We start from the raw sequence: 130,114 nt of genomic DNA on the forward strand, positions 1-130,114 counted from the left end.
AGTCAGCCTTGCGAATTTGGATTTCTCCCAAATTCGCAGGATGCGAAAATTTCGCACCTTGCGAAATTCCTGGCCCGAACCCTATAAATAGGGGGGGTAAGAGTAAAAATCATATTTTAACTTGGTTTTAAATCTCTTTTCTGGTTAGTTTAAACCTGGTTTTCCCCCTTTCTTCATTTTTCAATTCAAAAACCCTTCTGTATATCAGAAAACCCTAGTTTCTTTGCTTTAGAAGAGAGAGTTGAGAAATACTTGGGTAGCTCATACTGGGCGCCGGCATTCTGCCGAATCTCTGAAGACTCAGAGCGACATTCTCAAAATAACGTTGTTACTCTGCTGAATTTGGCAGAACTACAGGATACTTTTCCATAATAACGTCGTTGTTCTGCCGAAATCTCAGCAAACCCGAAGCCTCTTCCTCCAAATAGCATAGTTACTCTGTTGAATTGTGCAAAACTACGGGCTACTTTTTCATAATAATGTCGTTGTTCTGCCGAAATCTTTGCAAATCCCGAGGTCCTTTTGTCAACATAGCACCGTTGCGCTTCTGAATTTCAGAGAACACGATGCCCTATTGTCTAAATGGCGTCGTTGTTCTACCAAAATTTTGGCAAACCTAAAGCTCCCCCATCCAAGAAGGCCGTTGTTCTGCCGAAATCCCGTCAAAATCAGAATCTCCTCATCTAATTAGCGTCGTTACACCGCCGGTTTCTCGACAAGCCCTCTCGCTTCACCGGTAAATTTACATTTATTTTCCGGCTTTCTGTATTTACATTACAAAACTCGGTGCAGGGTAGTTACGGAATTTAGGGCTCCTTTTGCCCTAAATCATGTAACGTAAACCCCTCTCCTCTCTGTAAATAGGGCTACGTTCCCTCTCCTTATCCCACCACTCTATCTTCGGTCCTACCATAGACAAACGAGACAAAGACGAGTGCCTTGGCTCTCCACGATGTTGGACAAACGAAGGGAATCATAAACCCAGAGTTTCTTTTCCTTCTTGTACTGTCTTTTCCATTTGATTTAAGATAACCTGATTATGGTCAGCTGCGAGATCTTTTGAGACTCAAAAACAGCATACGATCTCAATCAGGATAACTACCGCTTATTTTCTTTCTTTTTTGTAAATTCATTTTATTTACATTCAGGAATTAAGCACAATCTAAATAAAGGATAAAAAGATAAGTTATCCTTATTAAATTCTTCAAAAAATGCTAAATCAAGTCAAGAGACCGGATTCGTCCAAGCAAGAGGGGTGCCTAAGACCTTCCCCTATTGTAACCATAACCCTTACCTAGATATCTGTAAGGACCACACCTTAACAAACAGAACAAAATATAAGGTTCTAGGACCAGAGCAAAGGAACCCCTTTGGTTATTGTTCCTCCAATGAAACTCGGGTAACACTCCCATTTTCATCGAAAGAACATGCACGGATCCTAGGCCCTGACCTAGGTGGCGACTCTGAGTTTCTCTTTCTTGCGAAGTCCGGATCACGGTCCCCAGTTCGCAAGAAACGCAGATCAACTAACACTCTCAGAGAACCTGATACGGTGATCTCCCGTTGCTCCAGCGCACGTGGGAAAGAACCGGCTCCCACAAGTTTATACTAATGCGGGCTAGGAGTTGTGATCCTAAATGCCTTACCAGAATGCCTAAGTGCTTATGTGAGTGTTTTTGGCATTTTATTGAGATTAATGATGTTTTTGGGTTTGAATTAAATTTGATTGATTGAATTTGATTGAACTACACTATGTGCTCCTAAGTCTAATGCAATGGTCTTAATTTGCATTTTTAGTATATTTGTGAGATTTGGGTTCTAAGAGTTCTATTGGAGAACCTAGAGTGCAACTTCTAAGTTTTCCTAAATTTAGAACCTAGAACTTGATGTTTTGGAATTTTAGGATATGTCTTGCAATTTTCCAATTTTGGTGATTTTGATTTGAGTTCTTAAGTTCTCTAGAGTTTTTGAATTCCAAATTCAAGCAAATACAATTAAGCATGCAATCAAAGAAAACAACTATTTTAAACATGCAAGGAATTAAAGCATACAAATTCTATAATGTGAGCAATATGCAAGGAACAGAAGCAAACAATCTAAACATATAATTTCTAAAATCAAAAGGAAAAGCTAATCATGCAACTAATCATGGAAAGAAACATCTAATATGCAAGCTAAGAATTTGGGAAAAGGAAGGGGATGGAAGAGGGGATGACTGAACCTGGGTTTGCGAAGTTGCCTACGTAGCCTAACCATTGGAGATCAAGCCAAACGTAGTTCAGTTAAGGATTGATTTTGAAAGATGGACTTGGTGTTTGGATTGGAAATTTGGACTTGAGATTGGATTTTTGAGTTGGGATTTGACTTCAAGGAATTATTCATCAAAGGATTAGATTTGCGAATCAAAAGAGGTTTAAGGGTAGGAAATACAACTTGGTTGAAAGTAGGGAGTGCAACTCTTAGGAATAGAGGTGAAGCTCGGTTGGGAATAGGAATGGAACTCGGTTTGGTTAAATGTGGAAGGGTGCATCTCGGTCTGAGTTTGTAAATGGGTGAATCAGTTGGAATGGGAGAGTGCAACTCGGGTTGAGTTACAAAGGGGTGGCTCGATTGGTGTAGTGAAATGGGTGCAACTAGAGTGGAGTTACTAAGGTGGGGTTACAAAGGAGTGACTCAGTTACTCAGGTTGAGTGACAAAAGGGGTCCGTCTGGGAGTATAAATATCTCTCGGTAAATCAAGAAAAGTCATTCAGAGGAAAAGAATTGACTGGTAATCTGAAATGCAAGTGTGACAACCCAAGAGGGGGGTCTTAATTACACATCAATGTCTCCTAGTGATACTTAAAAATTGATCTCATTTGAATTGATCCTAACTAACTTTTTTAACATTTAACAAGCGCTCTCCTTCACATACCTTTGACCACACACATTTGCTTGTGGGTCCTATTACACACGTAGCATGTGTTTCAAGTGATCAAGGTCGTTGATCTCGCAATAAAACCCCTTTTTTATATAAACAAAGAGTTAAGATCATTCATTAGGTACAAGACTATCGTGTATCTTGTGGTGGCCCACCAAAAATAAATGGTGTGATCATCGTACATGTGTGGGCCCATGGAAAAGAGAAATCCAGTCTAGAATTGAGAAGGATGTTGAAAATTTTCCTCGTTTCTAGGGTTGCTTTCCTGAATTTTTATGTCTTTTCTAGTAATAGATTAAAAAAATCCAAAGACAATCCGCCTGGTTCATTAGTGTTGACAAGATTATCTTTCAAAATGATGAAATTTTGATTATCATGTGTTAAAACCCATTGATGGCGTCGGAATCCGGGTCTGCGATCGCGCGGTCGGTAGAGAGCCTCCGCGGGGTCTGCAATCACAAATAAAGGGGGTCAGGGGGTCCGGGGTGGGTCCCGGACGACCACTTCGACACCCAAGTCAGATTCTTCGACCAAACAATATAAAGGATAGCAAGAAGGAGAGAGGGTTTTGGCCAGGTTTACCAGGACCAAGGCGCAGATTCTTTTCTCGGCGTGTGGGTGGATGGATCGGAGGGGACTAACCGGGAGAGTGGGATTAAGTTCCCAGCCTCCTCTGTCGTTGTCCTGCCTCTTTTTTCTCGCTGTTTTTGTGGGAAGTAAAAAAAGGTCGATCCTCCTCTTCTTCCCTTCGCCTCCGTGCTGATTATTCCTGGGGAATATAATGCCATCATGGGTCGCCTCGTTTCGAGACGCAAGGTTTTCTTTCGTGAGTTTGAAAGGAAGGATCACCCTGCTGCTCCGTCGTTGCTCCCCCTTTGTTTATTCCTATCGACATGTCTGGTTCGCCTTCGCGAGCTAGGGGCAAGGCCCCTCTTTCCCAGGAATCATCGAGTGACCCTGACCTGTCTTGTTACTCGGGAGGGGACCTCACGGCCCGTTGGAAAAGGGCTAGGACAGATTTGAGCCCTCCCCTGGGTTTTCCTCCTCTTCGCCTCTCCTCCTTGCCTAGGAAGGACAGGTCGTCTCGCTTCCGTGATGCCAGGGAGTGGACTTTCTTCTCTAAGGTCTATCGGCAGGGGATGGAGTTGTGCGACAGGGCTTTGAAGATGGAGGAGGAGATTGAGGACTTGAGGCGGAAAAATGCGGATCTGCAAAGGAGGGTGCATGCCCTTAACGAACAGCTGCTAGAATATGAGGTGGATCCCTTGCTGGAGAGTAACTGGGAGGAGGAGGGGAATTCTTCGGAGGAGGGGTCCTTTTCCAGCCGTTCGGGCTGTTAGCCTCTGCGGGACCAGGCTTCCTTTGCTTCTCCATTTTCTTTCTCCCCCTTTTTTGTACCGGGCCTGATTCCCCTATTTTTGTTTGTTCCCTCTTTTGTAGGCATGTGCGTCAGAAGGATGTGATTTATGCTCGGACAACTTTTTTATGAATCTCGTGGCATGTTGCTTACATTGCTCCTTCCGTCTGTTTGGTTGCTTTTCCACTGTGCTTGGCATGAATTGTCCTTGTTGTGAGGAATTGAGGCGTTGTTGTTGTTTTTTGTTCGGACCCATGCGGGGTTCTGAGCCTTTATCTGATGTGCTAGGCTTTTTTGCCCATTAGGCTGGTGCACCGAGTGCTTGCGCCGGGGCTTTGGTCTCGGGCGTGCGTTTCTTTTTTAGCGGAGTTGAGGTCGGACCTTTTTGCTTGATTTCCTGCCTCCAGACTCTTCCTGTTTGTCAGGTGGGGAGGGGTCTCAGGTGATTGGTGATGATGAGGATCGGACGGCAAGTGACACGTGTCGTAATCGTGTGGTCTCGCCGCTTCCCCATACCTTTCCTTGTGACGGTTAGGTTTTTGCGGGTGTAGGGACGACACGTGGCGAGGTGTGAGTGCGGCGCCGTTTTTTACGTCCCATCATACCTTTGGTCCATTGAACGGCTCGAGGTGGTAGGTTTGCCTGTCTAGCCAAAGAATATCGTGACGAAGGCATTTATGAGAGCCTTGGAATGCGAGAAGGCATGCTGTTTCATTCGGCGGTTCCTTCCTGAGGAACTGTGGTGTCGTCGTGCCATGCTTGATCATTCATCGAATAAGAAGCGGACACGCGTTGGGCAAGTCGCTTCGTTTTCTTGCCCACTGGCTCCTCAGTTAGTTTTATAAACGATGATTCTTTTCTGCTTTTTACGCAGAACACACTTTGCTCCTTTCTCTTTCTTTGCTACTTTTCTGCTCTTCTTTGGGGCTCGTCCGAGATGTCGCTGTCTTTTGAGGGTCTTTCTATTGGTGACGAGGGGAGGGCTGCCTCCGAGGAGGGTCCCCCTAGCAGCCCTGAGACAAACCCTGAGGGGCTGGAGCCTCGACAACCAGTTCCTGAGAGGAGCCTGCCCCAAAGGTTTCCCCCACGCTTTCATCCTCCTCCCCCCTACGAGAGGGAGTCTCATGAAGCTTTCGTTCACCGCAACCGTTCATTCTTTTCCTACGTTTATTGTAGGGAAATGGAGGTCTTTAGCCGGATGATCGACATGGATCGGGAGATTGCGGCCTTGCGTGCGGAGAACGATTTGCTGCGGAACCGGGTGAGGTGGTTAAATGACCAGAGGGCGGCGGGCCCAGCGGATCCGGACTGGGGGAGCGTACTGATAGGGAGCTTTCTGACGCGGAGAACTCTTTCAGTGGCCAGTCGCTTTAGGCCGGACGGAACGGAATGTGGGGGGCTTTTGGAGGGGCTCTTTCCTCTGTTTTCTCCCCTCTCTTTTTGTTTTGGGGGTCCTCCGAGACCCGGGCCTGCGCGCCCTATCTTTTTTATCTTTGCTTTCCTTCCCCCTTTTTGTAGGCCCGTGGGCTAGAGGAAGAATAGTTGTGAACGGCTTCTTTTTGCATTTCTGACTTGTATTTCATGCTTTCTTTTCATTCGTGCAGTAGCTGAGCCTTCTGGATTTTTCCATCGGGTGGAATTTGTATGCCGGGCCCTCGTGGTGGGACCCGAGCCTTCCCTAATGCACTTGGGTTTTTCCATCTGGTGGATTTGTATGCCGGGCCCTTGTGACGGGTCTCGAGCCTTCCCCAACGCACTTGGGTTTTTCCATCTAGTGGACCTGTATGCCGGGCCCTCGTGACGGGTCTCGAGCCTTCCCCAACACACTTGGGTTTTTCCATCTAGTGGACCTGTATGACGGGCCTCATGATGGGCCCCAAGCTTTTCCCAATGCACTTGGGTTTTTCCATCTGGTGGATTTGTGTGCCGAGCCCTTGTGATGGGTCCCGAGCCTTTCTCAAAGCACTTGGGTTTTTCCATCTGGTGGAATCGTATGCCGGGCCCTTGTGCCGGGTCTCATCTTCGGATACTCCCTTTTCGTTGGGCGGGGAGGACACGGAGATGGCTTGCTGGGGAAGCCATTCAGCGGTAGGGGTAGTGACGTCTTTTCAGCCAGGGGAGAGTGGCGTTTTGATTTTTGGCGATTCCCTCGAATTTCCCAATCGGTGCCACGTGTCCGCGTCCCATCGGATTAGACAGGGAGGGGGAGTAATCGATGCGTGTCGAAACCCTAACTCTTTTTAAGACCTTTTAGGGGATTTCATTCTTGCTTTTTCTCTGTTTCTCTCGGGTGAAGTGGGCTCCCTTCTCCGTTGGTTCCTCTAGGCGCTGTTCTTCACCAACTCGTCTGGTTTTTGTCCTTCCCTGCTTACCTGCCTCGGTGAGTTTCGCGCTTTTTACTTCGTCTGTTGTTTGGTTGTTTTACGATGTCCTCCGAGTCAGTAGAAGTAGTGGAGAGGGCTCATTCAAGGAAAAGGAGGCGGTTGGTAAAGGGTGGGGGCGGTGGCTCTCGAGATGAATAGTAGCCAGGGAATTTGAAGATAGCCCGGGGCTTTTGGGTCGTCGCTGGGGGCCGCTCCCCTTGAATCACCCTTTCGCGCTTCTTCTGCTCGTGAGGCAGAGATTAGTGACATTCGGTCTGGCTCCGTTATTCGTCCTGGCTCGGTGGCGGGTTATAAGAGTACTTTGGGAGAGGGGGCGGCGGAGAAGATCAGGAGGGAGTTTCACATTCCCGATGAATACGGGATTAGGATTCCTTCTCCTAGGGATGGGGTGTGCGAGGGTGCCACGGAGGAGGAGGTGGCCTTCTACGTAGAGGCTTTTCGGGCGGGGGTTAGGTTTCCGCTCTTGGGTATCATAGTGGAGGCCCTCGAGTTTTATCGGGTGGCCCCCTCCCAACTTGCGCCCAATAGTTGGCGTACTCTTTTTGCCTTTGTGGCCAAGGCGGGCCTTCATAAGGTTCAGCCTACCCTTTCTCTGCTTCAGAGTTGCGTAGCCCTCAGTCCATTGGTGAAGGGGGAGAACGGCTGGTTGTACCTGACCCAACGTCCCCAGGTGAAGATCGCGGCGAACTTGCCTTCTTCCATCAAGAACTGGAAGGAGGAGTTCTTATTCATCATTCCTCCGTCGGATGCGGATTGGGGCTTTCCCCGCTCTTGAAGGCGTTCTGTCGAGTGGCGGAGGAATGCCCTCCCTGACGAGTCTGACTGTAGCAGGTTTGATTTGGAGAAGCTTGCTTCTGGGGAGCCCGTCGACGTTTCAGAGTTTAAGTGGGAGAGAGGCCTGAGGAGGCTTGGTTTGGTGGGCACCGTAGAGGGGAGGGTCCGCTGTATGGGTGAGGGAGCGGGGGAGAGTTCTGCCAGCCGTCGTGGTGAGCCTTCTTCCCCGGGTTGGTCTCCCCCCCCCCCCCCCCGCTTCCCTCTTCCCTTTTTTTCTTTTATTTTAGCTGTCATTTGCTTCGTGCTGAGTTATTGTTGTGCTTCTGTTTTGGGCAGCGGACATGTCTTCTCCTGCCGACGTAGGCAGGGGAAAGGGGGTCGCGATGGCGGCGACCGAGGGTCCGGTTGCCCGTAAGAAGATCCTTTCAGACTTTATGGCCGCGGCCAGAGTCCAACGGACGCAAACAAGGCTTCCCTCATCCGCGCCATCAAGTTCCTCTGGCCGGTCAACCGGGGCGAAGGGTGTGGTCAGGCCCCCTCCTAGGGAGTCGGAGCCCCCTGCCAAGAGGGTGGCTTCTTCCGGTGCTGATCAGGGAAAAACTGGCCGGGGGGCCTGTCCTTCTGCTTCTTTCGTGGAGGACATGCCGAGTCGGCTGGAAGGGTCGGTCATGACCAAGGTGCTCCTGGAGCGGATGGAGCTTTCTCCTGAACATTATCGGGCGAGGGGAGAACTTTTTAAGCCCGAATGGAAGGTCGGTGTAGAGGACAGCATTCTTGCGAATCCCCGGGTTGGGGTGGCGATTGGGTTGTCGACCGCCCTCCCCGGTGATGAGGCTGAGTTGGAGAATTTTGACCGTAGGGTCGTGGGGGCTCGGTACCTTTATTCGATGTCCTGCGTAAGTACCGGATGGTGGGCCCTTCTGTTTTTGTTTTTCCTCCCCCCCCCCTCCCCTTTTTTGTTGTTTTTGCGGCAACTTTCTGACGTTTTTGTTTGTGGTGGGGGCTCCTGTAGGCCCAGATTTTTGCCAGGAAGATGCTGCAGTATATGATCGAGGACGAGTCCGAGATCGGCGCTTTTGAGGACCGAGTTCGTAAGTTGAGCGAGGACCAGGAGAAGGGCCAAGCCGAAAAGGCGGCGTTGGAGGACACTGTTACCCAACTCAGGGCGGAACTCAGGGTTTCCGAGGACGGGAGGAATCATACGGTGAATCAATTAGTTGTGGCCCAGGAGACCTTTGCTGTGGGGCTGGCAAAAGCGCGGGAGGAGTGGCGTGACTCCGAGGAGTTTTTCAGGGCCGCCGCCGCGTTCAGCGTGGATATTAAGATAGACACTTTTGCTGAGTGTCGGCGGCGTGTTCGCGAGGTCGACCCCTCCTTTCCTCTCGAGAAGCTGGTGCACGAGGCTGAGGAGTTTACTCCGGAGGATCCTTTGCCGGTGCCGACGGATACCGCGAGGCTGGCCAAGGATCCGGTGGTTGCCCCGGAAGCTCCTATAGTCACTGAGACTTCTGCGGGAGCTCGGTGAGGCTCAGGCGCCCTTTGGATTCCGTTTTTGCTTCTTTTGATGGTTTCATGCTGGATCTGTAATAATATTGTGAACTCTTTTTTTTGTGTACACCATGCGCCGAGGGTTCTTTGGTATTTGAATTACAATTTGTTTGGTGAGGACGTATTTGGTGCTGTAGACACCCCCATTTTTCTAAGCTTTAAAAAGCAAAAGATTCGGTAGTATCATCAATTTTTATATCCGTATTCAGCATTAGATTAGGCATCCATGCATTTTAGGGTAGATTTCATTTCATTATGAGAGTTTTGAAGTTGATTCGCAATCCTGAAGGTCTCTAGGGGGTTCCTTTGGCCTCTGAAAGATGAAAGTTCAAGTTTCCAAGCAAATGAAAAAACCTACTATTTTTAGAATTTTCAGGTTTTCCCTCATTTTTGCGTATTTTGCACTGCAGGGGTATTTTGGTCATTCCCGATGTGTCTCGTTTGACCCCCGAGTTATATTTGAGAAATCTTGAGTGATTTTACAAATTTTGAAAAAGCTGCTATTTTTAGAAACTCATGGGGCTTCCACATTTTCATCATCTTATGAATATTTCAATCATTTCTCATATGTCCAAAACCATCTCGAGGGTACGGCTGATGGATTATGAGTAATTTCGTAAGCTTTGGGAAACCTGCTAAATTTAGATCTCTCAAGATTTTCTCTTAGTCTTGCACTTCGGGGGTATTTTAGACATTTCCAAACATATCATATTTGGTCCCTAAGTTGTGTCTAAAAAATCTTGAGTCCGTTCATAAATTTTTGAAAATCTGCTATTTTTAGAATTTCTCAGGGTTTTCCCTAGTCTCGCCAAAATTCTAGCACCTTGGGGTAATTTGGTTTTTTCCTGTGTAATTCTTTTGATCCCCGAAATATGTCTGAGAGATTATGAATGATTTCCTGAATTTTGGAAAACCTGCTAAATTTAGAATTTCTCAGGAATTTCGCTTAATTTGGAAATTTTAAGTGTTTAGGGCATTTTGGGTATTTTCAGGGGATACCAAATGATTCTGTTTAATATTGCTCACCGAAAGGACCCAATTTTAAAAGTTTCTATTTTTGAAGTTTGACCACAAAGACTTTCCATTTTTAATTTTTCCCTTTAGGGGTGAACCAATCTGAAGGTATTTTGGTCGCATTTGGATGTCTAACAGTCAAGTAGGGGCATTTTGGTCCGAAAAGTTATTTCCCAAAAAAGATGGTCCGATCATGTGTGAGGGATGCACCATAAATGTCAAATGGGTTAGGTCCATATATAGAATGTTGAATTTAGAAAGATTTTATTAATTTTTTACGGAAAAACCCGAAACCCGTGTGAAATGGCCCATTGGGCTAAAGCCCGCAAAGATGGCGCTCATGTGGGTTCGCCCATATGGGTCAACCACCATGGTGGGCGGTCCACATGGTTGACCCACATGAGTTGAGCACCCACCTTGATGATGTCACAATGGTGACATCATATTTGTTAAAAGAAAAATAAAAAGAATAAAAAATGAAAAGAAGGAAAAGATGAATGATTGCTTAAAAAGGTTTTTGTAAGCCCAAGGGTCTACTCTCCTATCTTGTTTTGATGATTCTAAACATAATTGATTGTGTTTTTGAATACTAATCAATTTGCTTTGAAGTGTTGTGTTTGAGATAGGATTGATCATTGAAGAAACCAACACACAACATGGTCATGCTTGGAGATATCCCATACAAGAGTCAAAGGAGCTAAGTGAAGCTCACCTCATCTCTCAAGCAAGCATACACAAGATGGAAGATCAATTGAAGACCAAGACTAAAGAGAAGATGAAAGCTACATAGGTATCATTGTACATCCTTTCTCTTTAGATTTCCAAGTCAAGGCAAAGTGTTTTCAAAATGTTTTTTTCAAAGAACACTTAAGAACTTAAAATGGATTAGTGAATGGTTATGTGGTGCACCAACATGTTGGGACCCTCATAAACATTCCAAAATAACCATAGGAGTTGAGTTCCAAAAGCTAAAAATCAAATCAGCAATAAAAATCAAAATCTGTGGATTTTTAGGCTTCTCGGAACTCCGAGATTTTTTCTCGGAGCTCCGAGCTCGGAACTCCGAGAGTTCCCTCGGAACTCCGAGAAAAGGTCCAGTAGCATCTGGACATTTTCTCGGAACTCCGAGAAATGGTCCAGTAGAAATTTTATTTCTTCTGGCCGTTGTCTCGGAACTCCGAGAATATTTCTCGGAACTCCGAGAATTCTCGGAACTCCGAGAACCTCGCGACAGACTAAAAAATAGCCGTTGGGATTCAAATTAATTTTTGGTTTTTGATATTTCCACCCCCAAACGGTCATATTCTTTGGTGAGACTATTTATACAACATGTAGAGAAGTTTTTCACTCTCTCTTGATCTTTGAAAAACATCCTTAAGCATCAAAAACATTTGCAATCCATTTTAGCTTGAGTTTTTGTTTTTCATCCCAAACTTGCCTTTCACTTGTGAATCTTTTGAGTTTGGATATAGTAGTGCTTTCACTTGCAAATCACCATCTTTGAAGAGCAATCAAGGGTCTACAAAGAGCATCAAGCTTTCAAGAAGAAGCCAAGCTATTCTCTTTCAAATCTTGTATAGGTGGCTAGGGCATTCTTTTTTTAATTCCCTAGAGAGCAACCGCTTAGAACTCGGCGGAGAAGGAGAGTCTTTGTAAAGGTGTAAGGGCATCCTTGTTTAATATCCCTTGGAATTGTAACCGCCTCGGAGCCGGGCATCGTGGAGGTCTCCAATAGTGGAATCCCTCAAGTGCGACCTTGAGTAGAGTGGAGTAGGCCGTTGGCCGAACCACTATATATCGGTGTGTCATTTCTCACTCTTGCATTTCCATTATTGTTTTGGTTTGGCATTTCACTTTGTTCTTTCAATTATATTTGCACTAACCAAATATTTAATTAAGTGAAGAAAAATTCCAATTAGGGTTTATAGATAATTTTCAAAAGGCCTAATATTGAGTTAAATTCAATTCACCCCCCCTCTTGAGTATTTCAATTGGTATCAAAGTCTCGTCTCTATTTTTTTTGAAAACCCTAACCGGTTTAGAGTAAAGATTCAAAAATGGCAAACTACCCTCAACATCATGAAGGTTATTCAAACACTAGGCCACCCTATTTTGATGGTACAAATTATGGTTTTTGGAAAACTAAAATGAAAATCTTTTTAACTCAAGACTATCAAATGTGGAGAGCAATTAATAATGAATATATCCTACCCACAAGAAATTTAAATGATTGGACCGAAGCCGAACAACAAGCTTCGAATTATAATGCCAAAGCCATGAATTCTCTCATTTGTGCTCTATCTCCCGGAGAATTCAATAGAGTATCAAATTTGAATTCGGCTAAGGAAATTTGGGACACTCTAGAAGTCACCCATGAAGGAACCAATCAAGTTAAAGAATCTAAAATGAACCATCTTTTTCGGCAATACGAACTTTTTCAAATGACACCCGATGAAACAATTGCCGACATGTACACTAGATTCACCAATCTTGTAAATGGATTAAGGGGACTTGGAAAACAATTTTCCAATAGAGATTTAGTAACTAAAATTCTTAGATCCCTACCTTTGTCTTGGGAATCCAAAACCTCCGCAATCACCGAAGCCAAGGACATGAACACTTTGAACCTAGATGAACTTATAGGGTCCTTGATCACACATGAAATGATTTTCAAAACAAAAGCACCCGAAATCGAAACTAAAATCGAAAAAGGAAAAGGAATTGCTTTTGCTTGTAATGTAGGTGAAAGTGAATATGCAAAGGAAGACATCGAGGATGAAGTAGCTCTCCTAACAAGAAGGATCAAATTCTTGCAAAGAAACATGGGAGGCATGAGAAATAGAAGGACCAATCCTCCATTCAAGAAGAAAGAAGAAGTTGGTGATGGATCTTCTCAACCCCGATGTTACGGTTGCAAGAAGCTTGGACACATTCGCCCGGATTGTCCACTCAACAATGAACCTACTTCAAACAACCGCTTCAAGAGAAGAGAAGGCAAGAAAGGAATGTTCGCCACATGGGATGAGGAGATTGAAAGCGAAGGCGAACAAAATGATGGGGAAGATTGCCTATTAGCAAGAAATGTGTGCTTCATGGCCTCAACAAACGACAACAATGAGGTAAACACTTTAAATGATGTCATTATCTTACAAGAAGTTTTAGATTCCTTACAAAGTGCAAATGATGAACTTGAAATTCAATTTGATAAAATTGCATCACTTGAAAATTCTCTTGCTAACATGACAAAAGAATTTGGTTGGTTAAAAAAGGATCATGAATTCTTAGATGATGAAAATGAAAAATGCAAAGTAGAGATTCATGAGCTAAATGCTACCATTAAGACTTTGAATGAAAATCGACAAAATCTTTCTATTGAAAATAACAAACTAAAGCATGAAAACGGTAAACTATCTTTTGAATATGATGAACTCAAGAAACTCTTTGAAAAATTTGAAAATAGTTCATTAAAATTGGATAAACTTGTAAATCTTCAAAGAATGTCAAGTGACAAAAGTGGACTTGGACATAGATGGAATACCACAATATCTAACTATAAAAACAAACTTGAAAAGACTTCCTCTAGTAGTACCAAAATTTGCTTTTATTGTGGATTGTTAGGTCATTATAAAGTTGCTTGCTTACATGCTAAACAAGATAAGATCAAATTGAACTCTAAAGTGAAAACAAATGAACATAGCAAGATTAGGAAGATTTGGGTACCTAAGGGATCTCACTTGCCTATTCCTATGTAGGTATGCCTTAAAAGCCACAACAAGAGGAACACATGGTACCTTGATAGTGGATGCTCTAGACACATGACTGGAGACCTCACTCAATTCGCATCACTATCACTCAAGGATGGTGGAGAAGTTACCTTTGGAGATGACAAGAAAGGAAAAGTCAAAGGTGAAGGCACCATAGGTAACTCTACCTCTCCCATACATGATGTACTCTTTGTTGATGGCTTGTCCCATAATCTTATTAGCATTAGTCAACTATGTGATAATGGTTTTGAAGTTGTCTTCAATCCCGACAAATGCATTGTTAAAAATAAGATAAATGGAGAAGTAAAATTCATAGGGTCTAGAGACAATAACATTTATACAATTGGACTAGATGATCTTAGACTCCAAAAAGTGACTTGTCTAAATGCCATTAGTGAGGATTCTTGGCTATGGCATAGGAGGTTGGGTCATGCCGGAATGGATCTCATTTCGACCCTCTCCTCAAAAGAAAGTGTTAGAGGATTGCCTAAGTTCAAATTCATCAAGGATCACATTTGTAGAACTTGTCAATTAGGAAAACAATTGAAAAGCTCTTTTGCACCTAAAAATATGATTTCAACTTCCTACCCCTTGGAGCTACTTCATATGGATCTTTTTGGACCAATGAAGACTAGTACCCTAGGTGGAAAGAGGTACGTGTTTGTAGTTGTTGATGGCTACTCACGATTCACATGGGTCATATTTCTAGGACATAAAGATGAAACTTATGAAAACTTCCTAACATTATGCAATCAAATTCAAAATGAAAAAGGTGTTGCCATCTCCCACATTAGAAGTGATCATGGAACGGAATTTGAAAATGTACACTTTGACACTTACTGTAATAAACATGGCATTAAACATAATTTTTCCGCACCTAGAACACCTCAACAAAATGGAGTAGTAGAAAGAAAGAATCGAACTCTCCAAGAAATGGCTAGAACAATGTTGCATGAAAATGATCTCCCTAGATATTTTTGGGCGGAAGCGGTTAGCACCGCTTGCTATATCATAAACAGGGTATACTTAAGGCCAATCTCTAAGAAAACACCTTATGAGCTTTGGAAAAACTTGAAACCAAATATAAGCTATTTTAGAGTGTTTGGATGTAAATGCTTCATTTTGAACATTAGAGATAATTTACATAAATTTGATAAGAAGTCGGATGATGGAATATTCTTAGGGTATTCTTCTCATAGCAAAGCATATAGAGTATTTAATAGGAGAACCCTAGTAGTAGAAGAATCCATGCATGTGACATTTGATGAAAGAGAGCCAACACCTCAAGAAATGCCACATGATGAGGATGAACCAGTTGAACATCTTTTTTCAAAATTGAGTGCTCCTCCTCATGCATCTACTAGTCATACACCACCTAGTGAGGAAGTAGAAAATGAAAATGATGCCTCATTACCTAGGGATAGGAGAACATTGGTTGATCATCCTGAATCCCAAATCTTAGGTGATGCCACATTGCCAGTAAGAACTAGATCATACTATCGTAGTGTGAGCAATAATTTGGCATTCCTATCCGAATTGGAACCAAAATCCATCAAGGAAGCAGAAAAGGATGAATATTGGTTGATGGCCATGCAAGAAGAGTTAAGTCAATTCGAAAGGAACAAGGTATGGAGGCTAGTACCTAGACCTAGTGATCATCCAGTCATTAGCACGAGATGGGTGTATAGAAATAAATTGGATGAAAATGGAATTATCACTAGGAATAAAGCTAGGCTTGTAGCCCAAGGGTACAATCAGGAGGAAGGGATAGATTATGATGAGACATTTGCTCCTGTTGCCCGTATGGAGGCTATTAGGATACTTTTGGCATATGCATCTCATAAAGGATTTAAACTATATCAAATGGATGTCAAAAGTGCCTTCCTAAATGGCTATATCCAAGAGGAAGTGTATGTTGAGCAACCTCCAGGTTTTGAAGACTTCAAACATCCAAATCATGTCTTCAGGCTTGATAAAGCTTTATATGGATTAAAGCAAGCTCCTAGAGCTTGGTATGAGAGGCTTTGCACTTTCTTAGTTGAAAAGGGATTCGAGATGGGAAAGGTGGATAAAACCTTATTTATCAAAAGAGAAAATCATGATATCCTCCTTGTCCAAATCTATGTGGATGATACCATCTGTGGCTCAACTAATCAAAAATTGTGTGATGAATTTGCAACCTTAATGAAAAATGAATTTGAAATGAGCATGATGGGAGAGTTAACCTACTTCTTAGGACTCCAAATTAAACAATACAAAAATGGAATATTTTTAAATCAAGAAAAATATACAAAGGAGTTATTAAAGAAGTATGGCATGGATAGCAGTAAGACATCAAGAATTCCCATGAGTACTACTGCTAAGCTAGAAAAAGATGAATTTGGCAAATCTGTGGATCAGAAATTGTATAGGGGTATGATAGGTAGTTTGCTCTATTTGACAGCCAGCAGACCAGACATTATGTTTACTGTCTGTCTCTGTGCTCGATTTCAATCGGATCCTAAAGAATCTCACCTATCGGCAGTTAAGAAGATCTTCAAGTACTTAAATGGAACCCAAAGTCTAGGACTGTGGTATGAAAGATCATCTTCCTTCACTCTCATCGGATATTCAGATGCAGACTTTGCTGGATGTAGAGTAGATAGGAAAAGCACTAGTGGGACTTGCCAATTCTTGGGTAAATCACTTGTTTCATGGTTTAGCAAGAAGCAAAATTCAGTAGCTCTGTCCACAATAGAAGCAGAATATGTGGCAGCTGGAGCTTGCTGTGCTCAAGTCCTATGGATGAAAAGCACATTGATGGACTATGCAATCAAAATGGAAAATATTCTCATCCAATGTGACAATACTAGTGCTATAAGCTTAACAAAGAACCCCATACAACACTCAAGAACAAAACATATTGAGATCAGGCACCACTTCATTAGAGATCACTCACAAAAAGGGGATATTTGCTTAAAATATATCAACACTGAAGAACAATTAGCGGATATCTTTACAAAACCCCTTAGTGATGATAGAATTTGCTATATCCGAAGTGCCTTAAACATATGGAGTGCGGATCAAATCAAAGAAATTGCCAAATAAATACTTTGTGCCTTTAACCAGCTTATCTATATAGTATTTATATATATAATCTTTGTTTGGTAGTATCTGCATGAATGAGATGTCAAATTTTTAATCTTAAAAATCACTCAATTGATATTCTTAGCCTTCTTAGTTTTTCTAAGTTGGAGAGGTATCTTCACTTTAATTAAAATACCTAACATCTTGACATATGTCAACATCTCGATCATGAACAGGTATATGTGCATTACTTGGTTATATAATTTTATACCATAAGCATTGATTCAGGGGGAGTTATCCACTCCTATTTTTTTTACACCCTTTCTGTCGATGACAAAAGGGGGAGAAGTTTGAAATTGATTATCTATTCAATTGTGATTATCTATTCAATTGACTATATGCACCACTTGCTTATAACTTGTATCATTTATATGTGTGCATATATTGAGGGGGAGTTCTAGTATTCACTTGCCTACTATGTCACTCCACACACACCTCATAATCAATTTTGTTTGTCATCATCAAAAAGGGGGAGATTGTAAGCCCAAGGGTCTACTCTCCTATCTTGTTTTGATGATTCTAAACATAATTGATTGTGTTTTTGAATACTAATCAATTTGCTTTGAAGTGTTGTGTTTGAGATAGGATTGATCATTGAAGAAACCAACACACAACATGGTCATGCTTGGAGATATCCCATACAAGAGTCAAAGGAGCTAAGTGAAGCTCACCTCATCTCTCAAGCAAGCATACACAAGATGGAAGATCAATTGAAGACCAAGACTAAAGAGAAGTTGAAAGCTACATAGGTATCATTGTACATCCTTTCTCTTTAGATTTCCAAGTCAAGGCAAAGTGTTTTCAAAATGTTTTTTTCAAAGAACACTTAAGAACTTAAAATGGATTAGTGAATGGTTATGTGGTGGACCAACATGTTGGGACCCTCATAAACATTCCAAAATAACCATAGGAGTTGAGTTCCAAAAGCTAAAAATCAAATCAGCAATAAAAATCAAAATCTGTGGATTTTTAGGCTTCTCGGAACTCCGAGATTTTTTCTCGGAGCTCCGAGCTCGGAACTCCGAGAGTTCCCTCGGAACTCCGAGAAAAGGTCCAGTAGCATCTGGACATTTTCTCGGAACTCCGAGAAATGGTCCAGTAGAAATTTTATTTCTTCTGGCCGTTGTCTCGGAACTCCGAGAATATTTCTCGGAACTCCGAGAATTCTCGGAACTCCGAGAATGGTTCTCGGAACTCCGAGAACCTCGCGACAGACTAAAAAATAGCCGTTGGGATTCAAATTAATTTTTGGTTTTTGATATTTCCACCCCCAAACGGTCATATTCTTTGGTGAGACTATTTATACAACATGTAGAGAAGTTTTTCACTCTCTCTTGATCTTTGAAAAACATCCTTAAGCATCAAAAACATTTGCAATCCATTTTAGCTTGAGTTTTTGTTTTTCATCCCAAACTTGCCTTTCGCTTGTGAATCTTTTGAGTTTGGATATAGTAGTGCTTTCACTTGCAAATCACCATCTTTGAAGAACAATCAAGGGTCTACAAAGAGCATCAAGCTTTCAAGAAGAAGCCAAGCTATTCTCTTTCAAATCTTGTATAGGTGGCTAGGGCATTCTTTTTTTAATTCCCTAGAGAGCAACCGCTTAGAACTCGGCGGAGAAGGAGAGTCTTTGTAAAGGTGTAAGGGCATCCTTGTTTAATATCCCTTGGAATTGTAACCGCCTCGGAGCCGGGCATCGTGGAGGTCTCCAATAGTGGAATCCCTCAAGTGCGACCTTGAGTAGAGTGGAGTAGGCCGTTGGCCGAACCACTATATATCGGTGTGTCATTTCTCACTCTTGCATTTCCATTATTGTTTTGGTTTGGCATTTCACTTTGTTCTTTCAATTATATTTGCACTAACCAAATATTTAATTAAGTGAAGAAAAATTCCAATTAGGGTTTATAGATAATTTTCAAAAGGCCTAATATTGAGTTAAATTCAATTCACCCCCCCTCTTGAGTATTTCAGTTTTCTTCCAAAGAAGCAATGTGGAATGAGAATAACATGTCTTGATTGACAAGAAATTAATATTAGAATCAAATCCAATTTGGAAACAAGAAAGAAAGAAAGCAAGAAGGGAAAATTGGAAACAAGCCAAAAAGGGAGCTCTCACATTGGAAATTGCTATTTCTCTCTTAACCCTAACTTTTTTTTATATAAAAATCAAAGCAAACAATCCAGAAAAGAGGAAAAAATCCAAATTCGTCCATTTTCTCTCTCCTCCCAAGAAAAAAAAATTTCTTTTCTCCCTTGAAGTGTGATCTCTCTCTCAAGTGTTCTTCAAAAAATGAATTCTTGAATTCCTTCTTCTTCTCCAATGCATCATACAATCAAGAATTATTGGAGTGTTCTTTGGGTCTTCTTCATCATAAAAAAGGGTGCGACAAAGCGTATACCTCGGATCTACGCACCCTAAAGACAAGGAGCGCGATCAACGTGGTGGAAATAAAAAAAAAAGCAAAGAAAGAAAGGGAAGAAAGGACGCAGGATCGAGCGTCGGCGAGATTTTTCAGAATTTTCGGCTTTTGGATTCGGCGAGGATCTCCATCACAGGTAGGTGCACTATTCTTAGATTTTTCCAGGATTATTTGGTATTCTTTATATATTTTTGCATGGTTTTTAGCATTTAATTGAATTTAATTCGATATTATATGTGTGTGCTCAAAATCATGATCTACATGAGTGTTTCAATTCCAATTCGTCCCGAAATTTAATACACTGATCTATTTAAATAGACTAAAATAACCATCGGATCGGATCGGACATTGAATCAAAGGATTTTGAAAATTTGAGTGAAGAGTGGAATTTCATTTAAAATAATGGCTGAGAAATTACAAAAGTTAAAAAAATAGCTATCTCAGGATGATTTGTTTTGTGGAATTTCAAATCTTTCTTGTGTTCATCACATCAGAACAAGGTTAAAGGACATTTTCCGGAGTCGTAATTTTCTCAAAAATCGTGTTTTAAAAATAGAAAACTCTTCAAAAACATCTTTTTGACGAAGAAAAATAAAATATATACTAAGCAGATTCCAAAATTAATGAAATTTTGTGAAACAATAATATGATACTGATACATTCTACCATGAAGTTTTGAAATTTTTTGGATTTTGTTTGATATATTATTTAATGTTTTCTTTGAAAATTTTCAGATTTTGTGAGATTTTTTACTCACATCAAATCACAATTAAAATTCTCAAACTTTTTACTGAAGTCTTATATTTCATATTTATTGCTGCTGTAAACTTTTCAAGTGATTTGGAATTTTTTTCCTAAGGGTTGTAGTGTAAGTTCATAATCTGGTCTTAAAATTGAAAATTCCGAAATTGGTAGTAAATAGTCTTTAAAATTCATGAAAATCTCACAGCATGCTATGCTTACTCCTATCTTATTTCTGTAGAAATTTCAACGAATTTCTATTTCTATTTCTATTTCTAGTAGTTTCTGTGTTATTTTTACAATCTAGTCTCATTATTGTTAAATCAAAATTAAATAGGAGCTTAATGTAAAAATCTGCAAAAATCTTTCAATAAGCTACATCCCATCATATCTTGTTGCTGTAGGAGTTTCAATTCATTTTGAATTCGTTTGCAATAATTTCACTTGACAAATCACTCATATGGTTTAAAATTGATAAAATCCATTGAAAAATAGAAATTAATTAAAAATCATCACAAAGTTTCTAAAAGAACCTTAAATCTCTGTCACACATTAATTCTTTAATCCATTGAAACAGAAATTTTAGGATCCTTAGATTTCCCTGGTAAAATGGTCAGTGCATCCATAATCGTATCCCAATTGCAATCGATCTTTAACAATTTGAATATTTAAGCTATAGCACGTTGGCTCCGAGGTTACTGTCCACGGAAATTCTGAGATATGTCAGGCAATAAGGTGCTATAACCTAAGTATTAAATTGCACAAGGAAAGAGCGCACGACTCCCTTCCTTGGATGCTATTCGAGGCCGAAATTTGTGAACCGTAGAACCTTTGGTGTTCCTTAATGTCCAGAAACCGAAAATCCTTGAAATCTGAAATTCATTAACTTCAAGAACTTAAATCGATTTGTCTTGTGTCTCTCGGAACCGTTGGATTACGGTTTCCGTCATAAGAACCATTGGAGACCAATTTAGGAACACTGGTGTCAGGTCGTGTCCTAGCTTTTAGGGAGTCTTAGGTTTTAGGGAGTCCTAGAGTTAGGAGTCCAGCCTCATCACGGACGTTTGCTATGGATAGCAACCGTGCCATAGGTCTAGTTACACTAGTCACCTCACTTTTCCCTAGGACAAGCTTAGTTACCTAGGATGTAGGTTAACCTACATTAGTCTAAGGAACAACTTGCATTTAGATAGGATCATATAGCATCTTAGATGAAATCCTAGGATAATAAAATTCTCAACTTGAATTAAATAACTCCTCTTAAAATTGTTGAAACAGTCAAATCCGTCTAGGTCGGTGTCTTAGTTGAGTCAGGTATATGTAGCTTAGCTTAGGTGCACCGAACTACGTCGACTCTGATCCCAGTGAGGCTTGGGTACGTAGGCAGGTTGGATGCTTGATGGTATACCAATCACGAGTCGGCTCCACAACAAATTGTGGGGTTTTGTATATTAATTTTCTTGTAAATTCTTAATTAAATCATTTAGGACCTTTCATGAAATTAGAATTTTAGGAGAACTTTCACTTAGATTGAACTCAAACAAATAAAGGAATCAAGATACACACTTAGGATCTACATTGAAATTAGATCATAGGATGCATGTCACTTAGTTCGCACATTAACAGAGAGTTGAATGAACCATTTAAAATAAATTTAAAAGAGTTAGCTTTTGGAATCGAAGACCGATTATCGGGCAGGAATGGTGCATGTGGTGGATAACTCCCCATACCTTTCATTCTTGTAACCAGGTAGCGAGTCTAGATTTCTGGTTAATTATGGGTCCTAGATCCCACATATAGGTGGCGACTCTGTCAGTTTCTTTTGTGTGGAATTCGGATTGCCTTAGTGATCCTAAATTCATATAAAAGATGAATTAAAATCAATACTAAAAGAGCACACGCCAATCGCGTGGGTACGAGAGACCAAGAGAGAGCGTGGCGGCTCGCGCCCCACCCCTCTCGCGGGATCAGGACCCACAGGTGCACCCCAGTGGGGCGTCTTATTTGTGGAAGGACTATCTTCCTTTCGAGTGATCAGCTCGGGGTTAATGGGTCCCGAGGTCTCTTTTTTTTCATAGGCAGCGTTTTAGGGTATTCTCGGGGGGATCAACCTCGATGCTACCTCTGTCTCACTCCCTGTCTTTTTTCCGGCCCTTTATTCATCACGGGCCGGAAAATGGAGATACACGTAGCTTTGGTAGAAATGCTATTCCATTAATTTGCAAAGGGAGAACATGTCTCTGTTTCTGGAAATGACAAAAAGAAGACAAACAAAACACTCGTCACATTTTAAAAGGAAAAGACGGACATTACCCTACCTTTCTATTGGAAAAACTCTCGGAGGTTGTCCATGCTCCAACTTCGCGGGACTGGGGTCCCGTCGAGGCACTCCAGTTGGTAGGCCCCGGGGCGGAGCGCTCGAACGACCCTGTAGGGTCCCTCCCATTTAGGTGCGAGTTTCCCGGTGTTTCAGGCGTTGTAGTATCGCGCTACCCTTTGCTAGTAGGAGGCGGCCCGGAGGAGGGCTTGCTCTCTTTTCTCGAGCACGAGGTCGAGATTGTGCCGGATGAGCTCCGAATTTCCCTGTTCGTCGTAGTTCTCCGTGCGGAAGTTGGAGAGGCCGATTTCCAATGGAATGACTGTCTCGGCCCCGAAAGTCAGACTAAAAGGGAACTCCCCGGTCGCGGTCTGTGGCGTTGTTCGGTAGGCCCAGAGTACGCTAGGGAGTGCTTCTACTCAGTTCTTCCCAGCTTCTCCTAATCGCTTCTTGAGGCTCTGGAGCAAGATTCTGTTAGTTACCTCTACCTGCCCGTTGGCCTGCGGGTGTGCTACGGAGGCGAAACGGTGTTCGATGCTTAGATTATCGCAGAATCTGCCAAACTCTGTACTTGCGAACTGGGGTCCGTTGTCTGTTACGAGTATTCTTGGAATGCCGAAGCGGCAGACCACATCATGATAGAAAAACTTCTCCGTTGCTTTCGATTTGGGCTTTGCCACGGCTTTGACTTCAACCCACTTGGTGAAGTAGTCGATGGCGACGTACAGCATCGTGTGTCCCCCCGGGGCTTTTGGGAACGGCCCGAGCAGGTCCATCCCCCACATGGCAAAAGGCAGAGGCTCTGCCATCGCGGTGTACGGGGTGGCCGGTTGGCGGGGGGTTGTGGCGAACCTTTGGCACGGCACTTTTTGACAACTCCTGGGCGTCCCTGAGGATCGTGGGCCAGAAGTAGCCGTGCCTCACGATTTTCTGAGCCAAGGTCCGGCCGCCTCCGTGATCCCCGCAGATTCCTTCATGTACCTCCCGTAGTGCGTATTCTGATTCGGAGGGTACCAGGCATCGGAGGTACGGCCATGTATATGGCCGTTTGCACAGTCTGGACCCGTGGACCACGTAGTGGGCGGCTTTTGCGGTTAGGCGTCGGGCTTCCAGCTTGTCTTCGGATAGTATCCCATCTCTTAGGTATCGCATGATGGGATCCATCTAGTTGGGTCCTGGAGGAATCTCTAAGACTTGTACCTCATCGATACTGGGGTGGGACAGTATCTCTGTGAGCACGGTACCGAAGTCATGGGTTTCTTCCGAGGCCATTTTCGACAGAGCATCCGCTCGATTGTTCATGTCTCGTGGTACCTGGAGAACCTCAACTTCCCCCATTCTCTGCAGTTTTTCTTTTACCTTCTGGAGGTATCTTTTCATTCTGGGGCCCTTGGCCTCGTATGCCCCATTCACTTGGTTGACGACTAGCTGGGAATCGCTATAAACTTTCAATTTTTCTGCGCCGAGCTCCGAGGCTAAGCTTAGTCCTGCCAATAAGGCCTCATATTCAGCCTCGTTGTTGGAAGCATTGAAATCTAGCCAGAGGGCGTATTCTACTATAAGCCCGTCGAGGCCGTGGAGGACCAATCCCGTCCCGCGCCCTGTTCTACTTGTTGATCCGTCAACGTGCAGGGTCCAATGAATCTCGCCGCTTTGCTCCGTCGGTTCGGACCCCATGTCTTCGCAAGTTGCCAGCTCGGTGGGGCCCCCGGTCTTTTCTATTATTGCCAGTTCCGGGGCGGGAGCTGTGGATTTCACTATGAAGTCGGCGAGGGCCTGGGATTTGATGGCCGGCCTCGGTCGGACCTGTATGTCGAATTCTCCCAACTCGACGGCCCAGCTTACCATTCTGCCTGAGGTCTCCGGTTTTTGGAGAATCTTCCTGAGGGGCTGGTCTGTCAAGAGTATTATAGGATGGGCCTGGAAGTAGGGGCGGAGTTTCCGGGCGGCACAGACGACCGCGAGGGCGAATTTCTCTATGTTCAAGTATCGAGTTTTCGCGCCGTGCAGGGTCTTGCTTACATAGTACACCGGGTGTTCCTTTTTGACATTCCTTTTGGCCAATACCGCGCTCACCGCCGTAGGGCTGACGGGCAGATACAAGAACAGTTCTTCCCCTGGCTCTGGCTTGGCCAGTACGGGCGGTGTTTGGAGGTACTGTTTCAAGGTGTCGAAGGCTTCTTGGCAGGCCGGGGTCCACTCAAATTCTTGTATGCTTTTCAGCTGTTTGAAGAAAGGCTGACATTTCTCAGCCGACTTAGGCATGAAACGACCGAGGGCGGTGATTCGTCTCGCGAGTCGCTGCACCTCTACCGCTGTTGCCGGGGGTTCCATGTCTAGGATGGCCTGGATTTTCTCGGGGTTGGCTTCAATGCCTCTTTGGCTGACCATGAATCCTAAGAACTTCCCGGAAGTTACCCCGAAGGCGCACTTTGCAGGGTTTAGCTTCATCCGGGCTCGTCGCAGGGAGTCAAAGGTTTCCTGTAGGTCGGAGATGTGCTTGGAGGCTTCCAAGCTTTTCACCAACATATCGTCAACGTATACTTCGATGTTTCTCCCGATCTGTTCCTGGAACAGTTTGTTTACGAGCCGCTGGTATGTGGCCCCCGCATTTTTTAGACCGAAGGGCATGACGGTGTAACAGTAAACACCTTGGTCGGTGATGAATGCGGTTTTTGGGATGTCTGACTCGTGCATCTTTACCTGGTTGTAGCCGGAGAAGGCGTCCAGGAAGGTGAGGAGTTCGTGTCCGGACGTGGCGTCGATGATCTGGTCTATACGTGGCAGAGGGTAGGGATCTTTTGGGCAGGCTCGGTTCAGGTCTGTAAAGTCTATACAGGCCCGCCAGCCCCCGCCGACCTTCTTGACCATGACCACGTTGGACAGCCACTCGGGGTACCGAATTTCTCTGATAAATCCGGCTTGTAGTAGCTTCTCCACTTCGAGTTTTATGTGGGCTTGGCGCTCCACTGCGAAATTCCTTTTTTTTCTGCCGGACGGGTTTGAGGGTCGGGTTCACGTTTAGCTTGTGAACAGCCAATTCCCTGGGTATCCCAGGCATGTCCTGAGCGGACCACGCGAATGCGTCATTGTTGGTTCTGAGGAAATTGATCATCTGGTCTCGTAAGGCGCCTCTTAACAAGGAGCTGATACGGACCAGCTTCTCCGGTTGATCCTCGGCTATAGGAATGGAGTCTAGCTCCTCGGCGGGTTCTCCTCTGATTGTCCGGGCCCGCTCCCGGGGGTCCTCACCCCCGATTGTGAAGTTTTCGGTCGGGGCATTGCTTCCTTTCAGGCTCGCCGCGTAGCATTGGCGCACTATCATCTGCTGCCCTCGGACTTCCCCTATCCCGGTTGGAGTGAGGAACTTCATTTTGAGGTGGGGGTGGAGACTACTGCTCCCAAGTCTCTTAAGGCGAGGCGTCCTATGATGGCACTGTAGGTGAACGGTATGTCTACGACCATGAAGGTGGTCAAGATGGTCTTCTAGAGGGGGTACGTCCCGAAGGTTATGGGTAGGTCTATTTTGCCCTTGACCCGCACCGATGCTCCGGAGAACCCGTAGATGGAGTATTCCGCGGGTCCCAGTCTCTCCTCGTCTAGTTTCATTTCTTCGAGGGTTTCGAGGTGCAGCACATTGACGGAGCTCCCCGTGTCGACCAGGATTTTTCCTATGTCGAAGTTGGCGACGACTAGCCTGACGACCAGTGCGTCGTCATGTGTGACTTGTAGTCCTTCGAGGTCTTCTAGGGAGAAAGTGATGACCTGATCTTTATGCGGGGGATCTGTCCGGGCCTTTTTGGATGGCATCTCCAGAGAGAACACCCGTTCTGCGTACGCTCGTCGGCCGGCTGTCATCGGTCCTCCTGCTGCGGGCCCACCCGCGATGACGTTGATTTTTCCGATGACGGCGCGAGTCAGATCGGCGCCGGCTGCGCGATCGGTGTCTGCTCCGGGAGCGACACCTGCTGGGGGGCGGTGTCAGCTATCAGATCGGCGCCAGCTACCAGACCGGTGCCGGTTTCTGGATCGGTGCCGGTTACTTGACCGGCGTCTGCTCAGCGTCGGGCGCCTATCTCTAGGCTCGTCGTCGTGGTGAGGGGCCTCACGCTAGTTCTCGACAGGGTTCCGGAGATATTGGTTTAGTTGTCCCTCTTCAGCCAGTTTTTTTAACTGGAGCCGGAGGTGGAAACAATGGTCGGTCTCGTGGCCGTGGTCTCCGTGAAACTCGCAGAATTTTTTGATGGACCGCTTCTTTGGGTCCGTGGCCATTCTCTTGGGGGGGTCAGGAGACCCTGATCTCTGATGGCGAGTAGGACATGGGAGAGGGGAGCCTTTAGGGGGGCGCTTCCGAGCCTTTCAAAGACGGGAATGGCGTTCCGGTTGGCTGGCCCTTCCCCGGCCCGTGGCCTCGGTACCCTACGGCCATCGTCACCTTTTCTTTCCTCGGGTCCGGGTCGGCTCCGCTCTCGTACGCAGGCCTCTTCTGCTCGTACGAACTTATCAGCCTTGGATTCTAGTTCCTGCAGATCCCGGGGCGGCTTGAGGGTGAGGTGTAGTTTGAGATTCGGGTCGATGGTTGCGTGCTTCAGTGTTGCGACCGCTATTTGGACGTCCATGTTGGAAAGCTGGGCCAGCTCGGCGTTAAATTTCAACATGAAGTCCCTTAGGGTCTCGTTTTTCCCTTGTCTGAGGGCTAAGGGGCATCCGCCGGATCGTGGCATATGCGGTTGTTGGCGAATCTTGCATTGAACTTCCTTCCGAATTCGTGGAAGGACGCAATGGAGTCGGGCTCCAGCCTCATATACCAATCGTTGGCGGTCTTTCTAAATAGGGATGCGAAGGCTCTGCACATGAATCCGTCCAACGCGCCTCGGAGTGTCATTACCCTTTTGAAGGTTTGGAGTAATTCAAGAGGGTCTGTGCTCCCGTCGTATAGACCGAAACGGGAGAGGTTTATTCCTGCTTCCACCGGGGTCTTTAAGACCTCAGAGGTGAATGGAGATGTTGTTTCTTTTTCCCATTCGTCGAGGATGCCGTGGGCATAGGGTTTTTTCATTTCCAGTCTTACTTCTCGGATTTGCCTTTGTAGGTTCGCTATCAGGTCTGGCCCTGCGGGCTGTGCTGAGGTTGCTACCTCTTCTGTCCGGGCCGGGGGCGGTTCCTGATGGCGAGCCGGCCGGAAGGGAGGAGCGCGGCTAAACGTAGCTTGCTTTCCGTCGGTTCGCTGGCACCCCTTAGCTGCAGGAGGCAAGGGACTATTGGCCGATGGGGAGGGCGTTCGGTGGGCCGGTGCTCGTCTTCGCCGGGGATGATGCTCTCCCGGCTGTTCCTCGTCACCTTCGTCGTAGGCTTCCGTCTGGTCGTGTGCTGTCGGGGGCCTCCCCGGAGCTGGGGGTTCCGGCGGGGGCAGGCGTTGGAGCAGCTCTTGACGGAGTTCGTTGAACATTTCCATGGTGGGGACCATTTGCGGTGTGCTGGAGGAGGGGTGGCGCCGGCCCGAGAGCGGCGAATTTGGCTCCCGGGAACTTGAAGCTGTGGGACCCGATCCCGCGAGAAGGGTGGGGTGCGAGCCGCCACACTCTCTCTTGGTCTCTCGTACCCACGCGATTGGCGTGTGCATTTTTATTATTGATTTTAATTCTAGCACCTTGGGGTAATTTAACAAATGAGTCAGAGACTCTCTAATAACACTACCGAGTCAAAGACTCACTCTAAAAGAGGAGGCTACTCTAACATGAGGCTAGGTAAGCCTCCTAAAGGGGAAACTCTCTACATGAGACAAGGCTTGTCTCCGAGACACAAATGACGTAAAAAGGAATAAGAGACCCTGTGCATATTTAGCAAAGGTAAAACACCCAGCCGGGCCGGACAGCTGCCTAGCCCTAGGGTGCAACAAATGTGCAACCCAATACCCATAAGGGTAGGGGTATGCTGCCAAGCCGAGTAGGGTGTTCTCCCAAAACCAAACGACGCAAAAAGAGGAGGTTTAGCAAGAGAATGAGACTGGGCAAGTCTCCTATATACAAAGGAGAGGTATGCTACTCGGACTGAGCAAGTCCCCTAAGGATGGGCTTGGGCTAGCGCCTTCATCGCCCTCGCAATGAGAGGGGATTCTAGTATCTAAAGAAATTTAACAGAAATCTATAAGACTGTGTTAGTCTATCAAAGAGAGAAGAAAAGGCTACCAGATAATCGCAAACCCATTCTATTCTTATAAAAATAAAACAAGTGCTAAGCAAAGAAGAATTTTCAATAATAAAAAAATACACAATCTAAAGCAATCATAAAATGATAAACAACATTAATTAGTCCAGACCAGCCGCTGGATAGCCTAATAAAGTAAAAGAAAATAATATCAAACACTTCTATGCCCAACCACAAACACCACCCCAATATGGGGATAAAATCAGATGATGCTAAAGTAATCATCTGATATCATATACACATGATAATATTTCTATATCCCGCCTTGAAATCAGACAGTACTCATGTCGATAATATCGAATAGAATAGTCATCTGATCTCCTTCTTCCTATTAAACAATTTATTTAAATAAAATAAGTATGATAAGCTTTCAAGATAGTCTCACCTGAACAGTCCATTCATCTTCAGAACCTAACTCAAAACTTAACATAAAAGAAGAATCTTAAATTTTCAACAAATTATACAAATGCCTGCAATGATATTTCTGATTTTTATAAATTTTAGTGCATAACATGGGGCATCAACTCGTGCAGATTCAAGTGCAAAAACAGTGAGCCACAAAACACAAAGACGGGCTCCAAGTAACCTTATCATTGCCCAGAGAAGGGTTCTTTTTAAAAAAAAAAAGGTTAAAAGAAATCCAAAAGGTTGGGTAGGCCTACTAAACAAAAGAGCCAGACAAAAACCTTATAATAAGAACTACTAAACAATCAGCCACTAAGGAAGGGTCCTAACTGGCTAAACATTCTAAGAGGAGAGAATCCCTTAACCTGCGAAAACTCTAAGGCAGGAAGGGAAGAGGTTGGCTCAAGAAACATTCCGTCATAGCCAAACCCAAGAGGAAGTGTTCCCAAAATCGATGGAATCCCAAAACTCGGAAAAGATCCCGAGGAACGCAAAGAGTAGTCCCGAAGAAAGGACGTAGATCTCGAATGACAAAGATGATCCTGAAAATCATAAGGAACCGAGAGCAAGTGATGGTCACACAGACCCTACAAAGATCATGAACACTAAGGCAAATTATATATGAGAGATGAAGAGGAATTGGCGAGGGGTTTGATTTGCATTTTCCAAAGATTGAGTTGGTATCTCTGCAAATTCTAAGCAGAAAGAGCTCTGATGTCATCAGCAGATCAGGCTATACAATGCTCTTTAATGACAAATTTTCTTAGGTAAGAAATCAGTTTTTACAATAACATCTACCATTAGATACAATCAGATCGTAAAAATGATATATATGATCAAATTCTCAAATTAACAGAAGCCCCAATATCTTATTTATTAAAAGAAATGAAATCGACCTGTTAGTGCAAAATGATATAAAAAAAAGATGAATCTACTCTTTGCAGATAACATTTGAATTGGGAAAAGTAAGCTAAGGAAATGCTGTCTCTACATCTATGTTTTCAACCTGCACCACCAACACAACTTATCTTTTACCACAGAGACAATCATCCGTGGCCATTGTAGCTCCCAAATGGGCTGAGAGAGATTACACAAGGGAAGACACAGAGAGTTGGTGCAACTTATCAAACATAGATGTATTGATACCAATCCTCGATGAAATGGTTTTTGTGAGGGGGATCTCAATTCACAATTGGGAATTAAGAATTTGAATCAATCGTAGGATCTACCCTCCCAGACGATCTACGCTCCCAGACTTCTGTGGTCGGATAGCAAATGAATTGGTAAAAGTAAAACAATCTCACCAACTAGCAGGGAACATGTGTTACACCAATTAAAAAAAAATCAAGTATTGATCATGAGTTAAGGAGAAGGAAAGAGAACTACCAAAGCTTTTCGGCATCGAAGAGATTGAGACTGTCGGTCAATTGCAGAGGGTCAGTCAGATTTGTTGACGGCAAAGATGGACGGTGATTGAGTTCGCCGGAATTGTGAAAATAGAAGCGACTGGACTGCAGAGATGATGGTGCCGGTTGCTCTGTGGTAGCCGGATTCCGAGGGCTCGCCGGATTTGTGTCCAGAGATGGCGATGGCCGGATCGAAGTTCTCCTCCGTCACAGATCTGGGCAAGAGTGAGATCACCTCCAAGCTTCTTTGGAGTCCCAAACAAACCCTCTTCAAGTGATTTGATGGAGATGGGTTTTAATGGGGGAGGTGATAATGAAAATGGATGGTGAAAATAGAGGGGTAGTGGCGGTGGTCGGAGTTGGACAGACTTCAAGGGTTCGGTGGTGGCTGACGGAGATTGTGTTGGGAGATGAAAGGGGTTTCAATGGATTTTGGAGGGGTGCGGTGGCAAGGGCAGAATTGGGTTAGGGATCATCGGATTCCGATCAAGGATGCTCGGAGAAGGTGACTTGGTGGGGACGATGGCTCCCTTTTTTCTTTTTCTTTTTTTCTTCCTTATCTCTTCTCGGTCCTTCCCTCTGCTACTCTCTTCTTTTTTTTCAGAAAATGGGGATCCCATCTCTCTCTCTTGCGTCTGCTGTGAATGGGGAAAATAAAAGGAAAATGGGTTAATGGAAAAAGGATGAGTGGAGAGATGGTGGTGGATATGAGGGTGAAGAAGATGAGATTTGGCCGGAGCTCCGGCGGGAGTGAGGTCGGAGAAGGAGAATCACAGGGGGGAAAGTGATTAGGGTTTGAGAAGATGGGTTTGAAGAAGGAGATGGAGAAGAGGGTTTTGATGGTGGCTGATGGAGGAGATGGTGGTGTTAATGGTGGAAATGGAGGAAATAATGTGTAGGGAAATGGGTTTTGAAGTGGGTCTGGGTGGCTGAAAATGGTAGTGATGCTGTGGGGAAAATGAAAAGGGTAGTGGTGATAGAAAAATGGAGGTGGTGGTCAACTCTCGAAGGCAGACAGAGATGCTGATGGTCGGATCTCCGGCGGGATTGCCGGAGATGATGACCGGAATCCTCCCCCTCTCTCTCCCTCTGTAATTTTCTAGAAAATGGGTCCTCTGTGATTTTTTTCTTTCTTTACGAGAATGGATTTTACTTTTATATAAAGAGGGAAATAGTCTATTCACACCCCCTCCTCTCTAAATGGACAGCCCTATGTAGAGTATTTGTGACTAATCTTTTGTTCTACAGGGGGGCCTCGGTAAAAACCTGTGGTAATGAAATTTATATGTCTGCTCCCCTCACTCTTTCCTTGGACAACCAACCCTAGTGCATTTATAACTACTTTTTACCAAAGGGGGGGGGGGACCAAGCAGAAAACAGGGGAAAGAAAATTTGCAAAATATCTTCTTGAGAATTGATCTCAACCCTTAAAAATGTCTTTGTCAATAAATGGCTAAGATCAAAAGCTTTCTAACCACCCAGGAAGCTTCCTGAGATTCCCCCCTAACTGATTTTGTTACACACTAATCCGTATACCCCCGTATCTCCCTGGACAACCCATTACGGACAATTTGAACTGGTTTTTCAGATTCCAACACAACCCCTTTTCTGGCTAAATCGCCACCCTTCTGAACTTGCCCCACGATACTGTCTTAGCTTGCTTACTAGGCAAACGCGCACGGATCTTGACGAAATTTTACAGGGACCCTTGTGGGACCCTAAGCTAACCTAGGGCACAAATTGGGACCTTAGAACACTAGTTTATTAGGGCAATTATTTAAAACAAAACATGAAAGGGTTCGGTCAAAATGGGGTGTCTACATTTATATAACCCTTAACTCTTGCTGTTGGGGAGGAGATAGGGGTCTGTTGGGATAGATATAGAGATGATGGAGAGACAGATAGAGTGTGAGAGATGTAGAGGATGGGGAGAAGGAGAAAAAACCGTGGGGATGAGGAGCTGCTATTCTAAGAACAAAAACAGAGCACCGCTCTTTTTGATGGGCTGGAGATACTAGAATGGGAGAGAACCAGAGATGAGGGGGACCGATAGCTAGTGTTCTTCTCTCCAAAACCAAAAAAACCAAGCCTCGGTTTCTTTGTTCCTTTTTTTTTATGTGGAGAGAGTCTGTTGCTATATGTCCTCTTCCTTTTTTTGTTTCTTTTTTTTTTCTCTCCTTACAAAATAGGATACTCTCTTAAATCAATGCATTCTTCCCCTCTTTTTTTTTTGATCGAACCCATATGGCAACCTTCTTCTTTTTTCAAATAATTCCTTTTAGGAATGGCAGCAACTTTCTAGAAGAAGTTTGAGCAAGAAAACGGTAATTGACACCACACATATGAGGCATTGTTACTTCAAAGAAAACAACGAAATTTATTATTGCCAATTTTGACTTTTTAATAATTTAGAGGTGCCGAAACTACCATATCTTGCAACAATTAATATCGGAATTCCCAATAAAAATACCTTCCAAAGATTGCCCTGGCGATTTTTTTTCTTTTAACCCGCCAACTCGGTCAGTAGTAAAACTCTGAAATAGAAGGCCTCTAAAAAAATAACTTGCTTTTTCAGGATAAGAAATAAAATGCGGCTTTCATAGAGAGAACCTTTTTCTTTAAAGTTGAACACTCACAGTGGGTCCTAGTTGTATGAACTAATCACTTTGAATAAAATCCACGATATTGTAAGCTCCATCACATATTGGCCGAGCATGCATCCCATTAGATTTTGAAATTTTAAAACATTAGCACACCCCCATGTAAAAATGAATTTTATTTATTCGAAAATTATAACTTTAAAATGCCCGGCGGGTCCATTTGAGTTGACCGAATCTTGACAAATGCTCAATGCGGGCCCACCAAATGGGTCCAAATTCCCCCCTTGCTCGGATTCTTGTGAATAACCCTCTCAACACTTAGCAGAAAAACGTGAAACATGGCGGAAATGATTGAAAAGATCAAGAAAGCATAAGGGACGGACACGGGAATGGAAAACACCGAAGAACCGATAGAAAAACACCAACTTTTTTGTTGATTAAAGCGGAGCAAAATGGGGGTGTCTACAGAAGCGTGAGTCTGCGCGTGTTGGGCCTGGCTCCTGGTCATCACCCCTATTTCTTGTTGTTGGGTGTGGTTTCTCATCGTCATACGGCGTTTAGTACTCGACGAGTCCCACGGATGGCGCCAATATGATGGCGTCGGAATCCGGGTCTGCGATCGCGCGGTCGGTAGAGAGCCTCCGTAGGGTCTGCAATCACAAACAAAGGGGTCAGGGGGTCCGGGTTGGGTCCCGGACGACCACTTCGACACCCAAGTCAGATTCTTCGACCAAACAATATAAATGACAGCAAGAAGGAGAGAGGGTTTTGGCCAGGTTTACCAGGACCAAGGCGCAGATTCTTTTCTGGGCGTGTGGGTGGATGGGTCGGAGGGGACTAACCGGGAGAGTGGGATTAAGTTCCCAGCCTCCTCTGTCGTGTCCTGCCTCTTTTTCTGGCTGTTTTTGTGGGAAGTAAAAAAAGGTTGATCCTCATCTTCTTCCCTTCGCCTCCCTTTTAAAGGGTGGTGTGGGGGCCTTCTCATCATTATGGAGAGAAAGTTTTCTCAAGCGGGATTGGGCCATCCTTCTGCCTGGACGGCGCGCGTGCTTTAGTGTGATAATCCCTTCCGTGGTTTAGTGATGATGGACTTTGGAAGACAAGGAGGCGACACGTGTCGCAATCGTGCTGCTTTGCCGATTCCCTACGCTTTTCTTCATGATAGCGAGACTTGGCTAGTGCATGGGTGACACGTGTCGAGGTTTGGGAGTGGTGCCGTATTTATGCCTCATCACCCATGAATCTGAATCAGTGATAATGAGAGGGAGAGAGATAGAGAGAGATGTTTTAAGGGTTATTTTTGAGGGAGATGATAAATTTTACTCCTAATTTACCACCGACACTGCCTTTTAGTGGTTTTAATATTTTATGACCAAATCAACCAATCAATAGCCAAATCATTATGTGGGGTGTTCACACTTAAAGGGGCCCACACTAGATTATGGAATAGGAGTGAAATTTACTTTTAACAATAGTGCGAGGGAACGACCAAATGCACCAAAAATTAGAAACAAGTTTTGATATAAATAAATGTAGAATTTTAATTTTTACAATGCAAAGATTAAGGTGATTTTCTTGAAACTGATCCTTCTACTCAAATCTTGCCATACATTCAGCCAGATGTACTCATATTTGGATTCTCCATCTAGTGATCCTCCCTTATTCACTACTCAAATAATTCAAGTGGTTGGCATTTGTAGGTGGAGCTAACAAAATTGGGGGGTAATAAATGGATAATGATCTGCATTCAAGTTTGAAGATCCCAATATATACAGGCCATAATACACCTCATCCGTGGAGTATTCTTCAATATTCCCATAAATTCTCGATATATAATTGTATCAAAAGGGGTCGGTATAAAAAGGAGTGATAAATCGACCCCTATGGCCCTATGTGAGAAGAGAGAGAAAGACACATAGTGGTCGATTTAAGATATTTGGGGGTTGATTTATCATTGCCCTATAAAAAGGGAGCTATCTCTACATTTTTAAGAGAAAAATGTCCTTCAATCAGGATGGGGTCCATTTGATGGACAGTCTAAGATAGCCTTGTTAATTGGGTCCATTTGATGACATGTGGGCCCCATGAGGTTTATTGACCTTAAGGTTTAGGGCAGAGGAGTACAATAGTTTGCTAGGCTTTTTGGCCATTTGCAGAAAGTTCTGTTAAATTGGCGGTTTTTTTACCGTTTGTATGAAATCTTGTTTTGAAGAAACGATAGAAAAGGCCAAACTAGCTTTGGACAGTCCTTGCTTAAAAAACTGGGCAGTTACATTTGGAGGTTATTTTCTTAATTTCGCTATCTGCTGTGTAATTGCCCTCTTAACAAAACGAACATTGGTGGGTCCAATTCACTCCGCTGAAAGGGGAATGGAAATGTGCGAAACAAGTCTGCACTTTCTGTAATGACGAAAATACCTCTGTTATACAACTCATTTTTGGCCGCTGAGGTATCCAAAGCCCAGTGCTTTCTGGATTCCTCCATTCGTACCGAAGGATTGACCGTTGCCCCCAATTGCAACGCCACCCAATGGTATGCTTCCTTGTGCTTGAGAGCAATCGATGGAGCCTTCCGGTTCCCTATGTAGCATTGCACCGCGTCACTCTATCGTTTCCTTGAGCGCATCGTGAGTCTTAGAGTGCCTGCACCTTCTCATCCATGTGGGATATTCTTGTTCCATCAGCCATCTGATTGTACGGCTCTGATACCAAGTTATTATGTTCAAAAAAGAAATTCCTCGATGGGAAATCTTCTCGGTACTGTTTATTGCATCCTCGAGCTATGGTGTCTCACAAGGCACTACTCAAGAGGAAAAAGATAGAAGTCTCGTATGAAAGATTGCATTACATTAAGAGATGTTTGGGAATAATATTTTCTGCTTCTTTGTTCATGGAATGACTAATTCTTGAATACAATTCAGTAAATAGTTCCTAAAAAATAGGACAACCAACTAAGGACTCTTAGAATCATCTATAACTCATAAAAGAAACCAACAAATAAGAAATTTATTTGTAGCTCCTAACGTAAACCACTTTGCAGCAAACTAAGCCTCCTTCGTATTAGCAATAGATTCCCTACAAATCTCCCTATTCTCATGACCTTATCCTATTCAATCTCACCTACTTTCCCTCCCTAATCTTTAATTATCTAAATGAAAGGGACGTATCAGCGATGACGGAAAATGTGAATTTGAATCGAAAATTGAAGATAAAGAAGAGTATTTGGCAGTGACGATTGAGTTATGGAAGCTCATCAAGTTTGGATTGGTTTAGAAATGGCTTCTCCTCGAGCATTTTACATCGTTTAATTACTACGCGCAAACACAACCAAAAAATAAAACCGGTGAAAATTTTTACAAGTAACAAAATTTACCAAATTTTACAAGAGACCATTTTTACCCTGGTAAACTTTTATACCCTATTGTGTGTCTTTGTGCAACCCATGGAGAGAGAGAGAGAGAGAGAGAGAGGGGTTGAGAGAAAATAGATGGTTGAGACCCAGACAGAGAGAGGTTGAAAAAAAAGTAGATGGTTGGGACCCACTCCCACAAGTTGATGGTTTCATTCACCTTAAATGCTTTCGTACAAAGAAAGCAAAGCTTTCAAAAAGCTGGAGAGAATAAAATAGTTATTGAGAAATTCATGTGACAATCATTCTAACCCACCCTGGGAATAAGGGATGGATTGAAGACCAAGTCTACTTCTACAGTTGCAATTTTTAACCCCATGAAACCCGTCACTGCCATTTTGAAAAAATTGATTTTACTAGGTGGAGTCTCTCCAATGAAATGATTCTTAATATTGGGAACATATAAATAATAATGGGATAGTTATATTAAAGAAGAGGATTACAGCTATCCTAATATTCCTTTGACCACCCCCCCCCCTCCATCTTTCAATCTCTCCCATTTTATTCCAAGTATTATTCTTTATTTAAGTTGAGATGCCATGAAACGAGCTGTCAATGGGATTTCTCTTTTTAATTAAATTTTGAATGTGAGTTCATGTGGAGAGGATCCTCTCTCTCTCTCTCTCTCAAACCAAATTCTATACATGGGCTTTTAAGAGCTCATTAACATAGCTTTTACTTGTTTTATTAGTATTAAGCAAGTTTGGGTAGTTTAACCATTTTGAGTTCTTTAATGTTCTTTATAGTCTTTTAGCTAAGTAAGGGTAAATTTGTCATTCTACGTGTATGAGCTGCCAATAAAAGGCCCCTTTCCTCTCATTTGAAAGTTTTAATTAGAGAACTTTATTGATAAATTGTAGGCCATTGATTATTCATTTTCAAGCCATTTATTGGATAATTAGGGCAGTTGGGCTACTTTTATCTACTCATTAGATGAACTGCTTTAATCTTGTACACACGTCATGTTTTAGCTTGAGCGAAACACCAAGAAACACTTGCACATTAGGTGACAAGATATAGAATTAACAAATTAATTATTGCAAATTAAGAATAAATAAGTGATTCATCCGAAGATCGAGAAAATAAATGTTACACATGGTCCACTCTTAGGTTTATTAAAAGTCGAAGATTTTTGCGATCAATTTTATAATATTTCTTGTTGGAAGTATTGTCCTGTTTTAAATTTGATTTTTTTATCTAATTTTTTATGTTTACGTGCCTCTCGTGAGTAATGTTTCTTGATGATTATGGATATTTAAAAGGGAAAAAAGAAATTTCATCTTATAAAATATACAAAACCAAAATTAATATCCGACGTACATTTGATTAAGACCTCTAATCACGCGGAAGATTTTAAAATGTAATTAACCAAAATTATATTCGGCATACATTTGATAAAGACCTCTAATCACACAGAAGATTTAAAAAATGTTAAGAATTCAACTCGGAAAGTGATGTGATCACACCAGTCTGATTGAACAAAGTAAAATTGGGACCTCCTAAGGGATATATTCACCCCCTTTCCATCCATGGGCTACTTCCTCTAGTGCATTTTTTACTACTCTTTATAAACTAAAAGGGGTTGGCCCAATGAAAAAATGGGGGGATATATCATTTCCCCTCCTAATTCATTTTACGAGTGATCAACCAAAACATCATCTTTCATTGCTACTAGATATCTTCAGGGTCAACTATGTATTGTCACTTACATATCAATGCCAATAATCAATTTTTATGTCCCATCTTGATTTTGTAATCCAACATGGTGGCCCACATGGCTTTTGTCTGGTGGAAAATGAATTTCCACCGGTAAGATAAGGAACTAGAGAAATCAACGATTAACTTTTCTTGGCAAAACCGTAAAACGGGGCCTTTTTTTTATCAAGGGTGTAAACTCATCGGATCAAGAACAGTTCAACTTTAATGGGTCGGACTTGCGATCTCCGATCAAATCAACGGATCCGATCATGTTCATGTCACAAATGTAAGGCCCAAAAAGTTGATGCTAGGAAATAGATTAAAAACTCATCCTTTTAGCATTTTTCATTCAATTGATATGTGGAGAATCATGTTTAAGAAAAAATAGTACATGACTGGGATAGTTTAGGTTAGAAGGAAAACCAATCAACGGAAGGATGGACCCATTGCCACGTGTAAAGTGATCTAGTCCATAGATATTGTGCCCATCACAAATCCGGTCCATTGCCCTTACTCCCACTCTAATCAGAATATTTTGTACCTTTGATCAGCATGATGAAATTTGTATCTTTTAAATTATATTTAACCGTTGATTTTTGTATGCCTCCACCTTTATGAACGGTTAAGATCAACGAGCACATATGCCATTTAACTCATGATCAAGTACCTTCACCTTCTCTAATTTTTTTAATTCAATATCAGCACAACAATGTTTTATAATTGCACAAACTCAGTTTGCCTTTTATTTTTAAATTGGCTTGTGAGAGCTTTTTGGGAATTGTAACAACCTTGGACAGCTATTTGAGTACTAAAAGACAAGATGAGTTTGTGCAATTATTAAAACATATTGTGCTGATATTATTTCCGGATAGGTAACATCCATTCTCTAAAAAGGAAGTGACATATTCGCCCAATTTACTTACTAGGGACAGCCCACTCTAGTGTCCTTAGGAATTAGGACTTAAGACTTAAGAGTACTCTTTTAAGCTAGAGGTACGGGTGTTCGTTCGGTTATAACCAAACCGAATAGACCGAAATTTGATAACCAAAATAATTTTGGTTATCAAATTTCAATAACCGAAGCCAAACCGAAATTTCTAAAAACCGAACTTGTAAGCCCAATGGTGCAACCCATCCATATTTTGATGATCAACAAACTCAAATTGATGGTAGATTACTATTGGTTGTTCTAGTGTTGTGATCAAGACAGGAATTATTAAAGTCATCACTATAAACAAAGAAAAGAATGGCTCAACTTGAAGCAAGTCAAGCCTTGGTGGTCATCCTACAAGCATTGGAGACTCAAGGAAACCATATGCACAAAAGCAAGAGAGAAGACTCTTCCAAGTGAACATCTCATGCAAGTGCCTAGAAGACAAAGACTCAAGAAGACACAAGAAGACTCTAGTTCAAGTAGTGTGTAATAGAGTTCTCTTGACATGGAGTCATTGGCATGGATTTATGTTTTCAAAACTCTTCAAAGTACATTTTGACAAACTTATAAACATGTTTGAAAACATAGGACAAAAGCCCAAAGACCTTGGCCCAAGACCCTAAGCTTTTAATTTACAAAACCCAGTTTTTAAGACAGGCCAGTCGACCGATGCCAACTCGGAGGACCGCGGATATGCTCATAGATTTATTGGAGCAATCTAAAAAGATCTTGGCGGTCGACCTCCACTGGCTCGGTCGACCGCGGATAGGTTTTAAATGAAAAAATAAAACAAACAGGAAGCCCTTGGCCGACCGCGACAACGCCGGTCTACCGCGGAAGCTTAAATTTCAAAATAAAAAAGAAGTGACCGATAAGGGTGGGCGACCGCGGTACCCCAGTCGACCACCCAGGTCTGGAAATCTAGCCGTTGGGACTTGCACGACTTACTTTTTCTTGGCCAAATATTTACAGTATTGCCCCCAAACGGTCATAAAAACATTTGGACTATTTAAACCTCATTCAAGACCTTCTAAATAACCTTTTTGAGCAATCATTTTGCAAACCCTAGAGTTTTTTTCTCTTAAAATCAAAAGGATTCTTATTCTTACTCATGAAGCATTCATTCTTGCATTTACTTCTTGTCAAGAGGCACTGCATACGGCATTGATTTGCAATCATTAAGAGTGATTGAGAGCATTGAGTGTTTTGTATTTGCATATCTAGAGGCTTGTGAGCTTTCATTTTCTTTTCCTTTCTTATATTTGCAAAGAAGAGTTGTACCCTTTGAGGCGGTGTGCGAAGATGGTAGATTCTTTGGAGGCGGTTCTTGGAAAGAGGATTTGTTCCCTTCGAGGCGGAGTTATTTGTAAAAGCCCGGAGATTCGGCGAGTGGAATCTCATTGTAGTGAAGAAAAATCCCAAGGAAAAGACCAAGTACTTGGGCAGTGGAGTAGGTCCATTTGTAACCGAACTACTATAAAATCACTGTGTGGTCTCCTTTCTCTTTCTCCTCTCTACTGTGCTTGGTAAATTATTTCCTTAATTTGAAACTTTATATTGAACAAGGGTTAGCATAATCTAGGTTTAACTTTCATATTCCTTGTAGTTTTTTAAAAGAAATTTTTAAGTAACCCAATTCACCCCCCTCTTGGGTTGCCCTTTGGGATTTCAGAACCAAAATCGAACCGATTAAAAATTCGGTTATTCGGTTATAACTGAATAACCAAATAGTAGGAGAAAAAAGATGAAAAAAAAGAAGCAAAAGCTCGGTTCGGATCGGAGGGCTAGGATCATCCTATCGAAATGATTTTTTGAGCACAACCTAATGGTTTTTATCCATAATTTTGATTATTCAGTTAACCGAATTTTTTTTTTTGAGATAACCGAACCTGAACCCGAGTAACTGAATTTTCAAAAAAAATAACCGAAACCGAACTAAAAAGGAAAAAAACCGAACCAACCGTACCAATTCGGTTCAATTATTCGGTTATAACCGAATAATGAACACGCCTAGCTAGAGGGGCTGTCCCAAGTAAGAAAAAGGAGTGAATATATCATTTTCCATTCCCAAATTTCATTATTTAGAGTTTACCTAGTGATCCAGTCTGCCGACGCTTTTCTGTTTTGTCCTTTGGGTAATGAAAAGGTCTTAAAACGACGGTTCCCTCGAACGGGGACTAGTTCGGTGGCACGTGTACATATGATTTTGGAAGTAATGGGTGGTGGTCCCCACATCTCAACAGCTAAGCATGGTTTGCCTGGACGTGGGGCCCACATGTCAGTCTGTGTCGCCACTTCCTTGAATGGAGTCGCGTGCGCTGGCTTGTGGAAAAAGCCTCTGCCCCTCCATCCAAGTCCAACTCAGGGGCGCGCCTTCTGTGGGGCCCATTAGCAGAACAGCGAGCAACGTAAACAACTCTGTTTAAATTACCAAAACATATACTTCTCCAACCCAAAAACAATGACATATTTTTTTTTTTTGCTTCCTTGGCTCGTTCAAGAAAACTGCTAATCAGGTCCATTAATCCAACTGGAACAGAGAATTTATATGGTGGACGGCCATGCATGCACATGCATCCTCGAAAAATAGTGGGGCCCACATTATTTGAGAGATCCAAATCATTCATTTGTTGGGCCATAACGTAGATAGGGTGTCCCAAGAAAATCTTCTCTATAGGATGATCCTAACCCTTCTATCTATGGAGGTTTCTATATTGCGCCATTCATTTCAACCTATCCAAGTCAGTGCCCAATAAATGAATGGTTTGGATTACCCTAATAATGTGGACCACATCATTATTTTTGGGCTGTGTATGCACAGCCTTGCAACATATAATTTCTCCTGGGAACCATATTTCTTTGATTCCACACTAATCAGTTGATCTTAAATTCTTGATTGTCAATCTTCGTTCACAGTTACACTAAGGATGAGACTAGGATGATAAGGGTCATTGTCAGCCAGATCAACAGTCTTTGATTACACATCAATGTCTCCTAGTGATACTTAAAAATTGATCTCATTTGAATTGATCCTAACAGTCTTTTTTAACATTTAACAAGCGCTCTCCTTCATCATACCTTTGACCACACGCATTTGCTTGTGGGTCCTATTACACACGTAGCATGTGTTTCAAGTGATCAAGGCCGTGGATCTCGCAATAAAACCCCTTTTTTATATATAAACAAAGAGTTAAGATCATTCATTAGGTACAAGACTCATAAGTATCGTATATCTTGTGGTGGCCCACCAAAAATAAATGGTGTGATCATTGTACATGTGTGGGCCCATGGAAAAGAAAAATCCAGCCTAGAATTGAGAAGGATGTTGAAAATTTTCCTAGTTTCTAGGGTTGCTTTCCTGAATTTTTATGTCTTTTCTAGTAATAGATTAAAAAAATCCAAAGACAATCCGCCTGGTTCATTAGTGTTGACAAGATTATCTTTCAAAATGATGAAATTTTGATTATCATGTGTTAAAACCCGTGAATCTGAATCAGTGATAATGAGAGGGAGAGAGAGATGTTTTAAGGGTTATTTTTGAGGGAGATGATAAATTTTACTCCTAATTTACCACCGACACTGCCTTTTAGTGGTTTTAATATTTTATGACCAAACAAACCAATCAATAGCCAAATCATTATGTGGGGTGTTCACACTTAAAGGGGCCCACACTAGATTATGGAATAGGAGTGAAATTTACTTTTAACAATAGTGCGAGGGAACGACCAAATGCACCAAAAATTAGAAACAAGTTTTGATAGAAATAAATGTAGAATTTTAATTTTTACAATGCAAAGATTAAGGTGACTTTCTTGAAACTGATCCTTTTACTCAAATCTTGCCATACATTCAGCCAGATGTACTCATATTTGGATTCTCCATCTAGTGATCCCACCTTATTCACTACTCAAATAATTCAAGTCGTTGGCATTTGTAGGTGGAGCTAACAAAATTGGGGGGGTAATAAATGGATAATGATCTGCATTCAAGTTTGAAAATCCCAATATATACAGGCCATAATACACCTCATCCGTGGAGTAATATTCTTCAATATTCCCATAAATTCTCGATATATAATTGTATCAAAAGGGGTCGGTATAAAAAGGGAGTGATAAATCGACCCCTATGACCCTATGTGAGAGGAGAGAGAAAGACACATAGGGGTCGATTTAAGATATTTGGGGTTGATTTATCATTGCCCTATAAAAAGGGAGCTATCTCTACATTTTTAAGAGAAAAATGTCCTTCAATCAGGATGGGGTCCATTTGATGACATGTGGGCCCCATGAGGTTTATTGGCCTTGAGGTTTAGGGCAGAAGAGTACAATAGTTTGCTAGGCTTTTTGGCCATTTGCAGAAAGTTCTGTTAAAATTGGCGGTTTTTTTACCGTTTGTATGAAATCTTGTTTTGAAGAAACAATAGAAAAGGCCAAACTAGCTTTGGACAGTCCTTGCTTAAAAAACTGGGCAGTTACATTTGGAGGTTATTTTCGTAATTTCGCTATCTGCTATGTAATTGCCCTCTTAACAAAACGAACATTGGTGGGTCCAATTCACTCCGCTGAAAGGGGGATGGAAATGTGCGAAACAAGTATGCATTTTCTGTAATGATGAAAATACCCCTGTTATACAACTCATTATTGGCCGCTGAGGTATCCAAAGCCCAGTGCTTTGGGAAAAGTCAAAAGCTGCTCTTATTTTTAGAAAACCAGAAAAAGGTCCCGAAATTCCCACTTAGGTAGATATCCCGAAATTCCATTCATGAGAGATGCCAAAAAAATTGATGCAAAAACTTTATACGCAGGGGGTGGCCCTAACAAAATAGCACCCCGGTACCATTATGAAAAGAACATTTCCGTAAATCTCCTTTGCTTCTCTACCAATCCAAGGCCAAGGAAATCGCCCTTGAAATTATCAAAAAGCCCTTGATAATTTTCTCCTCACTTTTCTTTTCTTTTCAAATAAGTTACAAAGTCGTTATTTTCTTCTCTGTGGCAGCCTAAAAAAGGCGGGAACTGCCATTGTTTGGATGGGTCCCACTACTTAGATGCTTAATTTAAAATTTGTATTTATTAGATAATCCTCCCCTCAGATTTGTGGCATGAAACTGAGATAAAAATAGTAGAGCCCATGTAAATCAATAGCCCCAACCATTCATAAATAGGCCGTGCTAGGAAAATCATCTCCATATGTAGGATGGCACATTATAGAAAATGTACGTATTGGGGAGTTATATGATCATTTAATGAAGATGATCTGAGGGGCCCTGCCTATTTAAGTTAGGGCCCAACAAATGAATGGTTTGGGTCATCAGATAATATGACCATCACTAGTTTTCTAAAATTATTGCACTTATTTCTCCGAACACCAAATAAAAACTTTCATTTAACACCACCACTGCACATTCAATGGACCCTAGGTAAGTGTGATTAGCGAATGATCCTGACCGTCTAGATCACTGACCTTCAAGAGGCAATTAAAGGCCCAAAATGGCTAATGAACCCATATCTCTATTGGAAGGTGCTTTTGTGTTGCAATGCTACCTTCAAAAAAGAAAAGAAAAGAAAATGAAAATGAAAATAGAATAAGATGGCTAGAGGGATCAAAGGTGACAGATCATCGTTGGTCATCCGATCTAGAAATTGATATTCACACATCCTTATTTTGATATTTACACCATTATGTTCGGCTACTGATATATTATGTTCACAATAGATGTTTTGATAGCAGGAGCAAACCTAGCTTGTCTTTTATTTTTTAACGGCTGTTGAGGGTTATTACAATTCTTAAAAAACTTTCATCAGCCAAGTAAAAATGAAAAGAGGTGGTGAGTTCGCTTCATTGTCAAAACATGGTAGTGTGAATATCAATAAACTTACAGTACTACTTCTCTGATAGTCTACATATTTGGTTGCCATTTTAGTGGATCAGTCTTTGCAAATAAAAATATTTGAAGTTAATCTAATTTGTAAATAGGATATCATTCTATCTTTGAAAATTGATTTTGCGCCAAAAACTGATTATTAGACTTAAACTTATATTAATTTTTTAGTCCAATATTTAGTTTTAGATCAAAATCAACATAATCCAAAACAACCAACATAATCCAAAACAACATGGCCTGAATTATCGTAACCAAATTTGCAAATAATCAAATTTAACCTCAAAATATATTTGCATATTTGTATGGAAAAAAAATAATAGTGGACGGTCTTGGTTGAAAAGCAAGGTAAATGGTTGTGGTTTACAACTTTTGAGTTTCAAGTAATGCTTGTAAATTTGATTTCTCATAGTGAAGATCGTGTTCTAACCGCATGAACATGGCAGAACCACCTAAAATCTCAGTTCATTTTCTAGTTCACTTTTATTTCTACTTTTTGGTGGGTTTATCGGATCGGATTTTACCCAATATCTTTCGAAGAAAAAGTGGGAGTGGCCAAAAGTACAAGTGGGGCTTACTATGAATGGGTGATGGAGCAAAATCCACCCCATTGCACAGTTCTAACCCTTCAATTTTGTGGCTGGTAAATGAATGATAAGAAAATTAAAATGTAATGGTTTGTATTCATATAAAAAAGCCTCTGCAAATTAGATTTAGAATTTACAACAATGTCGGAAATAAAAGGTTTGGATCATTAAGGAAGTGGACACCACTTGTATTTTTCCTCCTAGATCCACCTATAACAATCCTAGGGTAAATATTAGATATACAGAAATTCAAAGTATAATATATTTAATAATTATAAATAAATTTACATTTATAAATCATTTAATAATTAAAATAAACTTCACCGTATTACAATTTTAAATAACCTAGAGGAGGAAAATGAAAACTCATGCTTTCCTATTTATTTGATTTCCATTTGTAATCAAGATTTTAGGCTATGTTTGGATTGTCAGAATCAGAAATCAGAATCACATCCTACCGACATCCAATAAAACAAAAAAAATTAATTCTAAAGATTTATAATAAAAATTTCATTCCAACTGGGGCAGAATTAGAATACCACTTCTTGGGGTAGGAAATAGATCTGGTATTTTTTTCCTTTAATTTCGCTCCGTTGTCAATTCAACCAATCTACAGATCAGAGGACTTGGATCATCCTATGGAAATGATTTTTGGGTCACAACCTATTCACGTTGTACCCAAACAGATGAACGGTTTGGATCATAAAAAAAAAGTGGGTCGTACCTACTTTTTTTATACTTCATGTGTTTTCATGGCCACCCATCATATAAATTCTCCTGGTTATTATATATTGAATAGATAGTGGCCACTCATTTTAGAGGTATGGAAAGAAGCAGATTTTTTTTTATAACAAAGCCATGAGTGTCATTACTAAAACAAGATCAATAATGGGATGCAAGTATTAATTACAGGTGGTTTAATTTATGTTATCTGGCTGGCTGAACGAGGTAAAGGAGTTGTTCGCACTTGCCCAATTTGCAGGCCTCTTTTTAGTAATTTGACTGGAATACAGGTGGTCTTTAATTAAATTTATTAATATTCATTAATTCATTTGTCTCAGTCTTTTTTATTTTAAATGTTCGAAAGAGAAACCTTTGTGAGGTAGAATAGAAAAGCGGTAATAATTCACCCCGTTCTATGATGAATTCACCCCCTTTTTTTCAAAGTGGAATGTACAGCCCACACCATAGGATGATCCAAACCGTCCATTTGATGGGCCAGAATGTAAATAGGTTGTGCTCCAAAAATCAATACCATAGGATGATTCTAACCCTCCGATCTAAAGAGGGACTCACATGATGGAAACTTTATAAATCGGACGGTTGGGATCATCCTGTGAAAATGATTTTTGGGGCACAACCTATTTATATTGTGGGGGTCCATCAGATGGGCGGTTTGGACCTCCTATAATGTGGGTTGTACCTTCCATTTTGAAAAATAGGAAGTGAATTAATCATCGAATGGGGTGAGTTTATCACCACCCAGAATAGAATTATAGAAGATCGGCGGAGAACTTTATTTTCCGACGTCTGGCCTTTTAGTAAGTGACACCTACTTCTAAATCTTTTCTGCCCAGCACTTGTCTTTCCCCTTCATATTCCCTCACCGTCATTTCATCAAATAAGAAGAAGAAAAAGAAACAGAGGAAGAAGGAAAAAAGAAGAAAAAGATTTCTCCCGTTTCAAACCCACCAAACAACAGAAAATATTTGTCTCCACAGAGCCTTTTCTTCTTAGATCTCCTCCAAAATTTCAAGATCTCAACCCGCATTTATCAGGTGAGATTTTATTCTCTTTTTTTTTTCCTTCTTTTGCCTCAAAATGGAAGCTTTTCTGTCCTGGAACTTGTTTTCTAGATTTGCATGGATTTTTTTCTTCTATTTTCAGTTTTTCTTATTTGATTTTGTGGATAATGTAAAGGTTTTGTGAGAAGGCCAAAAATAAAATAAAAATGCAGTTCTGTTTTTGAATATTTTTTGGACTGGATTTGTTTGAATCTAAACCAATGCTGGATAATATTCAAGACTTATGAGATTACTAGATTTTGCATAAAATTGAGTTTTTTTTTTTGTTTTGTTATTTTTTTTATTTCTCTATTTAGATTTTAGATTTGGATACAAGGATTTGATAATTGAGGATTGTAAATTCCTGGATTATACAAACTAAAACCTGGGTTTTATAAGTTAAAACCTGGATTGGACAATCCTTAAAAAGTACAGTCTAGGTTTTAGCTTATAAAATCTAGGTTTTAGCTTGTAAAATCCAGGATTTTACAATCTAAATCAAAGATTTTACAACCCTTGTATCCAAATGGCCCCTTAGGTTGATTGCGTTTCAGTCATTGCTGGATTTATCTCATCTCTAGTTCAGTGAGAAATTCCTTTTGGAGATTTTTGGGTTTGTTGAAGGTGAAGATCCTTGTTGATTTCCTTTAGAACATTGTTCCCCTATAACAAAGTTTGTTTTATTGTAGCATTATCAATTGACTCATAATTGTTCAATTGTTTGGGTTAAACTTTCTGGTATTGGAATCTGATGTTGTATAGTGGTGGATGACAATGCTTCGAATCGATTCATTACTTAATGCATTTGTGAAGTAGTCTTATTGTCTGTTTGATTATGTGATAGGGGTGATCTTTTTCTGACTCATTTCTTTATTCTAATTACAATATTGTCTTGAACCCATTTGATTTCTCAAGAAAGGGATCTGCATTACAGATTTAAATTAGTAAATATTTTTGGGCTTGATTTTTCTGTTTAGGTTTCTGAGATATCTTTCCCTTGTGTATTGCCATCTGGGATTGTTTTCTTTCCGGAAATATCAAAATTGCTTGATGTTGCATGCAGTTTGGATCAACTGGTTTTGCATAGTTTATTGGTTTTCTCAATCTCCTTTCTAAATGTCATTAACTTGCTTGGACTGCCAAGTCGTTTTTCTTAGGCCCTGTTCGTTTCAGATTGTGACAACCAATTTTTAGCCCCAAGCCGATTATTGGACTCAAATTGTGTTTATAATTGGTTGGGGCTCACAATCGGCTGGCATAATCTGAAACGAACATGGCCTTATGCCCCTTATAAATTATAATGTGTAATCAAATTACCCTGTGGCTTTGCTCCGCTCTTTGAGGGAAAAAAATTATTTCAGGATGCCACAAGAGGATACCGGACGGAACGGCTTTGCCTGCAACGTCCTGCTAGCAATCCTCCTCATAATATGCCATAGCTTGATCAAATTCCCTTTTCAACTTAATTTCATGTACTTCAATGCTGATTGCACCCTATCAGTGGTTCTATGGTTAAGAGAAAACTTGACATAAGAAACCTTCAAAACAAAAAAGATGTGCTTCAATATATATAATAGAGGAACAAAAGTACAAGTAGAACAATAGAAAAAGAAGCCTTCAAAACATGGTGAAAATTTGGGGCAAGTTGGCACCTTTCTCCGATCACAATCTTGGTTGTGCATCCAATCTACAGGCTAATTGACTTATAATTGTGTGTGTGTGTGTGTGTGTGTGTGTGTGTGTGTGTGTGTGTGTGTGTGTTCTGTGTCTATGTGTGTCGGGATTTGCTAGGGTCCTTTGCAAAAAGCATTTCACGGATGGTCTGTTGCATGATAGAGCAGTCACATAGGCTCACTTTCCAACAGATTTTGTCATTATTCATGAGGTGGCTGCTCTCATGCAACAGACGATACGCGGAATGCCTTCTGCGATAGACCCTAGCAAATCCCACACATGTGTGTGTGTGTGTGTGTATGTGTCTGTATGTGTGTCTATATATATATATATATATATATATATATATATATATATTTATAGGATGTGTTGCAATGTCATTATCATACTGCTCTTGCTAAATCATTTGCTAATTCTGAGTTTCTTTACGGTCTCTTTTTATATAATCTAGTTCATATCAACTTGAAATAAATTCTGGTAGTACAGTTGAACTAATTGTTTGGCTTTGCAGATTATATCGGTCAAGATGGAGCGTCGAGGATGGCCTTGGAAGAAGAAATCTGACAAAACAGTGACCGCAACAATTTCTGCTAATACATCTTCGGCCGACTCAACTGGAAATCAAGGGGAGCAGGTGAATTCTTCGATAATATGATCTCTGATCGTTTCATTGAAAATCATTGTATTTTAATATTTTTATCTATTAAGTTCGAAACTTGGTTCTATCAACTTCATATTGGACCTGAGGTTTAAAAGTAATGTTTTTTTTAACATATTATGCATTCTAGTTGAGTGAGCATATATTCCTATTTCATATATGTATCTTAGGGTTGCTTTATAGGCAATCTTATTTGTGTGTTTTTAATGACATTTGCACACCTATTTACATGTGTAAGTATATATTTGGAATCTTTTGCGTTATAGTGCACGATCAAGGGTATAGACTTGCACTGTCGTTCTAGTACAGATTACTTAGTGCTAATGTGCATTTAGAAGACATGAGTACTTGTTCTAAATATTCTATTGACTTATAAGGAATTCAATTGATTCAAGATGTTCTGGTTAGTAGGACTGAAAAATGCCAATTAAGGCCGTGAATTGCATTTTTTGTTTTTGTGTCATTTTAGTGGTAGTAGTCCTGTGGGTGACAAAGAACAGAGGGCCCAGTTGGACGAAACTGGTGACATCATGTTTAATTCTGCTTATACCATTGTTGATGTCAGTAGAGGGCCACATTTGGCCAAGGCTGACTTGAAAACCCCATAACATTGCCTTCTTTGAGTGAAGAATTTTTGGAGTTTTTCTAGAATTTTTTGAGTTTATTAGGATGGGTGTTAGAAGTCTCCTATTTGGGATGAAAATCCAGCGTTGGTTCTTTGGTGTGCTTGGGAAAGTGTGTTGGGATCAGGATATTTTTTTAGGGATTTTGTGGGTTTTAGACTTCTTATTGGTTAATATGTTAGGATTGTTCTTATATATAAATAATAGGTACGCAAAGCTCCAACAGCTTTTATTGGAGCATCTAATTTTCATTGAACTCATTACAGGATTATTTATTATCAACCTCTGCTTTTTCCTCTCCAGGTCGCGGCTACTACTACTATTATTATCTTTTTCTTAACCAGTTCTGATACGATGGTGACTTTGTATTTTTTTTTCATTCTAAGATTCAGATCATATGTGTATTTCTCTTCTTCGGTTTGGGTTCTTTGGCTGTTTATGGTGTTCTGATTCTTCTAAGTATTGAGTTCTTTTACCGCTTATGGTCTCTGAACCTGCCCTTTTGGAAATATTCCTCTTTGAATGTTTGCAGTGTTGTAACCTTTTTCTTAGACTCCTATTTACAAGATCCTGATTCCTTGCATTCTATGCCCTACAATAGTTTCACTCATTCTAAAATTCTATAAATCTATGATTTATTGTCACAGACCCTGATTTTAGACATTCTTGCTGATTTTTCCATGGGCCTTCCATCTTACCTTTGACTACTTGAATGAAGTGCCATATGGGACCAAACAAGTTTGGACACCACCTTGGCCATTCGCTGATCCAATTTGGCCCATTTAGGTTATTTTATTCATTTTGAAGTGCCTTTATTAAGAGTTTACTTTAAGGGACTAGACTTGCTCTTCAATTTAAGCTCTAGATCTTCTACTCCATGGATCACATTCTCTTTCCTTTGGCTCCAATGGTCTTCAACTTGATCCAAGCTTTTGATCCATGTTTCTTGACTTTGATGTTTGATAGGATCTTCAAGTAGCTTGCTAGCACAAAACACACATTAGTACAATCAACTAATAAAGTGTCAAATTGTGTTTGGAATCATCAAAACACAACATAGAGAATTGCCAAGGTTGAACCCTTGGGCTTTCAGTTCTTCAAATAGTTTAGTACTTGAGGAGTGCTCCTGGGAAAGGCTTGTTTGTCAGAAACATAATCATGTGGGCTATGAAGCATGGGTACTCTCCGGAGGCCCATGCACCCGTGTCTGGTGCGTATTGGGTGCGGGTGCGCCCGGGTACTCCCTGGGTGTCCAAACATCATTGAGAGGATGAGGGCGTACCCGGGCGCACCCGCACTCTCCTACTCTCCGGAGGTCCACGCACCCGTGTCGGGTGCTACACGGGTGCGTATTGGGTGCGGGTGCGACCGGGCACTCCTTGGGTGTCCAAACATCATTGAAAGGATGAGGCCCAACGTACCCGGCTCACCTGCACTCTCCGGAGGCCCAACGTACCCGTATCCTATTTTTACAAATCCTCACTATTGATCATCTTCAACATGGAGATAAGATCATTTAGGGGACGTTTGGATGCGTGGATTTTAAAATCTTGGTTTTCCTCAAAATTGCAGTTGGGAGACGAGAGAAGGAGACCGATCGTATCGCACCTCCGGAAGAGACAGACAAAATCGTAGTTGGGAGACAAGAGAAGAAAGAGACCGACAATTAAATTTCACTATTAAATTTTTTTAATTTTTATAAATATATAATAAAATATAAAATATATTATATTCAGCGTACCCCCAGCGTACCCATATCCTATTTTTTTTTCCAAAATCACGTATCCATGTCCCTGTATCGTGTCGTACCCGCACCCCCGTACCCGTATCCGTGCTTCATAGCATGTGGGGGCTCTTTGGATCAGTGTTTAAAAATGCGGTTTCGACGCGGAACGCGGGCGAAGAAAATCCTTGTTGACTCGACACGGGAGCGGTCAAGAACGCGGTTGACGCGGGTGACGCGGCCAAGTCAGATGAGTCGTAAGTATTTATAAAAAATTTAGTACGCTTGGAAATGATATATTCACCTCTTTTTTTCTTAGGACAGCCCACTCTAGTGTAAAAGGGTAGTCATAAATACACTAAAGGAGGATGTCAAAGTAAAAAACAGGGGCAAGTTTATCACTTCTCTTCTTTACAATTAATTTAGAACTTTAGATTTGAGTTACTTTACTGATATTTTCTTACATTTAGTAAGGAGAATATCAAAAAGGGTTGTGCTAATAACAATTCCCTTATGTCTTTATTATTTAACCAGCTGTCGAGTGGTATAGCAGTTACCAAGAAGCTCTCAATCAAACAGCCGAATGACAGTCCTAGGAAAGTGGGAGAAAAGCAAATGTAGAAATGATATATTAGCCCCCTTTCCTTACCTGGGCTACCCTCTTGTAGTATAATTGAGTAGCCATAAATAAATAAGAGGGGAGTGGCCAAGGGAAGAAAATGGGGCGTACGTATCACTTCCTCATATTTATTATGAAGATGAGTTACATCTGTCACATAGTAAATAAGGGATTTGCTACCCAGTTTCGCGTCTGGCTTTTGGACGTGAGAACAGCCAGCCACCTATGAATTAAATGAAGAAGACAAAATCTGCCAAAGTCATTTTCTTAATAAACTATTCATTTTTATAATAAATAATGGGGTTGTTGGGCAGAGCCTGTCATCTCCATCTCTTTTTCTAGAAATCTGTAAGATCGCAGTAGCTCTTTCGTTTTTTGGAAAAAAATCAAAATAGCATTAAACAAGACAAAAAAGCATTTTATATTGTTTTATCACCAACCCATCCTCTCCCATCCCCCTCAAGTTAGGGTTCTTTCTTTCTACCTTGAATGAAGAAACCTAAGCATATTTTCAGGTATGATTTTTGCCTGAAATCTTTTTTTTTTTTTTTTTCCTTTTTTGATTACGGGATGATTGAGTCTAAGGTCACGAATCAGCAAGATTCTCGAAATCACCAAGACTCAGCCAAACTTGGCCAGGCTCAGCCAAACTCGGCCAGACTTGACGCGGACTCGCCGAGTTCTTGACTCCAAAACGCAGCCATTCCATTTCCGCGTCGACTCGGCCGAGTTCCGAGTCGAGTCGCCGAGTTTTGAAACACTGCTTTGGATATGCAGATTTTAGAATCTTGGATTTCTTCAAAATCCTGGATGGGAGACGAGATAAGAAGGAAACTGTCCATCGTTTTCTGCAGGGGCAGAGCCAAGATTTTGTTCCAAGGGGGGCAGACAATGGTTGTTATAGCATGTCGGGCCCACTATTTTATACTTCATGTTTTGATATGTGGGGCCCACCATCTCCCCCTAACCCATGCATAAGGTGAGCTGACAATTTACATCTCATATTTTGATGCAGTGGGACTCACTATTTACCACTCATCTTTTGATGGATGGGGCCTACTATTTTACACCCATGCATAGCATGGCCAAAGAATGTTAGGGATTTAACCGAGATTTTATATGTTGTGTACGTGTGAAGTCTAATATTTTACAAAAAATACCATGGGGCCCACTTCATAGGATGATCCAAACACTTCATTTGTAGGGCCACAACGTAAATAGGCTGCACCACGAAAATCATTTCCATAAGATGATCTTAACCCTCCGATCCATAGAGGATTCTGTAGCAGTCAATCCCATTGTAGATCTGAGGGTTAAGATCATCCTATTGAGATGATTTTCGCAATGCAGGCTATTTACATTGTGGCCCAACAAATGAATGCTTTGGATCATCCTATGAAGTGGGCCCACAATACTTTTTGAAAGTCACTAGACTTTTGGTGCACACACCATATAGAATCTCATAACAATTACTTAGCTAAGGCCGCTTATCTAGATTTTTTTAGATGTTTGGTTGCTCAACGAATTGAGAGAGAGAGAGAGAGAGAGGGCATTGATTTAGAAACAACTTACAAAACAAATCTAATTCCGAGGAGAGGGGGGGGGAGAGAGAATCAGGGGCAACTTTTACCGAAAATATCCAACTAAACCTATCAATAAGGAAAAAAATCCTGAATTTTAGGGGGTTGAGAGAGAGAGAGAGAGAGAGAGAGAGAGAGAGAGAGAGAGAGAGAGAGACATATGGAAAATAGAAAAAATCTTAAATTTTAGGAGGGCAATTGCCCACCTTGCCCCCTCTTAGCTCCGCCCATGGTTTTTTGATTTCTTGCCTTTCTTTCTGTCAAGCGAGAGTGTAGGAGATCATCCTGTGTTTCCAGGTTTTACAAATCTCAGGATGGAGGAGAGATTTCTAAAACTTGGATTTCTTACTTAAAATCCAGGATAATGGATTGTAAAATCCAGAATTTTACACCGCTTTCAAGCTAAAACCTGGATTCTAAAATCCACGTATCCAAACAGCCTTGTGAAGTTAGAAGGATTCACTGATGTAGACTGGGCAGAATCTCTAGCATATATGAGGTCAAGTATAGGATATTATACCTTTGTTGGAGGAAATTTGGTGTCATGGCGGAGTAAGTAGCAAGATGTGGTGGCTAGATCTAGTTCGGAGGTAGAGTATCGAGCTATGACTCGCAGTTGTGGAGAGTTGACTTGGTTCAGGTCCCTTTTGTCGGAGATTTGTGTTCCTTCCTCATCTCTAGCATCATTGTACTGTGATAATAGAGCGGCCATTCATATTGCCTCAAATCCAATCTTTCATGAGAGGAGTAAGCGTATTGAAGTTGATTGTCATTTCATTTGTGAGAAGATCGCAAAGGGAGAAATATGCACTATGTTTACTTGATCTGGAGATCAATTGGCTGACATGTTTACCAAACCACTGGGAAAGTGTAAGTTGAGTGATGTTTGTAACAAGCTTGGGTTGTATGACATACAACCCAGCTTGAGGGGGAGTGTTAGAAGGGTATTTTAGTCTTTATCATTATACAACCCTAGTGTGTGTGTATATATATATATCATATTCTGTGAGAGGTTTGATCGACCCTCAATTTTCTCTATCTCTTTTTTTCATCTCTCTCTCTCTCTCCCCCCCCACACACACACACTTTTCTCGTCCACCATCAAACACACTTTTCTCCTCCATCATCAACATAATGGTTCGGCCAACCGGCTTATGTCCACTCTCTCAATGATATCCCCTTCTTGAGGTTTCACTAAACAATCTCCTTATGGGTGGAGATCAAACTGTTTACAAGCTTTATACCCAAAGCTTCACTCCGAAAGTTGATCCGCTCCCTTCTCACCAATTCCGAAGCTTTATCCCCAAGCTTCAAGTCTAAAGGTTGATATGGTGCCTTCTCAATTCTCACCAATTACAACAAGAATAAAAACCACTCTCAAGGTGGATTAACAAATAAGCTCACTCACAAAATACTCTTAACAAGGAGACAAATGAATTCCCAGCTAATCCCTCAATATCTTCAGGTAACGGTACTAGAGTGTTTCTAACACTTAGAAAATGTATCTCACGAGTTCTTAGATGTGTTCTAAGCACCCCAACGTTCATATTTATAGATTTAGGCAAAACTAGCCATTATAGAACCTTCAACGGGCATAGCGAACGAACCATGGGCGACCGTGCAACCAGCCGTTACAAATGGGAAAATTGAGGAAATTCCCATGGAGGAAATAACTGGATGGTCGACCGACCTTGTCCATGGTCGACCATGCAATGATCATTGTCGACTGTTCATTCAGATGGTCATCCATTAGTTCCTGATAGGGTAAAATACGGTATAACCGTAAGATTAGGCCACGTGTCCATAATTATCTCCAAAAGATCCCTCATCATTACCCATCATGATCGTTATCTATTATCTCTAAAAGAGAATAAGCAAGCGGCGTACGTTATTAATTTCCTATGGCGACCAACATTCCACCCAATCCAAAGAAATGGTGTCTTTTTCCTCAAATGATGAAGAGAGTCCATGTGGCACACGACAAAAGAGGTTGCATGCATGAAAGACAAGCTTATGTACGGGGAAAACACAACAGAGAGATCCAACTCCAAAAACCCAGAGAAAACATTCTCCACCATTAAAGGGCCTTAATTGCCCATTAAGAGCGAGAATAACTACTGGAGAAGAAGGGTAAGAGGTGCCAGACACCGTTACTCTCCTTCCCCTGGACCCTAATCCCCCCTTTGGATCACCCACACCCCATAAAGAACCCATAGTTGAGTCCGGTAATCTAGCTACCCATTCCATTATTTTGCTAGTTCATTTATTTGATTGAGGTCAAAATCTGACTTGGGTGTCGAAGTGGTCGTCCGGGACCAAGCCCGGACCCCCTGACCCCCTTTGTTTGTAATTGTAGGTATCAAGCGGAGATTCTCTATCTGCCGCAGGATCACAAACCCAGATTTTGGCATCATCAGATTGGCGCCATCCGTGAGACTCTTTTGCTAGAACACTTTTTATGGCAATGAGAAACCCTCTTCTCCAACAAGAAGATAGAGTGACAACTAGGAGCCGAGCCCAACTCGTAACCATGGACGTTTCCGTTTCTAGAGAACAAGCTTCACGAGCTTCGGGGCAAAATTTACCCGTATCAAGTGCTCCCCAAATGGTCCCTACCATGTAGATGTTTAACGAATTCCGTCTAGACATCGTTTCGCGATTGCCCCCTCCTCCCCCGCCTCCGGCTCCGAAAAATCCCCCTCCCTCGCGGGCGTACTGAAGTACATGAGGAGGACAGCGGGGAATCGCAGGTAGACCGCCACCCTTGACGAGTGCAGAAACAAGATGATGCTGATGCTGCCTCTCCTTCTACCAATCGTCCTACACCCCTCAATGGGGGCGCCCGACAGACCAAAGCAGGTCGACCACCCACCTTAAGGCCGGTTACGCGGAACAATGTTAATCACATCTGTACAAACCAACCCCGAGGGCCGCCTCCTACTCGTGCAGAGGAGGTGGCGACCTCTGCCCAACTGCTCGGTATGGACCAATTTGCCGAACTCCAAAGACAGATCCGAGAGGTCAAGCGGGAGATGAAAAAGCCTTACACGAACGACATTATGGACGAGTGGGCAAGGGAGACTTCCCTTTTACTCCAGAAATAACCCGGGCCTTCGTCGACACAACGATAGATCTGACATGATTTAGATGTTATGATGGCACCACTGATCCGCTGGAGTCTCTACAAACTTTAAGAGGATAATGTCTCTTCGCGATGCATCAGACGGATTTATGTGTAAGGCATTCACCTCCTTGTTGAGAAAAAGTGCTAGCGAGGAGTTCGGCTCCATCGGTTCTTTTCACGAGTTCGGCAGGAAGTTTACAACGCGCTTCACCAATAATCGTTTTTGCCATGACCCTGCGGACGCCCTCCTTCCCCTCCGACAAGGGTGAAATGAGACCTTAAGGGATTTCATGGTTAGGCTCAACGCTGAGTTATCCCAACTCGCCAAGATTGATATTCAAATAGCCGTTGCCGCTCTGAAACATACTACCACTGATCAAAACTTGAAGGTTCCTGACGCTCAAACCACCCAGAGACTTACAGGAATTGGAATCTAAAATTAGCAAGCTTATCCTAGCAGAAGAAGCTTGTAGTCGTGACATGAACAGGGATCAGGCTGGTCCTATGAAGAAAAAAGAAGAAGATCCGAGGCCACTTGGGAGACTGCTGGCGGATGACAGGCCAGCTGTTAAGAATATTGTCCCAGTTTTCGAAAGATTGGGGTATGCCCCCTTGAAGGTTCCCTTGTCGCATGTCCTCTTTGCGATAAGGGACCAAGGTCTTCTAACCCGAAGTTGAGAATCGATCCTAAGAAGCGCCTCTCCGGAAAGTATTGTGATTTCCATTTGGATCATGGTCATGAGACGGATGATTGTTATCACCTCAGGCTACAGATCAAGAAATTGGTCGAAGAAGGCCAGTTGAACCAGTACCTCAGAAGCCCGACCAGGATAGAAAGACCTCGTACTCGGTCGGAAGCACACCACCGTTCCCCGCCTCGTCGCTCACGAACCCGTCACTGTTCTCCTCGGCGGTCTCAAAATAGGCATCATTCTTGCGGTCGCCATCGCACTTTTAGGCATCACTAGTCCCCGAGAGGACATCACGAGGACATGGCCTATCACAATTCGCCTAACCCCGAGCAGCCTCCTACCATAGCTAGAAAAATTAATTTCATCATGGGGGGCCCCGCGGCTGGAGGTCCTACTACTGCAGGGCGACGAGCCTATGCTGAACGCGTCTTCTCCATTAAGATGCCCTAAAAAAGGACTCGGGTGGATTCTTCTAAGGTAAATCAAGTTATTTCTTTTTCTGATACAGATTATGAAGGGTTGCAGGTTCCGCACGATGACGCGCTGGTTATTCGACTGATTATCTCCAATTTCGACGTTGGCAAGATTTTGGTCGACATTGGCAGTTCAGTAAATGTTTTGCATGTTGGAACGTTTGAGGAAATGAAATTAGGCGAGGACAGGCTGGGAGCGGCAGGATACTCCATTTACGGATTTTCTGGGGCATCCGTGCAGATCAACAGCAAGATTGGCCTCCCAGTTACGTTCGGGACGTATCCCCTACAAAGGACGGTCATGACGACCTTTCTAGTTGTTGACGTGCTCTTCGCTTATAGTGCCATCATTGGAAGACCAGCATTGAGGGATTTGAGAGCAGTGGTATCTGCACCCCACCTCAAAATGAAATTCCCAACCTAGGAGGGTGTGGGAGAGGCACGGGGACATCATATGGTCGCACAGAGATGTTACTACGCTAGCTTGAAAGGGACCAATGCCTTAGAAGAAAATTTCGTCATCGACAGCCAGGATCCGAGAGATCGGGTTAGAACTGTTAGGGGCAAGCCGGTTGAAGAACTTGATTCGATCTCCATATCCGAGGTTCATCCTGATAGAACTGTTCGGATAGGTTCCCTATTGATAGGGTACGTTACGTTCTGAACTAGTGAAGTTTTTAAGGGCTAACGAAAGTGTTTTTGCTTGGTCTGCCTCTGATATGCCAGGAATATCTCCAGAGGTTACAGTTCACAAGTTGAACGTAAACCCAGCCTACAAGCCGGTTACGCAAAAGAAAAGAAATTTTGAGGTAGAGCGACGGGCCCACATCAAGACAGAGATTGACAAATTGTTGCGGGCTGGATTCATCCAAGAAATTCAATACCCCGAGTGGTTGGCCAATGTTGTAATGGTCAAAAAGGCTAATGGTAGTTGGCGGGCCTGCACGGATTTCACAGATTTAAATTGAGCTTGCCCGAAGGATCCCTACGCCTTGCCTCGTATAGACCAGTTGATCGACGCCACTTCTGGGCATGAACTCCTCAGTTTTATGGATGCCTTCTCCGGTTACAACCAAATCAAAATGGACGAGTCTGATATTACTAAGACCGCATTCATCACGGAACAAGGTCTGTATTGCTATACTGTGATGCCGGTTGGTCTAAAGAATGCGGGCGCTACTTATCAGAGGCTCGTTAACAAGCTGTTTCAGAAACAGATCGGGAGAAACGTTGAGGTCTACGTGGACGACATGCTAGTGAAAAGTCTAAAGGCTCACCAGCATATCGATGACATACAAGAAACCTTTGACGTTATGCACCAATTCCAGATGAAGCTTAACCCGGCCGATAAAGCTTTTGGAGTAACTTCTTGGAAATTTTTGGGTTTCATGGTTAGCCAAAGGGGCATCGAGGCTAACCCGGAGAAAATTCAAGCCGTCCTAAATATGGAACCGCCGTCCCGAGTTGTTGAAGTCCGAAGACTGACTGGACGTGTCGCTACCCTCGGTCGTTTCATGTCTAAATCAGCTGAGAAATGCCAACCGATTTTCAAGCTCTTAAAAAATATACAAGAATTTGAATGGAATCCCACATGCCCGGAAGCATTTGATTCGTTGAAGCAATATCTCCAGTCATCGCCCGTCCTTACTAATCCCGAGCCCGGGGAAGAATTATTCCTTTATTTAGCGGTGAGTTCAACAACGGTGAGCGCCGTTTTGGTTCGACAAGAAGGTAAACAGGAACGTCCGGTCTACTATGTGAGCCGAATCCTCCACGGTGCAGAGGTTTGGTGTCAAACCATTGAAAAATTTGCTTTTGCCGTCGTGGCTGCCACTTGGAAGCTCCGCCCATATTTCCAGGCTCATACTATCGTCCTGTTAACCGATCAGCCCCTGTGAAAGATTTTATAGAAACCCGAGACATTGGGGTGATTGGTGAGCTGGGCGGTCGAGTTAGGAGAATTCGATATTCAGATCCGGCCGCGGCCGGCCATCAAATCTCAAGCTCTCGCTGACTTCATTGTGGAATTCACCGCGCCTATATTAGATCTGCCAGATGTGGGGGATGTTACTCTTGAAGCCGAACCCTTATATGAAGACACCCCCATCCCGAAGACCGTCCTCCAGTGGAGACCGATCTGCGGGTCGATGCCGAGGCATACCCATGGGTACTCCATGTGGATGCAAGCAAGGAAGGGTGTGGAGCAGGGATAGTCCTAATGGGTCCGGACAAGTTTTTGGCGGAATATGCACTACTAAGATTAGATTTTAAAGCCTCCAACAATGAGGCTGAATACGAAGCCTTGTTGGCGGGGTTGGCCCTAGCCGTTGAATTGAGTGTGGACAAATTGTATGTCCACAACGATTCCCAGTTAAGGAACCCAGAATGTTGAGATACTTGGAGAAGTACGAGAAAAATTGGCAGGATTGAAAGAGGTTGTGATTGTACAGGTTCCGAGGGAAATGAATACCCGAGCGGATGTCCTCTCCAAGATGGCCTCCGAGGAAACATTCGACTTTGGTTCCGTGTACACCGAAATTTTACTTCGACCCAGCATTGAAGAGAAGCAAGTTGTTGAAATTCAAGTGGGACCCAGTTGGATGGATCTTATTGTGCAGTACTTAAAGGACGGAATACTACCCCCTGATAAGCTGGAAGCCCGAAGGTTAGTCGCCGAGGTCGGCCCACTATATACTTCATGGAGCAAAGTTGTACAAACGCTCCTACACTTGGCCGTACCTCCGATGCCTCATGCCATTTGAATCTGACTATGCTGAGAGAAGTACATGAAGGAATTTGTGGCGACCATGGGGGAGGAAGAACCTTAGCGCAAAAGATCATGAGGCATAGCTACTTTTGGCCGACTATACTACACGACGCTATGGAGTTTGTCAAAAAATGTGGTCCTTGTCAGAAATTTGCAACAGTTCCTCGGCAGCTAGCCACTTTATACGCCTCGGTATCTAGTCTAGCCTCATACCCTTCGCCATGTGGGGAGTGGACTTGGTAGGTCCTTTCCCAAAGGCTCCAGGAGGGCACACCATGCTTTATGTTGCCATCGACTATTTCAGTAAATGGGTGGAAGTCAAAGCGGTGGTGAAACCAAATTCTAAAGCGACCGAGAAAATTTTCTACCATGATGTTGTCTGCTGCTTCGGCATCCCAAGGGTCATAGTGACTGACAATGGTATTCAGTTTGCCAGTGCCGAGTTTCGTGATTTCTGCGATAAACTCAGCATAGAATAGAGATTCTCATTAGTCGGACACCCGCAAGCTAATGGCCAAGTGGAAGTAACAAATAGAATACTGCTCCAGAGCCTGAAGAAGCGCTTGGAGGAGGCAGGCAAATCATGGATGACACCTAACCCAATGTTTTATGGGCCTACCGGACGACGCCACGGGTTACTACTGGCGAGTCCCCGTTTAGTTTAACATTTGATGTGGAAGCGGTTATCCTCGTGGAAGTCGGAATCCCGTCGTTCAGAGTAGAAAATTTCGACGAACGGGAGAATTCCGAGCTCCTTCGGAATAACCTCGACCTTATCTTGGAAAAAAGAGAACATGCCCGACTGCGAGTTGCGGCATACCAGCAGAAAGTCGCCCGATATTACAACTCAAGGACAAAGAATCGGTCGGTTCGACCAGGTGACCTAGTGTTGCGACGATTGGAGGTATCAGACCCCTGAAATTCAGGAAAGCTCGCCCCAAGATGGGAGGGCCCCTACCGAGTGGTTCGAATCCTCCGACCAGGGGCCTACCAATTGGGACATCTTGACGGCACTCATATTCCTAAAAGTTGGAGTATGGACAATTTGCGGAAATTTTATCAGTAGAGTAAGCAGGAAAGGTTGTTTAAGAAAAGTACTATGTATTTTGTGTGTTTGTTTTCTTTTGACAGGATCAACGTTATTCTGTAATCACGATAAAGATCAATGAAATGAGGTTTTGTCTACAACTCTATGAAAGAGTCAATATGGATCTCCACCCTCCAGTCCAAGCCATGCGCTGGTCCGAAAGGGCACAGGAAGTGAAGAGGTGGAACTGGGAATGATCCTCCTGATAACACCCAAACGCTTCCCATGTAAAAGACCTGTCCCTACAAAGGACAGGCGGATCTACCGACTCCGAGCTGATCACTTGAGAGAAAGGTGATCGTCATATAAAAGGAACACCAAAAAACCGCACAAACCGCACCCATTACGGCGCGGTGGAGGTCTCCTTTCTCTCCTATAACCATCTAGAGATGGGTTCGACGTTTTTTACACCAAGCAAGGCCAATGCACGGACTCATAGAAATTGATAATAAAACATACCGACGAGCATTCATACATAAATTAAAAAGGTTTTGTGGCAAAACTTCGCCACCAGAAAAGCAAGGTATATATCCCAAATTATTACAGACCCTTCATAATGGCCTGTACAGGACTGATTCAAAGTTTCGTAAGTTCTTAAAAAAGTTGGATGAGAGTTAAAGAGAAATGCATACCTATTGATCCTTCTCCGAGGGGGGCACGGTTTCCGTAGGGACCTCTGTTGCCTCCCCGTCCCCTACCTCTCTATTTCCCTCGCCGATAACCGCTCCTCTTGCAAAGTTGCCTCAGGTATAGGCCTCTCTGAATCATGCATCAGCCGGTCTAAGGGGAAAGAAGGATCAATCTCCCGAACTCGTCGACGGCATTCGGCAAAGGCATCGATCTCCACGGGTATACATAAGATTGCCGCCGCCATGTGAAATTCGGCGTAGTCTCGCCACTCTTCCCGAGCCTTAGCCAGCTCCTCGACGCCAGTGGTTCGGGCAACGAGTAGATTGTTCTTAGCTTGGTCTCTCCTCTGTTCGGCCCACCTAAGCTTATCATTGAGATCCTTCACAATGTCAATATATGATGCGTTCTTTGCTTGAGCCTTCTTCAAATCCTCCTCTAATCTCTTAAGATGATCGCCTGTACGAGAATACTTCTCTCGGAAAGTGTCCAGCTTCGATTCATCCTCAAGCATGTACTCCATCATCCTCCTCTCAAAACTTGAGCCTATTCAACACCACGTAAGAGTAACCACAGAGGAAAAGGGGGGAAAGAAAAGGTTCACAAAGTTAGGAACGAAAGAAGGACACTTACGCAATGAGCAAAGTTAATAATGGATAGCGATCGACTTCCTGGAGTGACTTTCTAACTCTGCCTCCTCACCAGGCAGCGCAGTTGTGACACCCATCTCCATCCCAACTTGTGGATTTTGAAGATCATTATCCTCCTCTCCTATCTTCCAGTTCGATTTGAACATCTTCCCTTGCATTTTCATCTGATGATCCCTCAAGGGTGCTTAACCTAGGATCAACTTTGTCATGCTGGAGTCTTCTACTTGGCTCGGGAGATCAGACAGAAGAGTAGACTTGGCCTTAAGAGATTGAGCAGATTTTCCTCTAGAAACACTCAAAGGCGTGGGCTTCTTAGCTGGAGATTCTACTCCTTCAGCCGGAGAGGATCGAGTTTTGTCCTTAACTCCAACAGAGCGACTGGGAACACTCGGTGGCAAAGATCCGGTGGGTGCTGTTACCCTCCTCCGTGCCGCGACCAGCGCTTCGGGCGGTAATCTCACAAGATCTGAAGCACCCTTTGAGGATTCCCCTACTACCGTTTTTCCCTTGGAGGGAGTATCCTTCGACGCCATATCTGCAATTATCAAACAAGGAATGACAATTAGTCACCTGAACAACCGTTAGAGGAATAAAATCAGTAAATGGAATGACCTATTAGGAGGAGGAGGGCTCACTAAGATAGCTGGCAGAGCTCTCTCCCACCTCTTCAGCTACTTTTGAAACTCTCCTACTAGGGGCTTGATATAGCTTATACTTCTTCAGATTCTTCTCTTCTTTAAATTCAGAAACATCAATGGGGTCACCAGCCATAATCTTCGTCAAATCGGATTTATTAAAATCTGAGAGATCGGGCATAAGTTTTCTTCTCCAATTGACAGTGCGTTTCCATGTTTTGGGAAACTTCCAAGTAACATCTGCGGGGGGAGTGATAAAAACGAATTCCTCTTTCCATTTTTTGATAGAAGAGGGAAGATTTGTGGCAATTTTCACTTGGGGACGGTGAGTTAGGTATAACCAACCATTGCTGCCCTTCACTTGAGGACTCAAGGCAAAACAACATCGAAGTAGTCCTAGTTCGGGATCAACCTTTCGCAAATGGGCTTTGGCGACAAAAGCTAAAAGGGTACGCCAACTGTTCGGTACTAAATGAGTAGGGGCTACTTGGTAGAATTCCAGGGCCTCCATAATGATACTTAGCAATGGGCACTGGACACCGGCCCTAAAGGCTTCTACATAAAAGGCTGTCTCGTTTGCAGATGAGCCCTCACATGCTCGCTCATCAGTAGTGGGGAGCCGGATACCATATCTCGCAGGTATCCGATACTCTTTTGTAAGTCTTTCCGTTGCACCCTCCTTAAGGGTGCACTCAGAGGACATTACCCCCTCAGGACGAGTTGTTTCTCCGGCCATTATCTCCATAATATTCTCTTCGTGGCCATGAAGGGCTAAAGGGGGTGAACCGGGAAGAGGAACATCCGATTTCGTTGCTTCAGAAGAAGAGGTTTCTCTCTCCGAAACCCTAGATCCGATTTTGGAGTCCTTTGAATATCGAGAAGGTTGGGATCTCTCCCCTTGGTGCTTGGCCTTGACGGAATCCTGATTCTATGACTAATCTTTTTTGATTTGGTTTCTTTTAAAACTACTATGGATCCACTAGAAGGATTCTGGGAATCACTCGCATCAGACATCTTTTAAAATAAAGACAGAATGTATTAAAATCAAGAAATTCGATACTCACCGAAAAAAGCGACAAACGGGAATACCAAGCTCCAAGGAGGAAGATGAATCAAACCGTGACCAAGAAGCTCTGGGAAAGGGTGCAAGCTTAACCAGTCGACGGAAAATTCGTTGGATAATTTTCCCAGGCAATGGAACCCTAGTTTATCATAAACCTTGGGGGGAAGATGGGGAAAACCCCTTTTAGGTTAAGGTTTCTACACGTGTGGATTGACATCTTCGCCCTTTCAATAAGGTAGGGCCTGCCCACGTGGCGCAATGGGAGGGACTTAAAAGGAAAGCTCCATTTAAAAAACTATCTCCGAGGACTCTCAAAATCCCATTCCTGGGCAAATGAGGGAATCAAGTTGAGCAAAGGGTACAGATTTCAGGAAGAAGGATGCGGATCCAGCAAAGTAAATCCACCCTTACCTTCTGATTCCCCCAAAATCCCATCTTTGGGTAAAGGAGGGAATCAAGTTGAGTAAAAAGGGCGCGGATTTATTAAATTAACTCCACCTTTACCTTCTGATTCCCCCAAAATCTCATTTTTTGGGTAAGAGAGGGAATTAGGTTGAGTAAAAGGGCACGGGTTCATCAAAAGAAATCTTCCCTTTACCTTCTGATTCCTCCAAAAATCCATTTTTGGGTAGAGGAAGGAATCAGGTTGAGTAAAAGGGCATGAGTTCATCAAAAGAGATCCTCCCTTTACCTTCTGATTCCTCCAAAATCCCATTTCTGGGTAAAGGAAGGAATCATGATGAGTAGAAGGGCACGGGTTCCCCAAATTAAATCCTCCCTTTACCTTCTGATTCCTCCAAAATCCCATTTCTGGGTAAAGGAAGGAATCAGGATGAGTAAAAGGGCACGTGTTCCCCAAATTAACTCCACATTTACCTTCTGATTCCTCCAAAATCCCATTTCTGGGTAGAGGAAGGAATCAGGTTGAGTAAAAGGGCACGGGTTCATCAAAAGAAATCCTACCTTTACCTTCTGATTCCTCCAAAGTCCCATTTCTGGGTAAAAGAAGGAATCAGGATGAGTAAAAGAGCACGGGTTCCCCAAATAACTCCACCTTTACCTTCTGATTCCTCCAAAATCCCATCTCTGGGTAAAGAAAGGAATCAGGATGAGTGAAGGGGCACAGATTCATCAAATTAACTCCACTTTTACCTTCTGATTCCTCCAAAATCCCATTTCCGGGTGAAGGAAGGAATCAGGATGAGTAAAAGGGCACGGATTCATCAAATTTAATCACCCCTTGCCCTCTGATTCTCTTGAAATCCCATTTCAGGGCAAAGGAAGGGACCAGGTTGAGCAAAGGGTTCATATTCAACAAGGCTACCCTCCCTTGCCTTTTGATTCCCCCATAATCCCGTTCCTGGGTAAAGGAGGGAATCCAATTAAGCAAAGGGTTTGGATTACATGGGGAAAAGCCACCTTTGCCTTCTGATTCCCCCCAAAGTCCCATTTCTGGGTAAGGGCGGGAATCAAGTTCAGCGAAGGGTGTGGTTTCAGCAAAATAAACCTTACTCTAAGGAAAGAAAGAAATGGTGGTGAAGGAAAAATTGGGCTTTACAGTACAGTTACCTCGTTGATCCAAGCATAGTTATAAGAACAACAAGACAAAAAAATTATGGCCTGAAGGCCCCATTCATCCTGGCCCCAAGGGCCCCATCTACGAAAACAAAATAGAAGAAAAAAGAGGGTTCTTAACTAACAAGACCCAGGTACAAAAAATTCTTAAAATGGTCAGAAAAAAAAAGAAGGGACAGAAGCTGCAGAAGTCCCAGCATTCCCCCCTCCCCGCTCAGTCCGAGCGACTGTTAGGAGAGTTTTCTTCATCGGAGGAGTCCTCGCTTTTTATCTCCTCCTCAAACAAACCCTCCCAGAGAGGTTCACTCTCCTGCTTAGCCAACTTGGCGTTGAGTTCGTCAACCCTTCGCCCTAGGGAGTGGTTCTCCACCTCCAGATAGTCCACTCGTCGACTAAGATCCAGAACCTGCTGACAAAGCTCTGGCCCCTGATGGTGGGAAAGGAAGAGCAACCTCTTCTGCTTTTCGACAGATGCCTCGACGGATTCATCCTCCCTAGGAGGGGAGGGGAGTCTTGGAGTGGGTGAACGGGGGGAGACGGCTCGTTCACGCGGGCCCGCTTCGATGGATAGAGCAGGCGCCTCGGTTCTTCGCTTGAGTCACTCGAGGGGTCACTGGGGGGCTCCACTGGAGCTTTTCCCTTTCCTTTACCAGAGGAGGATCCCTAGAAAGACTTTGACATCTTTAAAGGAGAAGGTTGGAGAAGAAAAAGGAAAGTGCTTGAAAAGGGGATGCTTGAACTTTTCCCTGCTTTGATATAAATAAATCTCTAAGGGAGAGGAAGGTAAAACGTGCCCTCCAAGTGTTTTTTTCAATAAGAGGGTCAACAGACGTGCCATACTTACATTGGAACCCCACAAGTCCTCTCGAATTCCAAGGCCTTCATAATTATGGAAATCACCAGATTTAATGGCGGAGAAAAGATTTTTACTCCCTTGGTCCACTTTATGGACCAAAGGAGTAGGGAGGTATTATGATAGGGTAAAATACGGTATAACCGTAAGATTAGGCCACATGTCCATAATTATCTCCAAAAGATCTCTCATCATTACCCATCATGATCGTTATCTATTATCTCTAAAAGAGAATAAGCAAGCGGCGTACGTTATTAATTTCCTATGGCGACCAACATTCCACCCAATCCAAGGAACTGGTGTCTTTTTCCTCAAATGATGAAGATAGTCCACATGGCACACGACAAAAGAGGTTGCATGCATGAAAGACAAGCTTATATATGGGGAAAACACAACAAGAGGGGGGACCGAAAAAAACAACAGAGAGATGTAACTCCAAAAAATCAGAGAAAACATTCTCCACCATTAAAGGGCCTTAATTGCCCATTAAGAGCGAGAATAACTACTGGAGAAGAAGGGTAAGAGGTGCCAGACGTCGTTACTCTCCTTCCCCCGGACCCTAATCCCCCCGTTGGATCACCCACACCCCATAAAGAACCCATAGTTGAGTCTGGTAATCTAGCTACCCATTCCATTATTTTGCTGGTTCATTTATTTGATTGAGGTCAAAATCTGACTTGGGTGTTGAAGTGGTCGTCTGGGACCAAGCCCAGACCCCCTGATCCCCTTTTTGCTGGTTCATTTATTTGATTGAGGTCAAAATCTGACTTGGGTGTTGAAGTGGTCGTCTGGGACCAAGCCCAGACCCCCTGATCCCCTTTGTCTGTGATTGTAGGTATCAAGCGGAGATTCTCTATCGGCCGCACGATCACGAACCCGGATTTTGGCATCATCAGTTCGTCTTCTCCAGTTTTTTCACAGATACTATATGGTTGACCGTGGGAGGTCATGGTTGACCGTCCATGAGTCTGGACTTCATTTTAACGTATGTGTAATGCCTTATATGTCCATTCTTAGTTTGATTTATCATCCCTTTTTGCCATTGCTCATAAGGTCATTGAAGGGTTTACAATCTAAATACATCATCCCTTCAATTTTTTGATTCTTCAGTCTTCAATCTTTGATTCTTCAATACTCGAGTAATGTGTCTATATACTTTGCTTCAGGCTTCATGCGTCAGCTTTTGATCCCCTTTGACCTTAGAAGAGCATTCTTTAGGACATTTAAACATTAGTACATCAAATAATGTAAAGTACCATATTGAGTTTGTTATCACCAAAATATGAATTAAAGGAGTGCAATGGTTGAACCCTTGGGCTAAAACTTCTCTTGTCACTATGGTCATGAGGATGATGATAAGAAAACGTAGAAGGCTGTTATCCGTTTTCTTAGGAGAAAGAAGAGGAATGTCAGGTTGGCCTGCTTCCAAATGCTGATTTTCACTAACCAGATTAGGAACATGTATATTTGTTAGAGAGGGAAAATTATTATACTTAAGAATTTGATAATTGAGAATGGACAGAGCAGCTAAATAATGTCCCTTGGATATGGTGATGCCTGGAAAATAAATTTGAAACAACTGTATTGAGCTGGGCTGCTACTCATGTTGTTGCTTCATGTAAGCTTCATATCACACCGGAAATTAGCGTGGCGTTGTATCAGGGAATGAAACAACCAATGAGTGGGAAATCACTTGAATTCCTTTTATAAAGTACAAAAAAGAAAAAGAAAAAAGATAAGGTTATGCACAGTTAGGATAGATTTTCTCTTTCGAAATAGCTGGGTACAGGGCCCAACCCGTAGTACGGAGCGGTCACGGTAAAAGTGAGGAGCGCATATAGCTCCCTTTATTTATTTTGGAAACTATAATGATTACCATTCTGGGGATTAAATTTAAAAGCGACAAAAATATGACTAAACTAGGCCTACAAGCATAAAGTAAATGACCACAATATATCTAAGCAATATCAGCCTTTTGACATAATTGCATAACAGTATCAAGTTCCTAAATCCGACTATCTGAATGGCATTTGAAGCTAAGTTGAAATAGAAAGTTGCCATTTGGAAAGAGGGAATGGTACTTGTCTCAAAACTCTAAATGGTTTATTGAAGATTACTGAATCCTACTAGCCCTTATCATTAACTCAGCTAAGTAATTCATTGTAACACTCCACCATTCTGCTAACTATTTGACATTGGGTTTCATTTGTGACATATCTTCTTTGTATTTTCTTTTGTTCATTCAAAAGCTGGTTTCTATGATACTGAAATCTAAATATAGAAGAGTATCATATCTTCTTTGTATTTTCTTTTGTTCGTTCAAAAGGTGGTTTATTTGTATTTTCTTTTGTTCGTTCAAAAGGTGGTTTCTATGATACTCTTCTATATTCTTTTATTCATTAAGAAAATGGATATTATATTTCCAAACTGGTGATTTCTTTAGTTCTCTGTTTTGAAGCTTAAGATTATCTGTTATGTCTCGCATCTTATGGGTATGCTTAATGCTTTCCACCAGATGACGCTGTCATTATCTAAGACTCTGCCAGTTTCTGTCTTTAGGATTGCATATTTTTGAACTGGGAATTCTTTTATTATTCCTGTTCATACCAATCATTTCATATTCTATCCAGGGATCTATATAAGTTATTTATCATGGATTCATGGAGTTTTTTGTATAATTGGGTTAATCCTTTTCTCTTTGGAATTATTTTATTTCTGTTGGCAGGATGATTCCAAGAATGTAAAATATGTTCAAATTTCAGCGGATGCATATGCACATATGATTGAATTAGAAGATCAGGTGAAAATATTGAATGGAAAACTATCCTCGTTGAATGAAAATCTATCCGCGGCCCAATCCGAGATGACCACCAAGGACAATCTGGTAAAACAGCATGCAAAAGTTGCTGAAGAAGCTGTCTCGGGTATAGCTTTGTTCTTTTTCTCAGAATGGAAATGCTATCATGTCTAATTTATTGTTGTGAAATGACCAATTACTCCAAAAGCTTAAGCCGTTGGAGAAGGCGCTCTTTAATCATTTATACTTTAACACTCCCCCTCACGCGTGGCCCCTCTTTTTAGGGTTGGCCTACATGTGGCACGTGTGGCCTCTCTTTTGGGTTGGCCATTCCATGTGGATTTTTAATATCAAGGAGCTTTGAAACCAGGAGCTTTGCTCTGATACCTTGTGAGTTGTGACACCACCAATTACTCCAAAAGCTTAAGCCGTTGGAGAAGGCGTTATCTAATCTTTTATACTTTAACAATTGTGTATTGGTAAAAAAGAAAACAATTGTGTATTGGTTCTTTGGCTTCATCTATTACGATTCCTCTCGTAGTTCATGTACTCTATTCATTCCAGGTTGGGAGAAGGCCGAGGCTGAAGCTTTGGCATTGAAAACTCAGCTTGAATCTGTCACACTACTAAAGCTTACGGCTGAAGATCGAGCATCCCATCTGGATGGTGCTCTCAAGGAGTGCATGAGGCAGATACGAAATGTAAAGGAAGAAAGTGAGCAAAAATTACATGACGTCGTGTTTACAAAAACCAAGCATTGGGACAAGGTTAAGTTAGAGCTTGAGAAAAAAATTGTTGATTTAGATCAAGAGCTCCTTAGGGCCTCTGCTGAAAACTCCGCACTTTCAAGGTCTTTGCAAGAACGTTCCAACATGCTAATTAAAATCAGCGAAGAAAAATCTCAAGCTGATGCCGAGATTGAAGTCCTTAGGACCAATATCCAATCCTGTGAAAGGGAAATAAGTTCACTAAAGTATGAGCTTCATATAATTTCCAAAGAGCTCGAAATTCGAAATGAAGAAAAGAATATGAGTTTAAGATCCGCAGAAGTAACGAACAAGCAGTATTTAGAAAGCGTCAAGAAAGTAACCAAGCTAGAGGCGGAGTGCCAGAGACTGCGTGGCCTTGTTAGGAAGAAGTTGCCGGGCCCCGCTGCATTGGCTCAAATGAAATTAGAGGTTGAGAATTTAGGTCGGGATTATGGAGAAACCAGACTACGGAGATCTCCTGTTAAGAGTTCCAGCCCACATCTTGCTCCAGCTACTGAATTTTCCCTTGACAATGTCCAGCAATGTCATAAAGAAAATGAATTTCTTACAGAGCGTTTGTTGACCGTGGAGGAAGAAACAAAAATGCTAAAAGAGGCCTTATCAAAACGCAACAGTGAATTGCAGGCTTCGAGAAATTTGTGCGCTAAAACAGCAAGCAAGCTTCGCAGTTTAGAAGCACATATACAGGGTGTGAATCAAAATAAGAGCCCTGTAAAATTAAACGTGGAAATCCCTATTGAAGGGTGTTTAAGTCAAAATGCAAGCAACCCACCAAGCCTGACCTCCATGTCTGAGGATGGAGTAGACGAGGAAGGAAGTTGTGCAGAGTCATATGCTACGGCGTTAATCTCGGAGCTTTCTCAGTTCAAGAAATTAAAGAATGTTGATAGGAGTAAAAAGTCTGAAAACACTAATAACTTGGAACTAATGGATGACTTTCTAGAGATGGAGAGGTTGGCTTGTTTATCAACAGAATCCAATGGGGCCATCTCCTTTCCTGATAGTGTAACTGAAAAAAGGACTGAGTCCGCTGACCCTAATGTACTGCTTGATATTGCAAAGGGTGGGGACCACCGGGACGCACCTCAGCGTGATTTGGACCCATCGGCAACTCGGGTTCTTTCTAATGAGGAATCATCTACTGTGGAGTTTGAATTTGAAACAAATCTAGCGACCTTGAGAAAACTACAGTTGAAAATAGCATTGATATTTGAATCCCAAGCTAAGGACACGGATGTCGGTAAGATTTTGGAGGATATCAAACATGTCATACATGATATTCAAGATGCCTTACCCCAACGCTCTGTACGGTGCATTTTTGAGGAAACTCAGAAAAAACCTTCTCCTGAGGAGATAGCTGAAACTTTGGATGGTGGAATGTCTTTGTTAAGTGATAATAAATCAAGTGTTGATACCAAGCATTCTGTTAACCACGAGTTGGAAAATGCCATTTCCGAAATTCATGATTTTGTTGTATCACTTGGTAAAGAAGCTATAGAAATGCAGGATAGGTGTCTTGATGGGCATGGGTTAAGTCGAAAGGTCGAGGAGTTTTCAGTCTCTGTTAGTAACGTTTTATGTTCCAAAATGACTTTGGATGATTTTATTCTCGACCTCTCCCATGTGCTGGCTGAAGCCAGTGAACTAAGTTTTAATATGCCGAGTGATAAGGGCAACGAAGGGGAGATCAATAGTTCTGATTGCATAGACAAGGTAACATTATTAGAAAATAATGTGGTTCAACATGAACCGCCGAAAGAGAGATTTTCAAGTGACCGCGTCCTTGTTTCTCACTCTACTTCTGATTCTGAATTTCTTCAAGAAGGAAACTTAGTTCCCGGCTTTGAACCAAAGGCCATTTCGTGCAAATGCTCACAGGAAGAGTTTGAACAACTAAAGCTAGAGAAGGATAACATCGCAATGGATCTGGCTACTTGTACTGAAAGTTTGGAACAAAAAACATTTCTGCTACTGGAGACGGAACGGCTTCTATATGAAACTAAAACACAATTGACATCTAGTGAGAAATCAAACTCTTTGGCAGAGACACAGCTGAAATGCATGGCCGAATCTTACAGATCACTCGAAACACATGCACAGGAATTAGAGACTGAAATTAACCTTCTGCGTACAAAAGCCGAGACTTTGGACAATGAACTTCAAGAAGAAAAGCGTTTTCATGAAGATGCTTTGGCCAAATGCAAGGATCTTGAAGAACAGATTCAGAGGTTAGCACTTAACAGCTCACTGTAGAAATGTAATTTCAGCTTTCAATAACTATGTCACAAATATTACTGATATTTTCAAAATATAGTGATTTTATTGAGATATTTTGATAAAATGACAAAATCCCGATATAATCCTGCGAACTTAAAAAATATAGCGATATATTCGTTTATCGTGATAATTTCACGATATTTTGTGATGGTTTTTAATTTTTTCTTAATTTATATATTTTTACATATTTTTAAATAAATTTATTTTATCATTTTTCCCAGTATAAACCCACAAAAATTAAAAAAAATTAATATATCCCTAGAAATTCCTGAGAACGATATTTTTGACATAGTTCAACAGCTCCTATGTTACTCCTTGAGCGCCTCTGGGAGTTTATTTTGCATCAGTATTATAAATATGAAAATTGGTGTACTAGTATTTTCTGGGATTCTTTTCATTTTTAGCACGGAATTGTACATTTTTGGTTCTGTATTTTAACTTTCTGTATGATGCTTATGACATACAGGGCTGAGGGGTGTCCAATGTGCTCAGTTTCTTCAACTGCCGATGTTGACATCAAGACCAAACAGGTATGAACTGTAATTATCCAATTTTCTTAAAATTCTAACCGTCTCCTTCATGCTTGCTTCTCACCTTTTATTGAGTTTGGTCCAACACAAAGAGGATTTAAGGATGAAAATACTATTTTACCTCTCAGTAATCTTATAGATGGTTGCAATAAACAATTTATTATCATAATTGATTCACATCATGCGTTGAATCTTAGTGGTTGGTCTAATTATCCAATTTTCTTGAAATTCAATTTTCATTGAACAGATGAGGACTGTAATTATCCAATTTTCTTAAAATTCTAACTGTCTCCTTCATACATGCTTCTAACCCTTCTTGAGTTTGGTCCAACCTATAAAAAGAGGATTTAAGGATGAAAATACTATTTTGCGTCTCAGTAATCTTATAGATGGTTGCAATAAATAATTTATTATCATAGTTGATTCACATCATGCGTTGAATCTTAGGGTTGGTCTAATTAATGGATGCAATCTTGTGTCTCCTTGGAAATATCTTTTTTTTCTTCTTCCGATGATTGAAATTTGCTTCCCAGGGCATATCATTTTGAAATTAAATCTAACTAAATTCAATATTTAGATCAGATGACATTTCACAACATTTCTTTGTGAAATGTCGTGTGCTGTATGGGTTGATATAATTAATGAATTTAGTCTTTTTAATAGATAGGGCGGATCGTGTCTATTTACTTCTTCTTTTATTTTTTGGTTAACTATGGCACATAATATGTCTTTGCAAGTCATACTTCTTGTATCCAAACTTGTCATGGTATGAGAGAGGATCTGAATTCCGAAGTTCCATTACTCATCTTGTTTGGTAATTTCACACGGCAACGTGTTCTAGTGGGATCATAAGGTGTCATATTACACACGCAAACACACACACACACACATACATATCTATAATATATACTAAACATGTTTCTTACCATTGTCATTAGTCTAAGAAGCACGGGTACTCTCCGGAGGCGGGCCCACGCACCCGTATTGGGTGCGGGTGCTCTTGGGTACTCTTTGGATGCGTACAGGCTACGCACCCAAACAACAAACAAAACGAACATCCAGTTTGGCGGTTTGGGTACGTATCGGGTGCGCTTGGGTGCACACCCAGTTCGAATTAAATCCAAAATTACATATTTACAATAGAGGGGCTGTCCCAATTGACAAAAGGGAGGCATGAATATATATATATATATCCCGCCATTAAAAACCTAACAACTTAGAAGTAATATTAGATTTTGGTGGTGTTATTGTTATTTGATTGTTCTCCAATTAAATTGTTTAAATTCTTTAACAAAATATTTAATTTTTTAATTTTTATAAATATATAATAAAATATAAAAATATATTATATTCAGAGTACCCCTAGCGTACCCGTATCCTTTTTTTAAAAAAAAAAATCACGTATCCACATACCCATATTGTGTCGTACCCGCACCCTACCGGTATCCGACTTCATTGTCATTAGTTTTCTTCCTAGCTTTTTTTATTGGAAAACCATTTCCTCTGGAAATTTGGTAACCTCTTTCAACCCATTCTCTCTCTCTCTCTCCTTCATTTTTCATTTTTTAGTCTAATTGCTAATTTCTGCAACTTAGCATAAGGTGGGGCCCATTATTTTACACCTTATGTTGTGATGGGGTGGGGCCCAACATTTTATAACCATGCCCAGCATAGATGAGACCATGGTTTTAAATTTCATTCAAAATCCGAAATTTCAGACTGAGATTTTGGATTTCGGTTGGGACTGAATCCGAAATTTCGGATTTTCCAAATTTCAGAAATTTCGAGAAATTTGAACTTTTTTCAAAAATTTAATATTTTTCCAAAATTTCGGCCGAAATTGCTGAAATAATTAATTAATTATTTTTATTTTGCCGGATTTTGGCTGAAATTTCAGTTTTGCCCTTGGCTAAAACGAAACTGAAATTTAAATCCATGAATGGGGCCCACAATTTTTCACCTCATGTTTTGATGCGGTTGGCACACCATCTCCCTAAAAACCCATGCACTAGGGTGGGCCCCACCATTTTACACCTTCTGTCATTTGTTAGCATTGGTGGGGCCCACCATTTTACGCCTATGTTGCATCAGTACGGATACTAATGTCCGACATGGGTATCAAGTGTCAGATTCAGAAAACCTCAAAAAAGAAGGATTCGTTGATTCGCCAAATTATTTTAATCAATTCTCAAGTTTTAGTTTTTTACAGTACAATATGATTATACAAGTAATATATTGAAAATTTTAATAGGTTAAGTAGACACTATGAAGCACGGGTACGGGGTGCGGGTACGACACGACACGGGTACGTGATTTTCCAAAAAAACCGGGTGCGGGTACGTTCGGGTATGCCGAATATAATAATATATTTTGATATTTAATTATATATTTATAAAAAATTTTTAAAAAAATAATTGGAGTGCAATCAAATAATAATAACATCACAAAAATGGAAAATTCTAATATTACTCTTCATTTCATAGGTGATTAAGTTCCATATTTCATAACATGAGGCATCAATACATCATTCATTAGAAAAAAAGTTTGTCGCCAGTGTTTTGACCGGTGTGTTGACCAGTGCCTAACAAGATGAATTATTTTTAGAGACCAAATTATGAGATTTTTTATACCGGACTTTTGGGATTTAATAATGTTTGGACATGATAGATTTTATGAATTTTTAAAATTTGAAAAATACCCCACCGTTTGGAAGTTAAGAAAGTTAAAATTTTGACCCGACCCTTTTTCTTCGGATTTTGTACTAGAACAGGAGAGTTGCCTTTTTTTTCTTTTAGATTTGGGTCTTGAAACTATTTTTAATAAATCCAAATGGGGCCGTATTCTGTTATTTACATGTAAATTTTAAGTAAATGGACAATAAATGTAAATACTAAGTACAGGAGAAGAGAGAGGAGAAGCACATGAAGGATTTACACCAGATAAGAGAAGCAAGAGGTGTCGGGTACGCGTGGGTGTGCACCCTAAATGCACCCGACATGCACCCATCAACCAAAATTGGGTTTTTAAAAAAAAATAATTAGGGTACGTATCCATGACGTACCCGGGGCGTACTCGCACCCCATACGTGTCGGGTACGGGTACGGGTGTCCCGGGAGTGTACCCATGCTTCCTAGAGTAGACATAAAATTTTATTTCTATTTAAGAAACTTACTATTACGATGGACAAAACTGAAAACATGTGGTAATTGGAAATTTGTGGTAGTGTTATTCAAAGAAAAAAAAACAGATAAAAGAGATCTAGATGTGTCTCAAAGAATCCATAAGTAATGGAATCCGAGACGTGTTCGACATTGATTAGCCGCCCATTTAGAAGAATCCATGTAACATGGTTTTACACTATTGCACACCTCATAAAAGAAAAGATGACAAGGAATCCAAAGAAAAGGGAATGCAAGGTCGGAAATAAGTGAGCTAATAAAAAATGATTTAGATTTTGAAAATTTGTTGAGTTTGGGATGATTTTCATGGATTTTGATGTTTTGAGGAGAAAGATGCTAACAGGCACCTAATTTAAGCTATTATACTATGCAGTGTGTACTAAAATTTACCAACTGAATTGAACCGGTGTGCCCTTATTTTATATTTTAAAAGAATGCTTCAGTGAGTTGCCATGGACTTCGTGGCAGGCCTACTTCGGACGGTTGAGAAAAGTAATGCTGTATGGGTTATAGTGGATATATTGACAAAATCTGCGCATTTTTTGGCTTATAAAATCGGTGCCATCTTAGAGAAGTTGGCGAAACAGTATGTATATGAAATAATGTGGTTGCATGGAGTCCTGTGACTACTGTATCGGACAGAGACGTGAGATTCATATCCCAATTTTGGAATAGTTTTCAGAAAGCTATGGGAACAAAGTTGAGTTTTAGTACAACTTATCACCCTCAGATGGACGGCCAATCTGAGAGAACCATTCCGATACTCGAAGATACTTGAAGACATGTTGAGGGCTTTTGCCATTGACTTTAAGGATTTCTGGGATGAGCAATTGCCGCTCGTAAAATTCGCCTACAACAACAGGCGAGTATTTGGATGGCCCTGTATCAGAGCTTGTATGGGAGGAAATGCAGGTCCACTATTTGTTGGGACGATTTTGACATGGTTCATCAAACAAAGGAGAAGGTGCAAGTGATAAGAGAATGTCTTCGGATAGCGTAGTCATTGGAGAAGGTATCATGATACCAGAAGCGAGAAATGGATTTCCAACAGGTGACCATGTATTCTTAAGTCTCCAACCAAAGGAGTGGTCAGATTTGGAATTAAGGGCAAGTTGAGTCCCAAGTATGTGGGGCCGTTCGAATGTTTGGATCGTGTTGGCACAGTGGCATACAGGGTTGCATTGCCGCCTGAGTTGGCAGGTATTCATAATGTGTTCCATGTTTCCTTGTTGAGGATATATGTGGCAAATCCGAACCATGAAATAGAATGAACACCTTTGCAATTGAGAGAGAGCTTAGACATATGATGAACAACTAGTTCGGATTGTAGCCGGTTCGGATTGTGGACCGAAAGGGTCAAGTGTTGAGACATCGCATCATTTCGTACGTAAAGGTGCAGTGGAGAAATCAGACAGAGAAGGAGGCCACCTGAGAACAAGAAGAGGATATGCGAGAAAAGTACCCCCACCTTTTCGCAGGTATGAGAATCTATTTAAATTTTGAGGACGAAATTTTTTCTAGGGGGTGGAATGAAACGCTTAGTTTTTGGGACGCTTTCGTCTTTGGGCATAGTTGGAAAATCTAGAAATTTTAGGGATAAATAAGTCAATTCACCTAAAACATGGATTATCATGTGTAAATACACATTAAGTCTCCTAATCCTGCACTTTTTCTCCAGAGGAAACACTAGAAAGAGAGAGAATTGAAGAAGAAACCCTAGAGGGATAAGAAAGGGCTGCCTAGGGAGATTTCAAGCGAAGGAAGCCCAATTTTAAAGTAAGAGACTTATTTTTTATCATTAATAGTGGTTATTAATGGTAGGTTTTATTAGAGATCAGTAAAATTAGTGATTCAATGGTAGATCTTTGACGTGTGACCCTACTTTCATCGTCGGCTACGATTTGGAAGGATTTCCGGCGATTTTATGGATTCTCGGGTATCATTCATTGCAATGATTCCCGTGAAATATCATTTAGGGTCACTTCGCCGAAGAAGGATGGAAGTTGTTGAAGACATGGATTTTAGGGTGATTTTTGATGAAAGAAAGTACAGGTTTTACGGTGAAAACGGATCAGAAACAAGGGAACTCGCTAGATCTGAAAAAACTTCCAGATCGCCGCACGGTCGACCATGGACCCGGATGGTCTATCGTTCGAGGATATGTTTCGACAGATTGTTTGACGGTCGACCGTGGAGACCTATGATCCACCGTACATGGCACTTGGCCCTTTTAGGGGTTTGACGCTGATGAGAGATTTTAGAGGTTGTTTTGAGTTCCAAGTGACCCTATGATGTATACTAAACATTGATTTGAAATTATTCATGTTGGTAGGTTTCGGATCGACACGGTTTTCGGATCTTGCTTTTGCGAGAGAGATTAATTGAATTTTTGGTAAGTACCTTATCTCTATACTAGGGTTTTCGAACCTATTATGTTTTAACATGTTAACTTGTTTTCGTGATTATGTTCAAATGTTGTATTTTGATACATATTCATGAAATCATGTTTTAGAAGCAATCATATTCTTGGCATATTGTAAAAATCGGATCAAGCATGTGCATGTTTTCTGTGATGAAAAAAATTAATGATTTTAATATACTATGATTCCATAGAATTGATTTTTGGCCATTGGTTTATGGTTTTGACCATGTGTGTTATTAGACTAGCCACGTACTTGGGATAGTTCCCGTCGTACCTTCAGTATCGTTACCTGCCAGTGGGGCTATGACACTGGTACATGGTCACGTAGATCGGTCGTATGCGCAATTTTGGATGCACAATCTTGGGAAAGTTCCCATGGTACCTTTGGTATCATTAAATGCCAGTTGGGGCCGTGGCACTAGCCATGGCTATGTTAGACCGATCATCTACCTGTTAGGGGCTGTTGCATTGACCGTGGTGAAGCCTAAGCGATATTATTGGTCGTTGCATGTTTTGGTGCTTGTTGCTTCATGGTTGACTTACCGTTGAAAAAGTTGTTTCATTTCCTCTTTCCACGGTACATATTTTACTTGTGTGTGTGTGTGTGTGTATATATATAGATGTGATGATTTATCATGTTTATGATCATATTTTACTTGCATGCTTGATCCACCTTTTATAGTGATTTGGTGCTTGCTGGGCGTTCGCTTATTCCAATATATTTATGTTTTTTAGATCATGAGGAATAGACATGGCGTATGAGTGGGATTATGGCGAGCAGGGCGTAGTTTAGATGACCATCTTAAGATTCATTCTATTTAGGAACTTTAGCTCAAAGTACTTTATTGGTTATTTCATCTATTGTTGGAAGTTTCTAACTTCCCTGCTGGCTTCTGATGTCTAATCTTTATTTGTTGGCATACTAATCATTGGGACTCATATTGTGCAACTTCTCCTTCCATGCTGTTCATCTGATCTCTGGATTGACTTTATTCTCTCAATCAAAGTGGGTTGAACTCTTAGGTTCGCTATCTGAGCTATTGACCCATGTTTTACCACCAAGACTTCCAATCTTCTTTAGTCTTCCAAAATAGGCCTCTTGTAAGTAATCGTCACAGACAATTTCATTTCAGATTTCCTACTTAGCGCGTCAGCCACTGCATTTGTCTTCATTGGATGGTAGCTAATTCTCAAGTCATAGTCTTTCGGCAATTCTAGCCACCTCTGGCGCATATTCAATTCCTTTTGTGTGATGATGTACCTAAGGCTCTGGTGATCTATAAACACATCACTCTGTAAACACATCACACTGCTCCCCATATAGATAATGTCTCCAAATTTTAAGAGCGAATACAACTTATGTCAATTCTAAATCATGGGTAGGGTAGTTATGTTCATATGGCCTCAACTACTTGGAAGCGTAAGCTACATCCTTCCCGTGGTGCATCAAAACACAACCCAGACCACTCTCCGATGCATCACTGTAAATAGTAAATCCTCCACTTCTTGACGGAATTGTGAGAATAGGAGCCATCACCAATTTATTCTTCCATTCTTGAAAACTCTGTTCACATTCATCCATCCATACATATTTGGCTCCTTTATGAGTTAACTGCGTCAAAGGCACTGCTATACTAGAAAACCCTTCTACGAACTTCTTATAGGAAAGCTATGTACCTCTGATACATTCGTTGATATGCTCCATCCGACCACGACCTCTATCTTCTACCATCTTTTCAAATAACATGTCTTAGAAAGGCAACTTCATTTAACCAAAACTCGCACTACTTAAACTTCTCATATTTCTGATCCCTCGGTGTTTGCAAAACAATCCTCAGATAGTTTTCGTGCTCCTCTCTGCCCCTTAGAATATACTAGAATGTCGTCAATGACAAACTCCTCCAAAAAGGGTTTAAACATTATATTCATCAGATCCATGAAAGCTGCTAGTGTGTTTCTCAACCCAAATGGTAGCACCAGAAATTCGTAGTTTCCATATTTGGTTCTAAAGGTAGTCTTGGGCACATATTCCGCTCTAATTTTCAGGATGATAGCTAGATCGAAGATCAATCTTTGAAAATAACTGAGCCTCTTGCAACTGATCAAATAAATCACCTAATTTCTTATGGTCACCCTGTTCAATTCTCTACAATCTATGCAAAGCCTCATACTTCCATCTTTCTTTTTCACAAATAGGTCCGGCGCCCCCCAAGGCGAAACGCTCTGTTGAATGAAACCTCTATCCAATAACTCCTGCAACTGGCCACTAATTTCTTTTAACTTTGCTGGGGCCATGCGCTACGGGGTTTTAGAGATAAGACCGGTACCAGGTTCCAAGTCGATAGTAAACTCTATCTCTCTATCAGAGGGTAGACCAGGTAACTCCAGTGGAAAAACATCTGGAAATTCCCTCATAATGGAGATATCTTCTTGTCTCAAGTGTCCCTTTCTAGATTCCATAACAAGGGAGAAAAATCCCTGACCTCCCTTCCTTAACAATTGACTCGCCTTTGGTGCTGAAATAACTCATGCCGGAATAGGCACCTAGCTTCTCACAAAGCTGAACTCTAGTAAGTCGGGAATACAGAACCTTACAACTTTCCTATGACAATCCAGATGGGCATGGTTGGCTGCTAGCCATTACATCCATAATATAATATCGAAATCCTTCATGTCCAAAATCACCAAGTTCGCAAGTAGCCTCCTCCTATCTATCTCAACCACGTATACACAAAACTTGCAATCAACATACCCCCTACCGGTTAATCCACAGCTAATTCAACATCCATAGGCTCAAAAACCCATCCATGCTTAACTAGATGGCACAAATGAATGTGTGGCTCCCGAGTCAAACAAAACATGTGCAAATGTAGTGGACACAAGAATAGTACCTGCGAGATTTAACTGATCACTTATTAGTTAATATTTAGAGGAAAGTGTTCCTAAGCTATAGCTTAGATAAGCTTATCTATCTAAGCTATAGCTCAAAAACACGTGGCCCCACATTTTTTGGGGATCCAAAGCATTCATTTGGAAGGCCCTTCCATGGATAGGGTGTGTACCAAAAATCAGCCCTATAGGATCATCCTAACTCTGCCATCTGTTGAGGGAAAAAATGGGCAGAAACATAGACACACAGTGTCTGTCCGTTTTCCCGTTTTCCACTCCACCTTTGATTGGGTTAGGATGATCCTATAGGGCTGATTTTTGGTACACACCCTATCCATGGAAGGGCCTTCCAAATGAATGCTTTGGATCCCCCAAAAAATGTGGGGCCACATGTGTTTTTGAGCTATAGCTTAGATAAGCTATAGCTTAGGAACACTTTCCTCTAATATTTATGCACACATATATACATAAATACCTAAAAGATTATAGAATATCAGACTCAACAGCGTAATTTTAAATAAAATTTAGACTAAAATTCAATGTAGTACCTGACACCACAGCCTCTGAGGCCTGCGCTTCCGGAGCTGACATAGAGTAGACCCTCGCTGCCTATCGAGGCTTTTGGCCTTCTGCTTTAATTTGCTCTGATAGTGGGGTCTGTGCTAGTCGAGGGGCTCCTGAAGCCTGAACGCCCTTCCCCAGAGGACAATCTGCTACCTTGTGCCCAACTTGTCCACATCGGAAACAAGCTCCAGTAATCCACGGGAAGCCTTTATCATCATGCACCTTTCCACATTGGGTGCAGGCAATCCTCTGATTCCCACCTTTCTGATGAGACCCACCACTAGAACGATAAGATTCTCGTTTCTTTGTCTGGCTCCCCAAACTTTGTCCACCCTGGGAATTAGAGGACTTAAACTTCTTTGGTGGAACTTCCGAGTCTGCTATGCTTTTATTATGCCCTCTTCCACGACTAGGGTCTTACTCGTTGTCTTCGCATTGGATCGTATCTGAAAATTCTTAACCCTTTGTCTAATGGGTTCTCTCAATCCTTCCTGGAATCGACGAGCTATCGCCCCATCATCCGGCATTAATTCTGCCGGGGCAAACTTGCCCAATCTACTAAACTCAGCCTCATACTCGGGAACAGATCTGATCCCCTGTTTTAGATTGAAGAATTCGTTCTCCTTCAGTATCTTTATACTTGTTGGAAAATACTCATCATAAAATGCCTGCCTGAGCTGCTCCCAAGTGCAATCTCTGTCTTCCCGACGGATTTTCATTTCAATCTGCCACCAATCATATGCTCCTCGTAACATGTAAACCCCAAAAAACTGAAAATCTTTTCTATACCCTTCAATCGCGCCTCTGCTGCTGCCAAAGGGTCAGTCGTCCCTTTGAATTGCGTCGCCATCCTCTGAAATTTTGAAAGGCGATTTCCTTGCCATGGCTGGATCTACTCTTCGTGGCGGGTAACTACCCCCACAAGAGTCATCATCATCTTACCAGGGTAGGAGACCCTGGCTGCTCCTGCTTGGGCTCCTATCGAGCTCCCTCGGCAACAGGAGGAACATCCAGGATTCAACACCCCTAACATCATGGGGCTCCTCAAGGATCTGCTCTCTCTGGGGTGGGGGCTGTACTGTACAGCCCAGGGGTTAACAACAATATTTGCCACACACCTGTATGACTGTATCCTCCTCATGCCATATTCACCTATAATAATTAATGTCAATAAAACTGCTAAGATTTTTCCAAGGTAAAGTAAATCAAAAAATCATAATGCTACATAACACAACGGAACTACACTACGTACCTAGAGCTCATAACTATTTGTTCATCATACCAACATAGTGCACTCAAATGTCAGACCAGGCTCCCTGGTGCATGTGAGCTTGTCATGTGGTTCGCTTACGACACAACTAAATCATGCGCCAATGAGGTGTCCCCGTTGCACACAATTCATCATGTCCATCCTAGATCCTTGCCTAGTTCTACGGTTCTACCTAACTCTCATCTCATGTGTTCAATCCTAATGTTTCAGCTAGTTCTACTAGCATATAGGTTCTTTAACCTATGTTCTGATAGCACTAAACTGTCACGCCATGGACCGGGGTCCATGAGTCCGTGATAGCGCAGTGCGCCCATGACTTACCCGCACGGGTACGCAAGGCCAAGCAGATCAAATTCATCATCTGTTCCACAAATAGAAATGCAGAGCAACTGAAAGTTCTATGTCAAATTAAATACAACTAATAGGCTCCAACAATAGATGAAACAAACAATAAAGTACTTGAGCTAAAGTTTCTAAATAAACTGAATTTGAAGATGGTCATCTAAACTACACCACGCTCGCCCCAATCTCGCGTCATACGCCATGTCTATTCCTCATGATATGAAAAACATAGATATATTGGAATGAGCAAATGCCCAGCAAGCACCAAATAACTATAATAGGCGGATCAAGCATGCAAGTAAGACATGATCATAAACATGATTAATCATCAGAGCTATATACATATGTAAAATATGTGTATAATGAAAAGAGGAACGAAAACAACTTTTTCAACGGTAAGTCAACCACGATAAAACAAACACCGAAATATGCAACGACCGATAATATCGCTTAGGCTTTACCACGGTCAGTGCCATAGCCTCACTGACAGGTGATTACGGCCAGTGCCGCACCCCCAATTGGCAGGTAACAATACCAAAGGTACCACGAGAACATTCATAAGTTTACGTGCCACAGCTCCTCTGGCAGGTAACGATACTGAAGGTACCACGTGAACTATCCCAAGTACTTGGCTAATCTAATAATACACATGGTTTAAACGACAACCAAACTAATTCCATGGGAATCACATTATATTAAAATTAGTACATCTTTTCATCATAGAAACATGCACACATACTTGATTCGATTTTTAGAAATACAATATGCCAAGAACATGATTGCTTCTAAAACATGATTTCATGAATATATACCAAAATACAACATTTGAACGTAATTATGAAAGCACGGTAACACGTAAAAACTCCTGGGTTCGAAAACCCTAATATAGAGATAAGATACTTACAAAAAATTCAATTAATCTCTCTCACAAACGCAAGATCCGAAAACCGTGTTGATCCGACACCTACCAACGTGAGTAATCCCAAATCAATGTTTAATATATATCATAGGGTCACTTGGAACTCAAAACAACCTCCAAAATCTCTCCGGGGTCAGACTCCTAAAACAACCAAGTGTCGGTATGCATGGTCGACCGTAGAGGTCTCCATAGTCGACTGTCAAACGATTTGTCGAAATAAATCCTTGGATGGTCGACCGACCAGGTCCACGGTAGACCATGCTGCGATCTTGCGGGTTCCCTTGTTTCTGATGGATTGTTACCCTAAAACCTTTTCTTTTCGTCGTGGAAAATCACCCTAAAATCCATGTATTCAATGTACTAAAATTCTTCTTCGTCGAAGTGACCCTAAATAATCTTTCATGGGAATCTTTGCAATGAAAGATTCCTACAAATCCATAAAAATTGCCAATTTCGAATTGTATCTGGCGATGAAGGTAGGGTCACACGTCAAAAATCTACCATTAAATCTCTGATTTTATATATCTCTAATAAAACCCACCAATAATAACCACTATTAATTGTAAAAAAAATAAATCTTTTACCTTAAAACTGGGCTTCCTTTCGCTTGAAATCTCTCTCGGCAACCCTTTCTTCTCCCTCTTGGGATTCTTCTTCCGTTCTCTCTCTTTATAGGGTTTTCTCTGGAGAAAAAGTGCTGAATTAGGAGAGTTAATGTGTATTTGTACTTGATAATCCAGGTTTTAGTTGAATTGACTTATTTATCCCTAAAATTTTTAGATTTTCCAATTATGCCCAAATAAGTGTGTACGAAAACGTCCTTGAAACTGGGCGTTTCAACTAATACATGTGACATGGAATTCGAAGGATTACTCTAATTTAGGTGGCATTGGAAAACCTTCCTGTCTACTTTATGTTTTTTATATAAGATCCCTACAAAGCTGGGAAAAATAGAAATAATCAAAGGGACTTTCTATGGCAAGGAGGTGAATCCAACAAGAAGACTAAGCATCTCATGAGCTGGAAAAAGGTTCACAGATAAAAAAACACGATGGCATTGGAATTAGAAGAATAAGATTGCGAAACAAAACTTTATTGGGAAAATGGTTTTGGAGATATGGTGTGGAGAAAGAAGCTTTATGGCATAATATAATTGAGGATAGGCATAGGATGGGTTGGGGGGGTTGAAAGAGTAGGAACCCATCTATATTGAAAGGTTTAGGTGCATGAAAATTTATTTGTGGTCTTGGATCCCTTTATGAGTCCATAGTTAGATTTAGGGTTGGGAGGGGAGGGGACTAGATTTTGGGTAGATCTTTAGTTAGGTGTGTCACTATTATGCCATCAACTTATGATCATATATCTTTTAGCGGCTAATAGAGGGGCTAGAGTGTGTGTGAAGTATACGGAGAAGAATGGACAGAGTTCTAGACTGGTCATTCTGCTCAGGCATAACCCAATGGATAGCGAAATAGATAGACACATCATTATTAGCTCTTTCTAGTATATCTTACTTCTCCGGTAATGTTTCTGATGAAAAGACTGTGGATTCCATATACTTAAGTTTCTTTCTCTGTTCGTTCTTTTTTCATAGCTTGATCAAGTAGGAAAAGAAAGAATCATGTTCATAGGACTTTGGAAAACTTTTGCTGCTCCATGATTGACTGCCTTTGCTTGGGTGATGGCGACAAAATAGATTAATCCTTGCCGGGAAAGGGATTAACATGCCTTGGAAACTGGTGCATCCTTTGCATGAAAGTGGATGAATCCTTAGATCATCTTATGGTGAGTTGCCCTGATGGGGTGTGAAAACACCAGCCTCTCACAGGCCGCCACCTGTCCCAGAGTAGGTGAGCTCCAGCCTCTCACAGGCCGCCACCTGTCCCAGAGTAGGTGAGCTGCAGCCTCTCACAGGCCGCCACCTGTCCCAGAGTAGGTGAGCTGCAGCCTCTCACAGGCCGCCACCTGTCCCAGAGTAGGTGAGCTGCAGCCTCTCACAGGCCGCCACCTGTCCTGGACACCTGTCCAGGACACCTCACCAGATTTTCCCTATAAATAGGGGATCAAAGCTCAAACCAATGGGTAATGAAAAATCCCTTCTCTCCCTAAAAACTCTTAGACATCTCCCCTTCACTCCTGCTCATACTGACTTGAGTGTCGAAGGGCCTGTCCGGAGTAAAACCCGGTCTGGTCTTCTGACCTCACTTGCCCTGTGCAGGACTCAGCCCTCATAGCAGGACTCGTTCTCAGCCACTTCGCTCTCCTTCGCTCCGGTCCCTCAGGACTCAGCTCCTCTGGTCATCCAGCTCAGCTCTTACGTCACTGTCGTACCTGTTAGCGATTTTAGGTCTAACAGATTGGCGCCATCCGTGGGACCCCAGAACTAAAAGCTGTCCTTACACATCCCACTCACAAAAATGGCAGGACGCAAGAGTACGCGGATGCCTACTGCGCGGGCGCGGACTACCCAAACCGCGCTACCCCGCAGGACCCGGAGCGAGCGAATTGCATCACTAGTAGTAGCAGCTTCTGCTACAGCAGAGCAGAGCCCGGCTCGCTCAGAACATCTGAATCCCTTGCCCACCCCAGAGCAAATTCAAGCTCTATTTCAGCAGATGACAGCCCTCGTCGGGCAGTACCAGCAACTACTTCAAGTGCCCCCTCAACCTCCTCCAGAGGCCCCGCGGCTTGGCCAGGAAAGGCCAGGTGTCCGCAGGGGAGAGTCATCACACCATGGTGAGGGCCGAACTCATCATTCCACCAGACAAGTCCCTCACCCCACGACGAGGCATGCCCAAACAGAGCCTCATCATCGTGAAAGGTCGCGGTCCCATTCCGCACAGAGGCGCCAAGCTCATGAAGATCGTGCGCCACCAGCGAAACGTCGACCTCGTCGTATGAGTCGGGAGAGCCAATCCGGCTCCGCGGCGAGCCAGTCTGTGGAAAGGATCAGGTCCTTGGACCACAGGACGGATCCACTACTACAGAGAATGGAGGAGATGGATCATCGGATAGAAGAACTGGCGAAGGACCAGAGCCGGCCCGTCTCCAGGGCGTTCTCAAGCAAGACGCCGTTCACTGATGATGTTCTGGGTGCCCCAGCACCCAGAGGGTTTAAAATGCCCGCCGTCCCTCAGTATGACGGCACTACAGATCCCGTGGACCACTTGGAGACATTCAGAACAATGATGCTCCTCCACGGAGCTTCCGATGGCTTTCTTTGCAGAGCATTTCCAACGACGCTAACTGGCGCGGCAAGAGACTGGTATTCCAGGATCAAACCGAACTCCATCAGCAATTTTGATGATTTTGGAGAGGATCTTGTCCGCCACTTCATGAGCAGCCGCAGGCCAAGGAAAACAACAGCTTCCCTGATGGCCTTGCGACAAGACGACAATGAGCTTCTGAAAGTGTTCGTCCGCCGCTTCAACAGGGAGGCACTTCAGGTGCCCAATCTAGATCCCTCAGCAGCTATGAATGCGCTCCTCGCGGGTGCCAGATCTTATGACTTCCGTCGGGCCGTAGCCCGACAAAATCCGCACTCACTGGCAGATCTCATGGCCGGTGCAGAAGAGTACATAACGGTGGAAGAAACACTGACAGCTCTTAATTCAAATCGGAGGATAACCTCTGAAGAGAAGAATCTCCCTAAGCAGCGCAGGGATGATAAACCTCCCAGGAGAGAGAAGTCTCCGCCTCCTCAGAGAAGAGAAAAAAACTTCACGCCTCTCAACACCTCCAGAAAGCACATACTGGCGGCGATCAGCGAAGAGGAGTTCGTGAAGTGACCTGCTAGAATGATCTCCAAGGGAAACAGGAGAGATCCTTCAAAGTACTGTAGGTTCCACAAGGACCACGGCCATGACACAGATGATTGTTGGCAACTCAAGGAGGAAATTGAGCAACTCATCAGCCGGGGCTATTTGAAAAAGTATATCCGAACTGACAGCCGCAACCAAGAGCGCAGAGGAAAGAGCCCCCAGGGCCGCAGCCCTCGGAGATCACAGCAGCCCCCTGCTCGGGACAAAACCCCTCAGCCGGCCAATGCGCAGCCTGAGGCACCCCAATCTCAGCCAAAGGGGGTCATCGGTACAATTATGGGTGGGCCTGCCGCTGGGGGCACCTCCTCTACCGCTCGCAAAGCATATGCACGGCGAGTTAACGCCGTGCACACAACCAGCAAAAAGACGAGAACGGAGAATGAGATCTCCTTCTCAGATGCAGATCTGGATAATCTTATCCTGCCCCACGACGATGCACTGGTTTTAACCATGCTCGTTGCCAACTGGGAGGTGAAGAAAATCCTCGTAGACAATGGGAGTTCAGCGGACATTCTATACTACCACGCCTTCGAGAAAATGATGATAGGCGACGACCGTCTGAAGCCGGCGAACTCAGATTTATTTGGCTTCTCCGGAGAGGTCGTGAAAGTGGTGGGGCAGATCGAGCTCCCTGTTCTTGTCGGAGACCCACCTTGTCAAGCTTTCGCCATGGTCAACTTTCTGGTAGTAAGGGCCACTTCGGTCTATAATGCTATCTTGGGACGGCCTGGCCAGAACCTCATCCGTGCAGTAGCCTCGGCCTACCACCAAAAAATGAAGTTCATAACCCCCAATGGTGTGGGAGAAGTTCGAGGAGATCAGCCTTAATCCAGAGAGTGCTACGCAATGGCACTCAAAGGCAAAAATGCAGTGGAATCACTGCCAATTGAACTGCTCGATGTAAGGGACGAGCTCAGAGGGACTCAACCTGCTGAAGACCTCCTCTCCATCCCACTGTGCCCGGAGGACAGTGAGAAATTCGCTCTGATCGGTTCCTCCCTCAGCAGCAGCATTCAGCACCAGCTCACCAATCTTCTCCAGGACAATGCAGATGTCTTTGCATGGGTTCCTGCCGATATGCCCGGCATTGATCCAGAGATCAGCACACACAGGCTGGGTGTTGATTCAACCAGTAGACCGGTGAAGCAGAAGAGACGACATTTCGCTTTCGAAAGGCGGCAGGCAATAAAAGAAGAAGTGGAGAGGCTTCTGAAGGCTGACTTCATTCGCGAGATTCGATACCGGGACTGGTTGGCAAACGTAGTCCTAGTCAAGAAGACTAATGGAAAATGGAGGACCTGCGTTGACTTCACCGATCTGAACAAGGCTTGTCCTAAGGACAGCTATCCACTCCTGAAGATCGACCAACTCATTGACGCCACAGCGGGTCATGAACTGTTGAGCTTCATGGACGCCTTCTCCGGATATAATCAGATCAGGATGTACGAGTCGGATATACCAAAGACCTCCTTCGTCACAGATCAGGGGACTTACTGCTACCGAGTTATGCCCTTCGGCCTCAAAACGCCGGAGCTACTTACCAAAGGCTTGTGAACAGACTTTTTCAGAACCAGATCGGCCGTAACATGGAAGTCTATGTGGACGATATGCTGGTCAAAAGTCGGAGTGCGCAGGACCATGCGTCTGATCTCAGAGAAACATTCCAGGTCCTGAAGAAGCACAACATGAAACTTAACCCCACCAAGTGCACCTTTGGTGTCAGCTCGGGGAAGTTCTTAGGATTCATGGTGAGCCAGCGAGGGATAGAAGCAAACCCAGAAAAGATCAGAGCCGTGATGGAGCTTACTGCTCCAAAAACCATCAGGGAAGTCCAGCGGCTCACGGGAATGATAGCGGCGTTGGGTCGCTTTATCTCCAAATCAGCGGAGAGATGCCTGCCCTTTTTCAGCGCGGTCAAGGGACTCAAGACTGCGCCCTGGACGGAAGAATGCCAAATCGCATTCGAAGAGCTGAAAAGGTATCTGTCCTCTCCGCCATTATTAACAAAGCCGGAGCCGGGCGAGGAGCTATTTTTGTATCTCTCCATCAGCTCCACGGCTCTGGCAGCTGTCCTCGTCCGTGAAGAGCACCGCCAGCAAAAACCTATTTACTATGTCAGCAAGGTTCTTCACGACGCAGAAACAAGGTACCAGCGGGTCGAGAAATTGGCTTACGCGCTGGTAATGGCCGCCAGGAAGTTAAGGCCGTACTTCCAAGCTCACACTGTAAAGGTCTTGACTGATCAGCCACTTCGACAAGTTCTCCATCGACCAGATATCTCCGGGCGACTTGTGAAATGGGCCGTAGAGCTAAGCGAGTTCGATATTCAGTACGCACCCAGGCCAGCTATCAAGGCCCAAGTGCTGGCAGATTTTGTAGCCGAGTGCACTATCCCCCAGCCGGTCGCCGACCCTGAAGCAGCGCAGCTCCCAGTTGTAGAGAAAGCAGTCCCTGAAGAGCGTATAGCAGAAGAAATTCAGACAGAAATTAGGCCACCGTCAGCCGAGCAGGACTCCATAACCAGCACACCGACTTGGGAAGTATATGTCGACGGATCTTCAAATAAAAACGGCTGTGGAGCCGGCCTCATCCTCACTGGGCCTGATGAGTTCACTGCGGATTACGTCCTGAGATTCGGATTCCGTGCATCAAACAATGAGGCAGAATACGAAGCCCTCCTTGCCGGAATGAGCCTAGCAATTCAGACCGGCGCCCAAAAATTAAAAGCATACTGCGACTCGCAGCTGGTAGCAAACCAGATCCAAGGGGTCTACGAAGCCCGAGACGAGCGTATGATTAAATACCTCGCCAAGGTTCGCCAACTTTCCAGCCGGTTTGCAAGTTTCGAGGTCATCAGAGTACCAAGAACAGAAAATGCCAAAGCGGACGTGCTGTCAAAACTGGCTGCCTCTGGATATACTACTCTCGGAAGCATACACATGGAATTTCTACAAAGGTCCAGCATCGACAGTAAAGCCATGGAAGTCATGCAGGTGGAAGATGAGCCGTGCTGGATGGATGAGATCATGGGTTATCTGCGCGATGCTAGACTCCCGGAGGATAAGAAGGAAGCTCGTAAGGTGATACAGAGAGCTGCCCGATTTTCCCTCAGTGGTGACAATCTATACAAAAGGTCATATACTCTCCCATATCTGAAGTGTCTGAGGCCGAGCGACGCCGCGTATGCACTACAGGAGACTCATGAAGGAATTTGCGGAGAACATCTGGGGGGCAAAGCCCTGGCAATAAAGGTGCTGCTCAGAGGACTGTATTGGCCTACCATCAGACAGGATGCACTGGGTCTGGTTAAAAGGTGTGAGAGGTGTCAGAAGTTCTCTCCTACCATCCACCAGCCCGCCGTAGCAATGGCTCCAATTATTAGTCCGCTCCCCTTCGCAGTATGGGGGATGGACATCCTGGGCCCTTTCCCACCGGCTTCTGGAAAGCGCATGTTCGTGGTAGTAGCGATCGACTATTTCACTAAGTGGGTGGAGGCAGAACCTCTAGCCCAGATCACTGAGCAGAATGTGCAGAACTTCTTCTGGAAAGCAGTAGTCTGTAGATTTGGGATTCCCCGTGCCTTAATCACAGACAACGGCAAACAGTTCGACTGCCGGAACTTTCGAAAGTTCTGCTCGGACCTAAAGATTGAACAGAGATTCACTTCGGTTGCTCACCCCCAGACCAATGGGCAAACGGAAGTAACTAATAGAATCCTGCTTCAGGGGATAAAGAAGAGGCTGGATGAAAAAGCTGGCCGATGGGCAGATGAGCTCTATCACGTTCTGTGGGCTTACCGCACTACTCCTCGCACAACGACTGGTGAATCGCCGTTCAACCTCTCCTTTGGTACTGAGGCTGTGATACCAGTCGATATAGGCTCTCCGTCTCCCAGAATCACCAACTTCAACGAGCAGCTTAACGGCGACGGGCTCCGTGCCAATCTCGACTTACTAGAAGAAATCCGGGAAGAATCTCGAATCCGGGTCGCCGCTTATAAGCAGAGGGTATCAAATTATCACAACTCCAAGATTCGCCCCAGAGAATTCAGGACAGGAGATTTGGTCCTGAGAAAGGCAGCCGTCTCCCAACCGACGAAAGTCGGGAAACTCTCCCCGACTTGGGAAGGGCCATATCGAGTGAAAGAAGTTATCCGGCCAGGAAGCTACAAGCTAGAGACACTGGAGGAGCACTTATTACCTCACGCATGGAACTCCATAAATCTCAGGAGATATTATCAATAGACAAAATGTCCGGCATAAAAAGGTGACTTTGTAAATTTGTAAATTTGTTGTTATAAATAAATAATCTTTTTGCAGACTTTGTTTCACTCTTACTCTCTGGAAACCCAGTTCACAAAAGTTGGGTACTCACTGGAAACCCAGTTCTTAAACTTGGGTACTCACTGGAAACCCAGTTCACAAAACTTGGGTACTCACTGGAAACCCAGTTCTTAAACTTGGGTACTCACTGGAAACCCAGTTCACAAAACTTGGGTACTCTCTGGAAACCCAGTTCACAAAACTTGGGTACTCACTGGAAACCCAGTTCTTAAACTTGGGTACTCTCTGGAAACCCAGTTCTTAAACTTGGGTGTTTGTATCTGGAAACCCAGTTCACAAAACTTGGGTACTCACTGGAAACCCAGTTCACAAAACTTGGGTACTCTCTGGAAACCCAGTTCACAAAACTTGGGTACTCTCTGGAAACCCAGTTCACAAAACTTGGGTACTCACTGGAAACCCAGTTCACAAAACTTGGGTACTCTCTGGAAACCCAGTTCTTAAGCTTGGGTGTTTGCATCTGGAAACCCAGTTCCTAAACTTGGGTACTTGCTGGAAGTCCAGCTCGTCACAATTTCGGCTATCAACAGCCTCAGTCCCAGGTTATCAAAATTAAAAAGACAAGTCGAGCAAATCACTCAGTTGAGAAATATCAGAGACAGAAGGACAAATGTGATTTCATTGATCAGAATATGTGGGGCCTCGAGGGCCATTACAAAATTCATTTTAAAGAGGCTGGAGGAGAGGTGATGTCAGCAGGAGCATCAGCAGGAGCATCTGGCTCCTCATCAGTAATCTTTGGCCTGGCAGGAAGAGTCATATTCTCCATCACTAAGTTTGGATTGCAGGCCTGGAGCTCCTGGAGGCAGTCGTAGTATCCAAGACTGTAAGCCTCGCTCGACAGGCTGAAAAAGTTCAGCCTCCTTTGCCTCTGTGGCCTCCTTCACTGCCGTCTGCTGCCTCTCTTTGGCTCTTCCTCTTTGGGCCTCCATGGCTTCGGCAGCCTTGACCAGTTTCTTCTTCTCTGAGGCCAGATCCTCCATCAATAGCTTCTTCTCCTCCTGTACTCGCCCGATGCTCGTCTGAAGCTCTTGGACCTCAGCAGCCAGCTTTCCGTTCACCTCTTCAGATGTGGTGATGGCGTCGGAGAACTTCTTACTCTTCTCCTTGAGATCATTATAGTAGAGCAAGATCTGCAGACAGAAACAGGCATCAGTATGGTCAAAGGAAGAAATGGGCAGAAAGTTAGCAAACTGATCACCTCTTCCTTACCTGGTAAGCTGAGGATAACACAGCCTCCTCTCCTGTAGCTGGCAGCTCGCGAAGGACCTGTTGCTTGTCCTTCCGCAGCAGACACTTGCTCATGATCTCTGCTGCTACCCGGCTCTCGCCTAGGGCAGTATCATCCTTCAGAACAGCCCAATTGGGCCGAAAAACGTTCTCATTTAGTCCCGTAGGAGGACGGGCTCCAAAGCCGGTTCCAGTAGAAGCACCACCGGACTTAAAAGAGCCACCACCCTGAGCAAAGGGGCCTATTAGCTTCACCGTAGTCTTGGCCCTCTGAGATGGGGGTGGAGGAGTGCCTTGTGATGGGGCCGGACTCGCCAATACAGTCGCCTTTCTCTTCTGGCGCTCCTGTTGTGCCTGTGCAGCACCCTCCTGTGCCCGTGGCTGGGCTCCCTGTCTTATCTTCTCAACGGTCGATTGTTTCTTCATTTCTGGAAGACAAGCGAGCAGTCAGAAGCAAGCATATAAAAAATAAACAAATTCTAAAGACAGGTCTAGCTACATACGTTCTGGAGTTGCGGCACTCACGCCCAGTCCAACTAGCATCTCCTCTCCTGAGAACTCTGCACAGCGGATAAGGCCTGATTGCTCAATCTCCTTCCGCATCAAGGCGAAAGTCTCTCTGTTCTCACTCTCGAGGAGCGGCTTTCGACTTAATTTGGAAGTATCCGGAGTGTCCCACACTAGAGGGACAGGCCAGGGCTCACTGGCCTCCTTATCCTCGACGTAGAAGAACCTATTCTTCCATGAATGTATTGACGAGGGGATGCCGGTAATGATTTTTAGCTCAGGGCGCTGGCTGATGTAGATCCAGCCCCCTTCCTTATGCCTCTTCAGATGTGCACAAGCACGGAATAGCGACAAGCTCACGCTCCTCTCTAACCGGCCGTGGACGAGATACAAGAACCCAGTCAGTAGTCTCCATGAGTTCGGAGCTACTTGAGCTGGGGCCAGTCCGTAGTATCGAAGCACCGCTGCGAAAAATGGGTGCAAAGGATATCAGAGTCCCGCCCTCATCGACTCCTCATAGATACAGAGATCCCGGCTCTCGTTACAAGCTCTGTCTCCCTCTATAGCTGCCCTCAGTTCAAATCTTGGAGGCACGCAGTACTTATCCCTAATGTCCCCCAGCATGGACCTGGTGAGGTAGTTCTCCTCAACTAGAGCTCGCAGGTTGTATTTTGGGTTGGCATCCATCCGCGCTCTAGCGATCACCTCCACCGCCTGGCCAGGAAGGAATGTTGTAGACGCCTCAGCAACGTCACTTTCAACACTCCCTTCTGCTCGGGGGAGACTACCAGTGGGGAGTGGAGTGACGTTCAAGTCTAAAAACACCTCATCCCTGTCCCCTCCGTCGTCGCTATCTACAAGATCTATCCTAGCGGACGTCCTAGCCATTACAGGCTCCTGCGGCGGCCTAAATTCTGAACTACTGCTAGTGGAGGACTCCGTACCGGACTCGGAACTCGAATTACTATCAGACATGCAGTAAAGAGAAGGGCTGAGAGGAATACCGGTGAGTAGAGCTCGTCAAGTCCTTGCGCAACTCCCACTGCGAACTGCGAACTGAGAACTGAGAAGTCGAAGCTCCCAGAGCAAGAATAGAAGAAAAGATGAAAAGTAAAAAGTAAAAAAATGAAAGGGGGTAAACCTCCTTTTATAGCTTTTCAGAGGCGGTGGGGCAATAAATGCGACGCACGCATCTCGAGGACACTCGAATGGCGCCACGTGTCCCATATTTATGGCGGACCCATATTTATGGCGGACACATTCTCCCACTCAATAATACGATCAAGCACGCGCGTGTTCCTACGCGCATGAAAATTCACATCTCCACTCCGTGCTCCGCACTCCGTACTGGATCTTTAAAGCCGAACTGGATATAACGCGTTTCAACAAAACGACAAAAATCAGTCCGGTCCGAACTGGACTGGCCGCAAGACGACAAAAATCAGTCCGGTAAAAGCCGAACTCGATATAACGCGTTTCAACAAAACGACAAAAATCAGTCCGGTCCGAACCGGACTGGCCGCAAGACGACAAAAATCAGTCCGGTAAAAGCCGAACTGGATATAACGCGTTTCAACAAAACGACAAAAATCAGTCCGGTTCGAACCGGACTGGCCGCAAGACGACAAAAATCAGTCCGGTAAAAGCCGAACTGGATATAACGCGTTTCAACAAAACGACAAAAATCAGTCTGGTCCGAACCGGACTGGCCGCAAGACGACAAAAATCAGTCCGGTAAAAGCCGAACTGGATATAACGCGTTTCAACAAAACGACAAAAATCAGTCCGGTCCGAACCGGACTGGCCGCAAGACGACAAAAATCAGTCCGGTAAAAGCCGAACTGGATATAACGCGTTTCAACAAAACGACAAAAGCCAGTCCGGTTGAAGCCGTACTCCGGACTCCGGACTCCGAACTCCGGACTGAATATGACGCGTCCTATACCGTGCCAAAAGCCAGTCCGGTTGAAGCCGTACTCCGGACTCCGAGCTCCGAACTCCGAACTCCGAACTCCGGACTGAATATGACGCGTCCTATACCGTGCCAAAAGCCAGTCCGGTTGAAGCCGTACTCCGGACTCCGAGCTCCGGACTCCGAACTCCGAACTCCGGACTGAATATGACGCGTCCTATACCGCGCCAAAAGCCAGTCCGGTTGAAGCCGTACTCCGGACTCCGAGCTCCGGACTCCGAACTCCGAACTCCGGGCTCCGAACTCCGGACTCCGGACTGGATCTCCAGAATGAATTCTCCGATTCACGTTCAAACAACGTCTGCCCATCCCGAATAACGAGTGATCACACTTTCCCAAGTCTCTCAATGACTTGGAAAACTGGGGGGCAACTGATGGGGTGTGAAAACACCAGCCTCTCACAGGCCGCCACCTGTCCCAGAGTAGGTGAGCTGCAGCCTCTCACAGGCCGCCACCTGTCCCAGAGTAGGTGAGCTGCAGCCTCTCACAGGCCGCCACCTGTCCTAGAGTAGGTGAGCTGCAGCCTCTCACAGGCCGCCACCTGTCCTGGACACCTGTCCAGGACACCTCACCAGATTTTCCCTATAAATAGGGGATCAAAGCTCAAACCAATGGGTAATGAAAAATCCCTTCTCTCCCTAAAAACTCTTAGACATCTCCCCTTCACTCCTGCTCATACTGACTTGAGTGTCGAAGGGCCTGTCCGGAGTAAAACCCGGTCTGGTCTTCTGACCTCACTTGCCCTGTGCAGGACTCAGCCCTCATAGCAGGACTCGTTCTCAGCCACTTCGCTCTCCTTCGCTCCGGTCCCTCAGGACTCAGCTCCTCTGGTCATCCAGCTCAGCTCTTACGTCACTGTCGTACCTGTTACCGATTTTAGGTCTAACATGCCCTTTTGATCATCGGTTATGGCGGCCCATCATCTAATGCTTCAAACTTTCTTGAAGCATTAGTCATGAATATTAGTCAAGAATATGGCGAGCCATCTTATGGCGAGTTGCCCTTTTGATCATCGGTTATGGTGTTTCAATGATTAGTCATGAATATTATTCTACATCGGGGTTGAGGACCTTTTGGTAGATCAAGAAAAGTACTTTGGGGTCTGGTACTTTTATGTATTGATTTGACATACATGGAAGAAGACAAATAACTGCATGAGGCAACCGGGAAGTAGGATAATGCTAGAAATCAAAATAAAACTCAATCTTGGTGGCAGACATGACAAGAATTTCACCAACTAAAGTATGTGAGACATTTTGAGAAATTGGAGTATTATTGTTATGTAGATGTATTGTATTTTGGCATTATACAAAACCTTGATGGACTAATGTACGTGACGCACGCGCGGGTTGAGCTAATTTTTAGATTATTCACTAAAGGGTATTTCGGTAAATTTCTCCATGTAGTGGAGTTGATGTATAAGTTACATATTAGGGTTACGGGATTAGGATTATCTTTTGTGTTTTCTTGGCCAAGCAGAAGAGTGTTTGTAACCCTAGTACGAAATAGTGAAAATCTTCCCCTGTGGACGTAGGCAGTGCTGAACCACATAAATCTTGTGTTTCCTGTATGATTGTGTTTCTTTACATCGTTCTTTCGGTGTATTGTTGCACATTGCGGTTAATCGTTGTCAAGAAGGTATTTCTCGATTTTTCTACAATTATAATGGGAGAAATATTTTTTTTTTGGGAAAATAGAGCTATTCCATAGTGGTTTCTGTTTTTTTTAATGGTGATGATTTTATTAAGAAAAAAAGCTTGAAAACTGCAACCGAGAAGATCAATACATAACAGATAAAGAAAGACAAACAAATCACAGTAATCTGACAAGGAGAAGCTTGACGAATCCCGACGCTACATCAAGTTCAAGGGGGGAGATAATCAAACAACTCTAGACTCTCCCTAGAATCTCCATCCCATCGTAGGTACAAGCGACACATTCTAAAGAATCTTTCCATTTGCCAAGGAACCAGGGACCATGGATTTAAATTTCACTTTCGGTTTTGGCCTGGCTGAAACCGAAATTTCGGCCGAAATCCGCTAAATAAAAAAACATTATTTTATTATTTCGGAAATTTCGGCCAAAATTACTGAAATTTCGGAAAAATGCTATATATATATATATTTATATTTTATTTTTAAAATTCAATTTCTCGAAGTAAATCTAAAATTTTGGATTTTGAGAAATTTCCGAAATTTCGTTTTCGGTCCCAACCGAAATCCGAAATCTGATTTGGAGAAATTTCGGATTTCGGCCGAAATTTAAAACCATGCTAGGGACCAACATTCCAAGAGGTCAACAAGTTTGGATGGAAACAACCAATCGAAACCGAATCTGACAAAAATTTTACCCCACACTTCCCTTGCTAGTTTGCAATGGATTACACATGTGATCCACTTATTCCCCTGCCTCTATGAACAGCGTACAATGGTCTATGATCAGCATATGGCGAATGGCTGAGCGTAAATGATCAACTGTCGGGATTATGTCAAGAAAAGTGGTCCAACCGAAAGTGCAAACCCTAGGCGGTGCTGGGATGCTCAACACTTTGGCTAGACGCAAAGGTCCAAGGAGAGGTTCCATCTGATGGTAGAACTATTTGACAGTAAATTCTTCCGAGGTATTCCAGATCCAAACCCGTTTATCCTTTCCCACTTTCTTGATGTAACACTTTTGAAGTGTGTCTAGAAGCTGAGCCACCCTAGGGATCTCTCTAATCTCTATTAAAAAAATTCATTCTGAATGGGTCCAAAGTGGTTTCTTCCCCCTATTGGATGTATCAAGTTTAATTTTGATGGGAGTTATAAAGGTAATCGCAGTCGTGCGGGTATTGAAAGTATATTTTGTGACACGGATGCACAGTGTTGACTTTTTTCTTGTCCGGTGGTGTGGTGCCTGTGACTCCAATGACGTAGAAGGAAGAGTTTTTCCTTGTGAATTGATATTGTATACTAATTCCATGAATGGTCCCCTAGTCATCAAAGGTGATTCTTCAAATGTTGTTGCATGGATGACAAAAAAATCAATGGGTCCTTGAAAACTAGCAGGTGTTATTGCTTAAATTAGAGACATCTGTTTCGATTTAAATCCAGAATTTCAGCATATGTTGAGATTACTTATGAACAAGCAGACAAACTGGCCAAGGCCCTGTTCGTTTGGGATTATCATCAATCGATTACGCCGTATTATCGATTATTTCAGAAAAGGTGTTCGGCTGGTAAAGATGAATAACCAATTATAAAGCATAACCGATTATTAAAAATAAGAGAAAAGGCTACAAGAATAATCACCAAATTCGGCGATTACGCGAGATTATGCGCTGTTGAAGGCCGATATTTCGATAGTTCCAACTACTTTTCCAACTTTACCCCGATAAAATTTTAAAATGAAGTCAATACCCCGGTGTTTTTTTTTTTTGTGCAAAATTGAGTTCCCCTTCAAACCCTAACTCTCATTTCCCGCATCTCTCTCTCTCTCTCTCTCTCTCTTAAACCCTAGCTTTTGTTTCCTTCAAACCCTAACTCTCGTCCCCCCCCCCCCTCTCTCTCTCTCTCTCTCTCTCAAACCCTAGCTCTCGTTTCCTACGCCCCTCCCTCTCTCCCTCTCTCTCTTAAACCCTAGCTTTCGTTTCCTTTTTATCTCTGGTTTCCAGAGCAGATCTCAAAGAAAATGTTGTAGAAAAGGCTGTAATGGCGGAAATGAAATCCTAGAAAAGATCTCGTATGTTCTTTTGCAAGATCATACGAAATCTCTGTAGCTTCCAAACAGAATAAGGTAGTGCCCTTCCAACTTATTATGTATCCATAATCAGTTGAGAAATGATGCAGCAGAAGGCAATTTTCTTATAATAGATTTTTTATATATAATAGCTGATTGCAATAATCAGTCGGTATAATTGCAATTGGTGCTTCAACAATCCCAAACGAACAGGGCCTAAATAAGAAACAGAAAAGGCAGACCTGATTATCAGCCAGTCCAGTTCAACAGAAGTGGAGTTGGGTTCCTAGATTGATTTTTGGTGGGATTACTGATCGGGTATCTTTTGTATTCCTTTTTTGGAACGCCTTGCCCCATTCGCGTATTGTGCAGATGTCTTGTAGATGTCTTTTTAGCAATAAAATCTGTTATCTTTCAAAAAAAAAAAAAACATCACCAATATGGGTGATACATATTAATTTTCACTTCTGCTAATATGCCGAGTAATAGCAATATCTTGAACCTTGGGTGACGCCACCCAATCAGGCTTCTTTTGTGTTATGCATTGCAGTTACATGTTAATGCTATTCCATCGTATCCATTTGTTTTTATTCAGAAGTGAATAGTTGTTGGCAGCATAATGCTTTTTGGTAGGACCATTCATTCTGTTAAATGAAATTGGCTTAGCAAGGGAAATGATTTCCTCGATATTTTCCTTCATTTCGAAAGGAACTCATGGATAAGTTTAGCGATCTTCACCTCCGTAATTGCTTTCATCATCCATCATAAGCATAGTAGTGAAAAGGCCTAGCCCTCCTCCCTGGATCCATCTTGAGCCTAGCAGGCAAAATGCATAGGCAACGGCCCTCACTGGAGGTCACTCCTCTGTATGGATTGAAGTGTGCTTCTTCATTGAAGTAGATAGATTATGGGCACGTCTGGCCACCAGGAATTTGTCTTCATGACAAATTGGTAGATTCCAAGTGTTGCTAAAAATCAGGAATGGATGTCTCTCACAATGGGATGGGGGCCAAAAATGAGGAAACAAAAATCTCTGCTCAAAATCTGGTCAACCTTTTCCCCATTTTAGCCGCATCTCATCACGGCAGACGCCCCATTTCTGGATTTCCTTTCCTGATTTTTAGCATCTTCACCCTTATTTCTACTACGAGACTGCCAATTTATCTTCAAAACAAATTCCTGGCTGCCAGTCGTGCCCTATAGGTTTTCATGTATCTATTTCTGTACAAGTATCAAATTTCAGTACTTATTTTGTTCAGGTGTACCTTTATCATCCAATTACATTATTTGCGGCCATGAATAGCTGTTTACCTAGTAGATGACATGGTTTTAAATTTCGGCCAAAATACCGAAATTATAAGATTTTCACCGAAATTTCCACTGAAACCGAAGTTGCCTCCAAAATTTCCACCGAAATTTTGTTTTAGGCTGAGGCCGAAACCGAAACCGAAGTTGAAATTTCAATCCTCGGTAGACAGTTAATTTATTTTCATGGTGATTGTATACTATAATCCTCATCATTAATCTCTTCATAATGGTAGCTGAAACTATGATATGCACATTTATGACTACCCAATGGAATTTTTGCATATGAAGTATTGTTTTACTTTGGCATCTTAGGAGAGAGAGATAACAGCAGCAGCCGAGAAACTGGCAGAGTGCCAGGAGACCATATTTCTTCTTGGCAGGCAATTAAAAGCAATGCGTTCTCCAACAGACCTCAATAGTTCTCCATACAGAGAGAGGGATAAAATGAGTGAAGATTTCTTGGAGAGGGAACCAAGTCCAAGTTCCTTAAATCCACAAAGCATTCAAGACTCTGACCAGGCCCAGCAGGAGAATATTGGTTCTGCCATCAGAACTGGCGGGGAGTCTCCTTTAGATATGTACAATGCTCACATGAGTCCATCTGACACCGATGCAAGCCCAATCTCAACTCCTATTAGCTCAAAGCGCCAGAAACCCAGGTCTACCAAGTCATCGTCTTCTTCTTCGTCATCTATCCCAACCCCTGAGAAGCATCAACGTGGTTTTAGCAGATTCTTTGCAAGGGGAAAGAGCATCCATTAAGTGAAAATTTGTCAACACTTCAGTTGACAAATCTAAATAAATTGCTGAAGTTTAGGTGGTCGAAGAGCATCCACTGATCGTGATTTCTCACTTCTGCTCTTGGGGTAATGTGGGAAATTCATGCCCGTCTCTAACAAATTGATAGTGATATTCCAAAGAATTGAAATGGTTGTTTGTGATGCTCAATGGTGTTTGAAGTTTTGCCTTGGTTGATGCTTTGGCTCATCTTTAAGGTAGACTTACTGAGAATTGAAGGCAGCTGAGATGTTGGCTTTCAAATTAGAGCTCAGTATTTGGTATGAAAGACAGAATTTGTGGGATTAAAACAGTTGGGGTTGGTGTACAGTTCACTTGCATATAAAGCCTTCCCATTTGGAACAAGGAGTCTTTCACCAGAGTGCAGTTGTTGCGTAGTATCTGTAAGATCTCATCTGTCTGTATTCCAGAACTTCAATAGAAGGGACTTTTCTACAATCATGAAGGGATTAAAGTAGATATGAGGTGGTGTTTTGAAGGGGGTTTTGGTGGGAGTTCCTCACTCAAGGATGTGTGCTTTATAAATAAATGTTTTGGCTGGTAAGATCACCACCTTGAACAGAATTCTCTGATTCTCGTATTGTATTTAGCTGGCTGTAAATGTTAGATGGGTGTTTTGATCCCATTTCATGTGTTTTTGTAGTTAACTGTACTTTTAACACATCCGCTGATGTATTACTAAATTTATGGAATTGTTTCTTGTAGTTATTTCGCGGATGAGAAGTGTAATTGTTTGTGTTTGTTGGGCAAGTTCTCCATGCTTCAAGAGGCACATAATGTCAGTATGTTCATCTTCTTCGTCTGGATGCACCTATGAGATGTGTGTTGGGTCTACCCACATGGACGGTCCAACGGATCTTTTAGATCCGACTTTAAATGTTTGGGACACAGCTAAATGGTGTGGGGCCGTTGAAACCCAAGATGCACAATTAATCAGATGGGACTTGAACATAGTAAAAAGTACAATTACTGTTCACGCATTTGTTTTTCTAAAAAAAGATAAGGATTTATTGAAACCCAAGAGAAAGGTACAACGGTAGCATGGGGACAAAGTCTTCCAAGCAAAAATACATCAGACACAAAATCAGAGTTCTAAACTCTTACATTGTTTCCCCCTCTAGTTCTGTATTAAACACCGAAAACTCCACCTCCTCCTTCTCAATTCCATCCTTTGCTAATGAAGCTGCCTTATCATTGGCTGAACGCAACATACGCTGAAATTTAGGGTTGATTATCCGTGCTATATCTCTAATTTCAGCAATTATCACTGCTAGTTTCCAAGGGCCATTTGCTTTATTTGATGCCCACCCTAAACATTTTTTTTTTTGAAGAAAGCAACAGAATATATATTTATATATATGAATAAGCAGAACCGAGATGGTCCTGTCGGAACAATGAGCAAATAAAATAGCAAGACAATGACTCAAGGGGGGAGATAGTCAAAACACTCCAATTCGGCCCGGGAAACACCACTCTTTGCCAGAGAGTCGGCTGCCACATTGGCCGATCTCCGGACATGCTGAAAGACCATGGAGTAGCCCTTTCCTCTATCCTCTATCTCCTCAAAGAAGTGCACAAATCTCCAAGGGGGAGAAGCGTCTCCCGAAAGCCAGCGAATAACATTTACGGAATCGCCTTCGACAATCAGACTGTCGCACTCCAAGCGAGGCATGGAAAGAATCCCACTGTGAATGGCTCGAACCTCCGCCTCAGACGAGTCGGCAAATCCAAGAGGCCCCGAATAGGCCCAAATGACTTCCCCTTTATGGTTCCGACATAACCCCCCCACTCCAGCCGCTCCTGGGTTACCGATAGAGGAACCGTCAAAATTGAGCTTCAGAGACCCCGGTGGCGGGGGGGACCATGAGGGTCGAGATTTCACTTTGTTAACCGATTCCATGCATATGGTTGACCACCCTTCCCAAAGGGCATACGCAGAAACAAACCGAAAAAGAGGAAGTGAACGGGCCCAGGAGATGACCGCTGCTACCACCTGTATATAAATCCAATATGGGGACCTGACCTTCCCTTCAAAGACCCGCGCATTCCGCTCTTTCCACAAGAACCACCAGGAGGCTAAGAGACACATCTTCCACAAAATTCTACCTTTCCTCTTCCACGGAGCCCAGTCCCAACTCCTAATAAATTCGGCCATAGAATTGGAAGCAACCCAACTGACTCCAAATCTAGAAAAGAGATGACCCCAAATATATGAAGCAACCTGGCAATGTATAAATAGGTGGTCGATGGATTCCCCGGCGGATAGACATAGGGGGCAGTGATCCACCAGCCACATTCCTCTCTTCCGTAAGAAATCTATCGTCTGAATTCGTCCCCAGCTAACCGACCACCCAAAGAAAGCAACTCTTGGAGGGCATGCGAGGCGCCAAACCGCGGAGGACGCATGCTCCACTAGAGTGGGGATCAGATGGAGATAAAAAGATTTAACAGAGAAAATCCCCGACGGATTCCAAATCCAAATACGACGATCTAAGCCCGAAGACTTGATGAAGCAAGAGCCTAATAAGGAGATAAGGGCGCTGTAATCGCTTAACTCCCGAACAAAAAAGGCTCGACGGAACTTGGGAATCCACTCCACTTGCCCTTGGACCCGTTCGAAACATTCCGATACCCAAGCTTCTTTCTGAGAAGATACAATATATAAGTCAGGAAACAAAACTTGAAGAGAATGGGACGAACACCAAGGGTCCTGCCAAAACCGAATTCGATCCCCCCTATAGACTCTGAAGCGAACTCCAGGGGCAAAAAAGGACTTCAAACGCAATATGTCCCTCCATACTGTGATTCCTTTGATTTTGAAAGTATCAACGGAGTCCCAATTCCCAGGAGATGAACCATACTTACTGTCAATGACCCGAACCCACAAAGAGGAGTGTTCTTCTCCGTATCTCCACAACCACTTGCCCATAAGGGCCTGATTAAAGAGCTGGACTCTCCTGATACCCAAACCTCCGTTTTTAATTGGAGAGCAGACTAGACTCCATTTAAGAAGGGAGACCCCCTTGGAAGTCCTTGAACCACCCCACAGAAATCGTCTCTGAATTTGCTCTATGCGCTTAGCAACAGAAGCTGGACAATGAAAAAGGGATAGAAAATAAATTGGCATATTAGAGAGAACAGCCTTTATAAGCACCAATCTACCTCCTTTGGAAACCAAACGGCGCTTCCATGTGGCCAACCGACGCTCAATCCTTTGTATAATAGGAGCCCATAGGTTGTGTCTCGGACGGCCCACCCCGAGAGGTAGACCCAAATAGGTAGCAGGAAAGACATCTAGACCGCACCCCATAATTCCGGCGAAGGATGAAGCCTCGCTCTCAGATACATTAATCGCATACAACCGAGATTTGCCAAAATTGGATCGTTGACCTGAGACCATCTCATAACACCGAAGCATGGCTTTAAGGTTGAGAAGCTGGGAGAGGACCGGTGAACAGAACAGGAGGGTATCATCCGCAAACTGAAGCAGCGAGACTTCCACCTTACTGGTCCCAATTAGGAATCCTCTATATAGCCCCATGTCACTACCCTTTTTCAGTATACTGCATAAGGATTCGGCCACTATCAAGAAAAGAAATGGAGATAGAGGGTCGCCCTGCCGCAATCCTCTAGAGGATTTGAAGAATCCTTTTGCTGAACCATTGAGTAGAACAGAAAACCATGCAGATGATAAGCAATTCCGGATCCACCCTCTCCACCTTTCCCCAAAACCCATACGACCCATAAGATAATCTAAAGCGGCCCAATCCACACGGTCATATGCTTTCTCCATATCAAGCTTACATAAGATGCCGCCTTCCCCTGACCGCCGGTAATAGTCAATTGCCTCATTTGCTGTTAAGGAACAATCAAGAATTTGACGCTTGCCTAGAAAAGCACTCTGATTTACCGAGATAATGGATGGAAGAACTACTTTGATACGGTCCGCCAGCACCTTCGCAAGTACCTTGTATAGGCTGCCCACCAAGCTAATCGGACGAAAATCTGATACTTTGGATGCTCCATCAATTTTGGGAATAAGGACTAGAAAAGTCGCCCCCGTCCCCTTGTCGAGAATAGCACCCTCAAAAAATTCTAGGAAGAAACGAATAAGATCCGATTTGACTGTGTCCCAACACGTCTGAAAGAAAGCCAAGCAGAATCCATCAGGGCCAGAGGCTTTATCCTGAGCTAGAGAGAATAGAGCGATTCTGATTTCCTCCTCGGAGAAGGGGATTTCCAATCCAGCAGAAGCTTCCAGACTCAAATTTGAGAAACAGATGTCTTGGGGTATTGGGCGAACAAGCCCGTCATCGGAGTACAAAGATCGGTAGAATGCAATAGTTTCCGCAATAATCCTCTCCCGGTCCGAGACAACAGCCCCTTCCACCTCTAAAGATTCAATTCGGTTCCTTCGTCTGCGAGCACTGGCTATGGCATGGAAGAAGGCTGTATTTTTATCCCCCTCCATCAACCACTTGACTCGGGATTTTTGCCCACCCTAAACATTTGCCGAGTCTCATTCATTGATGAGGGGACCTCGTCCCTCCTTCATGCACGATTTAAAGCCACAATGTAAAGCTTTAGCCTCTGCTTCGTTTGTTGCATATGTGTTTGCAGGCCTTGAAAAAGTCATCAACTGCCTTTCATTGGAGTCTCGCAATATACCACCAGTTCCCGCTTGACCTGGATTTTCTTCAGCGCTACCATCAAAATTCAGTTTCAACCATCCTGCAGGTGAAGGATTCCATCTTCGTACATCTTTTCCTTTAGCGCTACAATAGTTACTATAGGAATTTACTATATATATAACATCTAGCGTACATCTTTTCCTTTAGCGCTACAATAGTTACTATAGGAATTTACTATATATATAACATCTAGCATGACAGAACAGAAAAATGTCATTCGAATGTATCGAGCTGAATGAAGTCCATCTATATATCTGTTTCTCTTCTTTGCCGAAAACATAAACACACGCAATATTCTCTTTGTAGGTGATTGAGAGCACACATTAATTTTTTTTAACTTTGTACCAAATTTTAATTTCATAACATAATGGTATGACATAGGGCACTCTGATTGATGTTCTGATTCTTAATGGGACCCTTATTTTGTTTTTGAAAGATAACAAATTTATTCCATAATTGAAGGAATTACAAATAGGCACTAGCGATGTCCCTGTGATATACAAATAATCCCAACGGATCGTATAATTGATGATTCTCCCCCCATTGAATCAGTAGTGATGACCGCCGTATCTGATCGATTTGCCCCCTCCTTTGCAAGTTGATCCATAATGGAATTTGCCGAGTGCCGCCTGTGCACTAACGTGGCAGGAATAACTCGGATGAGAGATACACTCGTCCACCAAATTAGCCACCAAATTAGCTAAACGCCATGGCCCAGCGCAATGGTTCCCAGCCCAAGCGATAACATTAGCAGAATCCCCTTCCACAATTAGATGGCCCAGATTCTGTGCATGATACCACCTTAAGCCGAAAAGCAAGGCTTTAGCCTCCGCTTTGTTTGCGTTGCAGAAACTTGCAGAAACCCACCGAACCGGAGGCCATTGCGCAGAATCTGGCTTACGGGATATGGTAACCCCCCATTGTAATTAGCCCATCTAATAATGGCAATCTTAATCGATAGAGAGGTGTAGGTAGCAGCTCTGAGCTTATCGCTGAAGATTCTGTTATTCCTCTCTAACCATATATACCAAATGACGGCGAAAGGGATGGCTCACCACATCTTCTCCCCTATGCACCGTTAAAAGCACCGTCCCAGTGAATAAATATTTCGGATATACTATTGGGTAATGCGACGACATTCCAAAGAAGTTCAAGATATCCATCTGATGACGCCTGAAATCTGACTGCACGTACTAGCCTAGCAGAACCTGTAATCCTGCACTCACAGAAAAAGCGTCAGCGGGCCCGGAGTTGTGGCTTCGGGCAGCCACTTCGACACTCAAGTCAGAGATAGACAATCACAGACGATAGACGATGGACGATGGATAGGGGGGAGGGCCAAGACAAGTTACCAGACCAAAAAAGGTGAAAGAGAAGGAGAGTTGAGTTTTTTAATTCCCTGTGCTTGAGTGCGTAGACCCCTATTTATAGGAGTGGAGGTCCACGATCTTGAAGATATTAATCAACCCTTTGATTTAGCCCACGTGGGGCATGATGGGTGGAGGATAAGATCGCGGAGATGTGATTTCCAGTGATTCTGGGAGGAGATCTCAGACGGTGGCCTAGGCGGGATGTTTTGAATTTGAATGTCGCGCCTTGTGTGTAACGGTAGCCCGGATTGGTCGTATAATGGCGAGATTCCTGCAATTGTGTTTGGCTCTTTTTGAGGTTCGCTACCGTACAAAGGAGAAATGTTGAGGGCGTGATTCGTTAACGAGTGTTGCTTGTGGCGGTTGATTTGTCCTGATCGGGTGGTGGAGAGTGGCTTTGAGGGTTGGTATCGGATATACTGATTTTACCCCTAACACCATCCAAATGGAGAAAGAGTAAGGGCATAATAGGAGAACATGATCCAAGGTTTCCGAGTTATTGCGGCATAAAACACACCAACTCGCTAGCCGGATACTCCTCCTCGGGAACCTCTCGCATGTGTTGATGCATCTCTGCGAAACCGTCCAAGCGAAAGCAGCAATCCGAGGTGGAATATAGGACTTCCATAGATGCATTCGGTGAGACGGGCGTCTAGATGATTCGCCAAGTTTCTGGAAGAAGGATTTCACTGTAAATCCGCCCTCCGAATCGGGAATCCAAATCCGAGCATCCTTCACGTTCGGTGAAAGGTAAACTTTGGTAAGAATATTGAAGAAAGTGGTAAAAGTGGCGACGTTGTTCTCCTTAAGGTTCCTCCTAAGACGAATGTCTCAAAAGTTTGTCCCATTAGTTTCATTACGTATGAGGTAGTATGAGATTTTAGCTTGTCGATTAGTTTACAATAGATAGATTTCAAGGAAAGAATGATAGAGGATTGAATCTCCAAGCCAAAGATCACACCAAAAGCGCACCGTATCACCAATTCACAACCTAAATCTGACTAGGGGTCGAAATTGGTCCCATGTGGAGTAGATGGAGCACCAAGTTCCCGACCCCTTTCGTCCGGATGGGGCACCACATTCCCAATCACCCCATCCTGTCCCGTATTTATCCCCAATAATAGCATGCCACAATGCCTCCTTTTCAACTCCAAATCTCCACAACCATTTCCCCATTAGTGACCTATTCCGTAATTTTATCTTTCCGATTCCCAGACCCGCCGCCGTTTTAACTTGCACACTTTTCCCCACCTCAGTAAGTGCTTCAGCCTCTTCTTTTCCTCTCTCTTCCCTCCCAAAGGAAGTCACGTTGGATTCTCTCAATGCATGCTGCCACTTTGTTGGTATTTTGAACATAGACATGTAACACACTAGCAAATTGGCTAATGCGGCTTTTATTATCGCGATTCTTCCACCAAAGGATAAGTATTTCTTCTTCTAGGTAGCCAATTTTCTCTCGATCCTTTCAATCACAGAGTCCCACATGCCCACCTTAGGAATGCCAAAACCGAGTGGAGCCAAGATAAGTAATTGGAAATGAACTTACGGTACATCCTAGAAACTTTGCATGGTCCAACACTACATTGGGCTCCGAATTGATTCCAGTTATAACACTCTTTGCAAAGTTGATTTTGGGTCCTGTAGCCATCTCGAACCACTGAAACAACCTCTTTAAGTTGGCAATATACTGTTGGCCCTCCCTTAGTGGGACCCTGACACACAAAAATAGAATCCCTGGTCCTGTTTTACTTGTAGGTTGTGAAGTAGTACCTGTAGTGCTAGGACATGGCCCTTTTATGTATATTTTTTTTTCTGTTTTTTTTCTTTTTCTTTTGAGCAACGCATTGAAGGAGCAATTTTGAAATGGGAATAACAGAACCGGCGTTGGTTATAGTCAGCATCACCTGATCCAAATGATTAGACTCTCCAGCCACATAGAAAAAATGATTGCACTGTGAAGGGCCTATTGATGGCGTCTGAATCCGGGTCTGCGATCGCGCGGTCGGTAGAGGGCCTCCGCGGGGTCTGCAATCACAAACAAAGGGGGTCAGGGGGTCCGGGGTGGGTCCCGGACGACCACTTCGACTCCCAAGTCAGATCCTTCGACCAATCAGTATAAAGGACAGAGAGAAGAGGAGGGGGTTTGATCAGGGTTACCAGGACCAAGGCGCGGGTTCTTTTCTGGGTGTGCGGATGAGTGGGTCGGAGGGGACTAGTAGGGAGAGTAGGATCAAGTTCCTAGTCTCCTCTGTTGTTGCCTCGCCTCTTTTTTCGGTTGTTATGCGGGAGCTGAGAAAAGGATGTCTTTCAAAAGATGTGGATTCCTCTCTTCTTCCCTTCCCTTCCCTTTTAAAGGGAGGCGTGCAGACCTTATCATTATTATGGAGAGAAAACCTTCCTTTGCAGGATTGGGGTGTTCCCCTGCTCCGCCGGCGCGCGTGGCTTTGCCGGATATTTCCTTCCATAGCTTGTGATGATGAGGCCTGGACGGCGAGAGAGCGACACGCGTCGTGATCGTATGGTCTTGCCATTTCCCAACGCCTTTCTTTATGATGGTTAGGCTTTATTGGTGCATGGACGACACGTGGCGAGATCTGAGAGCGACGCCGTATTTATGTCCCATCATAACACCCCCTTACTCCTTTGGTCCATTGAATGGGCCAAGGGAGTAACGTTTTGGTCGAGCGACGTTATGGTGAGGGCATTTATGGGAGCTCCGGAATACGAGGAGGCGTGCAGTTTTTTCTGGCGACCATCCCCGGGAAGTGGTAGCATCATTATGTGGGTTGCCTTGTTTCGAGATGCGAGGTTTTCCTTCCTTGAGTTTAAAAAAGGAAGACTACCCCGACGTTCTGTCGTGGCCTCTCTCCCCCTCTTTTTCTCTGAGGTGGGTGCTTCTCTGTGCCGTTTTTTAACAACATGTCCGGTTCCCCTTCGCGAGTTAGGGGCAAGGCCTGTCTTTCCCAGGAATCGTCGAGTGACCCTGACTTGTCTTCTGATTCGGAGGAGGACCTTGTGGTTCGTCGGAAGAGGGCTAGGAGGGACTCGGGCCCTTCCTCGGGCTTTCCTCCCCTTCGCCTTTCCTCTTTGCCTAGGGAGGACAAGTCGTCTCGGTCCCGTGTCGCCAGGGAGTGGTCTTTTTTCTCCTGAGCCTATCACCAGGGGATGGAACTGCGTGGCCGTGTTTCGAAGATGGGTAAGGAGATCGAGGACTTGAAGCGGGAGAACGAGGCTTTGTAGAAAAATGTTCACTCCCTTAATGAGCAGCTGCTGGAATATGAGGTGGACCCCCTGCTGAAGAGCTCTTGGGAAGAGGAGGGGGATCCTTCGGGAGAGGGATCTTCTTCCGATTAGTTTATGGCCTTTCCTGTTTTTCTGTGTGTTTTTTTTCTTTCCCTTTCATGTCGGGAATTTTGGGGCCTGCGTGCTCTGCGCTTTGTTTCTTATTCCCTCTCCTTTTTGTAGGCCTGTGGGCCAGGAGGATGTGAATGGACGATCTTCATGTGTTTGCGCCGTGTCTCTTTGTGTTGCTTTTTTTTTTATCTGTTTGGCATAAATTATATTTGTCGCGAGGAATTTGTGGCGTTTTGTTCGAATCTGTGCGGGATTCCGAGCCTTTTCCTAGCGCATTTAATTTCCTTCGCCTGTTGTGTTCGTGCGTCGTGGTCTCGTGCCGGGGCCCCGAGCCTGGGCGCTCATTTTTCCTCTGGTGGGATTGAGGTCAGACCCCTCTGCTTGGTTTCCTACCTTCGGGCCCTTCCCTCTCATTCGGTGGGGAGGAGTTGGAAGTGATTTGTGATGATAAGGTTTGGGCGGCGAGGAAGTGACACGTGTCGAATTCGTACGGTCTTGCCGTTTCCCATTGCCTTTCTTTATGAAGGTTAGGCTGTATGGGTGTATGGGCGACACGTGGCGAGATCTGACAGCAGCGCCGTTTTTATGTCTCATCATAACACTACCTTTGGTCCATTGAATGGTCCAAGGGAGCAGGATTGTTTACCTGGTTAAGGAATATCGTGACGAAAGTATTTATGGGAGCCTTGGGGTACGAGAGGACGTGCCGTTTCGTCCGGCGGCTCCTTCCCGAGGAATTGTGGTGCCATCATGCGGTGCCGGCTGGTCATCCAATGGGAAACGGACACGCGTAGGGCGAGTCGCTTCGTTTTCCTACCCAAGGGTCTTCCATAGGGCTTTATAAGGGGTGAGTCCTTCCGCTTTTTATGCAGATTGCTTTTTTCGTTCCTCTTTCCTTCTTTGCTCTCTTTTGGCCCTTCTTCGGGCTCGTCAGAGATGTCGTCGTCTTTCCAGGGTCTCTTTATAAGTAGCGAGGGGAGATTCGCTATCGAGGGGAGTCCTCCCAGTAGCCCCGAGACAAACCCTGACGGGTTGGGGCCTCAGCAAACGATTCCTGAGAGGAACCCGCCTCCAGGGTTTCCCCCGCGCTCTCATCCTTCTCCCCTTTACGAGAGGGAGTCCCATGAAGCTTTTGTTCATCGCCACCGCTCGTTCTTCTCTCATGTCCATCGTAGGGAAATGGAGGTCTGTAGCGGGATGATCGACATGGATCGAGAGATAGCAGCCTTGCGCGCGGAGAATGATTTGTTGAGGAACCGAGTGAGGTGGCTAAATGACCAGGCTGATGCGCTGAGGATTCTCATTGGGGGAGCTCTTCGAAGGAGGAGCATAGTGATAAGGAGCTCTCAGACGCGGAAAATTCTTTCAGTGGCTAGTCGCTTTAAGCTGGAGCGAGTGGGTTGAGGGGGACTTTGGAGGGGCTCTTTCCCTTTTTTCTTCTTTTTGTTTTCTTTCTTTATTGGGGGCCTTGGGGGCCCGGGCCTGCGTGCCCTTATTTTTTTTGTCTTCACCTTCCTCCCCCCTTTTTTGTAGGCCCGTGGGCCAGAAGGAAATAGTTATGAATGGCTCTCCTTTTTAAGTATTTACGACTTGTGCTTTATGCTTCCTTCCCCTTCGCATAGTAGCCGAAATATTTTGAGCGGAGCGGTAGAAGTAAGACCGGGCCTTTGCCATGCGACCAGAGCCCTCTTTGCTGCGCTTGGTATTTTTTCTTCTGGTGGTATTGTATGCCGGGCCCTTGTGATGGGTCCCGAGCCTTTCCCGACCGTACGTGGTATTTACCATCTTGTGGCATTGTATGTCGGGCCCTTATGATGGGTCCCGAGCCTTTTCCGACCGTGCGTGGTATTTTCCAGCTGGGCCCTTCCTCCCCCTTAGGCGGGGAGAATTTAGGGATGGCTTGCTGGGGAAGTCACCTAGCGGTAGGGGTAGCAGCGTCTTTTCCGTCGGGGGTATGACACTTCGATTTTTGGCGGTTTCCTCGAATTTTCCAATCGGTGCCACGTGTGCGCGTCCCATCGGATTAGAAGGAAACGGAGGTTAATTGACGCGTGTTGAAGCCCTAGCTCTTTTTAAAGCCTTTTTGGGGATTTCGTTCTTTGTCTTGTTACTTTGTCTTCCTCGGGTGAAGCGGGCTTTCTTCTGCAGCAATTTTTCTACGTGTTGCTCTTCACCATCTTCCTTCTGGTTTTTCCTCGTTTGTCTGCCCTGGTGAGTTTTGTGCCTTTTATTCCGTCCGACATTTCATTATTTTATGATGTCTGTCGCAATCGGTTCTCGGAGTCCATCTTCCGAGTCAATAGAAGTCGTGGAGAGGGCTCCGCCAAGGAAAAGGAGGCGGTTGGTAAAGGGAGGGGGCGGCGACTCTCGAGATGTACAGCTGCCCAGGGAGTTGGAGGATAGCTCCGGGGCTTCTGGATCGTCGTCGGAGGCCGCACCCTTGGAATCTCCTGCTCGAGTCTCTTCCGCTCGTGAGGCGGAGATTAGGGACATTCAGTCTGGTGTCGTTATCCGTCCTAGTCGGGTGACGTGTTATAGGAGTACCTTGGGAGAAGGGGCGGCGGAGAAGATTAGGAGGGAGTTTCACATTCCCGATGATTATGGGATTAGGGTTCCTTCCTCTGCGGAGGGGGTGTGTGAGGGTATCACGGAGGAGGAAGTAGCTTTCTACGTGGAGGCTTTCCGGGCAGGGATTAGGTTCCCGCTATTGGGTATTATAGTAGAGGCCCTCGAGTTTTACAGGGTGGCCCCCTCCCAATTGTCGCCTAATAGTTGGCGTACTCTCTTGGCCTTTGTGGCTAAGGCGGGTCTTCATAAGATTCAGCCTACCCTCCCTCTGCTCCGGGGTTGTGTTGCCCTTAGCCCGTTGGTGAAGGGGGAGGATAGCTGGTTGTATCTGACCCAGCGTCCTCAGGTGAAAATTGCGGCGAACTTGCCTTCTTACATTAAGAAGTGGAAGGGGGGGTATGTGTTCATCATTCCTCCGTCGGACGCTGGTTGGGGCTTTCCTCGTTCTTGGAGGCGCTCCGTTGAGTGGCGAAGGAAGTCCCTCCCTGACGAGTCCGATTGTAGTAAGTTTGACTTGGGGAAGCTCGCCTCTGGGGAGGCTATTGATGTTTTCGAGTTTAGATGGGAGAGGGGTCTGAGGAGGCTCGGTTTGCTGGGAGCTATGGAGAGGAGGGCCCGCTGTACAGGCGAGGGAACGGAGGAGAGTTCTGCTAGTCACCGCGGTGAGCCTTTTTATATGCGCCTTGAGCATATATATATATATATATATATTTTGAGTTGTTGTTTTTCTTTGCTTTGAGTGGTTGTTGTTCTTCTGTTTTTGGCAGCAGGTATGTCTTCTTCCGGTGATGTTGGCGGGGGAAAGGGGGTCGCGGTGGCGATGAAGGGTCTGGCGAGCCGTAAGAAGATTCCCTCCGATTTCATGTCCGCGGCCAGGTTGGACCGATCGCAGACTAGGCTTCCCCTATCCGCGCCATCTAGCTCCTTTGGTCGATCGGTCGGAGAAAAGGGTACGGCCAAGTTTCCTCTCCGGGAGTTGGAGCCTTCTACCAAGAGGGTTGCCTCTTCTGGCGCTAAACAGGGGGAAGCCGGCCGTGCGGCGCCTCCACCTGAATTTACGGAGGACGTGCCGAGTCGTCCGGAAGGGGCGGTTATGACCAAGCTGCTTTTGGAGCGGACGGAGCTTTCTCCGCAGTTCTCTTGGACACGGGGAGAACTGTTTAAACCCGACTAGAGGATTGGTGTTGAGGATAGCATCCTTGGGAATCCCCGGGTTGCGGTGGAGCTAGGGGTGACGACCGCTCTTCTCGGCGTTGAGGCTGAGTTAGAAGGCTTCGATCGCAGGGCCCTGGGGGCTCAATATTTTCAGTCGATGTCCCGCGTAAGTACCGGGTGGCCGGTTTTCCTGCTTGTGCTTTTCCCTTTTTGTTGCCTTTGAGACCGTAAGTGGGAATTTCCTAATGGTACGATTTTTGCAGTCTCAAAGTTATGCTAGGAAGAGGATGAGTCTGAGATAGGTGCTTTTGAGGAGCGAGTCCGGAAGCTGAGTGAGGACTTGGAGAAGGCCCGGGCGGAAAAAGTGGCGCTTGATGATATTGTTGCTCAACTTCGCATAGACCTCCGAACAACCGTGGATGGGTGAAGCCGTGCGAAGGATAAATTGGTGGTGGCTCCGCGAGCACATGCCAAGGAGCTGGCGAAGGTGAGGGAGGAATGGCGCGACTCCGAGGAGTTTCTCAAGGCCGCCGCTTTGTTCAGCGTAGATATTGAGATAGATGCTTTCGCTGAATGCCGGCGGCGCGTTCGCCAGGTTGACCCTACTTCCCTCTTGAGAAGTTGGTGCACAAGGCCGAGGAAGGCATTCCGGAGGATCTTTTGCAGGCGCCGGCGGATACACCGACACCGGTCGGGGAACCGGTGGTTGCCTTGGAACCTCCCGTAGTTACCGAGCCCTCTGCGGGGGCCCAGTGAGGCTCGGATGCCTTGGGGTTTTGCCCCTTCTTCATAGTTCTGTTTAACATGCTTGGTCTGTAATAACTTTCGAATTCTCTTTCTTTTCTCGTTCCCCTTTTTCTTATATACAATGTGCCCTAGGCCACTCGAGCCTTTTGGTGTTGAATTTGAATTTGATTGGCAAGAATATTTCTAGTTCACCCCGTGGGGCGTCTTGTTTGTGGAAGGACTATCTTCCCCTCGAGTGATCAGCTCGGGGTTAATGGGTCCCGCCTGCCCTTAAAGGGGAGGTCTTTTTCTCATGGGGAGCGTTATAGGGTATTTTCGGGGGGATCGGCCCCGATGTTACCTCTGTCTCACTCCCTGTCTTTTTTCCGGCCCTTCATTTGTCATAGGCCGGAAAGTGGAGATGCACATGGCTTTGGTAGAAATCGTTATTCCATTGATTTGTAAAGTGAAAACATGGCTTTGCTTATAGAAACCACAAAAAGGAAACAAACAAAACATCCGTCATATCTTAAAAGAAAAACACGGACCTTACCCTACCTTTTCACTGGTAAAATTCTCGGAGGTTATCCATGCTCCAACTTCGAGGGACTAGGGTCCCGTCGAGGTGCTCTAGCTGGTAGGCCCCGGGGCGGAGTGCTCGAACGACCCTGTAGGGTCCTTCCCATTTCGGTGCGAGTTTCCCGGTGTTGCGGGGTCGGATGCCTCCGCCCGTCGTAATACCAGGTCTCCGGGCTTTACTATGCACTTTTTTACTCGGGCGTTGTAGTATCGTGCCACCCTTTGCTGGTAGGAGGCGGTTCGGAGGAGGGCTTGCTCTCTTTTCTCGAGCACGAGATCGAGAGTGTTCCGGAGGAGCTCGGAATTTCCTTGTTCGTCATAGTTCTCCGTGCGGAAGCTGGAGAGGCCGATTTCCAACGGAATGACTGCTTCGGCCCCGAAAGTTAAACTAAAAGGGGACTCCCGGGTCGCGGTCCGTGGCGTTGTTCTGTATGCCCAGAGGACGCTAGGGAGTGCTTCTACCCAGTTCTTTCCAGCTTCCCCTAGTCGCTTCTTGAGGCTCTGGAGCAAGATCCTGTTAGTTACCTCCACCTGCTCGTTGGCCTGCGGGTGCGCTACGGAGGCGAAACGGTGTTCGATGCTTAGGTTGTCGCAGAATCTACCGAATTCAGCACTTGCGAACTGGGGTCCGTTGTCTGTTACAAGTGTTCTTGGAATGCCGAAGCGGCAGACCACGTCATGATAGAAAAACTTCTCCGTTGCTTTTGAATTGGGCTTTGCTATGGCTTTAACTTCGACCCACTTGGTGAAGTAGTCGATGGCGACGTACAACATTGTGTGCCCTCCGGGAGCTTTTGGGAATGGCCCGAGCAGGTCCATGCCCCACATGGCGAAAGGCAAGGGTCTTGCCATCGCAGTGTATGGGGTGGCCGGTTGTCAGGGGGTGGTTGCGTACCTCTGGCACGGGCTGCATTTTTTGACGAATTCCTTGGTGTCCCTGAGGATCGTAGGCCAAAAGTAGCCGTGCCTTACGATTTTCTGAGCTAGGATCCTGCCGCCTCCATGGTCTCCGCAGATCCCTTCGTGTACCTCCCGTAGTGCGTACTCCGATTCGGAGGGTACCAGGCAACGGAGGTACGACCATGTGTATGACCGCTTGTACAGCCTGGGTCCGTGGACCACGTAGTGGGCGGCTCTTGCGGTTAGGCGTCGGGCTTCCAGCTTGTCTTCGGGTAGTATCCCATCTTTCAGGTATCGCATGAGGGGATCCATCCAGTTTGGTCCTGGCAGAATTTCCAAGACTTGCACCTCATCGATGCTGGGGTGGGACAGTATTTTCGTGAGCATGGTGCCGAAGTCATGGGTTTCTTTGGAGGCCATTTTCGACAATGCATCCGCTCGGTTGTTCATGTCTCGTGGTACCTGGAGGATCTCAACTTCCCCCATTCTCTGCAGCTTTTCTTTTACCTTCTGGAGGTATCGCTTCATCCTGGGGTCCTTGGCCTCGTATGCCCCGTTCACTTGATTGACGATGAGCTGTGAATCACTATACACTTTTAACTTTTCTGCACCGAGCTCTGTGGCTAGGCTTAGCCCTGCTAGTAAGGCCTTGTATTCAGCCTCGTTGTTGGAGGCTCTAAAATATAGCCGGAGGGCGTATTCTAGTGTGAATCCTTCGGGGCCCTGGAGGACCACTCCCGCCCCGTGCCCCGTTTTACCTACCGAGCCATCAACGTGCAGGGTCCAGTTAATCTCGCTGCTTTGTTTCGCCGAGTCTGGCCTTATGTCCTCGCAAGCCATCTGTTCGGTGGGGCCCCTAGCATTTTCCAACATTGCTGGTTCCGTGGCAGGGGCTGTGGACTCCACTATAAAGTCGGCGAGGGCCTGGGACTTAATGACCGGTCTCGGTCGGACCTGTATGTCGAACTCTCCCAACTCGACGGCCCAGCTTACCATCCTTCCCGAGGTCTCTGGTCTTTGGAGAATTCTCCTGAGGGGTTGATCCGTCAAAAGTATTATGGGGTGGGCCTGGAAGTAGGGGCGGAGTTTCCAGGCGGCGCTGACAACTGCGAGGGCGAATTTCTCTATGTTTAAGTATCGGACCTCTGCACCGTGGAAGGTCTTGCTTACATAGTACACCGGGTGTTTCTTCTTGTCGCTCTGTTTGGCCAATACCGCACTTACCGCCGTAGGGCTGATGGCCAGATACAAAAATAGTTCTTCCCCCGGCTCAGGTTTCGCTACTACGGGCGGTGTCTGAAGGTAGTGTTTCAAGGTGTCGAAGGCTTCTTGGCAGGTCGGGGTCCATTCGAATTCCCGTATGTTTTTTAGGTGCTTGAAGAACGGCTGACATTTCTCCGCCGATCGACATGAAACGGCCGAGGGCGGTGATTCGCCCTGTGAGCCTCTGTACTTCTACGGCTGTTGTCAGGGGCTCCATGTCCAGGATTGCCTGTATTTTTTCGGGGTTGGCCTCGATGCCACTCTGGCTAACCGTGAACCCTAAGAACTTCCCGGAAGTCACCCCGAAGGCGCATTTTGCGGGGTTCAGCTTCATCCGGCCCCGTCGCAGGGTGTCAAAGGTTTCTTGAAGGTCGGAGATGTGTTTGGAGGCTTCCAAGCTTTTTACCAGCATGTCGTCAATATACACCTCCACGTTCCTTCCGATTTGCGCCCGGAATAGCTTGTTTACGAGCCGCTGGTAGGTGGCGCTTGCATTTTTTAACCCGAAGGGCATAACGGTGTAACAGTAGATGCCCTGATCGGTAATGAACACTGTTTTCGGGATGTCTGGTTCATGCATTTTCACCTGATTGTAACCCGAGAAGGCATCCAAGAAGGTGAGGAGCTCGTGCCCGGATGTGGTGTCGATGAGCTGGTCTATGAGCGGGAGGGGGTAGGGGTCCTTTGGGCAAGCTCGGTTTAGGTCTGTAAAGTCTATACAGGCACGCCAGCCCCCACTGGATTTTCTAACCATGAACACATTTGACAGCCACTCAGGGTACCGGATCTCTCTGATAAATCCGGCTTGTAGCAGTTTTTCCACTTCGGCTTTTATGTGAGTTTGGCGTTCTACCGCGAAGTTCCTCTTTTTCTGCCGGACGGGTTTGAGGGTTGGATTCACGTTTAACCTGTGAGCGGCCAACTCCTTGGGTATCCCGGGCATGTCCTTAGCGGACCACGCGAACACGTCTTTGTTGGCTCTGAGGAAGTCAATCATTTGGTCTAGCAAGGTGCCTTTTAGCAGGGAACTGATCCGGACTTGTCTTTCCGGCTGATCTTGGGCCATGGGGATGGAGTCTAGCTCCTCGGCGGGCTCTCCTCTGATTGTGCGGGCCCGCTGCAGAGGGTCTTCACTACCGATCGTGAAGTTCTTGGCAGGGGCGTTAGTTCCTCTTAGGCTTACTGCGTAGCACTGGCGTGCTATCATCTGCTGCCCCCGGACTTCCCCTACTCCGGTTGGAGTGGGGAATTTCATCTTGAAGTGGGGGGTGGAGACTACCGCCCCCAAGTCTCTTAGAGCGGGGCGCCCTATGATGGCGCTGTAGGTGAAAGGTATGTCTACGACCATGAAGGTGGTCAGGAGGGTCTTTTGGAGGGGGTACGTCCCAAAGGTCACGGGTAAGTCAATTTTGCCATTGACCCGTACGGACACCCCGGAGAACCCGTAGATGGAATACTCCGCGGGTCCCAGCCTCTCTTTGCCCAGTTTCATCTCTTCGAAGGTTCCGAGGTGTAAGACGGCGCTTCCCGTGTCAACTAGAATTTTTCCTATGTCGAAGTTGGCGACGACTAGCCTGACGACCAGTGCATCGTCATGCGGGACTTATAGTCCGTCAAGGTCTTCGTGGGAGAAAGTGATAACCTGATCTTCATGGGGCGGATCCGTCCGGGCCTTTTTGGAAGGCATTTCCATGGAAAACACCCGTTCTGCGTATGCCCGCCGCCCAGCTGTTGTCGGTCCTCCCGCCGTCGGCCCGCCCGTGATGATATTGATTTTTCCAATAATGGTAGGCGGCTCTTCGAGGGCCTGCGGCTGTTCGCGGGGCTCTTCTTTCTTGGGTCGCTGGTGGCGGCGTGTGTCGTGTCTGCTGCGGGATTAGTGTCTGCTATGGGAGCGATGCCTACTCGGGGATCGGTGTCAGCTTGTGGATCGGCGGCGGCTGCTAGATCGACGCCTACTGTGTGGCTGACGCCTGCCTCTGGGTTCGTCGGTCGGGTGTTTGGCCTCACGCGAGTTTTCGCGAGGGCTCCTGAGATATTGATTTAGGTGCCCTTCCTCGGCCAGCTTTTCCAGCTGGAGGCGGAGGTGGAAATAATGGTCAGTTTCGTGGCCGTGGTCCCCGTGGAATTCGCAGAACTTTTTTGCGGACAGCTTCTTTGGGTTCGTGGCCATTTTCTTGGGGGGGGGGGGGGGGGTCAGGAGACCCTGATCTCTGATAGTCAGGAGGACATGGGAGAGGGGGACCTTCAGTGGGGCGCTTCCCAGTCTTTCGAAGACGGGGACGGGGTTCCGACTCGCCTGTCTTTCCTCGGCTCGTGGCCTTGTGGTCCTTCGGCCGTCGTTGCTTTTTCTTTCATCGGGGCCGGGCCGGCTCTCCTCTCGGGCGCAAGCTTCTTCTGCTCGTACAAACTTGTCAGCCTTGGATTCAAGTTGCTGCAGGTCCCGTGGTGACTTGAGGGTAAGGTGCAGCTTGATATTCGGATTGGTGGTGGCATGCTTCAGTGTTGCGACCGCTATTTGGACGTCCATGTTAGCAAGTTGGGCCAATTCGGCGTTGAATTTTAACATGAAGTCTCTTAGGGTCTCGTTTCTTCCTTGTTGGAGGGCTAAGAGGGCGTCCGCAGGATCGTGGTGGAGGCGGTTGTTGGCAAACCTTGCACTGAACTTCCTTCCGAATTCGTGGAAGGATGCGATGGAGTCGGGCTCCAATCTCATGTACCAGTCGTTAGCGGTATTTCTTAATAGGGAGGCAAAGGCTCTGCATATAAATCCGTCCGACGTGCCCCGGACCGTCATTACCCTTTTGAAAGTTTGGAGGAACTCGAGGGGGTCTATGCTTCCGTCGTACAGACCGAAACGGGAGAGATCTATTCTTGCTTCCACTGAGGTCTTTAAGACCTTTGAGGTGAACGGGGATGTCGTTTCTCTCTCCCATTCGTCGAGGATGCCGTGGGCGTAGGGATTTTTCATTTCCAGTTTCACTTCTCGGATTTGCCTTTGTAGGTTGGCTATTGGATCCATACCGGGGGGTTGCGCTGAGGTTGCTACCTCCTCCGTCCGAGCTGGGGGCGGTTCCTGGAATCGAGCAGTCCGGGCGGGGGGAGCGCGGCTTAGCGTAGCTTGCTTCCCGTCGTCTCTCTGGTGCCCCCTAGCTGCGGGGGGCAAAGGGCTATTCGCCGATGGGGACGGCGTCCGGCGAGTCGGTGCTTGCCTTCGCCGGGGATGACGCTCCTCTGGCTGTTCCTCGTCGCCTTTGTCATAGGCTTCCGTCTGGTCCTGCGTTGTCAGGGGCCTCCCCGGGGCCGGAGGTTCCGGCGGAGGCAAGCGTTGGAGTAGTTCTCGGCGGAGTTCGTTAAACATTTCCATGGTGGGGACCATCTGCGGTGTGCTGGAGGAGGGCTGGTGTCGGCCCGAGAGCAGTGAGTTAGGCTGTCGGGAGCTTGAGGTATGGGTTTGTGCGTGTTGAGCCTGGCTCCTGGTCATTACCCCTATTTCTTGCTGTTGGGTGTTGTTTCTCATCGCCATAAGGCGTTCAGTACTCGACGAGTCCCACGGATGACGCCAATATGATGGCGTCTGAATCCGGGTCTGCGATCGCGCGGTCGGTAGAGGGCCTCCGCGGGGTCTGCAATCACAAACAAAGGGGGTCAGGGGGTCCTGGGTGGGTCCCGGACGACCACTTCGACACCCAAGTCAGATCCTTCGACCAATCAGTATAAAGGACAGAGAGAAGAGGAGGGGGTTTGATCAGGGTTACCAAGACCAAGGCGCGGGTTCTTTTCTGGGTGTGCGGATGAGTGGGTCGGAGGGGACTAGTAGGGAGAGTAGGATTAAGTTCCTAGTCTCCTCTGTTGTTGCCTCGCCTCTTTTTTCGGTTGTTATGCGGGAGCTGAGAAAAGGATGTCTTTCAAAAGATGTGGATTCCTTCTTCTTCCCTTCCCTTCCCTTTTAAAGGGAGGCGCGCGGACCTTATCATTATTATGGAGAGAAAACCTTCCTTTGCAGGATTGGGGTGTTCCCCTGCTCCGCCGGCGCGCGTGGCTTTGCCGGATATTTCCTTCCATAGCTTGTGATGATGAGGCCTGGACGGCGAGAGAGCGACACACGTCGTGATCGTATGGTCTTGCCATTTCCCAACGCCTTTCTTTATGATGGCTAGGCTTTATTGGTGCATGGACGACACGTGGCGAGATCTGAGAGCGACGCCGTATTTATGTCCCATCACCTATATCTCTTCATATGCTACTTGCTAGACCTGCCAATACAAATATCACCAAAAAACTTCTAATTTTCGAAGACCCATATCTCTTTGTTTGATGAGAAGAATCACCTTTGTTTTGACAATGACCCTGGTTTTAATGCAAACAAGTGCTTGAGCTTGACATCTATGTAGCCTTTCTTCTTGAAAACGACCATTAGTGTGTGCAGGACCGGGGAAAGCTAATTCTTATCAGAAACTCACTTTAAGATAAACAGTAAAAAGCGATTTTGGGGATGCTTATATGCGAGATCAAGACTGTTGATCTTGTAGAACATGTGATTCAGATGGTCTTAGTCCCATCCCAAAAGCCCTTAAGAAAAAGGAGTACAAAAATCAACTGTTTATCTTTTCTGGCAAAAACTAAAAAGAACCTTGTTCAAGTAGGGGTGCAACTCGAGTCGGGTTGGATGTTGGATCTGGTTGAGGGCAACCCTAACCCCTAACCCAACCTGAGATAGAATTCCCTCAACCCTAACCCAACCCAACCCGAGCTCAGGTTCAGGATGGTCAACCCTAACCCAACCCGCCTCTAAATTTCTCAACCCAAATCGAACCCATGTAACCAAAATTGGGTAGGGTTGAGTCGGGTTGGTTCGGGTTCACCTTGGGTCAAATAAAAAAAATACAGTAACCCATATAAAATCAAGATAAAATTAGAGGGCGGAGGTCGGGTTTGGGCCGGGTCGGGTTGCCAATGCCTCAACCCTAACCCAACCCAAAATTAAATCGGGTTGGCTTTTCTCAACCCTAACCCAACCCAACCCAACCAGAGGAAATGCCAACCCAACCCGAGCCAAAATCGGGTTGAACCCGTCAGGTTCTGGTTGAGCCCGACCCAAGTTGCACCCCAATGTTCAAGGCTTGATTGATGAAGGGCCGAGAATAATCCGATCAAAGCAGGGCCGAATAAATGTCTTTAGGGAAGGAGCCTAAAAGTGACTTTCTTGGGAGCTTTTTCCATTCCTCGTCAGAGTCCAGAATTGAAATGTTCTCATAAAAAAATGAAGAATGAAAGATAAGGCTAGATGCCTCAAGTAGGGCTGCAACTCGGGTCGGGCGGGTCGGGTTTTGGAGAACCCAACCCTACCCGAGAAATATCTCGGGTCGGGTCCGGTCCGGTTTTTTTTCGGAAAACCCACGATTCCCAAACCCGGCCCTACCCATGATAAATGTCGGGTCGGGTCGGGTTTTTTCACGTTGACGCAAAATTTTAAGGAAAATTCTTGTTTGGCAAGGCAACTCAACTCATAGAAGCAGAAATTACACTCACATTACACTTGAATCAAACAATGATGTAATTACACTCACATCACACTTGAATCAAACAATGATGTAATCAAACAATGTTGTAATTACAATCAAACAATGCTGAATCAAACACTTGAATCAACTCAACTCATAGAAGCAGAAATTACACTCACATACAGTAACAGTGGGTGCGTGGGTTTTCACTTTTAACTTTGGGATAATTACATTTACACCTCCTCTAGTTTCTGACACATCCACTTCCACCCCTATAGTTTAAAACGTGACAAATATACCCCTGTAGTTTCAATTTGTTTAAGGTTTGCCCCCTCAGCTGAAGGTTCGTCCATAGATTGAAGGGCTAGGATGATCCGATGGAGCTGATTTTTTGGGCACACCATATCTATGTCAGGACCCATCAAATGAACGCTTTGGATCATCCAAATAATGTGGGCCCCTACCCGAATCCAAACACTACCAAAAAATCATCCAAATAATGTGGGCCCACATTGTTTGGATGATCCAAAGCGTTCATTTGATGGGTCCTGACATAGATAGGGTGTGCCCAAAAAATCAGCTCCATCGGATCATCCTAACCCTTCAATCTATGGACGAACCTTCAGCTGAGGGGGCCTACCTTAAACAAATTGAAACTACAAGGGTGTATTTGTCACGTTTTAAACTATAGGGGTGGAAGTGGATGTGTCATAAACTAGAGGGGGTGTAAATTTAATTATCCCTTTAACTTTTAAATAACAATAGAAAAAAATGTACACACTATAACTTATGTAACTCGGGTCGGGTCGGGTCGGGTCGGGCCCTTCAAAACCGGCTCGACCCGAAACCCATGAAACCTGAACCCGACCCAGGCTATTTTCGGGTCGGGTCGATGCGGGTCGGGTAAAACCCGGCTCGAGTTGCAGCCCTAGCCTCAAGTATTAAACATCGAAACGTTGACTGAGAGAGTTTCACTTCTTCCAATAGTAAAAGGATTACAAATTTACACTTTGTAACGCCTAGGCTTTGCTTTGCATTTGCCTCTTCATACTTTACCTTTTACTTCAAACCCGCATGGCCCTTGGCCCCTTTCCATGGGTATTGTCTCTACCCTAGTACATAAACTATTATTTAATGTGTTTAAAGAGGCAATTTGGTGTCTCTTTCCCAACTTCAAGGCGTAATTAACATTGGAGTTGAAAAACCAACTCTAAAGTGCATCGAGTCGAGTCAACTTCAATGGAATCGTCAGGAACTTGATAAAAAATGTAGTTTATTTTTCCTATTGAAATATGAAAATTTAGGGAAATGATATCAGCATAACCATATTTTGATATTTTCACAAACCATATTGTCTTTTAGTATTTAAAGAGCTATCAATTGCAGAAGAAAAGACAGCGGATTTGTGCAAATATCAAAATATGGTTGTGCTGATAACATTTCCATATATATATATATATATATATATGAGTTAAGTGAAGCTACACATACATGTAGCTAACTTAGCTACACCGACGGGTTAAAATACAGTGGGCCCACATTATTTGGGTGATCCAAACCATTCATTTGATAGGCCCTCACATTGATAGGGTGTGCCCAAAAAATCAGCTCCATAGGATCATCCCAACCGTTCAAACTGTGAAGGCAAAAATTGATAGATTTGTGAAGGTTTTTACACGTCCAATTTTACCTCCACAAATCGTAGGGTTGGAATGATCCTATGGAGCTGATTTTTTGGGCACACCCTATCTATGTGAGGGCTGATCAAATGAATGGTTTGCATCACCCAAACAATGTGGGGCCCACTGTATTTTAAGCCGTTGGTGTAGCTAAGTTAGCTACACGTATGTGTAGCTACACTTTTCTCTCTCTCTATATATATATATATATATATATATATATATATATATATATATAAGATAAAGGTTTCTAAGCGATACCTTAGATAGCTTATCTGAGCAAGCTCATATAAATAGGGTATGTAGCTATGTTGTTTTGGGTTATGTTAGATATTGATTCTATAGGACCAAACATAGATAGGGTGTCCCTAAGAAATCATCTCCATAGGATCATGGTAAGTGTTGATTTGTGGAGGTTTAAAATAGACATCTAGAAAATGGGTCCATTTTGTGCTTCTACAGATTGAATGGTTAGGAAGATTGTATGGAGATGGTTTGCTAGGAACACCCTATCTATGTGAGGTTCTATGGAATGAATAAGTTGGATGAGTCAAACAACATGGGAGACTGTGTATTTATAGTGGCTTGCTCAGATAAGCTATCTGAGCTATAGCTCAGAAACCTCGCCCCCTATCTATATATAATAAAGAGGAAGGGGGGTTTAGTGTTCACTGCTGATGTGGCAGCCCTCCCTTTCCTCCCTCGAATCTACGTGGCATTTATTTTCTGACGTGGATTTTTTCTTTGCAGAAACTTCGGTCCAAAAGGCCTTTACAAACCGAGTCGATAGCAATGATGCCAATTTGTTTCCAAAAAGGTTCAATTCCTTTCTTATTCCTAAAATCCCATTAAATCACCTTCCATAATGTTCACAAATGTTTTTAGTATCCTTTAAATATGGCCTTTATAATTAAGCGTTACCATATATGACGGGATATGTGCTTACCATTTAAGACGGGATATGTGTTTAATATCCTTTAAATATGGCCTTTAAAATTAAACGTTACCATATAAGTCGGGATTAACATCCCCCTAAAACGTATCACTACAAGGGGTGCAAGTTTGGCCCTGTCAGCCCTGAGCCTGAATAGGGCCAGGGCTGGATTTTCCAACCCTGCGGGCAGATCAGGGTTCATTTTTTTAGACCCTGACTCAGGTCAGGTCGGGTTCTGGGTTAATGCCTCGGGTAACCCTGACCCGACCCGACCCTAAGTTTTCGATTATAGAATTGAACCATCTGTGCATGTTTCTTTTGCTAATTAATGTTTTCTATTATCTTGGATTGATGTTTCTTTAGATTATTATTATTATTAATTGTCTCTGTTGCCCGTCATGTTGTTGAATTCATATTGTCTAATTTTGTTCCCTTTCTCTGTTTATTGATCATTTGTTCTATATGATAAGTGGTTGCTTTATTTTTGGCACTCTTAACAGGTATTTGCACTAGGGTCAATTAGGGCCGGCCCGGCCCTGCCCAATCAGGGCCAATCAGGGCGGGCCCTGGCCCTAATTGACCCAAGTTAATGGGATCCAGGGTTGGGCTTGGGTTTTGAAAGGGTTGGGCTTGGGTTTTGAAAAACCCGACCCAACCCGACCCTGTTGCAGCCCTAATCACTACCATATATTATGATTTCTTTTCTCTTTTATTGCTCATGTATATCGTCTCTCCCTTTCTCACATCTATCACATCTACAAGAAAATTATAAGGAATCTACGTGGCCCATGATTTTCCAACGTGGCAATTTTTTTCTTATTGAACCTTTAAAAACGCTATTAATACGCTATTACATGCTAAATCAGTTTTGGGGATAACGGATCTACACTTCTAATTTGGCTATTAATTTGCGCTTGTCTTCCGTTTTAAATTAGTAGTGTAAATCGGTAATTCTTATAACGTGGTATACCATTATTTATTGCAACCGAGTGCAATTCTTGGCAAGTTTCAATAAATTTTTGCTATTTATTGCAGCCGATTGGCATTCATTGCGATTTCATCCTGATTTTTCAAACGGCAGACTCCTAAACGATTAGGCATCCCATCCTAAAAAAAATCCTAATACCCCTTCAATAACCCAATCGTCTCTCTCTCTCTCTCTCTCTCTCTCTCTCTCTCTCTCACCTCTTCCTAAACGATTACCTTTCACATCCAAAAAAATCCTAATACCCCTCCTCTATATTCGTTTTTAATTTTTATTCAACCCAATCGTCTCTCTCTCACCTCTTCTTCAAAAACGCTATTAATACGCTATTACATGCTAAATTAGTTTTGAGAATAACCGATCTACAATACTAATTTGCCTAGGGCGCTGATATTCTCGCTCCCCCTACAGTCGCTATTCGCTCCCCTTGACGCTGCTTTAACGTAAAACGTTAAAGAGTACAGTAGGTTGCTTTACCGGCTGGGGTATTTACCAAAAGCCCTAACTGGCTGGAATATTTACCAAAAGCCCTCTCTCTCTCTCTCTCTCTGCCAAAAAGACACCCCAACAACTACACTCCTTGTCAAAGAATATTACCAAAAGCTCCCCAAAAAAGCCTCCTGTTGGATGATCTAATATTATTAAATTACATAAATGCCCTTTAATCTGAAGTTAGTTCCAAAGCCATTAGGCACTGTTCGGTTGGGATTTTTTTATTACCCATTGCAATTACAACAAAATTGCATTCTGCTACACTGAGGTACCCAAGCAATTTTTAATAAAACTTATAGTGACCATAATACCCTAAAACCCTAAATTCGATGTCTCATAAGATGTTGGGCAAATGGTGTTAAAGGCAAGCTAATGATGACCATGCCATTAGATGAATCAAGTCCTATATGTGAATCAAGTGCCTGCATTTCAAATATGTACCTTCTATGTAAAAGGAAATTTGAGAAACATAAAAACAAAGCAAGCATTGATCAGTGAGATATTTTCTTCCAACATAAAAACAGAGCTTAAGTTGCTTCCTTGAAATAGATGTCACTTTG

The 130,114-nt window shown here is 43.9% G+C and overlaps 1 protein-coding gene across 1 annotated transcript; it reads left to right on the forward strand.

Annotated features, from left to right (window-relative positions):
* The first annotated feature begins 46,947 nt into the window (after positions 1-46,947).
* Positions 46,948-104,071, forward strand: LOC143886430 (filament-like plant protein 4). The gene is made up of 6 exons (XM_077390397.1): positions 46,948-47,270; positions 49,462-49,584; positions 70,425-70,623; positions 71,061-73,494; positions 74,010-74,073; positions 102,869-104,071. The coding sequence occupies exons 2-6, from the start codon at positions 49,477-49,479 to the stop codon at positions 103,316-103,318; spliced, it is 3,255 nt and encodes a 1,084-aa protein (XP_077246512.1). The 5' UTR covers positions 46,948-47,270; positions 49,462-49,476; the 3' UTR covers positions 103,319-104,071.
* Positions 104,072-130,114: the final 26,043 nt, after the last annotated feature.

The sequence above is a fragment of the Tasmannia lanceolata genome, unplaced genomic scaffold (assembly GCF_043159265.1).
Source record: "Tasmannia lanceolata isolate RefF3 unplaced genomic scaffold, GAP_Taslan_0.1 ptg000011l, whole genome shotgun sequence".
Taxonomy (NCBI): Eukaryota; Viridiplantae; Streptophyta; class Magnoliopsida; order Canellales; family Winteraceae; genus Tasmannia; species Tasmannia lanceolata.

Bases quoted from the DNA above. Each gene is read 5' to 3' on its own strand.
- LOC143886430 (XM_077390397.1), top strand. From the start codon at position 49,477: ATGGAGCGTCGAGGATGGCCTTGGAAGAAGAAATCTGACAAAACAGTG. The intron at 70,624-71,060 runs GTATAGCTTTGT...TATTCATTCCAG, and splicing joins TGCTGAAGAAGCTGTCTCGG to GTTGGGAGAAGGCCGAGGCT. The intron at 73,495-74,009 runs GTTAGCACTTAA...TATGACATACAG, and splicing joins CTTGAAGAACAGATTCAGAG to GGCTGAGGGGTGTCCAATGT.